This window comes from Balaenoptera musculus, chromosome 8, assembly GCF_009873245.2.
Source record: "Balaenoptera musculus isolate JJ_BM4_2016_0621 chromosome 8, mBalMus1.pri.v3, whole genome shotgun sequence".
Classification (NCBI taxonomy): Eukaryota; Metazoa; Chordata; class Mammalia; order Artiodactyla; family Balaenopteridae; genus Balaenoptera; species Balaenoptera musculus.
Genome location: NC_045792.1, coordinates 20988961 through 21116304, shown reverse-complemented (window position 1 = coordinate 21116304; position 127344 = coordinate 20988961). Strand labels below are relative to the sequence as shown.

Genomic DNA, 127344 nt, shown 5'->3' with positions numbered 1-127344 from the left:
GTCTGGCTACTGGGAGTGGGTGGATCTGAGGGGGGCCGTGTAGGGAGGCCGACCAGGGAAGCGGGGTTCCTAGCGGCTGAGCCAGCGCGGTGGGGAGGCTGGGCAGGAGGTGATGAAGTGCGATCTGGCAAGGGTGGCATGAAGGCCTTGCAGAGCTGCTGTGTGTGCCCCGCAAGCTTTTGGGGGTGGCGGGGGAGGCAGAGGGAGGCTGGGGCCAGGCTCGGGGCTCTGGCTGGAAAGGGAATTCACATCTTTCAGCCACTATTATGTCCCAGGTTCTAGTTCTTATTTAATTATACCGACACCTCTGCAAGGTGGGTAAAAAGATCCCCCTTTTTAATAGAGGAAGTAGCTGAGCCGCCTCGAGATTAAGGACCTTCTCAGGGTTGTAAGTGTGGCAGCGGCGCGCTAGGTCGGCAGCCAGGTCTGTGTGTCTCCAAAGCTGCTGCTCTGCCCACCCCGACCCGCCCCGCAGCTTCCCCCACGGGACTTAGCGCCGCTCTTCCCCAGGCCAGAGCGGCTGGACTCTCGCCATTCCCTCTCACTGGTTCCCTCCACCCAGCTCTCCGTGCTATTAGCGTCTCTGCTTTGCCCCAGGCCTAGGCACAGCATTACTGCAAACTACAAGTTTTTGCTTTACAACCCAAAAGACCCAATGTTTCTCAAAACCATTTCTTTTCCCCGGGAACGTACAGTCAGCCTCCGAAATGCTGGGTCTCTAGGAGGGGAGGGCCGTGTGGACAGAGCTTACCGGTGGTAGCTGGGGAGGTGGTGCACTTTGACCCCAGGCAGAGCAGGGGAAATTGCCTTGTGCCTCCCATTCAGCAAAGGAGGCTCAGCAAGGCAGTCTGGTGACACTGCTACCTGTTTAAATGAACACACAGACCTGCAAGATGGGCCGCAACTTTGGAACCACACCCGCAGGGCTCCCCAGGACCTGAGCAAGCGGGCTGTGGCGACTGCCCTCTAACTTCTGCTCGGGCTGCTAGAGCTGGGTTGCTCGATCCTTGAATGCACATGTATTTTAACGACAGAACTAGAGCCTGTGGCTAGATTCAAAGGTTCCCTGCACCTTCCCTTTAACCACCTGGCATTTCCCACTCCCAAACTGGGAAGTGGCATCAGAAGTCTGTATATTAAATTGTTCGAGGGATGGGGGGGATCTTTCAGAGCCAGTCGCCATCCTCTTCTTCTTTCCCCAGGCCCACGGCCACCTGGTGACCTCAGTCCCCAGGCAAACTCTGGCTGGGGAGGGTGAGGGGGCAGAGCTGGGGAGGGTGAGGGGGCAGAGCTGAGGATGCTCACCTTTCTAGGGGGCTCAGAAGCAGGAAGAGAGGGCAGGGCGTGTGAAGGCAAGAGCTCTGCTCCGGGGCCAGTAAGAACCTGGGACTGGTGGCCCCGTCACCCACGCTGCCCCTTGGGCCAGTGGCCTCGTCCAGCCCCTCTCTCGCCCCTCCCACAGCGCTCCGCCTGCCCGAGCTGCACATAGTCCGTGAAGTTGAGCTTGGACTAGGAAGTGCATTTTTCTCCACCCCCCTCCCTGTGACTTCGGACTCAAGCAGCAGTAAGCGGCAGCTTGCAGCAAGCAACAGCGAGCGGGAGCTGGAAGCAAGATCTTAGTTCCAGGACCGGGAGTCCTAACAACTAGACCACAGGGGCCAGCAGCTAGGGCCTGGATCTCTAGTTCTTGCCTGCCTTGTCAAGAATGAATTCAGGCGAGGAGGCAGAAGGTAAAGAGAAAAGTCAAAAGTTTATTGGAAAAGCAGAGTACATGCGGAAAGACACACGGGTGAACTCAGAGAGAGTGGCTCCTTTGGGAAGTTTAAATCCTTTATAAGGGGGCAGTTTTTCGGGTCTTCGTCTCCCTTCTGGCCAGTCATCTTGCTTTGTCCGCGCCCCCCGCCCCCATTTGTCTCAGGACCCTCCCCTTAGGTGCGCACGCACCTCTCAGCCAAGATGGATCCCGATGTGAAGGCGTCTGGGAGAGGCAAGAGTCACCATAGCCTGGAGTTGTTCCCTGACCCCCAAGGAGCCTTTCTGCGCATGTGTAGTGTCTCCCTTGCACCAAGGAGGGGGGAAGCGGAGATCCTTTGATCCTTTACTCAAACAAGGTTTTGCCCCTCTTTGTTCTCGTCATGACTGTTATCTTAAGGTGTCCACAAGAGACAAAGCTTGGCTATTTACCCTGTCTCTGTCATTGCTTCCATCTCAGAGAGCAAACAGGAGGCTGATTTTCAATGTCTGACCTGGAGCCCACCTACCTCCCGTGTCAGGAAATGCAAACAGGGGGCTAGTTCTAAGTGTCCGGCCCGAAGCCCACGTTTCCTGCCCCATGAAATGTAAATAGAAGGCCAGCTGTAAATGCCTCACCTGGAGCCCATCTATCTCCTGCCTCACCCGCTTTATAATTTGCAGCATTTTAACGTGTGCTGCCTTCACAACTGCGCAAGGCACTTTGTCCTGCTCTCGTTAATTTGATAACAGACAAATCAACCCAATAAATCTCTGGAGTTTATTGAATGGCATTTCATGTAGTTACAAAATTGTATTTGCCATCTCCCTTACTCTTTTCGTATGCGTATTTGAAACAATTATTGAAATGAATGATAATTACATCTTTGGAGAGTGGAGGGGGGAGCGGAGAGCTTTGAAGGCTGAGGTGGTGACAAAGCCTGTGCCGGGGACTCGAGTGTCTTGGTGCCAGTGGCCTGAGGGTGGAGGGCGTCCTGTGCTCTGAGCCTAGCCGCTCCGGCCTCGGGACCAGAGGGCGGGAAGCCAGGGGTCGGGCGGACCGGAAGTGCATGGCAATATTTTATTTCCCCTTCTTTCAGTATTCTGTCCCTCATCTGGCTCTCCTGGGGAGCTGGGGAGGGAATTTTTTCAACCACCTAATTAAACTTTTCTGTTTCTAATCTCACGCTGAATTTGTGCAAATAGAGAGCATGGGAAATGCAAATGGCAGCTGCCTCACATAAAAGGTGCTGTGTGTGCAGAGGGCGTTGTCAGGAGTCCGAAAGCTAAATGGGGCTTCTCAAAAGACACCCGCGAAGGGCTCTGTGCACGATTGGAAGCATTAGAAATGAATGTACTGCCTTTTACTCTCGAGGCCTACAGAGAGCGCCAAGGAGTGAAGACAGGGGTCCAGACTGTAAAACAACCTCCTTCCACCACAGAACCCATTAGCGTTGCTCATCGGAGAGGCTGCAGGTCTGTGCGCTGAGCCTGGCAGCTAGCCTGGGTCCTGGGCCAGGGCTGTCCTCACAGGCCTCCGGACAGGCGGCTCTCTGGGTAAACTTCCTTCCCACACAAGAGCTTTGTCATGACGCTACACGAATGAGCGTGGAAGGTGGGGTGGGGGGGGGGTGGTCTAGTGAAGCAGAGGAACAGAAGTTCTAGTTCAGAGTTTTCCGGGTCTTGCCCTGCCCCCAGGTAAGTCAGCATGTTTAAGAATGTGCGGATATAGTGCCACTGGTGATCATTCCTCAGACCCACATTCTAACAAAATACACACCAAGGATGATCATGGGCCCATTCCTATTACTGTCTTGCAGCAGAGTAAAAAGAAAAAAAGATTTTGGAAGCATGCGGAGAGGCATTTGCCTTTGAGCAAGTGCTTTAAAGTCAGTCTTCTCATTTCTAAAATAGGGATAATGCCTATTTCATGGGATTTTAGTTTAACTTATCCATAGTTAATCTAAAACCTTCACATGTGAGTGGTCTCCCCACCAGCCCTCTCTCTCCAAGTTTAAGAGCAGCAGTTAGTTATAAACCAGGAGGAAATGCTAAGCTGAAAACAATCAATATCACCCAGTTTCATCTGACACCTCCCTGGAAATGTGCTTCATCCACCTGAGACCACAGAGCACCAGCTTCGCTGTCCAGACTGGCTTTGCAGATTCTGATAGTGAGGGACCAACATCCCCTTCCACTCAGGTCAGGGGAGAGGGGTGCACACAGGTCTGCCGAGTGTCCTCTTCAGGAGCGAAACTGGAGCTCAGAGGGGGTCAGTCATGCAGCCCACAGCCTACTGAACTGTGAGCTTCTGGAAGGGTTAACTTCTGCTTTATCATTGTTATTTTTGTTATTCCATTTATTTCCCCATTAAGATATTATACAAAACCCTTAAGCCAAGAAGGGCCTAACAACAGGGGTAGCAAGGACATGGGGTGCCAAGAAGAACTCTTTAAAGTGTCACTCCCGAAAGGCATGTGGGCATGGAATATATATTACACTGATGGCTAAAATCCAACTCCTCTGCAACATAACATATAGATAGGAAGGCTCTCATGAAAACATCTGAAAACGACTATGTATAAGCACCTCGCATTCACCTAACAATGGCTGTCATTTATTAAATGCACACTATGGATCTACCTGTTCGGAGGGTTGACTCATGTAGTCTTAACAAACCTAGGGTTTGGGCCATTATTACCTCCGTAACTTGCCCATCTCTGCCTGTAGGATGTGTGCAGTGGGATCAAGCCTCCAGAGGCTGTATTCTTAATGCCCAGGCTGATGGTTGCATGTAGAGAGAAATACATTTTTTAAAAGGTTACTTTAAAGATCTTGAAAGAAAGAAAACCTTTAAACTAAACTGTTGAAAGACTAAAAAAAATCCTTCTTATAAAAGCCTTAAAACACCAAATGAACATCATTAACTCAAAAACAGCATCAAAGACTGAGGGCATAAATGCTATAAAGCACATACTTTAACTAATGAGAGGCCCAACTAGAGGCATTTTTTTGTTTTGTTTTGAATAAATTCACCATTGCAGTTGCTTTTTACAATCGCCTCTTCCCAAACATTACTTGATTCATCAATGTGTGTGAATCCTTCCTCTTTAGACAAAGGCACTAGGTGGGGGAGAAATAAACTATTAGCTCTAGTCAGCACTGTAGCCTAATCTCATATTCTCCGAGAGTCTGAGCTCAGATTCTCCCACATAATACTTCTTGTGGATCTGCTGAGTTCCCTGCCAACCACAGCTGAACATCAATAATCAAATCTGCTGACAAAGCTGAAATAAGTTACCTAGATGCATAAGACCCCAGTTAAACAGTTTAAGTGGGAAAAAAGAGAATACCTGACCATGGCAAATAGCAACTTTAGGAAAAAAAATAGTAAGAAAAGCAAAAGTCTGAAAAGCAACAAGGGGAAAAAGATCTGCTATCTATCTGAAATAAAATGGTTTCTTATACACTGACACAGGACATGAGTATGTTAAAGCATGCAGATCGTGAGATCATTTCAGAATTGTGACCATATCTGAAATGGAAAATTCCTAGGAGGTCACAAAAGAAATGAAGTGAACCTATTGGGGGCAGCATTAGTAAGATACTAAACTTGATTCAAGCAAGGAGAGATGCAGAAACTAGAAAGATCTGTACAGCAAAGACTCACTGACAGAAATCATTAGAGCCATAAGGTAGGACTAGTTGTCTTTGGCATTTAATTTCGATTTTCATATGAATTAATTACGGTTCTAACATAACCACTGATACTGAACGTGTGCTTGTCCTACGGAGGACGCCTGTGTCACTAGCCACTGAACGCAGGGAGGCCGTGGGACTAGGGAAGGACGCTTTTACTTATGTGGTGTCTGTCTGTGCTGCTGCCTGTCGTTTTTCATGAAACAAAAACAAACCACCAGAAGAAAAACGAAATTTTTAATGTTTTTTCTCAGTGGCAGAATCACACAGCTGTTTTGATTCGGATTTCCAGTAGGTCTAAAATACTGCTTTTTGGAGTTGTAAAAATCCCATTACACAAACACACAGAACAGGCATAAGATAAATACAATCACATCAGTTTATCAGACGGTTGCTCTAAACATATTCTTTGTCTTATTTTCTTATAAGAAAAGTTTGAAGGATCAAATTGGAACTTCTACGCTCAGCAAACAACTCTGGTTTGGGAGGAGAAAACCTAGAAGGAAAAGATAAAATCAGTAACTGGGTTCACTGGCAATGCCGTGTCCACATCTCTGCGGAAGTGTGCATGTGGATGGGTGTATTAGCTGGGACGTTTATAATTTCCAAAAACTGAAGGAAATCTAAAACATATTCTTTATAAAAACAAACCATTGCTCTTCAATGTCTTTTTCCCTTGAGGCACAAGCTGCTTCAAGAAAGGGGTCAAAAGCTTTAATGAATAATTTGTTATTCACCTGAAATATCTGGACAGAAAATTGGCAAATTGGGTACATGGTTTAAAAAATAAAATTTTACACATTCTATAAAATTGAATTGAAACATGCACAGACTTTTTTTTTTTTTAACTGCCAAATTGTCAAGTGGTCAAAACCTTAAATTGTTTTTAAATCCAAAAGACTAAGGACCTTAGGGAAAAAGCCGCTTCCAACACACGAAAGTGTTATTATAACAGAAGCAAAAAGCAGGTGAACAGACGGCATTAAAGAAAAAAAATTAACCATTTAAAACAGTAAACACCTGTTAAAAGCTAGAGTTACATTCCAATCCTAAAAGAAAGTATAATTACTTAAGTGGATGGCAATGTTCAAAACTCTACTGTTCTGGCGGAAATGATATTACGATGTTAACACAATTTGTGAAGCACTGTGAATGAACATGCTCAGTGGTGTGTACTCCAATGAATTTAAAATCACACAGGATCATGTTAAGAATATCATTCACCAAGGACAGTCCTAAAGTGTCTTAAAAAAATCTATACTAAAGGTTTGGACAGAGAAAGCAGGGATACACTTTGTTTCCTATAAAGAGAGTCACAATACAGCAAGTGCACTCACAATTACACTAGTCACAATTTTTAATTTTACAGAATAAAGTTACAGTATGTAAACTTACAATATATTGATCTTCTTTAAAACCATTTTTAAAGAAGGGCGGATCTGTCATTTTTTAGAAATCAAAAACTAGCACAAAAATGTAACTGATAAATGCAGTCTTTATAATATTTTATGGCTAATTATATGCTAATTTTCAAAACACAACAGAATTTTTGGTCCATTAGGCCCTTAAAAAAACAAAAGGCAGGTAAGGATTCCCATTTATCAGTAGAAATAGAAAGTTCAAGAAAAAATTCCAATAATTATTAAAACATCTTTTCACACAATGCTTTTTTTGGGTGGTTAAACGCAAGAAATATCTCTAATAAATAATGGGTGTGACCAGGCAAAAAACATAAGTGGATTAAGATGTTTTAATATGTGACTGTCTCACAAATCTTCTTTCGAAGGCCATCAATAACGGATTTTCTTTGAATGCCAACTGAAATATAATTATTATTTCTTACGATCACATATATCAGGATTTACTGCTTAACATGCCTGTTTTTCTCCCTCTAGGGCAGGAATCAGCAAACTATGGCCCACAGGCCAAATCGGGCCTGCTGCCCCTTTCAGTAAAATAAAGTTTCATTGGCATACAGCCACACCCGTTCACTTACATATTTTCTGTGGCTGCTTTTACACTGTAAGGGCAGAGGTGAGTGGTTTATAGAGACCATATGATTCTCAAAGCCCTGGATTATTTACTATCCCATCCTTTACAGAAAAAGTTTGTCAACCCTTGCCCTAGGGGGTTTCCCAGAGCAATCTAAAATAATGTATGTTTCTCTACTTTTATGAACACTCTGCTTTCTCTTCTTCAAATGAACATGGGTAGTTCATGTATTCTATACTTCATTTCACTTGTTGGTGTATACCAAAGAAGCTCAACATCCTAGCTGAGTTCCCATGTTTAACATATTTGGAACATAACTAATCTCTCTGGCCATAACCTGTCTGATTCCAGGTCACTCAGGAATTTTCCAGGAGTTGGAGGATAATAAAATGGATGAGCCACGTCTAGCAGAATGGCCGGGAAACTGTACATCTTATTTTATCTTGAATAAGGAAGTTGAATAGCAAGAAGAATAATAAAAACTAAATATCCCTTAGGGTATATGCCATTAAGTCGGGGGAGAAACAGCTCAAGAGTTTTCAAAACACACACAAACATATCCAGGGCCATCCTCCCACCTATTACAAACTAACGACTACAACATAGAATATATTTGTTTTATAAATATATTACTGTCTATATACATATAGATACATCCATAAAAGACATGTTAAATAATTATCTGTATAAGCAATACTACTTTAAGTTTTTTTGTGTGTTTTAAAATTACACATTCTATTAAAATTATCAAAATAATTCTTTAAAAATACCAGGAATAAAGCCAGTAAAGAGTTGCTTTCCATTCAAGTGGTTCTAAATCTTATCATGGGTCATCCAGACTCCAGACTTGGTTGTCCATAACTCAAAGAAACAGTTCAATTAAGGAAAACTTAGCCATCAAAAGCGTAACATTCTCCCATTTTTAATACTTAACAAATATGTATGCACGTATGTATATATATATATATATATAAAAACACTCTTTTTAGTTATATTACATATTCTCATAAATGAATTTTCATAAAAACACAAAGTTCAAGTTTCTACCAGTATCAAATATTTTATACTGGTGTGCATTTCTTTCAAATGTTTAGGTCAATGACAAACTCTATGAGGATACAGTGATCACAAAAAGGAGATTGAAAACTTAGGTGTCACATGCAAGAAAGGAGGAAATACTAAGGGCCAGAATTTGGCCAGTTGGGTACTACTCCCTCTGTACTAAGACACAGAGACGACAAACCGGCTAGTTACTGTGTAAAACAGTCAACTGTCCATTATTCAGGGGCAGAATATTCCAATCTGAATCCTCCTCTTCTATCAGTTGACCACTTCTGGCAGTTCTACTACTTACTAACATACCTCTCTCCGGTTATTTGTTAGCAAGTCTGAAGATACGATTAAGGTGAAAGTTTTGGCTAAAATGAAGTTTTGGGATCAGCTCTGAATTTAATTAATGATGGATCCTTTTACTTATTGCTTTAGATAATTAAGAAATTGCTGCATCTAAAGTCAGCCAAATATCTCATTCTTAAGCTCTGAAAGCAACATCGGTGCTTCAAAAAAAAAGCGCGGGTAGGGTGGGACAAATTGCCTGTTGACATAAGAAAACTATTTCTTAACTCACAGTCAATTACACTGCAGGATTTCAGCGTGGCTATTCAGAGCTATTCATGTCAGGCCATGTCAGGCCGCGTGGCGGCAAGCCCCACTGTTTTTCCATAGTCTAAAATCCGGGAAGCAATGAGAGATACTTAGCTACAAACATTAGGAGGTCAAATTAAAGGGTGTGTTACACATTTCACCGAAGATCTCATTTAAAGAAATTTCATAAAATCTGGCAGAATCTTCAAATAATTCAAATGCAAAAATTAAGAAAATGGAAGCAAAACCTACTTGTACAATTTAAAAATGATTTCATACTAAAAAAAAAAAGCAAGCTTAGAATCAGACTGAGATGAAAGGTACTCCACGTTTGTAACTCTACTTTTGGCACTGGGTTAGCATCTACATTAAACTTGTTACAGAGAGTGACCGACAAAATCAGGAGAACGATTTCACAAGTGAGCAGGTCGCTCAGAGTACGCCTCGGCGGGTCCATGCGGTCGTGCCCGTATCCTCTGCGGGCGCAGCGAGGGGCACCTCACCTAGCAGGCGGCAGCAGCGACTGTGAACCCCACTTTCCTGAATTAGGTTTGCTGAACATGGTTCAGATTATTGGATATGTCAATATGCACAATGCCTTTTAGAAGCATTTACTGTAACCCAAATCCTACTTCACGCGACACACAGTGTCACACGAGTAGTGAAAATGTTGTCCTAGTCAAAGGTGCTTGGACGTTATTTTCAGGCAGCATTTTACCTTTAAGTTAAGTTCACGCTAGATAAGTTTTAGGAGAAAGAAAATGCCAATAAATTCATTTAATATATTTTAATATATAAAACTAAGACAGACACTTTTATTTACCTAAATTGTTTTTATTTTCTACCCTATTCTAGACCTCAATTTTACTTTAAAAATTTGTATTTAAATAAGGGATAAAATGTTGCCCAAAAGTCTAATCATAGTTACACATCTGTGTTTTAACTAGATCTACAAATCAAAATAGTTCTTATAGTTAAAAAGATACAATTTGTATCAACAGTAAAAGGTACTTTCTGGTTTTTCAGGGCTTTACTTCAAACTGTAGCAGGTAGAATAATAAGGATAACCAGGGCATCTAGGCACACTCCAGAAACAGATCGGAATGCGTCTGTTACACTAAGTAAAATTCAAAAACTGGAGGCAGCGGTCAAGTCGTGTCAGTCACACAATTGTCTGCCACTGATTGCATCATCTCTCTTCTAACCAGCGACAGAAACGAATCCACGCTCAGCAAAACCCATGACTTTGAAACCAGAAATATCCCTTACTAATACGAGAACAGACTTTAGTCTGTATCTAAAACTACACTATTTGTGGCAAGAATCTGGCCTTAATAATATAACAGGCCCCCCCAAAAAACTACCTTCAGGAAAATGGAAAATATACAGTATCTTACAAAAATTTTAAGTTACCATTTACAACTCCTGCATCACCATTTCTATAGTGCAGTATCAATAAATGTTACATATCCTCAACACAGAAAACCACCTCAGGCCAGCCTTGATAAATAGCAGGAAAGCTAAAGGGTATATTAAATATAAAAGTTGCATTGAGAATAATTAGATTCATTAAAAACAGGCAAGTACTGCAAAAGGGTTATTTTATCCAGTATTGTTGTGCCCCAAAACAAAAAGACAAACACATTAAAAAATACGGGTTAATGGAAGTCTAGGAATTCAATTCCATTTCTACTGTCCAGAAGCACATCACAGCTGGATAACGAAGCTCTAAACTGTAACAGTTGATGGCTTTTGCCTTTTTTATAAAAAAAAAAAATGGAAACAATTTTTTCCATTGATTGCATCTGCTTTCCTTTAAATCGACCATATTAAATTAACAAATTACTTAACACAAAAAATCCAAACGCAAGTAAAACAACGAAAAGTGCCATACTGTAAATCATTCTAATATATACTGTTACCCATTTCAACATAAACTGGTAACTTTCATTTTGTTTAAAATATAAAGTCAGTGCTGTAGTATATCTTTGTTTCTATAAATAATGATTATAGCACAAAGAAGCCCACGTTCCCCAAATAAAAATAACTTAAAAAGCTGTAAAAGATTCCAATTATGCTTGGCTTGAAAAAATAGTTTGCTAGGTCTAGTCAAATGTTCAACATTCTGAAGGTATTGTAATTGCTTGCAATTGATAGACAAACACCAAGTTAATAAAACATGAAACAAGGATAAAAAGTGCTGCATATAAACCCCTGATGCACCAAAGATTAATATCAAAGATCACAGATACATCTAATAAGTCAAACTGGAAAAACTTCCAGCCAAGGATATAGCTTTAAAAAGGAAATATTAAAAAAAAGTTTGAATGTAAAGCAATCCCGTGATACTTCCACTATGTGGGGCTATACATACAGATTCCATGATACAGTATTTCACATAAATGGATACTATATAACCTCCTTGCTGAGAAGGAGATCACATGTGCTATTGTAGCAAACCTCCCTCAGCATTTGAGCTGAACAAAAAACTACTAAACACCACAAAGATGCATCATCTTTCAGTAACCCAGCTGTGATTTCTCCACTAAAATGGCTGCAGCCAGCTGCTGGGCGTCTGTCATGTGAGGGTTCCTTTTCATGACAATTCTCACAAGGTCAGGCGGGAAGATGTTGCACAAGTTGATATAAATCTTTTCTCGGCTGTCCTGGTACCTGGGGGGGTCTTGCGGCACCCCGCAGTACGGGACGCGCCAGGTGGGCTCCGGCTGCTCAGGGAGGCTCTGGAAGGTGAACTGCTCGTAACACGGCTGCGTGGAGGTATCAGGCAAAGAATAAGTCTGCCGGTAGCCGTACACGTCGACCCCGTAGCTCTGCCTATCCCAGCTTCCCAGCCCTTCCTGGCGGGCGTAAGGCTTTCTTTGTCTGGAAGGAGAACTGTCGTACAGCCGAGAGTCAGAAATGCTGTCTATTCTCGTGGCCACTAAGGACCGCCCTAGGTGTGGTGCCTTCGAGTGTGCTGAACTCGGAGGAGATGGGTAATCGCCAGGACAGCTGGACCGGGCCCCCACGGCGGGGTGCTGCAGGTGCACGGCCAGATGTGGGAGAGGAGGCTTGTGATGGTACTTTGGTTCTTCGTGACTGTAACTCTGCACTCTGGTTAAGGGGTCGTGGAAATTCTGCAGGAAGGGCTGAGAATTAAGGCGGCTGTGAGGGTGCATGTGTTGACACTTCAGATTCTCTTCCAGCTGTGGGTCAGGAGAACTGACGTAGGAGCGGTCATTGTACCCCACGTACGAGTCACTGCTTCCGCAGCTCATGCTCCCTTCACTGCTGCAGTCAGAGGCGACAGAGCTTATCCTATAATCTGTGTCTAAGGAGAAACGCCTTTCAGGACTTCGTGGGCCTGAGACACTCAGATTCGAGTATGCGTTCAACATGGAATAATACCCAATGTCGACAGGCGAGTCACATTTTGGATACTGTTCATAAGGCATTGGCGTTCCATGATTTTTGGTTGCCATCATCATTGGAGGATATTGTCCCTGTGGTCTTTGATCCTGAGGTGGGAAATGAACTCCAGATGGAAGGCCATTGCTTAACGATGTAGTGCTTTGGGGTTTTGCGGTAGAAGTAGCCGGTATACTAACTAAGGAAGGTACAGACCTGGTTTCCAGTTTGTTTTTGGTGGGAAGCTTTTCCTCTAGGTCTTGGTAGACTTGAGTCCTTATGCTTGGATCCGATTGCCTCTTTGGAGCACCTCGCTTGACATCGGAAGTGCTGTCGGCTTTAGTGCTGCAGGGGACACTGTTGCTTTTCACCAGTCCTCCTTCATTTGCAGTTTTGGCTGCTGTGTTTCTAGACATGGCACGCAGTTCATCAGCCACTGACCGCTGAGGCTGACTGCCCCTTTCCGGATGATAATATTTGCACTTGTGTCCATAGGTACACTTCTTTCCTGTGAAGAGTAAAATCAGTTAGGCAAAGGACCATTCATTCCACCAGACCCTGGACACCCAGTGTGGCACTGCTCTTTTAATGTGAGGAAGAAACAAGGGCAGAAATGGGAGCTGTGCTCACTGCTACTCCGCTACTTGTTTCTGAGGAATGCCGCCTTTCAGTCTTCCCCCGTTGGCACTACCAAGAGCAATAAGAAAGTTGGCTGAATGAGTAACAGTCACCTCCAGAGTTTTGGTTAATACCCCGTGTCCTTAATTCCTACCTGCCTCTTCTCTTCCACTATGACTCTGCAATCAGGTAGGACATTCTGTTTTGCAGAACACAATGTACTGCCGTGATGTGACAAAACCAAGCTAATCTGATGTGTAGCTAGATGAAAGAACTCCAAATTTTTATCTACCTGAAAACTTACTTCATGTAGAGTTAACCAAAACCATGTTTTAATTCAGGGAAATGCATATGCGTTGAACCCAGCTAGGTAAAAATAATAATTTTTTTCACATAGACTTTTTCTTAAATTTAATTACATTCAAAAGAACCACATACTATATGCCATCCAAAATTTATTTTTAATAGCAAAAGTTTAACAACATATTGTGTTCTAAAGGCGTATATTAAATACTCATAAAGAAAGTTACCATATGGACAAGGCTGCTTTTTGTGTTCAGGAACAATAGGTTTCTTCCTCAGAAAATTATCCAGGCTTGGGCCATGTCTGCCGAGAGGGTCATCTGGGGGCATGAACCTGTCATGGACATAATACAAAATTATACCTAAGTAGGAGGCTGACAATTTAATTCTAAAGACAGAGTGTAAAGATTATTCACCCCAAGGTATTTTTTTGAAATTTTAATCCAGGTATTTTGATTCAACATTTATAGGATAGGGACTTCCCTGGTGGCGCAGTGGATAAGAATCTGCCTGCCAACGCAGGGGACATGGGTTCGAGCCCTGGTCCGGGAAGATCCCACATGCCGCGGAGCAACTAAGCCCATGTGCCACAACTACTGAGCCTGTGCTCTAGAGCCTGTGAGACAAAACTACTGAGCCCACGTGCCACAACTACTGAAGCCCGTGTGCCTAAAGCCCATGCTCCGCAACAAGAGAAGCCACTGCAGTGAGAAGCCCGCACACCGCAACGAAGAGTAGCCCCCGCTCGCTGCAACTAGAGAAAGCCCGTGTGCAGCAACGAAGACCCAACGCAGCCCAAAATAAATGAATAAATTAAAAAAAAAATTTATAGGATAAAAAAAATCAGTACGGGAAGTCTTCTTTTCTTAATGAAAACAAAATTAAAATGTTTCAAGCTGAACCTGTATTTGTTTTAATTCAAGTGAGTTTTGAGCCTACCATGTTCTAATTAATTCTTCCTTTTCTTAGTCTTGGGATTTTGTAAGGACTTTAGAAAATGACTACAATGACATTTTAGGAGAAGTTTTATGAACGTTAATCTTGTGAAGCAATATGAGGCAGGTGGGCGCCAGGAGGAGCAGCTGAGGGACAGAAGGGAGAGGTGGGAGAGAGGAACGGGAAGACCTGAAACGACCCAAACACCTAGTACATGTCGGACACCCTGCACACGTCACTACATCTCATCCTCACAATGTTCCCTTGAAGTATTCGTTCCACGTTACAGATGAATACACTTTTCTAATCTAGGCTTAGATGAACTGAGTATTTTTATCTCCGTTCACATGGCCTAGTCAAGATTCAATTTGTCTAATTCCACATTCATTCTCTTCCCCCTATAATAAGGTACTTCTCAGCTGAGATAGAAAAAAATCTTAAGGAAATAAACTTATTATTTTGGATTGATTGTCCAATGGAAGCAAGAATTCATGGCATGAATACTGTAACAAGGTTATGATTGCAGAGTTCGACTACTAGTTATGTCACTGTTTGAACATGAAATAAACCAAGTGTTTACCCACAAAATGTGAATAACATTTGAACTCTTAAGGGAGTGTCAACATGCCTGAGTAATAACACTTAGCAACTATGATGTTTAATATTATTATAAAAACAATATGGCAACACGAAAAGTTTAAAAATAGAAGACAAAATCACTCAATCCTACAATCTTAACACAATTATTTTCCAGTTACGTGTTGCATTTTAGTCATTTTCCTGTATGTACATATCACTTTACAAACACAGATGTAATTTTATGCTTTGTCTTTTTAACATAAATATTTTTCCATGTTTCTTAACAGCTTTCATAATCATAATTCTGAATAGCTGAATAATATTCCACTAGGAGATGTATTGCAATTTAATTGTTTTCTCTATAGTACCTTTAGTTGCCTTTGAAGTCTAGCAATTATAAATATACAGAAATGAACATATTTGGGCTTCCTTTTTTCCTCATTATATACTCTAAGAAATGAGATTATTGGCTTGAGAGGGTATTTGTAAGACTTCTGCTAAACCATGCCAAACTTTATTCTTAACGGCATAAGGCGTATGCAAAAATGTTTTTTAATTTTGTGAATTAAATGGGTGAAAAAATATACTCTTTGTAGATTTAGTTTGCGTTTTTGATGATCAACAGGTGAGCTTTTCCCACATATTTGTAAATACAGTTGACCCTTGGACAACATGGGTTTGAACTGTGTGGGTGCACTGATCCTTGGGTACTTATTTCTCAGGAGACAATCTTGTTCATGTCACCTGTCCATTCATCAACTTAATCATGACTAGCCTTATATTGCTTTAAATTTTGAAAAATCATATATTTAAAAAATCGTATATTTAAGTAAGCTCTCAATGCTCTAAGTTGATTTCAAAAGGCAGGGTTCTAGCAGTCAGTATGTTCTACATCTGCATCCTCTGAAGATGGCCAGTCTCCCTGTGTCAGTTACTCCCGGTCACTCAGCCGCAGAAGACCTGCTCTGCTAGTCACTTATGGGGAAGGGCAGCCTGTGACTCACGCAGGGCCTCCCGAGGCAGGACTCTGCCGTTTTCTTACTCTCACTGAGGATTAGTGGGGACATCAGTGGTCGGAAGAAACTGTCTTAGGTCTGGTCAGTGGCAAAGAGAGAGGGCTTCTGTAGCAGGTGCCCAGGGATAGTTATATTTTCAGGGAAGCAGTGTTACTGTAAGTAAGTGGTTTTACTTACTTGTCATTGACAAATGAATACATTAACAGTCGCTCATCTATGAACTTTTTCCATTCTGGTTTCTCATTTGCCAAATCCCTGTAGTTATCATTGGATACAATTATACCATCCGACTCAAACGCCAGCTTCACGATGAACCTGTCATCATAGCACACCACTCGCCTCCCCTGCACTCTCCGGGACGGTGTGAACACCAGGATTTTCTCCTTCTCTAATTTACGTAGAACTTCTTGATCTGCAGGAATAATCAGGGTAGAATTTCAGTAATAAGTACATACAAAACACATCTCGCAACCTTCATACAAAGTGAGTGTGTATAGCATGAACTGGATACCTGTAACCACTTAATTAGGGATTATGATTTACAGTTTGTAGATGTAGCAAATTTGTAACTCCCAGTAATAGTTTTTCTTCAGGATTTTCAATTAAAAAGGTTTAAAAAATAGCCAAAAAAGTGAACTTGAAAAACATGAAAAGTTTAAAACTTTAAAAGCATAAAACCTGAACATGACTGAGCAAATTCTGATTTTCATGACATAAAGCTTTTGCTTGATAGCTGGAGCCCCCAGCTCTACACTGTGAACCAACTTCTCACACATCCCTAGCTCTACGCCATCCTAACGAAGCAGTTGTGTTGGGTTCAGGTGTGAGCAACAGATTCTTTCCCCCGAATTTGTTTATTTTGTAGTGCTGTTTTTCTAACTAGTGGATGTGATGGTGGGAGAGTTTGAAAAGTGGAAGAGGTGGAGGTAGCAAAGGGAAGAGTCTTAAGATGCAGAAGTTTCAAAAAGGAAGGAGGCAGTGAAGTCAGAACTGTTGTTCTGGACGTGGCCATTCTGCATTCTGTGTCCTTTCCTGTGAAGCAGGTGCTAACAAAGGCCAGCAGTCTTGTGGGGCTGGACTGAGTGAATAAGAAATTAGAAGTGATTATATGGGGAAAACAGCCATTGATTAAATATGGACATGTAGGGGAATGTCCATTTTCTCTTTGGTGGGCACACTCTTTCAGTACTTTCTAATTCTACTGACTTGTTAGTGGTTTAAAAAAAAAAGGTGCCAGAACTCATATTTTGATTAATGATAAAATTCTCTCCTCACCATGCCTTCCTCCTACTTTTGCTTTTCCACTCCCTGACTTCCCACCCCTGTAAATTCTGGCACAGAGTGCTGGGTATAAGCTGACAGATGTCATGATTTTTTTTAAAAAAAAGGCTCTCTTCTCCTCAATGCTTATTAACTGGAGTTACTAATTTAAAAAAAAAAAAAATCTCTTTTCAGCGGATAATCACTACATGCCTACTCTATGCTATGTGCTGTCTAAGTGTCAATGGCCCTCAAGATGAAGAACGCTTTCTCCTCAAGGAGGCCTCAGTTATTGGGCTGGACGAGCCTGTAAACTGGGAGAGCAGGGGTTGTGATCGCCACAAGAGAAGTATGAGCAGGGTGTGGGGGAAGGAAGAGTGACCTGGGTCAGCTTGGCATACAGATTTCATGATGTTCCAGACAAATGAGTTCATTAAGACCAGAACTTTGTTTTAGAAAAGCAGCAGAGTAGAAGTGGAAGAAATATGAATGTCAGAGTCAGCAACTCGTGGATAAATCTCAGGTTCTGCCACTTTCTCTATCTGGCAATCGTGGTCTTATTGAACCTGCTCCGTCATGTCCTCAAATGCAGTTTGTAGGCCGTGAGGAGTCAATGAGTTATCACACGTAAAAGCACCTAGTAGAGTGCCGGGCAAGCTCTCAATGAACACTGTGTCCTTCAACTTGATTTTGCCTAATAGATGCATGTAATTATTGATCTCTTTTGAAAATCACAGACGACCAATACAAAATCAAAAGCCCAGTCTCAGCCACAGGATTTGCCATATTATAGTTATTCTGTGTGCCCCCTAACAAACATTTTGAGGGCAGGCGGCACATTTATCTGTGTGCCCATCAGCACTCAGCACAAGGACATATTAGCACGTCAGTAGATCCGCAATAAATGTCTGTGAAAGGAATATGTCAGCTACTTAAAGATGTGTATTCTGAGGGCTTCCAGTTTATTCACTGTCCTTGTTCACGCATAATCCGTGGCCCTTTATTTGTGTTTACTTGTGCAGGATATGCCTGGGTCCTGGAAGTGACTGGAGGACTGAGGTGGTGGCCCAATAGTTATCACCATCTTGCTTAATTTGCATTTCTTTACCAGCTAAGGAGGATAAAAGGACACTAATTAGGAAGAAAATTAGTGATAATTAATTATCACCAATTAATAGGATAAATAGTCCTAACCTAAATAAATAGTCCTAACCTAAATAAATAAATAGTCCTAACCTAAATAAATATGAATTCAGTCTAGCTGGTAAGTTAACTGAATCTCTAGTTCCTAGCACAGTACCTGATACATAGCCTCGTGCTTGCTTGTTAAATATATGTTCAATCAATGGAAGCCTGGCTAACGTGCTAGTTTGAATCTATATCTGAGAACTTTAAAATATTTCTTATCAAGTTTCCTTTTTGGTATGGTGAAAAAAGACTGGACTATTCAATTTACCAGGCATTATCTGGTTGAGGGTTTTAGTCAAAAGAATTATTACCTGGGGGAGAAAACACCTAACAACCTCTGATTACAGTGGTACACATTTTACAAAATAAACTGCATACTGATGAGTTCCAGAGACCTGGCGTGCTGGTATTTTAAAAACTAAACTCGGCCACATCTCACACTGAATATTACCATTTTCCCTTCTTCTTGATCTCATATTCCTTTCACACTCAAGAAGCTTTCATTTACATGTTTAAATATTGTTTTTTTCTTTTTCAGTTTATCTTTCCCCTGATTATTAACGTATTGTAGTTTCCTGTAAAAAATTGGGAAAGTAAGAAAAAGTAAGAAGTAGGGAGAAAATAAGAGTTCATAAGGACATGACCCAGAGGCAATTACTGTTAATATTTTGGCATATTTCCTTCTAATCATTTTCTGTGTATTTTTTTCCTTCTATACACATGTGTATATATGTATGTATGTATGTATATGTGCACACACACACACAATAACAAAGGCTGCCTTTTACATAAGAGAGCACCTCCTGAGATCATTAAAAATTCTGCCTTTGACATAAGAGAGCACCTCCTGAGATCATTAAAAATTTTGCCTAAATATTCTAATACTACATATTCTATCATATAGATATATACTTATTTATTGAGCCATTCTTCTAATGAATGTATGGTTTTTTTTCCAGTTTTTTTTCTAACTAATATTGTACTGGATGTATTTGTGGTCAAAAATCTTTGCCTGTACCTCTGTTTATTTTCTGGGGAATTATTCCTAGAAGGGGAACTAGTAGATCCAAGTATTTACATTTTAAGATCAAACTTTTCCCGAAAGGTTGTAATGATCTACGTTTCCACATCAGTATAGGAGTAACTCCCTCCGGGCACTGAGTATTATCAGTTTTTTAATCTCTGCTAATTTGACGGGTAAAAAAATAAGTTTTTAAAATTTTCATTTCTTTTTTTTTTTTTTAATAAATTTATTTATTTATTTTTGGCTGCATTGGGTCTTTGTTGCTGCGCGTTGGCTTTTCTCTAGTTGCAGCGAGAGGGGGCTACTCTTAGTTGTGGTGAGCGGGCTTCTCATTGAGGTGGCTTCTCTTGTTGCGGAGCACGGGCTCTAGGCGTGCGGGCTCAGTAGTTGTGGCTCACGGGCTCTAGAGCGCAGGCTCAGTAGTTGTGGCACATGGGCTTAGTTGCTCCACGGTATGTGGGATCTTCCCGGACCAAGGCTTGAACCCGTGTCCTATGCATTGGCAGGCGGATTCTTAACCACTGCACCACCAGGGAAGCCCTAAAATTTTCATTTCTTTAATTACTAATGAGGTTGAACACTTTTCCCTCTTATTTGGCACTTGCATTCTTCCATGAACTGTCTATTCCTACTATGTTACCAATTATATACTGTTTTATCAGTGTGTAGGAGCTCTTTATATGTTCAGGACATGGATTCTTTGTTTATTTGTTGTACTTTTTCTTCAGCAAATAAAAAATTTTCTCATTGTTAAGAGAACGTCCCAAAATACAGAAGTTTGATCCAATTAAATCTATCTTTCCCTTCATAATTTCTTCTAAAAATTTTAATTTTAGAAAGGTCTTCCCCAGCCATTCAAAGACTATTTATAATCTCTAATGGAGATTTTTGACAATTAATTCTTCAACCATCTGCGTTATATGGTGTAAGATAAGGATCTAAATATGTATATTTTTTCCAAAGAGTTATCCAATGTCTTGGTACTGCCGACTGAATTATGCCCACCCCTCCCACGCTACAGTTTATATAGGGTCTGATCCCATGGCTCTGGGCTCTACCATAACTTGTCTATGGATTCTTATTCTAATTTAATAAAATTTAATAATTATAGATAAAAATAAAATAATCTTCTCTTGGGGTACATGGTGGGTGGTCACTCCATTTGTTTTTATTTTTATTTTTATTGGAGTATAGTTGCTTTACAAGGTTGTGTTAGTTTCTACTGTACAACAAAGTGAATCAGCTATACATATACATATATCCCCTCTTTTTTGGATTTCCTTCCCATTTAGGTCACCACAGAGCACTGAGTGGAGTTCCCTGTGCTATACAGTAGGTTCTCATTAGTTATCTATTTTATACATAGTATCATAGTGTATATATGTCAATCTCAATCTCCAAATTCATCCCACCCCCCCCTTCCCCCTTGGTATCCATACGTTTGTTCTCTATGTCTGTGTCTCTATTTCTGCTTTGTAAATAAGATCGTCTATACCATTGTCTCAGATTCCACATATATGCGTTAATATATGATACTTGCTTTTCTCTTTCTGACTTACTTCACTCTGTATAACAGTCTCTAGGTCCATCCCCGCCTCTACAAATGATCCAATTTCGTTCCTTTTTATGGCTGAGTAATATTCCATTGTATATATGTACTACATCTTTATCCATTCCTCTGTTGATGGACATTTAGGTTGTTTCTATGTCCTGGCTATTGTAAATAGTGCTGCAATGAACATTGTGGTACATGTCTCTCTTTGAATTATGGTTTTCTCAGGGTATATGCCCAGTAGTGGGATTGCTGGGTCATATGGTAGCTCTATTTTTAGTTTTTTAAGGAACCTCCATACTGTTCTCCACAGTGGCTGCATCAATTTACACTTCCACTAACACTGCAAGAGGGTTCCCTTTTCTCCACACCCTCTCCAGCATTTATTGTTTGTAGATTTTGTGATGATGGCCATTCTGACCGGTGTGAGGTGATATCTCATTGTAGTTTTGATTTGCATTTCTCTAATAATTAGTGATGTTGAGCATCTTTTCATGTGTTTGCTGGCCATCTGTATGTCTTCTTTGGAGAAATGTCTATTTAGGTCTTCTGCCCATTTTTTGATTGGGTTGTTTGCTTTTTTGATATTGAGCTGCATGAACTGTTTGTGTATTTTGGAGATTAATGCTTTGTCAGTTGCTTTGTTTGGAAATATTTTCTCCCATTCTAAGGGTTGTCTTTTCGTCTTGTTTATGGTTTCCTTTGCTGTGCAAAAGCATTTAAGTTTAATTAGGTCCCATTTGTTTATTTTTGTTTTTAGTCTCATTACTGTAGGAGGTGGGTCAAAAAAGATCTTGCTGTGATTTATGTCAAAGGGTGTTCTGCCTATGTTTTCCTCTAAGAGTTTTATAGTGTCTGGTCTTACATTTAGGTCTTTAATCCATTTTCAGTTTATTTTTGTGTATGGTGTTAGGGAGTGTTCTAATTTCATTCTTTTACATGTAGCTGTCCAGTTTTCTCAGGACCACTTATTGAAGAGGCTGTTTTTGCTCCATTGTATATTCTCTTCTCCTTTGTCATAGATGAGGTAACCATAGGTGCATGGGTTTATCTCTGGGCTTTCTATCCTATTCCACTGATCTATATTTCTGTTCTTGTGCCAGTACCATATTGTCTTGATTACTGTAGCTTTGTAGTATAGTCTGAAGTCAGGGAGCCTGATTCCTCCAGCTCTGTTTTTTTTTTTTTTTTTTCAAGATTGCTTTTGTTATTCTGGGCCTTCTGTGTTTCCATACAAATTGTAAAATGTTTTCTTCTAGTTCTATGAAAAATGCCATTGGTAATTTGATAGGGATTGCATTGATTTGACAAGTGCTATTGTTTTCTTCACATAGGTTCCTCAGTTTTGTTAATGTTGGGGCAGAGAGGGGAGGGAAGGGTTGGATGCCAGTTGAGAATCACTGACTTGAGCAAAATGTTGGGCAGCAATAATTAACAGTTACAGGGGACACCTCTGCCTGAAACTCATACATTTAAAAATTACAAGATAATGCAAAATACTGATACTTTATTGGGATCGAGTCATTTCCTCTACTTGACACCAGACAGCATGCTGCCAGGATCTCACAGGTCTTATCTGCAGTCACTAGAATTTGATTACCACCTAATTTCATACAGCAGATGAGAAAACTGGGGTCCAAAGAGGGTCAGTGTGCTGCTCAAAGTGCCATGGACAGTACCTAGCAGAGTTGGAATTTGAATCTAGGTCTCTTGACTCCTAGCATGTCTCTAGAAGTCAGAATTTTTACAAAATTTGAAGTAAAAAGTTTCCAAATTAAAAAAAAAGAAGAACTGGCTTATGTAGCAAGAATTACTGTTTAGTTAACATAACCCAATAGTTTTTAAACTCGAAAATAACTTTAATGTCCCACCCAAGTGAATGTGGCAGTCACACAAACTTAGTAAACAGAAGCAGACACACAGATTATTCAGCGAGACACTGGCTCAGGTACACACGGAAGCTTGCGGGCTCACCTGTGATGAGCGCGTCAGGTCGGGACTGCTCTTTCCTCCAAGCAGGAACAAAGACGGTAACATCCTTGTGGCCTCTTTCCAAAAACCAATCCACTGCTAATTTTATTCCTCGGCAGGAAAAGACTTCTTTGTTTCCATGGCTAAAAGATTATTTTAGAACACTTAAAACACAACAAAACCTAAATTTGACTCCATTAATTCAAACTTGTAAACAGATGTGATAACATAATTAAAATATTAATAAGAAATTCAAATTTAAGATAGAGTATTATGGCTCAGAGAAACATTAAGATAACCGAGGAGTGGAAAATCTGTGAGGAACAAAAAGAAAACTGGGATGATTACTGAGTGAAGAATAAAGAAAAGTGAGTTTTCAAATGTGAGGTTGTAAAGGTTAACTAGTTAGAAAGATACAGGCTCGTTTTGATAGAAGAGGGAAAAACGGGCCTCAGCCACAGTGAGAGTAATTTCAGTCAAATGTAAAAAAGAAGTCACATAGAAAAAAAATCTGTAAAAACAGAGGAATGGAATACTTAAGAGTTTCTAAAAACTCTTCCTTTTCAAGAGTTCTTATGTGTATATTTCAATCCAGTGATTCAGCAATGCACAAAATTTATCAGGTGACTAATGTAAAACAACATACACACATGCACTCAAGTGAAAAACTCAATGCTTAATCTCATACAAGAAACACTTTCCGTCCTTCAGTGAAAAGACACCTGGTTTCTGTTTAACAATATTGTGTTGCACAAGGATTAATGATGACAAAAGGGCATTCAAAATTGGATTAGCAGTTTTAGTGCCTAAAAGAAAATGCCCAACTAAAAGTGTAGTCATTCAATAAATATTTATCTAGCACCAGGCTCTGCTTGTGTACTTTAACCTAATAATTCAAAGTAACACTATTCTAATGTTTTAAAAGAAACAGTCTGCTGCTTTGAATGCAATAAGTACACTTTTTTACAGCTTGAGCACTGAAGGCTCCACTCTTATCTATAATGGAGACAGACATTCTTTATTCTTGGGCTAAGGTGCACTGAATGGAATAAGGTAAGTAAATGCTCTGTTAACTTCTAGCACAAATCAAACATTAGGTATATTAATATACTGTTCTAGTGGTCCCCTGGGAAGCACTAAAACTATCTAAATATGACTACTCATGTTTGAAGGACAAAACAGAAATAGACCAACTTGCTTTATAGGTATTGAAGGCTATAAATGCAAACCTCAGAAACTGTTTATGTTCCATAGACCTGTCCTAATGGTCTAGGGCAAGATTAGAGGTGAAATCAGATGCACTGAAAGTTTCAGAGAAAGGGATAAGGGAAGGGGGAGTTTGAGGCACATTTTCTTGGAAAGAAGGGATACCTGATGGCCTCAACAATGCCCCAGCAAATGACACAGAGTGATGCTAGGTTTCATGGAAAATACTGAAATTTAAGCAGTCTTCTGGAAAAATATAAAAAATGATGGCTGGGGTTTCCCTGGTGGTGCAGTGGTTAAGAATCTGCCTGCCAATGCAGGTGACACGGGTTCGAGCCCTGGTTAGGGAAGATCCCACATGCTGCGGAGCAACTAAGCCCATGCGCCACAACTACTGAGCCTATGCTCTAGAGCCCGCGAGCCACATCTACTGAGCCCGCGTGCTACAACCACTGAAGCCCGAGAGCCCTAGAGCTCGTGCTCCACAAGAGAAGCCACTGCAATAAGAAACCTGCACACCACAACGAAGAGTAGCCCCCGCTCGCCGCGACTACAGAAAGCCTGTGCACAGCAACGGAGACCGAACGCAGCCAAAAATAAGTAAATAAAATAAATAAATTTATAAAAAATAAAAGATAAAAAAATGATGGCATTCTCTTGTGAGAATATATATACTAATTATTCCTAAATACAAAACTCAACTTGCTAAGACCCAAGTATATTTTTATTTTGCATTAATGCTTTGAGATCTAAATGTATTATGCTTTGCTAGTCATTATGACATTTGGTTTACTGAGACTTAAGAATTTAACTGCTTCTGGCTCTAAAGAGAGGACTGCATAAGCATATTCTTCCAGGTGACTTCACTTGGTAAAGACAACCATCACATTTTACTGTAGCAAGAGAAGATTCCATCTTCTAACTAAAGAACTTTCATAAGCTGTGTGTAAACAGCAAACCACGTACAAACATGGGACAAAGATTCTACAGATGCTAACCCAGGTATTATACCATGTGCGACACTGAAAACAGGTTGTTCCCATTATCCGCTCTTCCCCTCTGCCCACAGCCCCGCACACCCTTCCCACAAAACCTCCTAGGGAGAACACAAGCAAGAGGATAAGAGGCACCACATTGTGAATGGCAAATAGAACCATATCAACCGTTGATGGATCCACATCAATCTCTGATTTTGTTATTTGAGAAAAAATACCTCCCCGACATTTGTTTAAAAACCTGTAGTGAAGTTTTCTGTTATTTGCAGCTAAACACATCCTTAACTGCTACCTTACTCATACCATAAACCAACAGAAAACTCTATTAATATCATAAAAAAATATATTTTAAGGCAGAAACATTACCAGGGGTAAAAAGTTATTACATAATAGTAAAAAGGGAACAATTCACAAGGAAGCTATAATAATTGTGAACTCAGTGTAAGGCAAAAGATCACGGGATGACAAGAAGAAATGAAGAAATCCACAATCATACTAATTGACAGGCGAAGCAGAAAACATTTAGTAAGAATACAGACAAGTGAATAATCGATTACAGGTGATCTAATGGACATATACAAAACCCTGAACAAAATTAAAGAGAAAACCTTTTCAAGAACACATGGAACAAGAACACATTGGCTATGCACTAGGCCACAGAACAGATTTCAACAGACATCAAGAATCTATCATACAATGTTCTTTGACAATATGTTATTAAAGATTAGTGTTGCTATACCAGTAAACCAATTTAAAATTTTAATTTTAAAAATGACGCCATTTGTAATAGTAACAAAAACGAAACAGATCTAAAGAAGAAAAGATATCAAGAGCTTTATAGAGAAAATGAAAATTGAAAACCTGTTTTAAAGGGAGTAAGAGAAGACCTAAATGAAAGGAACAATATACCATTTTCATGGATGGTAAGACTCAATGTATGAAGATGGCAATTCTCAAATTAATCTGTAAGTGTACTGAAATCCCAATAAAAATCCTGAAAGGGTTTTTTTATGGAACTTGAGAAGCTGATCCTAAAATTAGTATGGAAAAATAAAAGGCCAAGGACAGTTAAGCAATTCTGAAGAACAAAAGAGGAGGAACTTCCCCACTAGCTATCAATACTTGTGCATAAAACTACAGAAATCCAATCGGTGTTTTACTGGCAAAAATTAAAAAACAGAAAAAATATAACAGACAAGTGAGCCTAAGATCTCTCTCTCTCACACATACACACATACACGTGTGTATAAATGATAAAAGTGTCATTACAGATAGATGAAAAGATGGATCATTTAATAAATGGTACTAGGGAAATTGATTATTTATGTGGAAAAAATAAAATTGTATTTTTACCTCATACCATACATAAAAATAAATTGTATATAGATCAAAGATTTAAATATGAAAATACTGTAAAATTTTTTAGAAGAAATTAAAGGAGACATTCATGTCAAGATAGGGAAATTCTTCTTAAAGAAGACACAATCATATACTATCAAGGAAAAGAATGATACATTTGAGCACATAAAACTTCTTTATGAAAAAGACTCCATAAAAAAGTAAAAATGCCATAGCCTAGAAGAAGGTATTTGCAATACATAGGACTGATAAAGACTAGTACTCATAATACATAAAGTACTCCTATACATTGAGAAGGGTAACCAGTTTTTTTTTTTTTAAGGCAATAGATATGAACAGTGAATTCTCAAGAGAGGAAACCCAAATGACCAACAAACATATGAAAAGATGCTCAACAGTGAAGAAATGCAAATTAAGCTAAAGTGAGACACCACTTCACACCCATCGTACTGGAAAAAATAAAAGTCTGCAAACACCAGATGTTGCCAAGGATGTGTGAAAGTAGGAACTCATACATTACAGGTGGGAGTATAAATGGTATGACTATTCAGGAGAGCAATTTGGCAATACTTTATAAAGGTGAAGGCGTGTTTTCTCTCAAACATAGTAATTCCACATCCAGGTAGAGTAAAACCCCACAGTAACTTGAAATCAGATTTAAAGCAATCAGCAGTTGGCCCAGCCTCAGATCTCACGTGGGGGCAGGCTAATGTCTTCTCCTCTATGGGTGGGACGGAAAGAAGCAGGCAAGTGGGGATGTGTAGGGTTGGTCCCTGGGTGTCCAATACTTCCCCAGCCAATCCTCTCCTGATCAGGCCAAACAAATGAATGCCAACTAGGAAATCCCTGGAATGGCTGCTGCTGTCTTGGAAGTCCCTGCTAGCTGCCAAGGCCCAGAATCATCCCTAGTAACAGTAATAGTCTGAGCAGACAACTTAGCAGGTGGCTCCAAAGTGCAGGTGGGACTTACAGATGGGGAGAGGCTGGGGGAGACTGAACTTGACCTAACCTTATGAGGCATGTTGAAAGATGTGACTAATCATATGTGCTGGTTACTATATAAGGGGCAAGGGTAGGAGGCTCTGATAAAGAATTATAAAAAGAGTAAACCTGATAACAAAAATTATGAAAAACAGGATGTCAGAGTGAGCACAATGTAGCTACTGGTGCAAATTAACTGTCTGTTGAGTGTTTACTAAAAGAGTACGATGATGTTTACGAACTGTAGCTCTAATTCCATAAATAGAGAAGAAAACTCATTATAGTTCTGTAGTCACCTTACAGGCTGTATCTGCATGCATTTAGGGTTTTTTTTTCCTCAGTAGTAAAAACAGCTAGTTCTATATTTATGAATTGGCATGTGTCCTGTGGGCCTCCATTTCTTTGGTATTTCAACAATTTGGCAACAAGGCTGGTATACCTCAAGTGAGTCCTTCTGCTGGTGAATGTGTCAGAGGCTTTGTAGCCACCATTGATTAGGTTGGAGACCCTGGATGTTTGCTAAAAGTGTCCCTTTGACTACTTTGGCTCAGTGGGATTGGGTTCCCAGGGAAAATGCCGAGCTCTCACCGCTAATTCTGAGTTCCTGCTGAGCAAAATGGGTAATAGAGGCTTGAAGGTTGCGTGTGATTCAACACTGGCTTTAATGTAGAAAAATATAAGGAGCCTGCCAGCAGGTCTCTTTCTTAAAGGGCTTATTTTACTCTGTCATGTTGTGAATAGGCACGTTTATAAAAATCCTGCTTTGCAATGGCCAGAGGAAGGCTCATTTGAAGTAGACAAATTGGTATACTGACACAGATTTTTAGAAAAACCCTACTTAAAATAAAAGGATTATTGGTATCTCTGGATCTCAGGAAATAAACGAAAGAATGAACTGGACAGCCAGTAAGAATGAATTAAAAAAACTGAAGGAAGAGATTGAGAAACTGAAAGCACCTTTCTGTTTCTCCAGGTTCTCAACACTTCTCGGCTATTGTTCCTTCTACGCCTCTTCACCCTTCTTTGCCTTATCTGGGACCTAGAAAGAGGAGATGATGGCTTCTTGGACAGATGGTTCCCAAGGACTTCAGGATCCGGGGATAACTTCCCTTTGGAAGAGGGAGAATTGCCGGCCTTATTTGAATGTTCTGATATGGAGTCCACCTCCAAGACTCCCCCTACAGCATTCAACATGCAAAACATAGCTAGGGAAGCAGAAATGATTAAGAGGAAGGAGCAAGGAGTCTGAAAATCTGGATAAGAAAACTGTCTTAGAATGAAGGCATCAGGTGGGCAAATGGTTTCCCTGGTAACTTGGAGGGAAGGGGAAACAAAAGGAGTCAGGCTTTTAAATTGCAACATGAACCTGAAGCTATAGTGCCATACAAACCAACTTAGTTTTCATCTCAGTGTAGAGAAAATCAGCCTTCTCCCTTTGAAGCTACGGGGATTCAAATACCCTTTAGAAGTTATCCAGTACTGCTGGGTGGATCAGATGTGGTAAGGGTACCACATCCCTTTCCCCTAGCTGATATCCATCTTAAGAGTTATTTTCCAGTGCCTTGGAAAGATCTGCAAAAATGTGCCGAGGTTTTCTACAGCATATTTTCAGTTTACAGCCCTGTGTGTGAGGCTGGACACCGACTTGTAACATCCAAGGAATGTTGCCTTGGATGAGTCTGCTTGACTAATGGAAGAGGTGTGATGGGGCAAGTGGAGTGTCATGGCTTCAGGCACCTTCTGCAACAACTCTGGCTGCTCCTCAAACCTAGGACACCCATTGCGAGGCACTGCTGATGGCAGACTTTGCAGTCTTTCTGCAAAAGGTGGCCTGAGAGAAGCTGCAGGGCTGCTGCTGCATGAGTCTCCCAGCGATTTCCATCAGTGGTTCACCGAGGCATTTTCAAAATGAATGGGCATGGATACGGGGGTGGATCAGAATAGACTCTTAATCCTCTCCACTTCTGTGGTAGCCTTGTTGCAAGCACAAGTAAGAGAAAAGGTATCTGCCTGTCAAAAAACAGACAGTTTCTCAGGTATTGGCAACAGTAATCCAGTTTGGGGGAAAAAAATGGAGAAAGGTGAAGACAAAAAGAAACTCAAGATTGCAGTGTTACCTGCCTACTTATTCACACAGGGAGCAAATACTTTTCTGGGGCTACCAACAAATAAGATAGGACTTGCCGATGAAAAGTCAGTACGTTACTATTGTAAGAAGATAGGATGTTGGGAAAAGGAACGCAGCCAGAGACTGAGGAAGATACAAGGGATGCTACCTATGAAACTCTACCATCTCCATCAGAAGACACCCCCTCTCTGCTTGAAATCAGACAGGAAACAATTAGCAAATGGTGCAAACTAATGAGCAAAACTGACTTAATAGAGGAGCTTCAGAGCTGGCAATGGAAAAGCCTTATATATATTTCCTTTTCCTGCCTTAATATTTTCCTGTCCTTTCTTGTAGATACTGGAACCATGCATGTATTCTGCAATTTCTACTGACCTCTCTTGTTTCACCTACATCCAGAAAAACATGCAAGTTGTGGGTATCTCTGGACAACCTTCTACCTGTTCTTTCTCATCTGAGATTCCTGAGCAAATAGGTCCTCTTTTGTAGGAACATGCCTCTCTTGTCCCTTAATGCTGTTCATCTGTTGGGAAGAGATCTCCTGTATAAACTAAGGGCTACCATATTCTGGACTCCAGGTAGAGGATTTTTGAAGCTCCTGGGAGACAAGCCACCTGAGTTAGTGAATATGTGCTTATCTATACTGACAGTAAATATGTGCTTATCTATACTGACAGTAAATATGTGCTAGGGGTCTGCCATGCTATGGGCCAAATTTTGAATGAGAGGTTTTCTAATATCCCACAACTAATATGCCACGTGCAAAACTAATTGCTGATTTATTAGTCATTGCAACTTCCCAAACAGATTTCTGTAATTCATTGTAGAGCTTATTCCGGACAATAAGATGAAATTAATTTGCAAGCTGTGAAAAGGGCTACTAAGGTCTGGACTGGGGTAACTGAAGCCCCATTTCTTCTATCCAGGGACTCCCACTCGGAGTTTCAGACATATGCACCTTCTAGTGAACTAGTAATTGGAAACTAAGGGGAGCTAAAATGAACACAAATTATCTTGACAAACATATTCTTCATAAGATTTTCACTATCATAACTTTATTATTCTGTAAATTCACTTTGTCTTGTATCTAATGGGATTATCTTTAATCTCGTCATATATACTACTGCAACAAATTTGAAAACCCCTCAGTTCTACTTTTCTGTCTTCAACAGAAGGGCAATTCCATAAGCACTCAAACTAATATGATATTTGCTGAATCTTATAAAAACATCATATATACTTCCCACTAGAGAACTGAAGTACACTTGCTTATTATGTGCCATTAAATTAGTCACCTGTGATGGTTAACAGATTACAAAGGTGTATTTTGTAATGCAGAGAAAAATTCAGGGAACCACACACTTTAATGTAGCTTGCCTCAATACAGGACCTAGAAGAGAGGGACAATGGGTGAACCATTCCATTTGCTGTGTCTAGGAAACATAATTTCATGTATTACACTTTGTTAAGTTATATACACACACATCATTAACTAGGTTAACCACAGGATAGAAAGGGTTATTTTAGAATTATAACTGTTATATTCCCGTGGTAGACAGGAGCAAATTGAAAAACATGGAGAAATCTAACAAGGGAATGAAGGCATCTATTAAAGGGGACTACTTCTTTTTAATTCTTTTCATGGCATTGAAAAAAAAAAAAAGAGAAATAAGGAGTCTTTTTCCAATTATCTTTTATTTCCTCAAATTTGATTTTGCTCTAGTTTGAGTATTTGCTTTGAATTAACATATTACTTATAATGCTTGCAAAGAACCTTGGAAATCATAGTTGATTTTTATTTTCTTATATTTATGTAATAAGTATATCCCTTATATGATCAAAGGAAAGCCATTCTTAAAAAGTTTTTCCATAACTCATCGAAAATCTAATTGTAACAATCATACCTAGAATGGCATATTTAGTACTACTAATAGTAAATTAGCACTACTAATTATTATGACGGTATTAGTACTATTAATACTACTACTAGCATTACTACTAAATAGAGATGGCTTTTCATGAGTAGGCCAACACAGTGAAAATAACAGTGTCTGGAATTAGACATGAGTTTAAGTATTTTCTTTAGTACATTTCTGTGTGACCTTGGCAAGTTACTTATTTTCAACCTCAATCTTCTCATATTTAAAACGGAGATAATCCCGCCTACATGACAGGGTTGTGAGAACTGAACAAGGTAACATCCACAGAGCACTGAGCAGAGTGCCTGGCACATAGAAGACTTCAACAAATATTAGTGCCTTCACTTTCTCATGTCCCTTTGGTCCTAATTTTTAGAAAATGGAAAAGAGCTTGCTTTGGAATGAAAATGAAACCAGTAAGTCTTTAATAGCTTTAATCTCACTACTGATGGTAAACTGTGATTTTTTAGATCAATGTGTTTGATATGTGGAGATCACTAAACAGTTTTAGTTTTTAAAAAAAAAACAAAAAGAGATCAAGGTATCAGGGGACTCAAAAAAACAATCCATCGCTTTTTTATAACCTTCGATATATCATCTTTTATTTAAATCAAAAACTTGACCTACAAGTTTGCTACACCCTTCACTGGAAGATTCAAGTATGATTATAAAACTTCTGTGACTTTAATGGGTCATTATATCAAACTGCGTATAATGATAAGGATACAAGTTTGTCAGTGAAGTGCCTACAATGAACAGTATGAGTAAAATGTATCCTTTTAAACTAGAAAACCGTATTTGAATCTTTAGTACCAAAGTCCTTTAAGTTTAGATATAGTTAGCTTATATAATTATATTATATTAATATAATAATAATAGATATTTATCGAACACTAAATTATTAATACACCTAGGTGCTCTTCAAATACTTGATGACTTATTTTTTCAATTTTTAGGCCTGATTGTACATAAACCATGTTGTATACATGAAAATAGATTTTAATTTTAAAGAACTCTCTCAAATACTAATGCATTAGCAATGTTTAATGATTGTTAAGAAGAAATTCTCCTACATCTATACCATTTCCCTTAAGCAAGGAGACAGGAGTACAGCTGGATATCATCTTCAATATGGAAATAAGAGAATATTTTCCTTCCTATTATTGTAGTCTAATTAAATTTCATATTGTATTTAAGAATCTATAATTCCATGTGCTGACTCATGGGCATCTAGAACTTTTTCTTTTATATTGAAGGCTCATAACGAGTGATTTATGCCTATTTTGTCACTTTTATAGCTACCGAACTTTTAATCTCTGATCTCTTTCCCACTACACCAAGATCACTTTGAACCTAAACCTAGTGGTCAGGATGCAATATACCCAGAAAACTAAATCCCTTGTTACAGATAAACTCCCTTGTTACAGATAATTTAATCAGGTCTATCAAGTTGTGTTCCAAATAGAAATCCCAGAGGCCCTTCTAGGGAGCAATGAAGGGAATTTTTAAGTGGGAAACACAGCCCCCACTTATACTCTCCAATTCAAACGATACTATGTTTTTGTTTGTTTTAAATACTGGGCTTCCTTTTAAGATTTGCAGGATTGTACCGCTTCAAAGGAAAATAAAAGTCTGAAAATTACTGATTTAGGACAATGAAAATTTCAACACCAAAATTACAGTGGAAGTCTTAACATGAAAGTTCATTATTACCCTCCAGTTGGTACACACACAAGAGCAGTGTGGTCAAGAGAATTTTGAGAATGGGAAAGGATAAGGAAAAAGGAAAGTAGAAAGATGTCCTCACCTTATAAGGTCCATAATTTGAAGCCAAAATCAATAATAGGAAGCACATCTAGCTAATCTAGATCCAAGTGGGTCATTAATCTAAAGATGCTGAACAGAACATACCTGTTAAGTAGATGTAATAATGTCTTCAATATTAAGACAGGTAGAAAATGTAAAACTCGAATCACTTTTTTCCTATTATAATTGGGTGACTTTTCCCATTTCTTACAATCACTAGTTAGGTGATTTATAATTAACTTTATTCATTATGTAATAGGATTATTAATGTTGTTATTTCCTAGGTTAGGGTTTAAATAAGCATATTTGAGATAACAGGAAAGTTTACTGACCATTGGTCTATGAAAATTCATGAATGATGACAGGTTGAAGTATATACTTAGGGTTATAAAGAGAAGCAGTAGAACAGAACTAACATCTGTCTGTGTCAGACTCCACAGTGATATAATCAAACAACAGAAAAAACTAGTTCTGATTCTCTGATTCCTTTCATATTACCTAAGGATTTTCTTTAAAACAGTAAGAGAAATGGGACCCTGCCAACTAACCTGTAAGTAGTACCTATGACGCTGACACTCATCTAGAGGGAAATCAAGCTGTCTTTTAATTGATGTTAAGCCCCCACTAAGTTGGAACTTAAAAAACATTTCACTGAGAGGTTACCCAATAGAAGTATAATGTGAACCACAAATATAATTTAAAATGACATAGAATAGCACATTTTAAAAAGTAAAAAGTAGGTGAAATTAATTTTAGTAATATATTTCATTTAACTCAATGTATCAAAAATGATCATTTTTACACATATTCAGCATAAAAGTTGTTATATTTCACATATTTTTGTACTAAGTTTTCAAAATCTGGTATGTATTTTACATTTACAGAATACCTTAATTTGGATTAGACACATTTGAAAATCTCAACAGCCACATGTGGCCAGTGGTCACCGTACTGGACCATGCAGATCTACTGCACATAATTTTGATACATTTTTGTTGAGATCCAAAACCAAATTTGAATGAACCCTGGCAAGCTGTAGTCTCACACCTGTAATCTAAACCAAAAACTTGGACTAGGTGTCCTGGAGGATTTTATTAACTGTGAGACAGGGCTGTACTAAAATGGTAAACAGGCAACAGGACAGCAAACGCATCAAACAATTGAAGGCAAGTTTTGGAGCCCAGGCAAGATGGTCTTCAATATTCTAATTCACACTGAAAAGAGTTCTCAAGTCCATACAACTTCACAAACCAGATTAGATACATAAAAGCCTTTGTACCTTCAAAAAGATTAATCTAGATAAATAAATCTTATTTATACAGACTGCTAGGGCTTCCCTGGTGGCGCAGTGGTTGAGAATCTGCCTGCCAATGCAGGGGACACGGGTTCGAGCCCTGGTCTGGGAAGATCCCACATGCCGCGGAGCAACTAGGCCTGTGAGCCACAACTACTGAGCCTGCGCGTCTGGAGCCTGTGCTCCGCAACAAGAGAGGCCACGATAGTGAGAGACCCGCGCACCGCGATGAAGAGTGGCCCCCGCTTGCCGCAACTAGAGAAAGCCCTCGCACAGAAACAAAGACCCAAAACAGCCAAAAATAAAATAAATAAATAAATAAATTAAAAAAAAAATTAAATCCTATTTATACAGACTGCTAAATTCTGCTCATATTTTATAAATATATAGGCTTAGCCCACAATTCTTGATATAAAGAAAAGTTGTTACAACTTGCGCATTTTCCTGTTCATGTTCTGACACTATAATCTGACTATATCTGATTTCTGTTCAAACTTTAAGAAAATGACTTCAGTGATTTACCTGGAGTGCTTTTCTACACCCCAGTTAAGATTCAGATTTATACAACACCAGCTGGTTTCTAACACGAGTCTTTTTGAGGGGTAGATGGTTGCTTTATTTATGTACTCTCTGCCATTAGACTGGTATACAAAAGCAATATTCTTCTTTTTCAAGGAGTTGTCCACAATTTAACTTTTGCATATATTTTCAAATATAAGTAGGTCTCCTTGTCTGCAGTCTTAGTGCTCAAATCCTTCTCTAAATTTCTCTACAGAGTGAACTTCCTTAAAGGTAAATGTGATACGCCACTCTTCCCTTGCTTAAATTCTTTTCGTGGTTCCCCATCATTAACACAGAGGCAATACAAGCATGGATCCTATTGGTCAAAAGTGGTCCACCTGAGATTTTTAGCAAACAAAATATCTATCCTAATACTCTGCCCAAACATGCAGCAATAAGGCCTACCCACCAGTTAGGAGATTTTATCTAAAACCAAAAGCGTGGATTCACCGACCAAGAGAGAGGACTTGCAATGACAGGGGAGTCAGGGTGGGGAGGATCTCAATAGTTCGTTCATATCAAAAAGAGAAGGCTGGTGTGCCTAGCTTCCATCCCACGGAACTGGAGAATTTGTGCGACACATAGTGTAGAGGTAGTGATGAGGCTCTGGGTTTTCTCTTGTTCACCACTCTTATTTCACATATTTGGTAGAAGCTGAAGTAGAAATATGGAGATGTAATTTTAATGAAGTCAGGTGACTATGTCATGGAAGCATACTGAAGAAATCAAGGACTTCTAGGAATCCAAGAGCACCAACATCCAACTTACACTCCCATCCCTGACGGCTCACAGGATGGTACTTTGTTAATGGCAGAACAAGTCATCTGAACCTAAAACCATGGGTAAATTAAAACACTGGACTCTCTTAAGGAAAAATGAATTTAAACTATTGGATACATGTGGATAGAGAATCATTCTATACTCCATTGCTAAACTACCTCAGGTTTAAGAGAATCAGATTTTGAAGAATTGTAAAGCTACTTGGAGGAAATAAAAATCACAATATCATGAGAATTTCATTTCAGAAATATGATAAATATTACTTATGCTTTGTTTCTGTTTCTATATCTGGAGTATACATTTCACGGTATACTTATATTATGAAGTATCTGCCCTACTATGGAAAGAAGCCTATTTGCTGAATGACCAATTTGCTAAATTACTGAGAGGTTTTTTTTTGTTTTTGCTTTTTTAAGCATTAAAATTAACTGCAGCTTTTTGTCAGTACTTGTTAGTTAGTCCAGTTCCACTAAATATAAATTTATTCTGTTTCATATTTCAAAAACCAAGTACTTTTGTGCAAAAGTTTAGGGCTTTATCTAAACTTATTAGTTTGCTGTTTTCTATTTTTGAATACTTATGTCCTCTTTGCTCCTATACCTCACATTGAAATAGCTATCACAAATTATGCTAGACTACGGTCTAGGTATTTGTCAATTTTGAATGAAATGCGTATTCAACAAACTTACCCAGAACTTCTATCAATGTGGCACATTTTTAAGAGATATTAATAAGCTGAAAGTAGAAGCATGCTTCCTGCAAAGCGACACAGGATTCCTGCAATTTGGGGACCTATGCTGTATATTATGGTTATATGGCTTGTCCCTGGGCAATTTTGGCGTCACCCAGATCTAAGAGCCCAAGTCTTCTTTATGAAACCGTAGAAATCATTGAAAACAATTGATGATATAAACATAAAGAATTAAAATATACCTATAGATCATAGGCTGGACTGCTAAACTGCTGTTTGTTAAGTGTTGAATAAAAAAACTGAAAAACTGGGACTTCCTTGGTGGCGCAGTGGTTAAGAATCTGCCTGCCAATGCAGGGGACACAGGTTCGATCCCTGGTCTGGAAAGATCCCATGTGCCGTGGAGCAACTAAGCCCATGCGCCACAGCTACTGAGCCTGTGCTCTAGAGCCCGCGAGCCACAACTACGGAAGCCCGCACGCCTAGAGCCCATGCCCTGCAACAAGGAAAGCCACCACAGTGAGAAGCCCGTGTACTGCAACGAAGAGCAGCCCCCGCTCACCGCAACTAGCAGCAACGAAGACCCAACACAGCCAAAAATAAAAACAAATTCATTAAAAAAAATCTGAAAAACTAAGTTTTCATTACATTAGTTATTATGTTCTGGATTAAAATATAGAATCTAGCTCTTTAATGTAATAATAACTGTAATTTACTGAGCACCTACTACATGCCAGGCACTTGGTATTAATTATCTTTAATTCTAATAACAAGCCTGCAAGATGAGTTCCTCTTTTTACAATCCTGAAAACTGAGATTGGAGAGTTTAAGCAAGTTACTCAGAATCACAAAGGTAGTGTGTAGAGAATTAATTGTTTTTTAAAGTTCATTTTGGTAATTTTAATAAAATGCCTTTCTTTCCTACTTTTAATTTACATCTAAAGAATCATTTATATCAGTTCCACTGCTAGCATTTAAATGAAACTAAAATATATTCATCTTATACGTGGAATATATCTGCTTGAGAAATCAGAAAGGATATACAACAGTACTCTATTCTTAACTCATCCTCACATTTACCTATTATAATTTATTATGATGTATATAAATTTATTATATAATAGGTTTGCTAAAGTAACATGAGTAGGACATTAACTTAAAAAGTAAAAGCATGTTTGTTATATTTTATGCAACAGGAAATGGGTAAAATCTCTCTGCATTTTTGTTAAATTAAGATTTTGAATCTGAAGTAGATATGCATTTCTAAATGACTTTTATTACTTTATGTAGATCTCATAAGTGGCAGAATGTAAAAGTTTACTATGCATTTCCATGAGTTCTGGCACTTTCAAAGTTATGGACGTGGTATGACATTTCATTGTGACTGACAGTATAATGCTGCTATAATAAAATTTCCTGTCAACTTGTTCTCTCCTGCAATGCCTGAAGCATCTCAGGTTACATGTCAGATTAAAACATATGAAGTGCATTGTCCTGTCTTTATAGCAAAAGAAACAGAATGGGGCCAAAATAGCGTGGGGGTGGAAGTGTTTTCTAATTACATATAGTAGATTGTTTGAAATGCCTTAATTATGCCATTTATTTTTGTATCTCATCATGTGGGATAAGTAAAGTTTAGAGTCTTATGCAAATTTTCAGTTATCCAAGTACTTTTCAATTGCCACTGGGAACTAGGTTTCAGTCATGTGAGTTGCTCCAACTGTGACATCATTTATCTAAATGATATCCATTAAAAAAATTCACTTCTATGGGCTCTAAGTTTTATAAGTCTGATGCTGTTTTTCCCCTCCAAGGTGTTCTTCTGACTACCCCAAAGTGTATTTACCTCCAATGTCAAATTCTCTATTTGTATTTTGATTGTCTCCTCCTTCAGAGAACTTTGCTTCAAAAATTAAACTCTCATATTATTGCTGTTGTGGAGACTTTTTCCCCATCCCCTCAGCTTATATAGTTCTGTTCTATATAAAACTAAAAATCCTTTCTCAACTCTTACTCCTCTTTCTTCCCTTCCTCTGTCAACTTTCGAGAATAACAGTCTAGCTCTATTCCTTCATTTCTTGACATCTTGTAACTGAGTTTCTATCTTTAACACCATATGGCATTCTTGAAGACAATGATTTCCTGGCTGTCATGTCCCTGGATCTTTTTTCAATTCTACCCACAGGATACTCTCTCCTTAAAGCCTCCGCTTCCTTGAGTTGATGGCATTTGTATGTCTCTTGGTTTTACTAGCACTAAACTTTTTTCTAAGACTGGTATTTTTCACACTACGCTTTCCCTGGATCATCAGTTTCTTCTAACTCCCGACCTATTGATATCCACACTTTCCATGTTGAATGGTTCTTAACACTGGCTATGCATCAGAAATACCTTGGCACTTTAAAAATACTATACAGTTATTTGGGCTCTACTATACCCCATTGAATCAGATTCTCTGAGAGTTGAGCCCTTTAAGAACCTCTCTGGTGCTTTTGGTATATGGCTATGGTTGTAGGTGTTTCTCCAGGACCTATTACCTTCCTTCATTACTCTCTCGCTTGGTGATTCCATGGTGTTTTGGCTTTACTCATTATCACTCTGCTAAGGTAACTGTTCACTAGTTCTGGATTATTACAAGAAAAAAATATCATGTCATGGCTAAATTTGGGAAAGATTAGACAACAGAGAGGTTATTTTACTGAAGGACTTCTCAAGGTTGTATGTACACTTCATACCTCTATGATACTTAAAGCCCTTTTTACTCCCTTAGAAAGGGTCGTTTGCATTCAAATTTATCTCCTATCTCCTGTAGTCCAGTTTAAATATCATGGCCAGATTATCAGTTTAAGGCACAGCTCTACTCTTGACATTACCCTCCTCAAAAATCTTCAGTTACCTTTGGATTGGAGCCAAGTTTAAATTCTCTAGCTTGGCACTGAAGGCCTTGGAAGATCTGGCTTGAACATTTTCAGTTTGTTTTTACCTTTCATTATGATGAAAAGTGTATAGACTTTGAAGTCAGACATATTTGGGTTTGAATTATGTTTTACCTTGGACAAGTAATTTAAATACTGCAAATCTCATTTGCTTATAAACGAAAGAAAGATAACCTTTCCATCAGGTGGAAGCAGTATTATTTCGAGGATTACAAGTTGGTCCTTCTCATACTCTATGCAGAAATGCTGCTATCACCTAAAAAACAGTGGTTCCCAAATTTTAGTAGGCATCATTATTAGTGGGGGTATTTGTTACAAAAGGAGATGGCTGGGCTACACCTTGATCTAGACTTGGTAGGTTTCTAGAACTATACTGTCTAATATGTAGCCACAAGCTACATGTGGCTATTAAGCACTTGTAGTATGGCTAGTCTGAATTGCGATGTGCTATAAGTGTAAGATATCTGATTTTAAGACTTAATATGAAAGAAATAATGCAAAAATATCTCATTAACAATTTTCTTATTGAACACACATCGAAATAATATTTTGGCTATATTAACCTAAATAAAATATATTATTCATATTATCACTTGTTTCTTTTAAGTTTTTAATGTAGGTACCAGAAAATTTTAAATGACGTATGTGCCTCACATTACATTTCCATTGAACAGCACTGCTCTAGAATGTACACTAGTTAGAACAAGTTCCCCAGATGATTCTTTGATAGCTATCCTCAGGTCACCTTGAGAAACAATATATGAAATGTTAAGCTTTCTGAAAGAAGAACTGATGCCTTTCCATATCTTTATATTCCCACAGTATTCTGAACATTGTGGGCAGTTAACGATATACTAATTGAATTTAGATGCACTTTACGTTTTTAGCCATCAAAATCCATAAAAAAATTTCTCTGGAAGCTTTGCTTTTGTTTTTTTCCCCCAGTTCCTAAAAAATTATTTTTGAATTACATTTCTTAAATGGAACAAAAAACCCTCTGAAATTATGGCTTTGATTTATTCCTGAAATCAATAAAAATAATTTTCTCAAAGAACTGGGATTTTATCTTATGGTTATTTGACTTTGTATAGAAATAGGCCATTTATCTCTCTAGGTTCCAAAGTTATTCAATATGATCATACTCAAGCTCTTCAATTAAAACTAATGTTTAACACTATACTGGGAATATATGCTAATTTTTATACCATAATAATTTACCAGATGAGGGGGGAAAAAAAAAGACATAACTAGGGAAAAGGAGGTCTTTTATTTAGGGACAAATGAGGTAAGAGTGGTTGACGGCTCTGGAAGTAGAGAGAGAACTAAGAGAGACACAATTAGAAATATGGGAGCTAATGTTGGGATGCAGAACAACCTTGACGTTAATGACTGTTAGAAAAGAAACAGTCAGAAAATTAGAAATATGTTTTAAAGATTGTTTGGTAATAATGAGTGAAGATTTCCCCACTTACCTCATCGCCACATTGCTGCCATCGATAACTATTGGTCTCAGATTTTCCCCATCGTCTGTTACAATCTCTTGCATCGGAGATTCAGACCGCTGAGATTCCAGGGAAGACGTTTCCCTCATTATACTGTTAATTGTACTAACTGTTTGTTCGGCCTCACTTTTATTTCCAAGTTTGACAAGTTCTCCCAAAATATCATTGATTAAAGCATCGGTACCAAGTTTGTTTAGCACAAGCTGAACCTGTTCTTCAGAATAACCTAACTTCAGTGCAAACTCCAGTTTTGTTTGGTACTCTCGCACCACATCCGGGGGTTTCCTCACTTCCTTGGTTGGCTGAGACTCTTCAGGTTTAAAGTCTTGCAAAATTTCACTGCGTTTGAGTACATGAGGCTCTAAACACGGAGACCTACATAGTTGTCTGTGAGTCTTGGTTAATAAGCATGGCTCTACTGAAATGCTACTCAATTGTTCTGACTCATTATCAGAATTTGTGCTTTCTTCAGAGTCACCAGAGCTCGCATTCTCTTCAGACACCTCCTTTTCTTCCTTCCCGGAATTAACTTTATCCATTGTTGGTTTTTCTACCATTGACCAAGGTACAGATGTACTTAAATGTGGGTCAGTGCTCTCCACATAAAGGTGGCCTAGGTCATGCCCCAGATGATCCTTCAAGCCCATGAAGCTGTTATGTGTACTTGACTCCACTTTGCTGTTTTTTCTGTATTCTCGAATGCAAAGCACCCCGTATTCCTAGAGAAAAATGTAAAATATTTAGAATTTCATATCTACTGAATGATATTTCAGTATCATTTCTATTTCAATAAAGAAGTTGGGAGAGAATTACCAAACTATTGAATATCAACTTTGTTTTGTCTACATCCTCTCATCCCTTATAACACCCTTCCAAGATAGTATCATGTCCTGTTTTTCAGATGACGAAGTTTGGAATTAGAAAAATTAAGTATTCCCTCCAAGGCAACAAAGTAAATAAGTAGTGGAACGGGATTTTTTACCCAGTTTTGTCTGACTCCGAAACCCATGCTTTCCCCACTATATCATGATGCTTCTCAATCCTGATGGAAGAGATTTCCCCACAGTTAGAAAGGCCTATGTTTCTATAGTGACACACAGAATATTATAAAAAAGCCTGTTTTAGATGTGCTATGACAGGTTATGTACATTTTCTCTAAAATAATTCACAAAAATTTGCAAAAATTCTTTTAAAGAGAAAGCCATGTGAAAAGGAAAACATTACCTTATTATAATTTAAAAGTTATTGTTAATTTGGATCAAGCGTAACAACAATCTAAAGACTTTCAAAAACGATTTAGAGTACTACTGTGATGAAAGAGCACGCATTCTACAACAGCCAACAAGGAATGAAATAATTACAAAGTGACTTATATTCCACTTAAGAGATGAATAGTTTTGCCCTAATAATCTTTATTTTGTAAATCCTGAACACAGTAACAGAATACAACACTGCGCTACCCTTATTAAGTACCAGGGACTACAGTCTATTTCATTCCAGGGGAAAAAGCTCTTATTCTATGCACATTTATAGAAAGCATAGGAATGAAATATTCCTATAATTATATTTGCTGCTAAATAAAATTAGCAGCAAATAAGTAAGTACACTGAATAAATGTTATCTTAATTTCTTGAATTTTATGGCAGAAAATACTTCTGTATTATATTAGATAATTAGCTAATTATTATCTGCATTTGGTTAAAAAGTCATCTTTTATTCTACTTTCCCCCTACAGGAATGCTTTTACTGTTTAAAATGCTTTGGCTGTTTTACTGTTTTCCTAAAAGTCTACTGGGAATAATTGTTATTTCTCTACCAGGACCAGGTTAGCAAAATAAAATTATTTTCTCTTGTGCTTCATTGTAAGGACTATATGCACATCAGTAGTTTACTTATTAAGGCAATTCCAGTGTTCTACCCATGGATAACATCAGTAAGCCAGTGGTAGCTGAATATGAGACTGTCATAGAACACCTATTTAAATAACCTAAAAAAGAAAATTGGAAAAACATTTTATTCGACAGCTCCTCAACATCTTATTTACACTAGAAAGGAGCTATTATATAAATGTTAAGAGAAAATGCTAAGTGATTTTCTAAGAAGTTTCACATTTGAATGCATTAGAGTGAACTTATTAGAGAGTGCAGTATTTCTATACAATGAAATAAATTGTATTAACTATGGTAAATAATAGAGAAGAGCCCATGGAATCTTTAGCTTGAAAACCGTACACTTAAAATTCCTTCAGTGTAGAACTCCTACACACTTCTACAGGAGTTTCTTCAGTTTTATCCCTTGAGAAGACAGATAAATTTAACATCATTGTTCTACTAATATAGCATTCATTAGTTTTAAAGAAACATCACACTCTCCTGGCTCCTGACTGCACAACTGATAAAAAGAAATTTTCCTTGGGAGACCTCTATATCCATCTGCTCCATTATGAAGCTGTAACCATTTCAGTTTTTTTCTATTAATATGGATATGCATGAGCCCAATTATTAGAATTAAAGGAAGCAATTTTGAAAGCAAATCTTAATACTCAGTGATTTATTAACTACTGTAATATACAGACACCATAATGCAAGCAACAAATCACAACAGCATCCTAATAAAGGGATACAGTTAAAAAGAAAAATCTGCACTGTGGCCTTGGTAGAGCTCCCACCAAAAGTATCTTAAACAAGGAAAACCTATTGGAAGCTGGGCTGCCTGGCAACCAGAGCTGGTTGCTAAGCGGTACTCTTTTAACGTGCCATCATGAATGCTAGCACAGTAAAAGAATAATTTGGTATGAACAAAAGCCTATAAAAGAGACTGGGACTTAAGTGCGCCTGGTTTACCCTCTGAGAACAATGCAGCTGCCAAACCAATCTGGAAGCTCCGACATCATTGTTCTGTAAACCCCACAATCTGCTCTGACTGCAGGAAGTGTATTTAACGGGCAACATTTTTGATCTCCCCTGAAAAGTTTGGATTTTGCATAAGTGCTGTTGTGAGATAATTTTTCAAGATAATGACTCACTGACCAAATCCCTGAATTGAACTAAGAAATATTATTTTAATATTGAGCTGTAGTGTTTTTCTTCTGGACTGTTTTAAACAAGATTAATACTTTATGAAAAACAGAGCCGGTGGGGAACATTAGAATGAAATGTTATGTTTAAAGAATAGTGAATTCTTAATTTTCACATTTTTCAAAGAAGCAAAACCAGATATTATAAAGTTTTTAAACTGAAAATTATCCACCCTAAAGACGTATTGGTTGGTCAAAAAGTTCGTTCAGTTAGTGAATACGCTGTTCAATAAAGTTCTTCATGAACATGAGAAATTTCTGCTATTTTTACCTAAAACTGAACAAACTTTTTGGCCAACCCAACATTTAAATCTTTCGGTATCACTTTCAGTCTAATATTAAAAAAGTGTTGGTGACACTATGTAAATCTGCTTTGCTATGTAATTTTATTATATGGCTATAATGATTAAATAGGGAGAAAAATGGGATTATCCATTGCTTGCTTTTTATAATATTAAACTAGATAAAAAAGTCATTTGTATTCAAATGTATTTAGTGAATACCACACACCTTGAACTTGTGATAATTCATATAATTTATATATACTATTTAAATATAATGTTTCCAAGTGAGCTAACATGATTTTTAATATTAGGTGTAAGTGTAAGCTTGATTTACACTACTTTAAAAAATGTACACCTAATTTTGTTAGGCAAAATAACTTTTCTTTTAAAATATTTTGGTTGAACTTTTTTTTCACACTGACAGGCCTCTCTTCATCTTCCAGATTTCACTGGATAACTTTCTTTGAGGTAGCCAATGTCATCTTGTACTAAACAAGCAGTTAAATAATTTTTAGTTCCTATAAACCAACAGATTATAAGGACAAATAAGTTCAATTACCAGGCCTATAAGCTGCATATATTTTCCCCATTACATAATATAAATTTGAAATAACTTATTTTTATTGACTCAAATGGTAAAGATTTGGTTTTTAAAACTTTAATCTCTAAAATGCTTCCTTATTCACTTGTAATTAGTAAAAGATCACCCTTCACATATATACAATGGAATATTACTCAGCCATAAAAAGAAACAAAACTGAGTTATTTGTAGTGAGGTGGATGGACCTAGAGTCTGTCATACAGAGTGAAGTAAGTCAGAAAGAGAAAAACAAATACTGTATGCTAACACATATATATGGTATCTAAAAAAAAAAAAAAAAAAAAAAAAAATGATCATGAAGAACCTAGGGGCAGGATGGGAATAAAGATGCAGACCTACTAGAGAATGGACTTGAGGACACCAGGAGGGGTAAGGGTAAGCTGGGACAAAGTGAGAGAGTGGCATGGACATATTTACACTACCAAATGTAAAACCGATAGCTAATGGGAAGCAGCCGCATAGCAGAGGGAGATCAGCTCCATGCTTTGTGACCACCTAGAAGGGTGGGATAGGGAGGGTGGGAGGGAGGGAGACGCAAGAGGGAAGAGATATGGGGATATATGTATATGTATAGCTGATTCACTTTGTTATAAAGCAGAAACTAACACACCATTGTAAAGCAATTATACTCCAATAAAGATGTTAAAAAAAAAAGATTTCCCTGAATTAATATGGCACTAAAAAAAAAAAATTGTCAATATTTTGAAATCATTCAACAAAAAATTAAATTTAAAAGCTGACAAAAGTCTTAAGATATAAAAGCTGACAAAAATATCTTCATAGGCTGCAGTACTCCGTAATGTAACGTGTAAAACTTAACAAGGAATTATTATATCTTAGAACAAAGAATGGTATGTGATCTTTATTTTTGTTCAGTGCCTTAAAAATGATCAACATAAAAAAAATGATCAATATTACTTTGAAAATGATTAGCAAAGACTACAATAACAACACAAAATTTACTATTACATGCAAGGGAGAAAACACTTTTCTCCTTAAATTTTTAAATTAGGCTTTTAAGTTTTGCTTACATTTTTAAATTAGACTTTTAAGTTTTGCCATTTACTGAAATGCAAACGTATATAAATAATCTTTAAATTAATCAACTATTAACAAGAGTAATTTTCCTCATTTCATGAAGCAGCCTAGACAAAGTTTCACACACAAAGTAGGTCAATGTTTATATTCCCATAGTTATCAAAAAACTCCAAGAATACGGCTTAACTTTTAGGTTATCAGAGACCTATTATAATTGGCCTTTGCACTATATTCATGAACACAAAAGGTACTGAGCAAACATATATTGGTCTGAAAACAGATTTCTGCACTTAAAGAGCTTTAGATTTCCTCCAAATATTGTACTAGAAACTAAAACAATTTTTCTTGTTGAAGGCCTAATAAGTTAAAAATCACATAATACTATATGTTGAAAAAGAACTAAAATGTCATGCTATAGATGACATTTATAGATGATAAAGTGTAACCAATTATTTTAATTGCCAAAAGGAAGCTTTATACTAGCTGAAAGCAGATTTTATGATATAAAAGCTATTTACTAGAAATTTGTTGCATACACAAACATTCCCCCATTTAGTGAGCTTTCCTGAAAGTTCTCATTAGATAACTTAGATAATCCTTCATCTCAAATCCAGTAAAAAATTTTTTTATATTCTAAAAAGCATCATATTAATCAAGAATATTAGACCATAAACTTGTTAAATCAATTTGTTTGTTTGTAACATCAAGTTAACAATGCCATAAAGTGGGTTCTGATTGTTATCCAAATGGTAATAGTATGAGAACAATGAAAATAAAATAATGAATATGTAATAAATACCTACTGCTGTAGTCTCTGTGTATTTAATTACCACTGTATTTTAGTGAGTGCTGTTGTCTGCATCCCTCTAGCTAACAAAAGAAGGATGTCCCTTTGAACAGATTGGTTAATGCTCTGGGGCAACAGATGTCTACTGGAACTGCAGGAGACCAGCAACTGGTGGCCTGCCCATCTTCTGAAAACTTTCAATAGACTTATGCATATGTTCACACAATAGGGCATGTGGTAGAAATGAAAACCTCTTTTTAACCCTTTATGCTCTTTCTTTTCCTCCCAACTGATAGATGAAAGTCTTTGTCTCCTCCCTTCCCCATTACAGATCTCTTGAAAGCAACAGTTTTTCAAGTGACATCTTCAATCTAATATCTGAAACTAATGCAAGCAAAAAAAAAAAAAAAAAAGGTGGGAGAGAAGAAATTGGAAACTATACATGAGTACTGAAACTGCTGACAATGCAATTGAATACTTAATCATCATAATTAAAACAAGCTGAAACATCTAATAGCAATCCATCTCCCCAAGCTAGATTTTTAAGACAATGGAAAAATCTATTAAATCTTACTATCATTTCACAGCACCTAGGTCTGACAGTGACACCTTAAGAAACCTAAGAATGTGACAAGAAGATAAAATCTAAATTCATTGTTTATCAAAATATCAGAACACGCTATAACTTATCTTTAAGTACAAACGATTACATGACATGCCTAATGCCTTGTGAATGTTTATGAAACTGTAATTATTTATATAACTCCAGAATATAAAAATGTAAAACATCTGCTTCACAGACATATTTTACAGAAAGAATTTAATTTTCTGGTATTTCGGCACTATGTAATAATTTGTAGGCTTTCATTTGAGGTGCATTCTATCCTTAACAGAGTTCAAATTAATATCCTGAATACTTAGCAAAGTTTAACTTCCAAAGCATTAAGTAGCACATATACTCACGTTCGCGGGAAAATACAAAGACATTGGTTTCTGTAGCAGCTTCAGCAGTAACCCCTTAACACAATTTTAGCTGCAGACTTCCAGGCAAGCAAGAAGAACAATGAATGGGTGAACAGATGGAATGGCAATGTCTTTGCTTAACCTATTACCGAGTGGAATAACAACCAATCATAGGCCAGAAAGCTCACAATTAGTCGGCCAGGCAGATGCAAGCCAACCTCAGCACCCTGCGTCAGGTTCGCAGGTTTCTAAGATAAGCAAGTTGATGTCATTCTCGGGTCTGCCCCGGGCAGCATGTGTATTAACGAGGGGTGTGCGGCAACAATAGGCCCTACAAAGCTGTAGCAGGCAGCTGCTCTTTGAGAGCAGAGCCATTAGGCAGCAGGCTGCCAACAAGGAACACCTGGCTTGGGCAGACCAGCTTTTCCTCCTCGGTTTTAAACAAAACAAAGAAACCAATTATATTTTAAAGTAGTAAAAGTTGCATGTTTCCAAAAAGTCAAGGCTATCCTCTAGTCTATTAGCTTTTTGTTTCTGAGAGATAAAGAAAACGAGGTGTGTCAAAGTAGCAATTAACTACTGCAGCAATCCCTTTTCTTTAACAAATGATCTACTGGCGAAATGAGACAGAGATTATAGCAAAGCTACTTCCCTGGAAATACTGGGAAATATAAAATATTTGTAAGTATTGGTTCATTTGTGGCAAGAGAATAAAACAAACAAAAAAAGAGATGATGAAAATAAGATTGCAAAAGAAAAAGGTTTAAGAGCGTACAAACAGAACTGATTTTTTAAAGTTCATAAGATAAAACAAGTTTGGCCAACTTTGTGCCAAATGAGTCATCTAAACTTAATATTTAGACAAAACTGCTTAACTTCAACCTAAAATCACCAGAACGACCCACTTTATTTATGTCAAATAACTGTAAAATTATTTTATTATGGATACTAGTTAATCATGTAATTAAATAAAAGCAAAATCGTTCATTATGTTTTAACATACAGCATGATGTTATTTGTTATATTTGTATTTCATAAAATTTGTAAGATGTAATACTCAAATTTCAGTTCAGGAACAGGTTAACTTTACAAAGAAGAAACATTGTAATATTTTTAAAGGATATGAGTATACAAAAATCAGCTCTGTCAGTGAGGAAGCTTGTCACCCCTGATTTATTTCAAAGTTCCAGACTACAGTATTTATAATATTATGGACTACTTGCTTTTGAGAGCTGCATAAATTGTATCTTGAGTGACCTCTGATTATGGAAATTCAATCAAAATTTAAACACCATCAGGTGTTGTGAGACTATTTCCTTACTAAAGAAAAAGGCAATCTGAAGTGGTTCTACTACCTACTTATGTGATGTAGAACACACACACACACAGGTCTCCCCTTTTCATTCCAGTGCAAATTAAAAGAGTGAAGGAAAAAGCTCCTCTTAAAATACAATTTTCTGAGATAGGCTGATTTATGCAGAGCCTGGGCTTTCCCATTATATAATCAAGTACCCTAAAGGTATAAAATTTGGTTAAAGCACCCCAAACAATCTCAAACAATATCAATCAGTCTCTTTTCTCACACACAAAAACAGAGGCTACTTGCATGTAGGACCATGTGACAATACTTGGAAAAAAAGTTAATATTGGTTGGGACTCTTGGGCATGTCCTTATTGTGCCCAGTCAAATGTAAATGAGAGGTACTCTATTTACAAAATAAGAGAGAAATCTACTCTAAATGGTTAAAATTTTTCAGTTACCTCACCGAAGACATTCCTTATGCCTACTAAAAGCCTAAAAATTATTGCTGTTTCCAGAAAGAAAACTAAAATACAAAGTATGGTATTTGTAGATCACCATTTGTCTATAGATATTTTTCCTCAAAAAGAGCTTAATATTCCATGAAAGTATGTTATTCCAAAAACGTTAGAAAATTTAAAAATCTGTGAAAGTATTTTTAAACTAAATGTAATTATTAGATTCTGAATGCCAAACTAATTCCTAAAGGAAGAACTATTCTTTTTCTGTCAAGGGTTACAGTAATGTTTTTGCAATAGTTACACCCATAGCCTAATTCCATAAGCCCACAAAAGATCAAGATAAAGCATTTCTAATATTATAGTTTATTGCAAAGTATAATGTGAATTACATAGAGTTCAAATTTTATGTCTTGAGTAAGCATATGAACATCACAGAAATCAAGTTAGAATTTTTCTTTTTTTTTGTTGGTGTGGTAGTAATTTTTTTTTTTTAATTTCATGAGTAAAAAGGTATCATCAACTCTGAAAAAAGTAAGAAAGATAAATCAAGGCCACTAGTATGCTTAGTAAATGTACTTCTAGTAAAACTGAGTTTGATTAAATAAGATTAAGATGAAAAATATGACATATATTCATGCAAAGTAGTTACAACTAAAACCTAATAAAACTTAAGCTATGTACTGACTAGAGATAGCGAGGTCAATATTTATGAATTTACATTAAAATCTTTTCCTTTTTGTATATAAAAAAGACACTCTTTAGTATGAATAGACAGTCCCTCTTTCCCTTGGGCTTTCTTTCTTCTTTTTACCCCTTTGCTACTATAGTTACTACTTTATAGCTTTAATTCAGGAGGAGGAGGAATCTTCTCACTAATTCCTGCCACTGTGAACACAAAGAATGAGAGAAAACTACCCAAGAGCTCAGCAGGAAGCCTGATCCCTAGCACTGGATTAAGCTTTTTTGCAAACAGCAAATAAAGGCAGTGATCTGAAAAAGCTAATCAGATCCTGCTGTGGTATTTAGACTATCTTGGTTGCTAGTATTGGATAACGTTAAGCACATTAAAACATCTGTAGGTGAAAAGAGGCCCTTGCCTGCCTTTCTTAGTCACATGGCCCTGGTCCACTTCCCATTGCAGAGAAAATGCAAACAGCTGTACTGGGCTGTCTGGGTCACTGCAATAAATGACCGAGCACGGGGCGCAGTTATGACAGTGTGGTTTTAGTGATAACACTAAAATCTGTCAATGTCAAGGGCTTTTCTAACGTTTGAAAATTCAACTGTTTGCTGAGGTATGAATGTGAAACACGTGGGTTTTGATGTTAGTGTTGGAATCAATTCTCTTTGTCAGCAGTGATCCAAGCCGCCTTCCTGGTACCTTTCTCCTAATATGGATTCGTTCTCCTTCAATCTACAATTCTTTTCATCCTAAAACACCTCCATAGAAGTAAGATTATTAAATTAAATTTTCCCAATTGTCACCAGAAGATTGAAAGGTTAAAGTTTTAACCAAAAGCTCTCATTATTTTTGATTAAAAAAAAAAAAAACCCAACCAACCAAAAACCTAATTTATACACATGGTGTAAAAGAAAGGAGCAAAATCAATCAGGCACTAACCCTAACCTCTGAAAGTTATTATATCTAGTAAATCAGATGGGCATGAGAGCTTTAATATATTTCATTCCCTTAGGCTTAGATTACTTTCATTTCTTAAGTTATCTCCTTCCTTGAATACCCCCTAAGTACATCCCTGCCAAAGTAATTTTCAATGACACCACGCTTAGGTTTAAAAAAAATCTCAGCAGATCACATCTCTGGTCCTCTGCTCTGTTTTCAAGATTCTTACAACCGGGGCTCCTGTAGCCCTGTATCCTTATTTCCCACTTCAATTAAGGTGAAGGAATAGCAAAAGTGAAGTCACAGATGCTGAAACAACCATCCCTTCACCCAAGTGTTCTCTTGCACAGCCTCACCTACCCAGATCACATCTGTTGTTCTAAGCCCAGCTCAAGGTTTATTTTTCCATAAAAATCTTCTTGGACCAGTCTGGTTTTTATTGAATTTCTATAACATTAATAGTCTGTACTGCACAATATAACACTTATTTATGAACCAGGCTGTAAGCTTCTTGAGGGCAGATCCATTTAATCTTTGATAATACACACAGCAAAAAAAACCCTATATGGTACCCAGCAGTGTGTTGCTATCTAGAAGACATCTGAGTGAAAAACAGGACCAGTAAAAAACAGGCTCCAGCAAATTTGAATGCAGGCATTCATATGAACAAAATGCTCCCTGCTAGTTTTTATTTCTCTTTGTGACAGGGTGAGCTTATCAAAGAGCCCGCAGTGATTTGCAATGTTCCTGTAGCCCTGGCTCTGCCACTGGGGCTGCTTTCAACATTCAAGGCAGCTGTGAAATTGAGTGAGCTCAAGCCTGGCAGGGATGAGAGGTCTTTTCCTGCAGTCTCCTTCTCTGGCTTCAATTTCCTAACTAGAGTGGCATCCCTTGGAGTAACGCTCTGGCCTCTTCCGCCTCACTTGAGGATGACTTATCTGAGGGGTAGGTCTGGGAAGAGGAGTTGTGTAAGCAAAGTGCAGCCCCTACCTCTGCACATTTCTCTTGGGATTTGCCCAGGTGCAGACAGCACACAGTGGCTTTGCTCTCCAGCACTGCCTGAGATTGGATGACTACATCTTTCTAATTTGGGGGTTCAATGTTGCTAAGTCCTTTATGCTGTGCTCTTAAGTCATGTTCTGCAATAGCTCCATCAAAAAAAGAGCTGCTATTTTGATGTCCATCTACTTGGCTCCTTTGTTTATTTCTCAATTGGTTCAGAACTAAGGCAGGAAAAAGACCCCCTCAAAAAATATTCAATAATAATAAGTTTTGTTATAAAGAACTATTAAGGAAAAAAAAGGTGATGAAAAGACTTACATAAATTAACTCAACAGACCATTTTAAAAATACGTATGAAGGGATAAAGTTAAAAAAAAAAAAGAAACAATTCTGTGACAAAGAAAGAAGATAATGCTTCTTCAAGTCAAAATTCTTAGGGTTTGATTATAAAAATATTTCAGTGCCATATCACTAAGAGCAGATATCTTTCAATTCTCTCCAGGGTTCAGAGACAAATAGGAAATCCACAAAAACAGTATTTCTTCTCAGTGGTCTAAAAACAAAGAAACATTTCTGTAGTCACTTTAAGTGACAATATAACCCATATCATTATTTGGGTTATATTTTCAAATATTTCCCAATGATTAGCTTCCCATTTAGTATTTTTTTTTTTTTTTTTTTTTTGGCAGCTTGCGGGATTTAAGTTCCCTGACCAGGGATCAATGGGGTCATACAGCAGTGAAAGCGCCAAGTCCTAACCAGTGGACTGCCAGGAAATTTCCCCCATTTAGTATTTTTAAAAATTCAAATAAACAAGCAAGTCTTTTAAAACGATGATCTTCAATTCCTATAAAACTTGTAAATACTCAAGGAATGAGAAATTTTAGAAAAGCTCGGAGAATACAAATGACATCCGAAATGCTGATGTACTAGGTTGCTAAAGCCGCTAATGTGTGGCGGAGCAGGATAGAGAAAATCCGTGAGGAAAAAAGGACATAGATGATCTTAAAAGAAGTATAAAGCACATGATATCATCCACGTTAACAAAACACAGTTATATTAAGTACAAGTGAAACTGAGGAAAAGCTGACCAAAACTGTGTAATTTTATATAAAATATATGTAAGACACATTCTCTGCATTATAACACAGCTGGATGGTAGTTAAATGGCACTTTGTCTCTGACAATAATAAGATTTACAACATCATTCTCCAAGCCTAGTCAGAACTCAACCCATCTCTCCTTTTGATGCCACAGCACTGTACCTCTCACTCCTGACAGCACCCCTCACTTCCCACCTGCACGTGCTCATGTGTGCACATCATTTCATCTCAGACTGAGTGTACCAGCTGAGGACGGTGCATGTCTTATTCTTCTTCAGGTATTAAATAACCCTATTTAGCAAACTAACTCAAAACTTCTTGACCAAAAGTTTAAGTGAAATTGACAGATTCAGGCTATAAAGAATAATTGTATCAGACAGAATTAAAAGAGGACTCTATTATTAGAGGTCTCTGTTCTTGCTAATGGTCTAGAAGACAGTGTAATGGTACATTAAATGTAAAGGAACTCAGGAAAAGATATATAAAATATGGTATACAGCAAAGTATGACCCAATAAAAGTTCTTTGTTAATTATAAGTTTTATCTAAGTATAAATTCTTGCTAATAATCAAGACAGATAATAGTTCCTTACATACCAACTGCTATAAGATGAGAAAATGAAATGCTTGAGTTAGTCCTTGCAATGGTCCTCATTCTACTGATTTTAGACAATTGTCCCAGTGTGCAAAAACTGAAAAACTTTGAGAGGCTAACAAAATGAATGGTTGTGTTAGAAAATGCTCAGTCAAATTAGCACAGAAGTTCACAACACAATTTGTCTTTACAGAGTTCTATTCATATCAGAGGATGATATAGTAATTTAGACATTAAATTTAGAATTCTGAGCATTTAGGACAAGATTCCTTCTAAATGCAAATCATCATATACTATAAGTTAAATCTAGACTATGAATCATCCTAAACAGCTGCCAAAACAATTCAACTATAAACTCTAACAGGCCAGAGATTCTTGTGTTTTGTTTTCTGCTGTATCTCCAGCAACTAGCAGAGTGCTTGGCAAACAGCAGGTGCTTAATAAATATGTGCTAAATGATAGCATTCCAATAACTGGGCCAAAATCTCTTTTCCAGATTTATTTGTTCTTTATGTCCCTTCACATAACCTACACTCCAGCCAAACACGAGGATTTAAAGCAGTGGTTCTCTTAATTTGGTTGCACACTGGAATCCTCTGGGGAGGTTTAAAATATACTGGTGTAAGAGTTTCATCCCTGGAGATGTTTATTTATTTATTTATTTTTTGGTCTGGGTGATTCTAATGTATAGCCAAGTTTAAGATTCTTTCTTCTAAAATACCTTTCTCCATAGTTTCACAGGTTAAAATCTTATCTATTAGTATTGAAGATTCAACTAAAACCCCAACTCTGCCATGAAACCTTTCCCGGAACAGTGTTAAACTTATCTTTGGATTATTTGAGTTTTGCACAGGGCCTGGCATAAGGTTAGGACTTGATAAATGTCTGAGTGGTAAATAACTCTGGGAGCATGGCACATAGCAGGAACGCAGTAAATATCTATTGAAAAACTGATGTATAGTTGGTCCTCGTTATCTGTGGAGTCTGTACTTGCAAATTTGCCTACTCACTAAAATTTATTTGTAACCCCAATAAATCCTCGCGGTGCTTTACAGTCGCCCCACGGCCACGTGCATGTGCAGAGAGGCGGAACATTTGAGTTGCCAGACAGGCATTCCAGCGGAGGCCGAACAAAGCCCTCATGCTGAAACAAGTGTCCTAAAAAGGGCTTGTTAGTGCTATGATTTTTGCATTTTTGTGCTTTCTGTTGGTGAATTTGCTGTTTAAATGGCCCCCAAGTCTAGTGTTGAAGTGCTATCTAAGTGCAAGAAGTCTGTGATGTGCCTTGTGGAGAAATATGCGTGTTAGGTAAGCTTTGTTCAGGCACAAGTTACAGTGCTGTTGGCTGTGAGTTCAGTGTTAACGGATCAACAGTACATATTTAATAAAGTGTCTCTAAACAGTACTGCATGTACAACAAGGTTAGGTATTGATTGGTCCATGAAAATGTTCTGACCGGAGGCTTGCAGGAACCTAATCCCGTATTTCCTCTAGAAGCAATGGTTCAGTATTTGCAGTGACTTCATAGAACATAACTACAGTTGCCCCTTGAACAACAGTGGGTTTGAACTGCAGAGGTCCAGTTATATGTGGATTTTTTTCAACAGATACATAAGGACTATGTGATTCTTGGTTGGTGATCTGGGGATGCAGAACCCTGGATAAGAAGGGCCGACTGTGAAGTTACACTCGGATTTCTGACTGCACAGAGGGTCGGTGCCCCTAATGCCTGTGATGTTCAAGGGTAAACTGTTCAAGAAAAACAAGATTGACTGTAATTTCATCCTCTCTTCAGAACTCTTAGTGATCTTACCTGTAATTTTTAATGCCAGTTTCATTCAGCAAACGGGCACCTCCTAGGTGCCAGGTGCTGGGGATACAGCAAGAACAAAGCCAGTCTCTTATCTCACCAAACTCACAGAGGGAGAGAATGTACACAGTAAATACACGTCAGGTGATGGTAAATGATATAGAGAAACTTTTAATCAGGGGAGGCCTTTATGATAGGGTGGTATTTGTGCAGATACCTAAATGAAGTGAAAGGAATGTGTAACAGGTGGAGGGAGGGTTGAGTACAAAGCCCTGAGATGAGAGCTTTCACAGGACAGCAAGGCGGCCAGTATGGCCGGCGGCAAGTGAGCAAGGGGAGGAGTCAGCAAATGAGGTCAGAAAGGTCAAGGTCAAGACAAGCCATGTCATGCAGAGCTTTGAAGGGCAACGCACCTCAAAACTTTACACAGCGTGGGAATCATAGAGAATCTTTTTCATGTATATGCTTCCAGCTACTTAAGAATTAGTTTGACAAGTTTTAACGGAAAAGCTGCTGTTGGGAGTTCGATGGAGATTGTGTTGTAGTAATACTTGCTTAAAAAGCACTACTGATTTACTGTATTGTTTAATCAAGAATAATTGATTGAAATTTCCTCTTTCAATACAGTTCCTAGATTTCTTTCTAGGGGGCTTATAAATTTCTTTTTAAACTTGTCTTAAAATATTTTGCTTTTGTTCTTGCTGTGAATGGAGGTTTTTCTCTTCCCTTATATTTTCTAACTAGTTATTGTTGGTGTCTAAAAAATAATTATTTTTATTCTTGTACATAAAACTTTAGTGAACTAGGTATCTCAGTGAACTCAATGTTTCTATTAGTGTTTCACTGAGGCTCTTGGGTTTTCCAGGCATATATAATAATGTAAAATCATCAGATTGCCTCTTCCTTACCAATTTTTACATCTCTTGCTTCATACTTTTGTCTAATTACATTGTAATGTTAACAGTAGTTATTTTGTGTCATTCCTGATATTAATGGGAATGTGTCTAGTGTTTTATTATTAAGCGTTATATTGATGGCTGGTTAGGTTGTACACACATACATATAAAACATACACAGCTATCACATTGGGCAAATTTACCTCCTCACGCCTCATCTGTTAAAAAAAAAAAAAAAATATATATATATATATATATACACACATACACACACACACACACACATATAAATAGTTGTTTTGAAATTTAATGAGCTAATACATGTAAAACACTTGACATCTGGAACAGTGCCAGGCACACAGTATGCACTCAGTAAGTGTTAGCTGTATGTAATTATATGTTTATATACAACTATACATTTACACACCACACAATATGTAGCCTTTAAAAAGTCACTTATAGAAATATGTTTTTCTCCTACATGAAAGATTTAAGAAAAAAATTAAAAATGTATATTGCATTAAAATGATATATTAAGATGATCATAAAATTTCTTCTTTGAGTTACTAATATTGTGAACTATATTAACAGATTTACTAATATAGATACATGATTACATTTTGGAGGATTATACTGTATATGCTGGTATTTCCCTAGGAATTTTTACATCAATAATCATAAGACTGGCTTGTCATTTTCTTTATTTGCTTTGCCACATTTGGGTACCACTATTTTGCTGATGTTAGAAAAGGGATATGGTATTCCATCCAAACTTTTTCTCAATGACAAACCAATTGCCCCACATACCAAAGGGAATTAGACTAGACTGGGCCATGTGTTCCTATACAGGCAGCACTATTTCTAATATCTGATTTACCGGTATTCTGAAACGTGTACCTGACCCCTTACTGTAAGTTCTAGGGTAGAGTTTACTCCAGCATGGGGTCCAAAGAAAAGAGGATGAGCAAGAGAGAGATCTTATAATTTATGGATATAATACACCCTCTCCCAAAAAGTATCCAAATATCCTGGACAAATTACACAACTGCTGTGTCTCAGTTTCTTCAACCATAAACACCAACAGCACACAGTTGTAATATATATAATAACTTAGAACAGTGTTTGGCACATAGTAAATATTAAGTATTATCTTAAAAGTTTATACTAAAGTGAAATTTCAGTACAAAAAAATAGAAAACCTGATTTTCATTATTTTATGTTCTCATTAATATAATTCTAAAGTTCTGTCTTTGTTCGTGATCTCAGAACATGAATTTTGTTAAATTAATAAAATAATTTAGAACAATGTTTCTCAGAGGGAAAGGGGAATGACATTTAGTTTGGAAAAGCCAAACATACCTATCCTTTTTTGTAAGAAAAACTACTCAAGATTTAAGTGTCATGGAATACTTTGGCTAATAAGGATAATTAGAAGACAATAGTATCAATAACTATGAGTATCTTTGTATGCTGACACATCATAACTAGATTTATCCTGGTGATTGTTTTGAGAAGTGTAGAAATATCAAATCACAATGTTGTGTAACAGGAACTAACATTGTGTTGTAGGTCAATTATACTTCAAAAACAAACAAACAAACAAACAAAAAATAGAAAGAGATCAGATTTGTGGTTACTAGAAGCAGGGGGTGGGGGGAGGGGGAATTGGATGAAGGTGGTCAAAAGGCACAGACTCCCAGTTATAAGAGAAATAAGTACTAGGGATGTAATATGTACAACATGATACAGATAATGAACACTGCTGTACATTATGTGTGAAAGTTGTTAAGAGAGTAAATCCTAAGAGTTCTCATCACAAGGAAAGATTTTTTTTTCTATTTTTAAAATTTTGTATCTATATGAGATAATGGATGTTCACTAAACTTACTGTGATAAGCATTTCTTGATGTATGTAAGTCAAATCTCTATGCTGTGCACCTTAAATATATACAATGCTGTATGTCAATTATATCTTGATAAAACTGGAGGAAAAATATATTCAAAAAAGTAGATAATGGTAGAACGCTTAGTAAGGAACATGAGTATAAAAATGGCTGGGAATCAGTAATTTAGCAGAAATACATTGATCTGATGGTGGGCAGAAGTGAAGGGATGTGGGAGAAAATGGAAGTAAAATTAGAAGAAATTATAACAAGCACCTGAAAGGAAACAAAGGTTTTTCTTATGGAAAATGAGAAAATACTTCTTTCAGTTTAGCAATATAGATGGTGGACTGTGCAAATTATTTTAAAATAAATGGCTGTAGACAAAGATCAGCCATCGGCTCCCACCTCTCTCATAATCTCATTAACTTTTAATAAAGTAATAAATTAGTATACTTTTCAGAATTAGCTTTCTCTTAAGATCTGTAAGTTACTATCAAAAAATTAAAGCCATAATAATTTTCAAATCTTTTATGAAAAAAAATCCTATGACTTAGGAATCTATTTTCTTGATAGTAATATCATTAAATACGGAGTAATTTAGTTCTTATGGCATTTTTACAGATGTTACCTAGGTGATCAAATTCTATTTTAAAATGTGTACAACTAATACATTTTAAAAGTAATACTCTGATGAAACGCAGGACAACAGCAGCCTGGTCCATGGTCACCCAATCAAGCTAAATCAGAGGTTAAGCCAGTATTCAATGAATTCATGTATTCACTCAAGAAACATTTATTTGAATGCCTACGAGAAAGTGACATTGAGTGAAGAAGATGAGAGAGGGTACAAACATGAATACAGTTGCTACCCTAAGGAATATAAATTTACTAAAGAAACCAAATAGATGAATACCTGTACAATATAGCGCATGTCAAAATTAATGCTATTAATAGTGATATATCATAGAATACAAGAGACAAAGACATTGGCTCAGATTGGAGAAGGTTCTGAGAGGCAACATATAAGCTGAGAACAGAATGATGACGATGACACATTCCTATATATACTATGGTGTATGTGTCTGTGGTAGGGCAAGATGGGGAGTGGGGTAAGGTAGGGAAAGAAAGGATTTTTGCCCAGAGAAAACAGGATCAAAGGCCCACAGACATGAAAGATGATAAAATATACAGAATACTGTGAGATTAATACTGCTGCAGAAGAGGCTAGAAAGTTAGGATGTGGTTAGTTCATGGAAAGTCTTGAATGCCATACTAGTGTTTCAACTTTGTTACTGGGAAACTACTGAAGGTTTTTGAAAAAGGGAATGGTGTATTTCTACCCACATTTTAGAAAGGTAATTAAATCAACTATAATATAAAATAAAAATTAAAATTATCGATAAAAAAAAGAAAGGTAATGGGGAACCACTGAAAGTTTCTGAGAATGTGAATGATGTGTTTCTAACTACATTTTAGTATGGTAATTCCAGCTCTACTAGGTTTGAGGGGGCAAGAAACTCAAAGAAGACAAGTTAGAAAGGTATTATAATACATAATGGTCTAAGCAAAAGGTGACTGGTATCTGAAGTTATGCAGAAAAAAAGAAACAAATATGAGATTTTTTCTAGGATGAGCCAATGGGTCCAGTAAGGATTTGATGCTAAAGACAAAAGAGGAAGGAGTAACAAAAAATAACTGATGGTATCAAATGATACAGATACACTGCAGAATGACTGAGGACATTGGGTAAAGGTGATTAGTGACCACTGAGGGAGCTTTTTCGGAGACATGAAGACAGGTGGGGTGTGAACAGGCAGCTGCTCCTAAACAAGTTTTTATGCCATAGATCCTTTCTCAGTCTAATGAAGGCTATACACCTCTTTTCAAAGTAATGCTTTTAAATGCATAAAGCAAAAACAGAGACTGCATTACAAAGAAGCCAATTATATTAAAATGGTCATCAAAATATGTAAAAATGTGATAGAGTAAAATATATGCCTTTTATTAATACATTAAAATAAGATGCAGCAGCAGACCTAATAACTACCATGATTTTGAAGTAGTTAAAAGTAAAAATGATATTTCAGAGTATTTACTTCAACCGTAACATGATAAGGAAACATTTATGATTTCTATGGATGACACAGTAATATATGCTGTTATTAAAATTGGACTTGTTGCTTACATTTATAATTGAGGGAAATGGTAAATTTCAATCAGAGGATATGAATATAAATACATAAATTTTTTCCCATCCAGCATCACAGAATGCCCAAATTCTATCCATGGACCCTTTGGGGAACCACAGAACACAGGCTAAAAATTCCCAGTTAAGGAGTAAGTGTGTGCTGAAGAAGAGATGACAGCATATGTATTCTTTTAATAAGTCTGGCAGGAAAGGAATAAGATATAGAAAGATATTTTGGTGGGTAGGGAGGGTAAGGTTTTTTTTTTTCTTTCTTTTAAGAACTTTAAACCAGGAGAATGGATTTAATGGGGCAGGAGAGAAAAAAGGTATGCCCACCTATGTATGAATGAAAGACTGGGAATAAATAAAAGGACAATAACTTAGAGGAAAAAAAAGAAGGAATAGCAGTGAATTGGGAAAACAGAGTTGGTTCAATGAGGCAAACGTTGGCTCTACTTTAGCCTCTAATTCTCGGTCAAAATTAACCAGCCTACCACTCTCAACCCTGCAGTCCTTTCCCAGCCTCCACAAGACCCAGAGGGCCAGGACTGACTGGGGGTGAAGAGTGAAAGGCGAGGACAAGCACCGCCGGCACGGAACTGCCAATGTTCAGGAGCAGGAAGTGGGTTCCTGTTGCTCTTCTGCCTCCTTTTCTAATGCATCGTCAGTCTTTCCCAGCTCTCAAGATACCTAGAGGGGTGATGCTGCCGTCTGGCCGTCTCGATACTCCCATCCTAGTTGCTCCGTCCAGTCTCCCTTCCCGCAAAAATCAAAACTCCAAAAGAAAGATCAAGTGAGGGTACTGTGAGGTTTATATGATTAAAGTAATTATTAAATATTTAAGTGTGAAAGATTCTTGAGGAAGGGGCGTAAGTACAATGGATACTCTAAGGATGGCTTGTTAAACCAAGTGACTATTTATTTAGATAAAACGATTGATGAAAGATTTTTAAATATAAGAATCTTAGCGTAATCCTGGTCTCTGGACCTCCTTCCTTGTCGGCACCTTTCCTCCTCTGCACTTGTGTGTGCATGTGTGTGCATGCGAACACATGTGCATGGAGAGAAGGGGGTGCAGGGAGGACAGAACCAACTTACCGCATTTCTCACTCTTGGAAGAGATTCTTAAGCCTTTGGGTTTAGTAAGCAAAAAGCTACTTTATTGGGAAGCAAAGATTTAGCAATAAAACAAATTAATCAGTCTTTACACCCAGTATTTCTATTTTTTTTTTGGCCATGCCATGCTGGCATGTGGGATCTTAGTTCCCCAACCAGGGATTAAGCCATGCCCCCTGTAGTGGAAGCACAAAGTCTTAACCACTGGACCACCAGGGAAGTCCCTAGACCCAGTATTTCTAAAATAAATGATTGTTTTATTTTATCTTCTAATTCTGATTATTTTTTTAAGAGATAATACAAAAAGTTGCAGAAGAGGTTAGCACACATTGGGAAGAAAATTATTTCAGGATTTTGATCAAATATAAATCCATGTTGAACTGGATTAGCTTATATTAGGTGTTTATCATAAAACAGTAGTCAATCTATTAAAATGCACATGAAACTTAAGTACTCATTTGCTATCAAAGTGGGAAATAAACATTTATGATCTACCTGTTATTTTGAGGAATGCTCAGGCCCAAGACTCAGCACCTGGTAGCACTCTTGCCAAACTGGCATTCTGGCTTCTGGCTATCACTCAGGAATTCCAAAGTGTTTTCTCTACCTGCCACATCTTCACTCAGGTGCTCTCCCAGCATGGGATGGTCTAGAAACTAAGTTGCAGCTGTCAACCTGGCACGTGCTTCCCAGCCACCTAGGCTAGCAGTAAAATTTTCTACATCAACCAAACTCACAGAATTAATTTTGTGAAATTTTTTCTTATAAGCCAACTCCTGATGTTTTTTTTTTTCAAAATCACACTTATAGGGCTTCCCTGGTGGCGCAGTGGTTGAGAATCTGCCTGCCAATGCAGGGGACACGGGTTCGAGCCCTGGTCTGGGAAGATCCCACACAACGCAGAGCGACTGGGCCCGTGAGCCACAAACTACTGAGCCTGCGCGTCTGGAGCCTGTGCTCCGCAACAAGAGAGGCCGCGACAGTGAGAGGCCCGTGCACCGCGATGAAGAGTGGCCCCCGCTCGCCGCAACTAGAGAAAGCCCTTGCACAGAAACGAAGACCCAACGCAGCCAAAAATAAATAAATAAATAAATAAATAAATAAATTAACCAACACCTAGAATCAAGCAACTGGTGACATCCTGAATGAAGTAAGGGACTTAAATTACTATGCTGAATAAAGGTGTTAAAAAAAAAAAATCACTTATACTACCTATACTCTAAACCTAGTCTCTCTCCTAGTACAGAAAATTTTTCTAATTTGTGGATCAGTATTTGACTTCAGACATTAGCTGCCTCTGATTCCCTACTGAGGTTCTTATTTTAAAGGGAGGGATTAAAGACCTTAGGACCAAGCAGAGCCTCTATTTAATGTAATCAAAAGACCTGAAAGAACACTGAAAAATAGAGAACTTAATGGGAAATAAAAGAGCAGCAATTTAAAGCATTTTGTTTTTCTTACTTATAGGGATCACTAGAATTGTCCACCATCCATTTTAAAGAATGTGGAGTATTTTCTATAATTCTGCCATTTCTCTTGGCCAATTTATTCATCCCATCCATAAACAGGTCAGGAAAGAAGAACTAATTTTTATTTCCAAAGCTTTACAATTTTGGGGGTGAGAGTATTTGAAAGATGCACCCTGAAATACTATAAACTGGTAAAGAGCATAGTAGGGCCCATGGAAAAACAGAGCTGCTGGCTCAACTTCCAACCCCAGGAAATCCTAGAACACACACAGAAGGGAGCACACAAGGGCCAAGAGGTGTAGAGATCTGCAGGCAGAGACGCCCCATTTAAGGAACTCAAATACTTTTCAAACAAACTTAGAAATCAGCTTATTTTGAAAGTTACACCATCCTATCCTTACACAAAGATGACAAAAAGCCCTGACAATCTAAAGCTTTAGATTTACTTCTTTTATCCACAGGCCTTAAATGATGATGATGGCATTAAACTCCAGGGTATATGGGTATTTAATCAACAACAGCAACAACAATTAAAATGGCCCTTATCTGAAGTACTCACAGAGTAATTCGCTAGGGACTTCTTGACTTCAAAGATAAGATACAGAGGACATTTACACTCGACTGACCAACTTTTTCAAGGCATTGAGGAAAAACTCAAACATAGAGAATGGAAGTATACTCTGACTATGAGACACAAAAATGAGAAGTCAGCATCTGATAACCAAAAAAAATTATTTTTAAACCCTAAAACCCCCAATATCTGTACATTAAAACTCTCTTCCAAATAACCCTGCAGTTAAAGAAAAATAAAAAATAAAATTATGGACATTAAAAATGGATGACAATAGAATTATAACCTATGGGATGTGGCCAAATTGATACTCAATGAAAAAATTAATGGTGTAAATGTACTTAATAGAAAAAAGAAATAAATGAATTAAACATTTAAATTAGAAAGGTTAAAATAAGCAAACAAGCCAACATAAAGGTAGACAAAGTAATAAAATTAAAAGCATAAATAAGTAAATTAGTAAGCAAAAAAATGTAGAAATGGTTAATATAATGGACAGCTGGTTCTAAATATGAATGAATGAATAAATTAATAAATTAGTAAGTGAATAACTTCCTAAAAATGTGACCAAGAGGTTGAGGAACTCTACAAATATATAACAATACAAATATAATGTTCAATGAAATGGAAGGGATTCTTTGCATAAATCTTTATGCCAATAAATAAGAATCCATAATTGAAGCTGACTTAAGAAAAGGTTGTAAGTGAATAACCATGGAAGAAATAAAAACTTTGTTAAAGATTTATACCCTCTATTCCATTCCAGACAAAGAATGCTATACCTATTTTTTCTATGGGTGTGTTCTGGTAAAATCCTTTGTTACTGAGATTATTCTAGGGCACCTAAGAACATGTAAAGCATCCCAACTGGTTTATGAGGCTGGCCTAATTATGACAAAACCTAACAAAGATGGCACCAAAACTAATCAAATATATGTATAGTCTTACTTACACTTTATACAAAAGTTCTAAATATAAGAAAGGTAAGTTAAATAGTATATTCAAATTATAACAATACACATTTAACCAGTATATTTCATTCTATGATAATAGGTTTTTCTAATATTGAACACTGTTAATTCAGTTCATTTAATCATAAGTATTGATTAAAGACTCTTGCATTGGATGGGTGTGGAAGATGAAAGAGATATAAAGAATCAAGAACTTCTAGATCTTTGGTGTGAGCAGCTGAGAAGATGGTAGTAACATTTATTAAAGTGGGGAAGACTTGGAAGGGGACATATTTGGAAGGACAAAAATTCTGTTTTAGATAATTTTGTTTCAGATACTAATAGCTATCCAAGTAGAGCTGTCCCAAGACAGCTGGGTAAAAGAGAGAAGTCAGTATTGGAGATAAAAATTTGGTAGTCATTAGCATGTAGATGGTATTTAAAAATATAGTTTTGCATGGATGGAAAAACTGTACAAAAAAGAAGAGAGTCCAGGATCCAAATTTTAGTAACCCAACAATAGAAAGACACTACCTAGATCTGTGAATACCATATCTTCATATAGTATATGTTGCTATACTTAATTATTTTTAAAAACATGTTAAATCAGGACTTTGGTACAAAAATTATTTAGTAAAAACCTTATGATATCACAATGTGGGTTTTCTGCTAGCCTCTGAAAACTTCAGTTTCAGTAGCACTGTCATATTTGTGATTTGTACATTATTTGAATCTTTTTTGGGGGGTAGTCATTTTTAAACAGTTTTCTGAAAGATGCCTCAGAAGCTGAGTAAGGAGGGCTCTGGGACTATGACCCTAAGACTTTATTTGAATAAGGGTTTTATTCCAAGGGGCAAATTTGTTTCATTTACTTTAACTAGTATTTTATAAATGTAATGTAATAGCAGACAATGGTGAAAAGTAAAGTGGGTCTCAAAGTCTGTATCACTGAGACAAGGATGGAATCATTAAGTGGGTTGAAAGCAGCAAAATTTCAGCCTTACTGACATTTAAGCCTTATTTAAACTGACTGACTGTATGTTCAATTTAAAAAGAAGAGAACATGAGTCAAATGCTGAAAATATATTTTTGAAGATGTGCCTAAAAGATACTTAGGAATTTAACAATTTAAGGGAATTCTCCCATAATATATAAATCTATTTTTGAGTTTCTCACATTTAGCTTTTACAGATATTTGCAGGAATATGTGTATATAAGCAGGGGACACCTATGTCAGGAAACAATAGCCATTGGCATTTAAAAAATGAAATAACAGGGAGAAAGACCCAGTAAAATCAGAAATAAGCTCAAATGCCTACTATTAATAAACACTGTTCTATGGTTTCAAACAATGCAATAAGACAAGAAAAAAAAGTTGAAATATTTTAAAAAATTTATATTATTTGGGGGTCACTTATAATATATCCTGAAAATCAAGAGAGTCAACTGAAAAAGTATTGGAACTAAGTCCTACAATGTAACTAACGGTACATAAAATAACGGTTATTTAAAATTGACTAACTTTCCTTTATACCACCCACTACGATGTATAAAATATAGGCATACCAAGTATAGAATATAATGAGGTGAAATCTCATTCATAATTAATAATGATAGCTAACATCTCTCAAGGGCTTATACTTCAATGTACATTATTGGTTAATAGCCACAACCATGATATTATATGATATTACCATGATAATAGGTACTGTCATCACAATTTCACAAAGAAACTGAGGCTTAGAAAAATATAGGAAATTTGCCTACGATCACACAAGCGTCAGAACAGGAACTCAAACTCAATCTCTCTGACTCTACCGAAGGAGCTTCTTAGCACTATTATGTCATTCTTGTTTATCAAATTAACAAAGACAGGCTGTGTAGGGAAACTGTGATGGGTGCAGAGAGCGACACACATGCATTTCTAAGAATATAAATATAAATTGGTGCAACTTTTCTAGAGGGCAATTTGCATGATCACATCTAGGAATTTGTTTAAAATATATTCATCAATGTGTACAAAGATCTATATACATGGATTTTATCACATTGTTCACTATAACAATAAAAATATTAGTCATACTCTAAATACTCAACAATATGAGCTTGATTAAATTGCAGTATTTGAATGTGTTGAATGCCATTCAGCCAATAAAAATAATCTTTTAAAAGGATATTTAATGATACAGGAAAACATGGTATATTGAATGAACAGCAAGAAACAAAACTACATATGCATACAAATTTTTTAAAGGATGTGTTTATATTGACTATGAGATTTAAAAAAAATGAAAACATTACTAAAACTTTAAGTTATCTCTAGGGGAGAATTATAGATGATTTTTTACTATCACTTTTACTTTTTCTCTATATTAAAAATGTGATAAAATAAATATGTTAAAATATTTAACTCAAAATTTAATTTTAAAAGATAAAATGAAGTGGTCAAAATAATAGAAATGCACTTTGGAAAACATCGCTCCTATTTAAAACTATTTTTTCCTATGCATGATATTGCTAATTTTAATATACTTTATGACCACAATTTTTATGTTACTTAAGGCATTTTTCTATCTTAGTAAAAATAGAAATAATGCCTACTTTATCAAAATAGATCATTTATTGCACACTTCCAGCATTTTAGATCTGTATTAATCATTTACAATTACAGCAAAATTCCAAGAAGTATCTAATACATAAAATCGCCAACTCAGTGGGGCAATTCAAAGAAACGATGACTTAAAAAACGTCTAAGTCAACAATGAGGAGGCAGCCTCAATTATATGGGAAAACTGCTCCCTATAAGTATACAAAATAATAAAAATAAATTATAAAGTAAAAGCCAAGATTTGAAACAGACTAAGTCACAGAATAAGGATAAAATTAAGCCCACGTAATTTTGAATAGGAAATGAGTAGATGACTAAGAACAAAGAACAGAAACTAATTTTAGCTTCACCCTAAATGACATGAAGTAATAAATTTGACAGCCCTTTGAAAAACCTAAAATATAAACTGACATATTAAAAGCAATAACAGTAAACTTGATTTTTTAGGTATTTTTCAACTGGTAATCCCAATTACCCAGAACACAATTAAGAGCCAGTGAATAAGTAGACAGAAGAATAAAACAAACAAACAAAATCTCTGTCTAATCAATTCAGTGAATACTGCTAAGTCATTTTATAATAACATTCACTATGTGCCAGGCACTTTTATACTCATTAGCTTAAATCAGTAAAAACAACTTGCAAAGTACAAGAAATCAAAGAGAAATTGAGTTTTGTCTAAGGTCACAGCCAGTAAAGGACAGAGCTGGGATTCAAAGCCAGGTCTAGCTGATTGTTAGAGGCCCCAACTACTCTCTCTGAAAGTGCAATTTCTCAGTTCTCCAACCTAGACAATTTGCGAGTCCTAAAGGCCTTTAATTTCTGCCTAAATACTTTTATGTTAGCCATAATATTAGCTGTTGTCATTCAGTTTCACAGTCCATAGCAGTTATCTTCTTCAAATTAGAGGGAAGAAGTGACGTCAGCAAGGAACAGCTAAAAGCAAGGAGAGAAGACCAAAAATCATTAATATAAACCAACAGAAATCATTGAGTTCTGCTGTTCTCACCATCTTTTTAAAAAAAAAAGCAAAACAAGCATTGCTATTTAGATAGGATAAATCAGAAATCTGGATAACCCCTGTTCTATCACCTGGAAGATAGGCTATACAACTGTTGTAAAACTAAATTAGATAATGTAAGTAAAGTGCTTAATATTGTACCTGGCATAAAGTTAGTGCCCCATAAATGTTAGCTATTATTATGTTTCATAATAAGTGAAGTTATAGGCTACATGTTACTTGAAGGTAGAAAAATATAATCCATGTACATAAATTTTTCCATTTAAAAGTTAAAATGTTTTGTTCTTGAAAGACTTTAAGACTAACTTCTAGAAATTCGCCTTTATAATATCCTTCCCCAGCTAAGTGGGGTAGATAAGGGTAAATGCATATGACCACTCAAGAAATCACATCATACATACTAAGTTAATTTTAAAATGTTTGGGTATACCAATTGTGTTATTTGCTCTACTGATTACTGCGATCATCTCGTAACCATCTACTGACTTTTGTTCATCCTACCACATCAGCAGATCCATTTAAAGAACATACTTTATGGCCTTTAACAATAAAAACACATTCATGAAGTATCTACTAGGTATTAAACACTGTAGAAGACTTGGGATAAAACAGTGTAGACCAGAGTCCTTGCCTAAAGACTACAAACAAGATAAAGAAGATCCTAGGCACAGTATAAGGTACTGTTATAAACATTTTGTATTATCAGTTAATCCTTATGACAAATCTATGCCCTAGCTAGTATTTTTTTTTTCTGTTTTATAGATGAAGAGCAGAGACACAGAAAGCAAAAAAGAAATAAAGAAGAAACAGTTAACTATCACCAAATATACAAGTGTTATAGAGGGATTTACAGTATTTTGAAAACACAGGGGAGTAAACAAATAATTTTGCCTAAAGATGGGTGATTAGAAGATGCTTGTATGTTAAATTTAAAACTCAAGTAAAAATTCTGTAACGTACAACTACAGGAATAAAAAATAGGAGAGTGTATCAAAATATTTACAGAAGTTATTTATGAGTAAGAAGATTCCAGGTGGTTTTACTTTTCTCTTTGCTTCTTCTTAATCAACCTGCCTACTTTAATATCTTAAAATATAAGTAGAAAAAAGTCAGCATTAAAATTAGATATTAATGTTCATCTAACAAATTGTCAAAAAATTTTACAGTTAATAGTTCATTCAAACATGGAATGAAATCAGCTCTCTCATGCTTTTCTGACAAGTGTACATACCAATACAGCTTTTCTGGAAAACTTTTTGGCCATCAAAGACCTTAAAGCTTATTCTCTTTGATCATTACTTCTAGGAATCCATCCTAAGAACACAGATGCAGAAAAAAAAAAATTTCCTGGGATGTTCAACTAAAGCACTATGATTTTGAAATACTGGGGGAAAACAAATGTCTAACTGAAATAGGAGAATGATTAAGTAAAATAATATGCTCTTAGGAAGAAAATGTTTGAAATATTTTTAATGTCATGAGAAAATCCTTAGTGAATGTTAAATGGGGATGGAAAGGTGGGGCACCAAGCTCTATAAACTCCCAAGAGAGATGATTCTATTATATAGTTTAAATCTCACAATAATATATTTATTAACATGTATTATGTTAAAGAGACCTTAATATTTGGTACTTAGCCTAAGTTGGGACACCTGCTCTGCTGTTATTAACTGTGAAACCTCTAGCAAGTTATTTAATCACACTGTAGTTTGGTTTCCTCATCAGAAAAAAAAAAAAGTATTGAAATACTTCTTTATAGGAGTGCAGTAAGTATTAGATGCATTAATATATGTAGAGCACTTAGAACAGTGCTTGGCACAGTAAGTGTCACCTACTATTATCAATCTTAACCTACAATGGAGTAAACCCAGTGAGATCTAAGCTGAGGCCTGAATAATGAGATGTGAGCCAGGCAAAATATGAGGGGGTATAGGGGAATAATGTCCAGGCAAGCAGGAAGAACTTGGGATTTTTATTCCCTATCTACCTTTAGAGATCTGATAATTTATCTTAAAGGCAGAGTGCTTTGAGTGTTCAGACATCTGCTTATGGGCTTTACTTTATGCTAGTTCACTGGGCATAAGAATCATCATGCATCTCTTAATTTTGAAACGATGTGTATCAACATACGAACACACACACAATGACACACTTTTTACAGAACTAAAAATAGTATCACAGGAAGGCAGAACAGCCCAGTGGTTAAGGGCATGAGTTTTAAAGTCAGACTCAGGGGTTCAAACTCCCTCTGCAATTTACTAGATGTATGACTTTGGACAAGTTATTTAAACTTTCTGTGTCTCAGTTTCCTCATCTATAGAATAAAGATAATAAAAGCAAGCATAAGCATGACATTAGCACATCAGTGCACAATACACAATAGCTAATATTATGTCAGCTATAAAAACCAAAGATGGAGAATCAATATCTCCACATCACAGATCTGAAAGTTATCTTTATGCCACTGGATCCAAAATACAGTGTGCCACAGCAAAGGAGACCATGAAGTAAATGAAAAGACAACCTACAGAATGGGAGAAAATATTTGCAAATGATGTAACCGACAAGGGATTAATCTCCAAAATATATAAACAGCTCATACAGCTCAATATCAAAAAAACAAACAACCCAATCAAATAATGGGCAGAAGATCCAAAGAAGACAAACAGATGGCCAAAAGGCACATGAAAAGATGCTGAACATCACTAATTATTAGAGAAATGCAAATCAAAGCTACAATGAGGTATCACCTCACACCCGTCAGAACGGCCATCATCACAAAGTCTACAAATAATAAATGCTGGAGAGGGTGTGGAGAAAAAGGAACCCTCCTACACTGATGGTGGGAATATAAATCGGTACAGTCACTATGGAGAACAGTATGGAGGATCCTTAAAAACTTAAAAACAGAGCTACTGTATGATCCTACAATCCCACTCCTGGGCATATATCTGGAGAAAACCATAATTCGAAGCAATACATGCACCCCCAACGTTCCTTACAGCACTATTTACAATAGCCAAGACATGGAAGCAATCTAAATGTCCATCAACAGATGAATGGATAAAGAAGATCTGGTATGTTTATACAATGGAATATTACTCAGCCATAAAACAAGAATGAAATAATGCCATTTGCAGCAACATGGATGGACCTAGAGATGATCATACAGGAGGCATATCAGCACTTAAAATACAAATTTTTTTAAGAACATTTGGTATTTTTGAACCCCAGAATCACGATATTTTAGGTTTAAATTTGAATTCCTGATTTAATATGCTTCTGTTATTCACTGACCTTCTTACTTAATATTTCTCTTTCCAATAAAAACTATACCCTTGAAACCATCTTTGCTGCCTTAATCATCCACTACTCCTGTCATCCGGGGAATGCTCCTGACACACTGGATCACCTACTCCTTGCTTTCCTTGACTCAGGGTATTCATTCGGAAATGACTCCCACCTTTAAGGCCTGGCATGTCACCTTTCCCAGTACCTGAATTTCCTACTTCTTTGCCTATGGCACCTAGAATATTCCATCTAGCTTTATGTGCTCTCTGTTAATAATCTCTCTTCTTTTAGAGGTCAGGGTCCTTATACAGCACCTAGATTGATACTAAATAATTATTTGCTGAGATAATAGAAGTTTACCAGTCTCACATGAGCAATAACTGCCAATTAGTTTACAATCCTACATTCTAATTCTAATACTAAAATGATAAAAAAAACCCCTCCTACTTAAAATCTTACGTTTGCTTCTTTAAAACTGCTATCAAATAAGAATGAGAGTAGAATTCTTTAGAATATATGTAGAAAAGCAATGGAAAGCACTAAAAGGGTATAAAATGATATAAAAATGGTATTAAAAACTATAAAATGATAGCAACACTTTTACATCTGTTACAGTAATTAAAATTAATGTAGAAAACATAGTGGTGTGCTGGAATGAAGACAAGGTAACCCAGTTGTAGAATGAGAAAAATACTTAAAAAACACTATATCCATTGAACACTTAGGGTTCAATTTGGCAGATGTAATCCATGAAAACATAGCTCCAGAGAAACCAGTAATATAAAATAAGATAATTTTATTAGTATAGTAATTAAAACAAAAATGTAGTAAAAGGAAATGACTAATAAAAACTTCCATCAGCATACAAACATTCCAAGTTTCTGTTTCCTATCCTTTAATATTTTCCATTATAATAAACTAGTTTCATTAGACTTTCATTATTAAAAGCAGGTTAAAAAAATAGTGGCCTCTTTTTTGTTGTTGTTTTGTTTAAAAGTTCATTTTACTTTACATATAGAGTTTAAGTACTTGTGTGATGACCAGATGCTAGAGGTAGAAATGTAACCTACTTTGAAAGCAAAATCCATTGTTAAACTAAGTAAAAATACTCAAACGTTTCAAATCATAGATACACAGTTACTAGACCATTCTGATGTTTAAGGTATCTTCAAGTAGACAGATTAAGGTAACTTAAAATCCAAATGCCAAATTAGAAGAAAGCAGGTGAATAGAGAGGCAAGTCTGAAATAAGCATCTTCCTGGCATTATCAACAGTAAGACAATTTTACAAATATTTGGTGAAGCTATCCTTATATTCGAACAACAGATAACACCAAAATTGAGAAATTGCGACTAAAATTAATTGCATATGTGATTAAATAAATGGAAGTCATACCCTCATACCCTAAGTATATTAAGACTTTTAAAAAAATATAACACATTACATTCCTACTTCTTGTGGTTCTCCAAGGTCCAAAAACTTGTATGAGGCATATCCACTGTTTTCTGTTTATAATATACATTAGAAAAACTAAATGAGGACATAAGTGAAGAACTGATGAATTTCCCCAAATTTCTAAATATACTGAGCCCCAAAGTATCTCTGCAACTATTCTAAGATGGTTAAAAAAAAAAAAAAAAAATCTGAATCAATAAGCGCCTCACGGGCCTGGGGATATTCCAACACATTCTTGCAACCAACAGGAAAACTTTCCCTAAATCTGGATTAGTATTTCTTCTCTTTATCACAAAACACAGAGCACAAACCAGGATTGTTAACGGTTACCCAAACGGCAAGAAGTCCAGTTAGGGTGACCAGTACTTGGAAGCTTAGGCTGTTTTTAAGGTCTTGAAGGGGTGAAGGACGAGGCAGTCGAGGGAGGAAATGCGGGATTCATTTCTCCAAGTTATATTTGTAACACCTCTTTGTAGGGAGTTAAACACGGGGACCGGTCCGGCTAAATGAACGCAGGGTGAAAATGAGAATTTGGCTGGAGACTGAGGGGTGAGGGGTGCAGGAGGGACGGGGTGGGGGCAGAGGGGGTTTCGCCACGGCCCGCCTTGGGGAGGCGGTTTGGCTGGAGGGATGGATAATAAAAGCTAATGGCTGGGGCTGGATCCGAGCTGTCGGATGCTGCCTCACCACCCCCCCCCGCCCCCCGCCCAGCGCGCGAGGTCTGAGCCTCAGAAGCGGGACTGTGGGTCCGTTTCCATCCGGGGCGCCCGGGTCCGCCTCCATGTTCGGCGGCCGTGCCCTGGGGCGGCCGGGAGTGGACCGAAGCCCTAGGCCGCGGGGCCGGAGAGACCGGCCTCCCCTCGCCCAAGATCCCCGGTGGGGCCGGCTCTGCCGCCCGGGAGGATGCGCTGGGCTTTCGCTCGACCCCGCCCGAGCCCCGGGAGCAGCCGGGGCTCAGGGACTCGACTTCCAGCGGCCCGACCCGCCTGGGCCTGGAGATCCGCCGGCACGGCCGCCCCAGCCCCGGCCCCTCCGCCCGGCGCTCGGGCGCGGCCTCCCGGCCCGCGGCCCTCCCCTCGCCCGGCTCCCTCAGGGCCACTGTCGCCGCTGTCCGCCCCTCCACCCCCTTCCCGAGAGACAAACCTGGGGGCCGCTACCCGGCATGGCCGGCCCCGCGAGGAAGCGGCGAGCCGGCGGCGGGGCCCGCAGCGACAGCAGCCACTTCGGCCCTCCCCGCTCGGCGCCGCGCCCGCCCGCCCAGCCCGCGCGCCCTCCCCGCCGGCCGCAGCCCCGGCGCCCCCTCCCCCGGCTGGCACCACTCGCACCCCCAACGCGCGCGCACCCGGATCTGTTGCTCAGCCTACTTGCAGTCTCTTCTCATCAGCCATCACCACATGCCCTGGAAGCGGGGCCGCCCCGGGACCCTCCGGCGGGCGGCCGCCTCTCCTTCAGCCTCTGGCCGCCGCTAGGGCGCGGGGCGAGTGGGAGGCTCCCCCATGCCGCCTGCGCGCACACCGGCCACACGCCGGGGCCCCGGCTCGGCCCGCCGCCTGCGCCGCTGCTCCGCGGGGAGAGCGAGCCTGGATCTCCCGCTATCGCCTCGCCCCTCGCCCGCCCGCAGCGGCAGCTGCAGCCGCTGCGCCGGTTCCTCCTCCCCTTTCCTCTTTTCCTTCTCCTCCTTCGCCTCGTCTGGAGCCGAGGTTGGCAAACCAGCACCTGCTGCTGGAGATCACCGAGAACTGAAACAGGAAACCCCGAACCCAGGGGAAAACCCGGGAGGCGTGGGGAGGGGTGAGGGGAGCTGCTGGAACCTGTCGGGCTTGGCCCGGCCACCGCGGCCGCGGGACGTTCCCGCGCCGCCTCTCCTCGCGCCCAGCCCAGGGGTCCCGACCTCCCCGCTCCGCTCTCCCTGCCCGGGCCGGCGGTGCCTCTCGGCTCAGCTACGCCTCCTCCACCCGGCAGTACCACGCATCATTCCCTGGGCAGCAAGGGAATCGGGCGGCTGCCTTCCTTTCCCGTGCTGGTTTGCTTGTTATCAATATTCCGTAATGAGGAAAAACCACACCCGGCATTAGCAAGACCAATAAGGGAATTTAAACAAATGAAGCTGTTGGGATTTTACCCAGGGGAAGGACTTCTTTCAGTAAGGAAACTGGCCTTGTTGGAAGTGGCAACATGTCAAAACTGAGGTGAAAGTCAGGTTGAATCCAGATCTCCTTCGGGAGGTTGGGAGGAGAGCCCTGTGCACGGGGGCGGGCTCCCGAGTTGCAAGTGTGAAAGCACTGAGAGCAGCGGGCCTTTCTACTCCTGCGAATTGTCCAACACCCAGCACAATCTAGGCCAACATTTCAGAAATGTTCAAATCATCTCACTCACCTGCCTGTGGAATTGTCACCAGGCGCCTCACTCCTAGCCTTGGGCAGGATGCATCTGCTTTCGGAGTGAGAGGGAAACGAACATCTCCGTCCCTGGATTGTGCCTCTACCACGTGCCACAGACCTGGCAGCTGCTTTAAGTGCAGCTTATTATCTCGTTTAAGTGTCACCACGGCCACCTGAGCTAGGTGTTATAATCCCCTTTATCCCACAGAATATTGAGATTAGAAAAATTTCCCAAAAGTACACAGCTTGCATAGCAAGGATCCGGGTCTGTCTGCATCCAAAGCACATATTTGTTTCAGTGGACCTGAGTTCACGCCTTTGATCACACTTTTCACCCTTAGCAAAATTATTTCTTGCCTCTCTGAGTTGTTTTTAATGAGGGCATACTTGCTTTAAGCCTGGATCAGTTGAATCTGATTGGGCTGCTTAATGGTAGTGATATCCGTGATGCTTACTGGGGTTCAAACTTTATAGTTTCTCTATTTTAAAAAACCCTGCTTTTATGGCTCAGTTGAGCAGCATAGATGTCCCCGCCTCACTGGCCAGCATCTGTTGCTCTTTAGCTATGGATGATACGGGGTCCCAGCTGAGAGCATCCTGCTGGCTGGTATCCACGGCATGCTGACACTGCGAGATGAAAGGAGAGCATCTCACTGAGCCTGCTTTCCACTACAGCAGGCCAGTCTTGGAGCCTAGTGAATGAAATAGTAGACTGGTAGGCTTTTTTGGGGGCATATGAGAATTCTCTGCTCCACATTTTTAGTACCACCTTAGGAAGTTTGGCAACCTGCTGTCTGAAGCCAGATCAGTTTGAATTGGCAGGAAGGGAGGGATGCTCGGAAAGAATTCCCTGTTCACTGAGCCAAACTCTCAGAAGCCTCTTGAGCAGCAGTATTAAGGAGTGGCAGGGACTTAGAAAGAGGCTGGCTTGCTGACAACAATGCGTGACGGCATCTATGGCATGATTTTAGTGAGGCCAGGAAGTTCCTTTATTCCACAATATACCACCCACACAGTCTACTTATTTCCCTCAGTTGACTCAGCTGAATTCCACTCAACATTGATTAAGCATGGTTATGGGCCAAGGCACTATACTAGGTACTTTGGAAGTGAGAAGTATGAATAACTATTATAATTGCTAACATTTAGTGAATGCTTATCATGTTCCAGGTACTATTCTGAGCGCTTTGCATATATTCTCTCACATAACACCCACAAAACCCCTACAAGGAAATAACTATCACTGTTTCCATTTCACAAATGAGAAAACTGAGACCAAGGTTAAGGTCAGTACATAACAGTACAAGGATTAAAACACAGGCATTCTAACTCTACAATTCAGGACTCATTACGTGAATGATACAGTAACTGCCTTTAATTACCTTACTATGTAGTTGGGAGATAAAAACATATGAAAGTTAAAAGAAAACTAAGAAGACAAGAGAATTCTTAACTGTTAAATATGTGTCATGGGTAACAAATGCAATGAAGTTTCAGAGGACAGAGGAATCACTTTAGGTTAGAATGGTTGGAAAGACTTACATAGAAGATGATTCTGGGTTTCAAAAAGGGGAAATTTAAGCTAGATAATGAAGATGGATAGTATTTTGATAAGCAGAGAGGATAAGGAAGGGCATATGAGTGGTACAGCATAAACAAAAATAGAATGCCAGGGAAATCTGGAAAACAGGGATAAAAGAAGCTGGAAAGGAAAATTAGGAACAAATTACACAGATTTGCAAATAAGAGAGGGAGAGAGAAACAGGGAGAGAGACAGACAGACAGAGACAGGCAGACAGACAGAGACAGAGTTTGAGCTCAATGTATCCTATATACACTGGGAAGTCTGTGAAGGTTTTGAACAGAAGGTAACATGGAGAACATCACAATTTAGTAAACCCAATATTGTATTGGTTATTGGATAGTTTGGAAAGGGCAAGGACTGAAGCAGGGAAACAAGTTTGAAGGCCAACATGGGAGCACTGCCAGGGAATAATGAAGAAATCGTGAGGGAAGTGAGGAAGGGACCAGTTAGTGAGACATTGTGACTTAAAAAAAATCACTGAGGCTTTGTAAATGATTGGATACACTTGATGGAGATGAAGCTAAGAAAAGGGAGAAGTCCAAAATGACTTGGGGGTGTGAATATGAAACCTGTAATGACACCGACTGGAAAAAAAGGGAAGTTAAGGATAGAGGAACTACTGTTTTGAGCAAATGTTTAGAGGAGTTTGGTTTTAGGCATGTATTTGTGGTAATAGTGGGGATATGCTTGTGGAAATGTTTCATAGCATTATCTAGAAAAGGCAAGGAGTTGGGTAAATGAGGCTTTTATCTGCTACTGAGAGAGTGAGTATGAACACTTTAAATGGTCGCTCTTATAACAATAACCAACTATGGTTTTCATCTTAAGTAAACCAGAGTTGAAAGAAAATTTCAATCCTTCTATGACTCAGATAAATGAGCATTAGGGAATTCCTCTTCTCTTTACTCCAAGTTCTATTTACTTAAAAGGAAAAGACAATATATAGGAAAGAAATTTCATGCTTCAGAGAATGTCAGAGTGACGAAAGAAAACTTAGAGATCATTGAATCTGACCCCACTTTTCAGTTTGCAAATGGTGAAAATGAGGATCAAATTTTTGAATGTCTGATGCTAAAACTTCGAAATAGGCATTAGGCAAGTATGGCACATTTGCTATTACCAATTCTGGATAGCCCATTTGTATTTTAGTTGTAAACTCAAGTCTGGACCTAGAATTATGACTTCGAATTGCACATAATTAAAGAATTTGAGTGGCTATGGATCCATAATAGGCAAAGCCCTAGAATAGCCTCACTAGTTAAAAGCAAATGCTTTGGAAAGGACAGGTTGCGAGCAGCAGATGGGAGGGAGAATGGTTGCAATGGCAGCACTTCTTTCTAAAATGTAGCTCCCAAGTAGACTACCTCACACTGAGATTCACATTTGAACCTTAAAAGACAGAGTTTCAGGTGCCCATCACACCCTACTTGGCTGCCTCAGCCTGGATTTTCCAACTGCCCAGCCACCTTATCTAAGACCTCTCAGAGCTTCAAAAGTGATGGCCCATAAGTCACCCTCAGGTTCAAAACTGGCACACAGCCCTGGAAACTACTTCTAGTTCTATCCAGAGCTAGTGGTATCCTTAGGAATTTTCTGATTGAAAAATGTGTGGACCCACTGGTTACACTTGGGGATGCAAGAGAATTATTTCCCTTGTTCTCACATCTCCTACTTTATCATTTATGCCAAAACACTTACCTTAGTTAAAGTGATGTCAGTAGTCCCTTGGACGCACCTTCCTCTCCAGCTCTTTGTCCAGCACTTGATTTCCTCTGATTGAAGAGCATCACACACATAGCCAGCTGACTACTGTGACTTTCCATTCAGTTTCTTTTATGTCTTTCAGAGAAGTTCTGGTTAGTTCCAACAGCCCATGAAATGTAATGTTTCCTTAATATTATTACCCTAAATGACCACTTCCCAAGCACATGATCTATATAAGACGGACATGGAAGGATACAACACACTCTTGCCCATGTGCTTCAGTGGTTGGTTAGAGTTGCTTTTTAACACTGAGTTCTTGGGGAAAGGAACTAGATGGCACGAGATACAGGCTGTTGGCCGATCCCAGGGCTTCTTTCTTTTGATGAGTTACCACAGGATTCCATACTAGCAGCATGACTCTGGTTTTCAGCATGTGGGAAGCCAGGCAGCAAGGTTTTCAATACGCTTGTGTCATACAGTTGTGTGCTTGTTCTTCTACCTGAGCCAGACAGTGTGGCTGCCCTAATTTCACCATATTTGACCAACATAGAAATTTTGAAGATAATAAACACTTAAAATAAGAAATGCTCCTAAGGTGGCATTTTGCCATCTTGACAAGGATCACACCTGTCATTGTAGTTCACCCTGCCCAGAAGTTTAAAAATTTTTGTTGCAACATAGAATTTTAAGTGTACATCCTCGTCACCTCTGAAAGCATCTGTTGTTTTATAAGGAAATTGGTATATAGAATTACAAATGTACAAAACTGAGATGGTAGTTGGAAACATAATTATGGAAATTTCAGGTTAGAGTACATCTTATGTTAAAAGGCTATATCCAAGACTATTAATTGCAGTATTACTTACAAAGTCAAAAAATTAGAATCAATTTAAAAGTCCATTAATAGGAAACTATTTAAATAAGTTGCAGTGTTGCCATATATTAGGATGCCATTCACCTATTAAAGAGAGTAAAGTGGCTCTATGTGTATGGAATAAACTTCAAGACCCACTGTTTATTGAAAAAGTAAGGTACAGTATATATAGTATGCTACCATTTGTGAGAAAGGCAAAGAATGTCTCTGTGTTTGCTTATACATGCATACAACATCTCTGGGAGGGCACACAAGAAACTGCTATGTGTTGTCTTGGGCAGGGAAACTGGATGATTTGGAAGAAAGGGCGGAACAGAGATTCACTTTTTAGTCTATACCCAATAATGGCTTTTGAATTTTAAATTGGATACTTGAATTAGCTATTTGAAAAAAAAGTTTTTTAAGTCTACACTCATTGGTGATGGGTACTATCGTCCACACCTTTCTATTTGATTCTATAAATAAGCAGATATTATTTTTTAAAAGAGTTGAAAAGGAAGAGAAAGAGAAGAGGAAGTTGAGGGAGCCCTGTGAGTTGCACGTGTGGAGTCCGGGGCTTCCCAGGAGAGAGGAAGAGTACTGTGATCATGTGGAAGGGGAGATCCCATAATTGCTAAAGGATTCCCAGCCAGCGTTAGTGGGACTGTTCACTTTTTTTTTTTATAACAGCGTAATTGTCAAAAGCTCCGAACTCAGATCCTGTGAAGATTTCTGATGGGAACTGCTTTAACTAAGGGAAACATTCAGGGACATTCTCATCAGCAGATGCAGGAGAAGTTCCTATAAACTGCAGGCATCACAAGTCAGCAGTAGGCCTGGGCAGATGAAGCAGGTTTTGTTTTTTTTCATGATACTCATCACCTAGGATTGTATTTGCTTATTTATTTTATTGTGTATCCTCACATCAGAACATAAGTTCCACAAAGGCAGGAACTCTGTCTTGTTCCCTGCAATGTCCTCAGTTCTCCTGCGCCTGACGTGTAGAAGGCACTTGGGTTGGTTCTAGACTACTGAAACTGGGGACCATAACACCCAGTGACTTTCCAGCCTGTGGCTACTTATTTAGGCCTTAATCTGTTAGAACATAGTAAAGACATGGCCAGGGGAACCAAGTTTTATGGCTTAGTATCTGAAAGAGCAAGCAAAGCAGAATTCAAACCTCAAAGCAACTGGGGAATTAGAAAAATACTTGAGAATGGAGAAACAAGGCAAGGAACCAACTACTGAAGTAGCAGAACAAGGTAGGGGCTTGGCTTAAAAACAAAAGTAAGGAAAAAAGAAAAATAACCAACCAGAAAACAAATTAAAATGAAGGAATCTTCAGTTTCAAACAACAAATCTTCAAACAACAATAAAATAGAAGAGATAGCTGCATAATTAGGGCTGCAGTTTACAGGAAGAGCAGGAATTTAAACAGAGCAAGTTTGCTGCTGAGTCACCGTAGGCTGGAGAGTTGGGTGGCTGAGGTGGGAGAGTCACCTTGATTTAGAGTCTACGGTGGCTTCAGAGTCTAGGATAGGGGTGAGTGAGCCTAGACGCTAAGGTCTGAGGAATACAGAGGAAATGGGTAACCTAGGTGGTTCCAGGTACTCCCTTCCATCCTTAGAGTAGAAATCAATAGGACATTTACACTGTCAGCTATTTTTGTTTGAACGTGGACATTCCAGGGGATATTCAGCCAAAGAGCATCCAGGAGTCAGAAATGAGGAGTCCAGCCAGGCAGCGACGGGTCCCACAAGCGACTGCCACAGGCCCAGGGAGGAGATGATCTAGGCTGAAGAGATAAATAGACTGGCGCTATCTGATGGCTTTTAACAGTTTTGGATATAGTACAGCCATTTATCTATTTCTTTCTTCCTTTTTTTTCTTTTTGGCTGTGCCATGCAGCATGCAGAATCTTAGTTCCCTCACCAGGGATCGAACCTATGCCCCCTGCATTGGGAGCTTGGAGTCTTAACCACTGGACCACCAGGGAAGTCCCCATTTATCTATTACTATGTCTCACGGCCCTTCGTTTTGGTCCAAACATTTACCTAATTTGAAACGTCAGTATTACCCTGAAATGTTTCTCTAACTGTTCAGTTATTATGTGACTTCCTCTGCTATTTTTAGTTTCATACACAGACCCCTGTTTTACTGAGAAGGGCTAGGCCTTCTGGGTTGTTTTTACAAGCATCTATTTTAAAAAGTGAGCATTATTTGTCTTTGGCAGTTTCCGCTTTTTAATGGCGATCTTGCTAGAGAAATTCAGGAACTTGTCACTTTATTTTGGATAACTACAGGAGGCACTAAATGTTCCGTAAACTTTGGCAAGGACAACTTGTTTACTAGAAGACACTATCCTGATGAATGTATTATTGCTACCTTCTGTGTGTCCTTTGCTAAAATATGTGTTTGCAACAACATTTTAGAGTGTTGGTAGGATTGGGTCTAAACAATTACTTGTATTGTCTTGGTGGTCAATTCTTTAGGTACAAAAGCAGGAGCTGACATTTTCCAAGGCTTTTTATTTTTTATTTATTTTTTTTAACATCTTATTGGAGTATAATTGCTTTACAATGGTGTGCTAGTTTCTGCTGTATAACAAAGTGAATCAGCTATACATATACATATATCCCCATATCTCCTCCCTCTTGCGTCTCCCTCCCATCCTCCATATCCCACCCCGCTAGGTGGTCACAAAGCACGGAGCTGATCTCCCCGTGCTATGCGGCTGCTTCCCACTAGCTATCTGTTTTACATTTGGTAGTGTAAATATGTCCATGCCACTCTCTCACTTCGTCCCAGCTTACCCTTACCCCTCCCTGTGTCCTCATATCCATTCTCTACGTCTGCGTCTTTATTCCTGTCCTGCACCTAGGTTCTTCATGACCATTTTTTTTTTTTTAGATTCCATATATATGTGTTAGCATACGGTATTTGTTTTTCTCTCTCTGACTTACTTCACTCTGTATGACAGACTCTAGGCCCATCCACCTCAATACAAATAACTCAATTTCATTTCTTTTTATGGCTGAGTAATATTCCATTGTATATATGTAAGACACCTTCTTTATCCATTCATCTGTCGATGGACACTTAGGCTGCTTCCATGTCCTGACTATTGTAAATAGAGCTGCAATGAACATTGTGGTACATGACCCTTTTTGAATTATGGTTTTCTCAGGGTATATGCCCAGTGGTGGGATTGCTGGGTCATATGGTAGCTCTATTTTTAGTTTTTTAAGGAACCTCCATACTGTTCTCCATAGTGGCTGTATCAATTTACATTCCCAGCAACAGTGCAAGAGGGTTCCCTTTTCTCCACACCCTCTCCAGCATTTATTGTTTGTAGATTTTTTGATGATGGCCATTCTGACCGGTGTGAGGTGATACCTCATTGTAGTTTTGATTTGCATTTCTCTAATGATTAGTGATGTTGAGCATCCTTTCATGTGTTTGCTGGCAATCTGTATATCTTCTTGGAGATATGTCTATTTAGGTCTTCTGCCCATTTTTGGATTGGGTTGTTTGTTTTTTTTGATATTGAGCTGCATGAGCTGCTTGTAAATTTTGGAGATTAATCCTTTGTCAGTTGCTTCATTTGCAAATATTTTCTCCCATTCTGAGGGTTGTCTTTTCATCTTGTTTATGGTTTCCTTTGCTATGCAAAAGCTTTTAAGTTTCATTAGGTCCCGTTTGTTTATTTATTTATTTTTTTTCATTTCTCTAGGAGGTGGGTCATAAAGGATCTTGCTGCGATTTATGTCACAGAGTGTTCTGCCTATGTTTTCCTCTAAGAGTGTTATAGTGTCTGGCCTTACATTTAGGTTTTTAATCCATTTTGAGTTTATTTTTGTGTATGGTGTTAGGGAGTGTACTGATTTCATTCTTTTACATGTAGCTGTCCAGTTTTCCTAGCACCACTTATTGAAGAGGTTGTCTTTTCTCCATTGTATATTCTTGCCTCCTTTATCAAAGATAAGGTGACCATATGTGCATGGGTTTATCTCTGGGCTTTCTCTCCTGTTCTATTGATCTATACTTCTGTTTTTGTGCCAACACCATACTGTCTTGATTACTGTAGCTTTGTAGTATAGTTTGAGCCTGATTCTTCCAGCTCCATTTTTCTTTCTCAAGATTGCTTTGGCTATTCGGGGTCTTTTGTGTTTCCATACAAATTGTGAAATGTTTTCTTCTAGTTCTGTGAAAAATGCCATTGGTAGTTTGTTAGGGATTGCACTGAATTTGTGGATTGCTTTGGGTAGTATAGTCATTTTCACAATGTTGATTCTTCCAATCCAAGAACATGGTATATCTCTCCATCTGTTTGTATCATTTTTAATTTCTTTCAACAGTGTCTTATAGTTTTCTGCATACAGGTCTTTTGTCTCCTTAGGTAGGTTTATTCCTAGGTATTTTATTCTTTTTGTTGCAATGGTAAATAGGAGTGTTTCCTTAATTTCTCTTTCAGATTTTTCATCATTCATGTATAGGAATGCGAGAGATTTCTGTGCATTAATTTTGTATCCTTCTACTTTACCAAATTCATTGATTAGCTCTAGTAGTTTTCTGGGAGCATCTTTAGGATTCTCTATGTATAATATCATGTCATCTGCAAACAGTGACAGCTTTACTTCTTCCTTTCCGATTTGGATTCCTTTTATTTCTTTTTCTTCTCTGATTGCTATGGCTAAAACTTCCAAATCTATGTTGAATCATAGTGGTGAGAGTGGACAACCTTGTCATCTTCCTGATCGTAGAGAAAATGGTTTCAGTTTTTCACCATTGAGAACGATGTTGGCTGTGGGTTTGTCATATATGGCCTTTATTATATGATGCAAGTTCCCTCTATGTCCACATTCTGGAGGGTTTTTATCATAAATCATTGTTGAATTTTGTTGAAAGCTTTTTCTGCATCTATTGAGATGATCATATGGTTTTTCTCCTTCAATTTGTTCATATGGTATATCACATTGATTGATTTGTGCATATTGAAGAATCCTTGCATTCCTGGGATAAAACCCACTTGATCATAGTGTATGATCCTTTGAATGTGCTGTTGGATTCTGTTTGCTAGTATTTTGTTGAGGATTTTTGCATCTATGTTCATCAGTGATATTGGCCAGTAATTTTCTTTCTTTGTGACATCTTTGTTTGATTTTGGTATCAGGGTGATGGTGACTTCATAGAATGAGTTCGGGAGTGATCCTCCCTCTGCTATATTTTGGAAGAGTTTGAGAAGTATAGGTTTTAGCTCTTCTCTAAATGTTTGATAGAATTTGCCTGTGAAGCCATCTGGTCCTGGGCTTTTGTTTGTTGGAAGATTTTTAATCACAGTCTCAATTTCAGTGCTTGCAATTGATCTTTTTATATTTTCTATTTCTTCCTGGTTCAGTCTAGGAAGGTTATGCTTTTCTAAGAATGTGTCCATTTCTTCCAGGTTGTTCATTTTATTGGCGTATAGTTGCTTGTAGTAATCTCTCATGATCCTTTGTATTTCTGCAGTGTTGGTTGTTACTTCTCCTTTTTCATTTCTAATTCTATTGATTGGGGTCTTCTCCCTTTTTTTCTTGATGAGTCTGGCTAATGGTTTATCAATTTTGTTTATCTTCTCAAAGAACCAGCTTTTAGTATTTTTGATCTTCGCTATTGTTTCCTTCATTTCTTTTTCATTTATTTCTGATCTGATCTTTATGATTTCTTTCCTTCTGCTAACTTTGGGGTTTTTTTTTTTCTTCTTTCTCTAATTGCTTTAGGTGTAAGGTTAGGTTGTTTATATGAGACGTTTCTTGTTTCTTGAGGTAGGATTTTATTGCTATAAACTTCCCTCTTAGAACTGCTTTTGCTGCATCCCACAGGTTTTGAGCCATCGTGTTTTCATTGTCATTTGTTTCTAGGTATTTTCTGATTTCCTCTTTGATTTCTTCAGTGATCTCTTGGTTATTTATTAGTGTATTGTTTAGCCTCCATGTGTTCGTATTTTTTACAGATTTTTCCCTGTAATTGATATCTAGTCTCATAGCATTGTGGTTGGAAAAGATACTTGATATGATTTCAATTTTCTTAAATTTACCAAGGCTTGTTTTGTGACCCAAGATATGATCTGTCCTGGAGAATGTTCCATGAGCACTTGAGAAGAAAGTGTATTCTGTTGTTTTAGGATGGAATGGCCTATAAACATCAATTAAGTTCGTCTTGTTTAATATATCATTTAAAGCTTGTGTCTCCTTATTTATTTTTCATTTTGGATGATCTGTCCATTGGTGAAAGTGGAGTGTTAAAGTTCCCTACTATTTTTGTGTTACTGTTGATTTCCCCGTTTATGGCTGTTAGCATTTGCCTTAGGTATTGAGGTGCTCCTATGTTGGGTGAATAAATATTTACAATTGTTATATCCTCTTCTTGGATTGATCCCTTGATCATTATGTAGTGTCCTTCTTGGTCTCTTGTAATAGTCTTTATTTTAAAGTCTATTTTGTCTGATGTGAGAATTGCTACTCAAGCTTTCTTTTTATTTCCATTTGCATGGAATATCTTTTTCCATCCCCTCACTTTCAATCTGTATGTGTCCCTAGGTCTGAAGTGGGTCTCTTGTAGACAGCACATATACGGGTCTTGTTTTTGTACCCATTCAGCCAGTCCCTGTCTTTTGGTTGGAACATTTAATCCATTTACATTTAAGGTAGTTATCAATTTTTTTGTTCCTATTACCATTTTCTCAGTTGTTTTGGGTTTGTTATTGCAGGTCTTTTCCTTCTTTTGTGTTTCCTCCCTAGAGAATTTCCTTTAGCATTTGTTGTAAAGCTGGTTTGGTGGTGTTGAATTGCTTTTGCCTGTCTGTAAAGGTTTTAATTTCTCCATTGAATCTGAATGAGATCCTTGCTGGGTACAGTAATCTTGGTAGGTATTTTCCTTTCATCATTTTAAATATGTCCTGCCACGGCCTTCTGGCCTGCAGAGTTTCTGCTGAAAGATCAGCTGTTAACCTAATGGGGATTCCCTTGTATGTTATTTGTTGCTTTTGCCTTGTTGCTTTTAATATTTTTCTTTATATTTAATTTTTGATAGTTTGATTAATATGTGTCTTGGCATGTTTCTCCTTGGATTTACCCTGTATGGGACTCTCTGCACTTCTTGGACTTGATTGACTATTTCCTTTCCTATATTAGGGAAGTTTTCAACTATAAACTCTTCCAATGTTTTCTCAGTTCCTTTCATTTTCTCTTCTTCTTCTGGGACCCTATAAGTTGAATGTTGGTGCGTTTAATGTTGTCCCAGAGGTCTCTGAGACTGTCCTCAATTCTTTTCATTCTTTTTTCTTTATTCTGCTCTGCAGTAGTTATTTCCACTATTTTATCTTCCAGGTCACTTATCCGTTCTTCTGCCTCAGTTATTCTACTATTGATTCCTTCTAGAGAATTTTTGATTTCATTTATTTTGTTGTTTATCTTTTTTTGTTTGCTCTTTAGTTCTTCTAGGTCCTTGTTAAATATTTCTTGTATTTTCTACATTCTATTTCCAAGATTTTGGATCATCTTTACTATTATTACTCTTAATTCTTCTTCAGCTAGACTGCCCATTTCCTCTTCATTTGTTTGGTCTGGTGGGTTTTTGCCTTGCTCCTTCATCTGCTGTGTGTTTCTCTGTCTTCTCATTTTGCTTAACTTACTGTTTGGGGTCTCCTTTTCACAGGCTGCAGGTTCGTAGTTCCCATTGTTTTTGCTGTCTGCCCCTAGTGGCTAAGGTTGTTTCAATGGGTTGTGTAAGCTTCCTGGTGTAAGGGACTGGTGCCTGTCTTCTGGTGGATGAGGCTGGATCTTGTCTTTCTGGTGGGCAGTACTGCGTCCAGTCGTGTGTTTTGGGGTGTCTGTGGCCTTATTATGATTTTAGGCAGCCTCTCTGCTAATGGGTGGGGTTGTATTCCTGTCTTGCTAGTTGTTTGGCATAGGGTGTCTGGCACTGTAGCCTGCTGGTCATTGGGTGGGGCTGGGTCTTAGTGTTGAGATGGAGATCTCTGGGAGAACTTTTGCCATTTGATATTACATGGAGCCAGGAGGTCTCAGGTGGACAAATATCCTGAACTCAGCACTCTAACCTCAGAGGCACCAGCCTGACGCCCGGCTAGAGCACAAAGACCCTCTCAGCCACACGGTTGTGAAGAAAAGGGAGAGAAAAAGAAAGAAAGAACGAAAGAAAAATAAAATAACATAAAGTTATTAAAATAAAGAACAAAAAAATTATTAAAAATAAATTAAAAAATTAAAGAGTAATAAAAAAAGAAAAAAAAAGAAAGAAAGAAGAGAGCAACCAAAACAAAGAACAAATCCAGCAATGATCAATGATAACAGGTGCTGAAAACTATACTAAAAAAAAAAAAAGAACAGACAGAACCTTAGGACAAATGGTAAAAGCAAAGATATACAGACAAAATCACCCAAAGAAGCATACACATACTCAGAGAAAGTGAAAAAGGAAATAAAAATCCATATATATATATAAAAAAAAGGAAGAGAGCAACCAAATCAATAAACAGTTGTACCAATGATAATAAACTCTAAATACTAAACTAAGATAAACCTAAAACCAGAAACATATTAGATGCAGAAAGCAAACCCCAAGTCTACAGTTGCTCTCAATGTCCACCTCCTTTCGGATGATTCATTGTCTCTTCAGGTATTCCACAGATGCAGGGTACATTAAGTTGGTTGTGGAGATTTAATCTGCTGCTCCTGAGACTGCTGGGAGTGATTTCTCTTTCTCTTCTTTGTTCGCACAGCTCCTGGTGTTGAGCTTTGGATCCGGCCCCACCTCTGCGTGTAGGTCGCCTGAGGGCATCTGTTCTTCGCTCAGACAGGACGGGGTTAAAGGAGCAGCTGATTCGGGGGCTCTGGCTCACTCAGGCCACGAAGAGGGCGGGTAACGGAATGCAGGGCGAGTCTGTGGCGGCAGAGGCCAGCGTGATATTGCAACAGCCTGAAGCACACCATGTGTTCTCCCAGGGAAGTTGTCCCGGATCACAGGACCCTGGCAGTGGCGGGCTGTACAGGCTCCCGGGAGTGGAGGTGTGGATAGTGACCTGTGCTTGCACACAGGCTTCTTGGTGGCTGCAGCAGCAGCCTTAGCGTTTCATGCCTGTCTCTGGGGTCCACGCTGAGAGCCGCGGCTCACGCGCATCTTTGGAGCTCGTTTAGGCAGTGCTCTGAATCCCTTCTCCTCGTGCACCCTGAAACAATGGTCTCTTGCCTCTTCGACAGCTCCAGACCTTTTCCCAGACTCCCTCCCGGCTAGCTGTGGTGCACTAGCCCTCTTCAGACTGTGTTCACGCCGCCAACCCCAGTCCTCTCCCTGTGATCTGACCTCCGAAGCCAGAGCCTCAGCTCCCAGCTCCCATCTGCCCCGGCGGGTGAGCAGACAAGCCTCTCGGGCTGGTGAGTGCTGGTTGGCACGGATCCTCTGTGCGGGAATCTCTCCGCTTTGCCCTCCACACCCCTGTTGCTGTGCTCTCCTCCGTGGCTCCGAAGCGTCCCCCCTCTGCCACCCTCAGTCTCTGCCCGCGAAGGGGCTTCCTAGTGTGTGGAAACCTTTCCTTCTTCACAGCTCCCTCCTAGAGGTGCAGGTCCTGTCCCTATTCTTTTATCTCTGTTTTTTCTTTTTTCTTTTGCCCTACCCAGGTACGTGGTGGGTTTCTTGCCTTTTGGGAAGTCTGAGGTCTTCTGCCAGCGTTCAATAGGTGTTCTATAGGAGTTGTTCCACATGTAGATGTATTTCTGATGTATTTGTGGGGAGGAAGGTGATCTCCACGTCTTACTCCTCCTCCATCTTGAAGGTCTCTCTCTCCAAGGCTTTCTAAATATATGTAGCTGACTAATAGTGAAATTGAGACTCAAATACTTCAGCTGTATGGATCTTGAACAAGGGTTAGTGGAGATGGATTTCACTGGCTTTAATAGCTAGTACCTTGTAGTATTCTAATGTATCATTTTAAATTATAACAAGAATACATGTATATGGTAGAAAATTTTAAGACACATAAAAACATAAGGTTTCAAAGTTACAAATCATCTCTCATCTCATCACCCAGGTATAACCAACCACCCTTTATAATGTTTTTCTTTTTCTTCCATTATATATCTATATTCCACTGCCTTTCCTGATTTATTTTTTGAGTTCCAGCACTGAAGTTGGAATCATAAAAGACATGGTCCATAACTTAAAAAAAAAACAAATATTTTCTCAGAAAGGTAAGACATACATTTGAAAAATATCTAGAGAAAACATTAATTTAAGTATAATTAAGTGCCAAACTTGCCTGAGTTAGGGGCTCATTCAGTCAGCTGTGTTCTCCACGATGCAGATCTCAAATAATTCTCTGCCACCTGAGGGATTCATTCATTCACCAAATGTTTATTGGGCACCTACTGTGTGCTGGGTGCTGGTTGCACCCTACTTCCTAAGGCAGACTTGGAGAATCCCTAAGCTGAAGGCAGTTGCTGCTTCCTTCATTCTATCCTGTTCACTGCCAACTCCTTGTCTTCTTCTACCCACCCCCACCCCCACTCACTCTCCACCAGCCACACTGGACTTCTTGCTGTTTTTGTTGTTCCCTCTCTCTAGAACACTCTTCCCCAAATATATACTAAGCTCATTCACTAATGTCCCTAAGATTTCTGCTGAAATGCCATCTTATTAGAGAAGCCACTCCATAACGCCTCATCTAGAATATCACATATATCCTCCATTCAAATACATTCTGGTCACTATCCATCCCCTAACCTTGCCTATATTTTTAGTACTTATAATATATATATATTACATATATATATATATGTATTTATGTATCTCCAGATAGGATGAATATATAAATGGAAATTTATTTATTTGAAGATGAGAATGCAGGGAAGTTTTTTTGAATAGGTAAAAGGAGAACAGACATGGCATCACTATTGAGATATATTACAGGAAACCTAGACAGACAGTAGATATGTAGGTGAGGCTTCGGAAGTCCCCAGATGGGCACAATAATGAGACAACGTAATGAGAGGAGTCTTAGCTATCTAGGTATCTACTGTACATCATAATCAGCCAGCAGCAAATCGTCTAATCCAGTTGTGATTTCCACTGTGAACTCTGTTTTCCTTTAGCTTCTGTGATACCATTTCTCTCCTGCTTCCCCCTTATCTCCCCTGATCAGTATCTTCAGGATATTTCTTCTTCTGTCTACTCCTACAAAGAATTCCTGTCTGACCCATGTCCTGGGTTTTCTCACCCATTCCTCTGGCATTAACTACTACCTACATTCTGATGTTTGTTCCGTCTCTGCAGCCTATAGTACCTGGCATTGAGTAGGTGCACAATAAAAGCACTTTTTATTTATTCAAAATGAATGAATGGACTTTTTTTTGGCTCTTACTGTTGTGTTAGCTATTGTTTTAGGAGCTGGAAAGGTTTCCTGCTCCAGGAGAACTTATATTACTTACCCAGTATATATAATTAAACAAATACACAAAATCCACAAATAAGCAAAGGAGTATAATAATTTCACATAGTAACAAGTGCTCTGAAAAAATAAATTAGAGTGAATCACTAGAAGGTCTGGGACTGACTTGTGGGTGGTCATCAGGGAAGACCTCTTTTAAATCACATTTGAACTGAAATGATGCAAAAAGAGCAAGCCATGCAAAGAACGGACTTTCAGGTAGAGGAAGCAGAAAGTGAAGGAGCCTGGAGGCAGTATTAGCTCGGTGGTTCCCACGGCAGAGAGTGAAGGGCAGCGTAGTGGAGCTTGGTGAGCGGGAAGGAGTTTGGCAGGAGCAGAGGCTGGGCCCCTATAGGTGAGTCCTGTGCTCTCCTGTTTGCCCAGATCTCACACCTTACTGTTATCTTACCCCTGGCCAGTCTCTTTACTTACCTTACTTGCCTGGTTCTTGTAAGTATTTGAGTTTGTGACCCTTCCTTGCTCTTGGGAAACTGCACTGACAGTTTAAAACAGTAAGGTTCCATGCTTTTGTTTACTTCTGGGCCTCCACATAGGCTGCTCTCTCTGCCTGCAACACTCTCACCCTTGTGAACAAAGATTCAGCTCAGCGATTCATTTCATGCTAGAAAGTTGTCTTTGATCTCATCTATCTGAGTTACATGTCCCTCCTCTGTTCTCCCAGAGTCCAATGTGACAACCAATGCACAGAAAAGTTGAGTAGCTTCCCCCAAATCACGTGACAGGGTCAGGATTTGAACCCAGGCAGTCGAGCCCCCGTTCTTAACCACTGTGCTCTATTCCCTGCCTCATAAGGCCGTTGGGGGAACTACATGGGATGGTGCATGCCAAATGCTTAACACAGCTCTGACCTTTGGAAAATACTCAGTAAAGTTTAGTTCTAATTACAGACATAATCTCTGCCCTTGAGAAGCTTATGGTCAAATGAGGGAGCTAAAAGTCTAGTAAATATATTAGTAAGTTGGAGAAAACAGTTTGAACACTAGAAGGATCTTCACTATAGTAGGATCTAAAACTGTAGTTTTAACTGCTTCTCTCATTGGCATCTCTTTCTATAAAGTACTTGCCATTTAATAACAGTGATGGTGACACTCTTTGAAAAAGAAAATATTAAAAAGAAGAGCAGGTCTTATGGAAAGCATTATTAATAAAATTCAGTTTTAGACATGTTGACCTCGTCTTCTGGAAGGGCTTCTGGAACATCCAATTAGAGATGACAAAGAGGCTGAACAAATGGCTGCATAATTCACCCTGTTGCTTCAGTATCATCCTTGATTCTCCCCTTCCCTCACTCCCACATCTAAGCCAGTGGCCAGGCCTTGTTGGTTCCACTTTCAAAATACATCTGTTAATCTGCCCTCTTTTCTCCTCTGCTGCCACCCTGACCCAAACCACCACCTCTGTGTCTCGCTTTCTTCATCTGTAAAATGTAAATGCTGATAGTGCTTACCTTATGGGGTTGTTATGAACCTTAAATAAGAAAATTTGTGTAAAGCACTAGGAATGCTGCCTAGCACATAGAAGAAGGACAGACCAAAAAGTAGAGAGAGGACCAAGACTGTGTGGGGTCAAGGAATCCACAGAAAAAAAGTTCCTAGAAGAAAAGCAATTATCAGAGGATAAAAGACTGGGAACTTCCAACATGTGATGTCCTGTTCCATTAGGACATGTTTACATGAGAGTGGTGAAAAAGAAAATTGAACAAGATTGTTCCACACAATGCATTAATTAGAATAATGTATACAACAATTATCTACAGTAAGGTTGAGTCAATTAGGTCTTTTGGTTAGAAAGAGTAAGACTCATCTAGGATCTGGTTGACTCAGGTCACCTCTGTTGAGTCAAAACTTTTTGTGTCAGGCAACCTCATAGACTGCCGATCAGTCTGTTGAACTGGCTTCCTTTGGGTCACCTGCCCACCCCTGTTCAATTAGTGGAGGCCAGAGAGGGGTGTGATCAAACCACCATGGCTGGGGGCTGCCCTGTCAGTAGGGACTCAAGATGGGCAATTTCCCCTAGAAGTGGTTCTGGGTTCTGGGTGTGGCAGGCACCACAAATGACACTAATAGTTGAGAGGTACAGTTATGTAGAGGAAAAGTAGGGGGTTTGAAGCTTGGGTTTTGAGTCCCAGCAATTCAGTCCCACTTTGAACCAGCTCTGTGCTTTGAGCAAGTTAGTAACTTTCTTTAACACCTAACTTCTCCTTCCTCAAGTGTATATGCTCATAACTTCACAGATGCTAGCTTTGGAAAGCTCTATGTGAACTGTCACCACCTTCAATCAGCCAGGTCCCAAATAACCTTTTTTGCTTAGAAGGAGAGATGGTTTCAATTGAATAGTTAAGTTATTTACTGAAAATTTTGTTAAGATACTACTTAAAGTGGCACCACTCTCTGGGAATAGAACAAAGGTAAAATTCCCACAAAAGATTCTCTCATCTTTCAGAGGTATGGAGAGAAGACATTCCTTAGTGCTAATGAGAGATAATAGGGTAACGCCAACAAGGACAGTCTCCACATGCACAGCTGACTGCTATGAATTTACCTCCTAAGAAGTAGGATGAAATGGGGTAGAAGAGCTAGTTAAAGCTCTTCTTCAAAGAAGCAGAATATTGTACTAAGGAACTCTGGCAAGAAAGGGGAAAGAGAATGAACTAAATGAGGGAAAGTCCAGCGGAACAAAAGGTTGACCTAGGATTTCAATGCTGTTCTCAGTGAATGGGAATGGGAATTACTCCCAGTCGAGCACCCTGAGTGGGCCATTTGGGGGTAGAGAAAGAGCAGTCTGGGAGCCATAGTGTGGTGTGAGGGCTCTAGAACAGGTAAGAGAGAACAGGTAAATGCTGATTCACATCCCATGTCCATGCACAGTCATTGCCACCTGGAAGGTACATTCTGGAATTCAAAGTGAGAATGCCCCCGACTAACGGCAAATGTTTTTGCAATGGCTACCAACTGCCCACCCCCTTCTCAAGCTACCACATATAGCTGGAGTAATGAGTTCAAAATTTTAAAATATTTAAAAATTAATATAACAAAATAGTCAGGATTCTGGTCTTACACAAAAAAATTTATTTTAAAATGTTTGGTATTTGATATAACCTCCAGAAGGGCTTGAAAGCCGGGCTTGTAAGTGATAGAACCAGGTACCATGTCCAACATTACATCTCCGAAGCATCCCAGTAAGATATCACTGTCTCTATGATAGGCTCAGACGCCACAGCTTGCCCTACCTTCAACCTGATGCTGGCATTGGAGGTGGCCTGGAATCACTGAGCTTTGGAAAATGAATGCAGCTTCTGTCCCTGCTATTATTAACCTATTCAGAATGGAATCTGAGTTTCCTCCTTCTTTGGTCCTGATTCAAAATCTGAGGTGGGTGCATCCAATCAGAGGAATCTAGACCATGTGCCAGCAGCAGTCTAGCTGGCCAAGCCAATACCTGGAGTGCTCAGCTTCTGTAGTAGAAGGTGGGTTCTGTCTCATAAGGTTTCTCATGCATAGCAAAGAGGTTTAGATGCTGGGGAGCCAAAAACATTAAAAGTGTACACCAGGTTTGTCTTCTAAGAATGCTTGGTTTTGGTCAAAAAACTCTTGATTTAGTTAATTCAAGATATTTTAACATACCACACGCAGTCTTCTAGACATTTCCTTTTAGTTCCCAGTACTTGTTGGCAATTCCTGAGAAATCCCAAAGAGAGTGAAGGCAATACTGATTCATTAGACCCTTTTACCAAAGTAATTCTTCCCCTGTGGGATATCATGTAAACATTTGCTTAGTTCAAAATTTTGAATATTTACTAGTATTGAAAATTATGACGTGTTTTTTGTTGCACAAAGATAATTGTTAATATATTGAATAATCACCCATAAAAATAATGAATAGGTTAAAAGAAAAGCTTATGTATTAAAAAGATACTTTCCTACTTAAAATATGCCATGATTAGGTAGCATTATGTGGTGATAATCATCATCATCATCATCATTAAGGAAAGAGTATCACACTAAATATTTTATGTATTCTTAGATTTTTTTTAGATTTCTGCCCAGACCTCTGAGAGTGTATACATACAGAAATTAGCTTCAATCTCTTTTTGTCACCAGTGGAATATTTTGTGGTCCAACATCCAGACTGTAAATAACAAATTCTCTTATCAAAGCTATCTAATAGTCATTTCATAATTGATTAGCAATGCCAGTCATGACGCAGATGCATGCCACATGTAAATATTTCTAATATCCATGGTCCCTGTACATCTTCCCCCAACTCCTAGTGGAGCTAATTTAGAAGTTATGAAATTTATAAGCCAGGTAGGAATTAGACTATCCTCAGAAGCCTGGGAGATCTTGTCCATATATTTTTGGTTGTTCCATAGTGAGACCATATTTTCCCAGAGTGATGTTGAAGGGATGAGTGGCCTGTCGTTGGTGCTTACTCAGTCTTTGTCTTTCCTGTGAGTCATTATTGTTCTCTAGCTAGATGCTGTGGCCAGCCTCTCTTTCAATGTGCCATTTTTTCATTCATTTGGAAACTAAAGAGCTGTGCTTTGCATCATGTCCCTAATGTCAGCAAAGCCAGCTCTGCTGGATTACAATGCAGAGATGCATTAGCAGCTAGTGCAAAGGGCTGCAGGCTGCCAATCTGAGCCAAGCAGACACACTGAGCTCATTGAAGGCCCTGTTTAGAAGGGGTCAGGGCTGGATGCCTAGGGTTAGTAGCATGTCAAGCCTGGCCACGGCAAGAAAAACTGCCTTTATTTTGTGACTGGCAGGTACAGAATATGGCATGTAGGAGAGATGTGGGCTGGTAGAACTCACAGTAAAGTGGTCACATGATATTTATCCCTAAGCCCCCTATGGGATGGACATCTGGTAAAGGGTAAATTAGTTAATACATATAAAGCACTTAGAACAATGTGTAGTTAAACTTTTTATAAATGTTATTTCACTTAATCTTTACAATAGTTCTATTCAGATAAGAAAACGAGATTCAGAGATGTTAAATAACTTATCCAAAGTCACACCACTAGTTAATGATTTGGAGGCAGAATTCAAATCCAGTTCTGCCTGACATCTAGAACTCAACCTTTCAGTTAACTCAAATTCAACATCTAGAATTATATTCTGTTGGAAATGGAGCGGGGGAGAGTGGTATACTTCACATGGAAAGGAAAAAGCGTTCATTAAAGAGAACTGCCCCAGTGGGCTGCTCAGACAAAGGAAGGGACCATTGCTAAACAGATTGGAAGTTCCAGAACGGAGTCCCTTAAGCTACAGCCAAAAGCCATTTTAATCTTTGATGAGGGATTCTGTTGACTTTTATGTTCTTCCGTGTATTTACACTTCCCCCAAATTACTTCACTATATAAATAAACCCACAGGTGTGGGAAAACTGAGTGTGTGATAATTGAGTCAGGAAACAAAGAATTAAAAACTCAAGCTATGCTAACCCTTGGGGTAATGATAATAATCATAGTACCCCAATAAATGTTTTATTTAATGAAAGAACTTAGAGATTGTCACAGAATGTTTTGTATGTAGAGCACAGATTACAGGCAAAAAGAATTAAGATCTTTCTGACCATAGTAAAATAATTTATGCATGTATAATTTTAACAGGTGTTTTGAAAAAACCTGGATCTTTCCAAGAAGAGACATGTGGTTGTTTAAAACAGGAAGACTTACTGCAGTGAATTCTATGAGGCCTGGGAGGCTCCAGATGATACTGGCCCAGGCATCTCGTGTTTTTCACAACGTATTTGCATTTAACTATGTCACCATCTAAAGGCTGAATATCCTTTAGGCAGTAATGTTGCAAGGAAGTTAGGGTTGCCCAAGACCCTAAGGTACTGCTCTCCAGAGTACCCTAGAACCTGTCATTAATATTAAGAGAAGGGTGCCTCTGGACCAGGGGTGCCCCTGGGCAGCTGGTTGGTCAACTATTAACTTAGTGGGTAAAGAGTATACCTCCCAAAGACCCTGCACTCTGAATTTCAGCCAGGTTTCATTTCTCTGACTCCAAAATTTGCATAGTTGCTTCTTCTTAAGTTTTCCCATGGCATTTTGTATGTTATCTCACTGTGACTCCCATGGGACTTTATTGTGTAAGCTGGTTTACTTGTCTGTCTTTTCTCTAGAGGCTTGGAACTGCTTCATGTTCACTAAGAAAGTTCCACTGCCTAGCACATTCCTTGGCACATGGTTGGCACTAGATAAATAACAGTTGAGTGACTGATGTTAAGCCAAAAAGGAGCTGGAAATTTTAAAGAGGGCGTGGGAGAAGGATGCTCTCTAATTGCAGTTAGTACAGTAGGAGTTATTTAAAAGTCCTTCATTTGAATTGCATTAAATTGCAAAGAATTATGCATATTTTATGCCACTTCTAGGTTCAGTTAAAAACCCACTTATTGTGCATTTACTGTATGTCAGGTCCTGTGATGAATAAGACATGATTCTTGCTCTTAAGAAGCTTCCAGTCTAGTTGGGTAGAGTGAAACTGAAATAAATAACTACAACCCAATGTGATATGATCAATGGTAAAAGTGCTTACTATGTGTCAGAACCTAAGTACTTTTAATTTCTTATATTATTTAATTCTAACAACCTTATGAGATAGATACTATTATTGTCCCCTTTTGCAGATCAGGAAACTGAGACCTAGTAAGGTTAAATAAATTGTCCAAGATCATGTAGTTGTTAAGTGGTGGAGCCAGGAGATGAACTCAGGTTAATTTGAATTCAGAGACTAAACTAGAAACCATTGCACTGTAACTCTCCAGCACAGAAGAGGGAGGAATTACTTTGGGAAAGGAGAAGAGAAAGGGAGGAGGGAGGACAGCAGGCATCATGGAGGAGGCATTCCTTAAGCAGTGATCTGAATGACAGATGGCACTATGTCAGATAGACAAGTTGGCAAAGGAAGGGTGAGAGGGAACATTTGCAAAGATGTGGAGAATTGAAAGACATGGTGTGTTCAGGGAACTGGGGTAGTTTGGTGTTGATTAAGCTTAGTGTGCAAGGAATGGAAGTCGGGAAGGGTTAGACAAGGATCATATCATGGGCATGAGAAAATCCTCAAAAGTCAGTAGCCTCTGGCAGAATCTGCACCTATGTTAAATTGCTTCTTCCTCGAAGGCCATTATGAACTTGGGGTCAGGGGCTGCACACGGGTAGAATGGAAATTTGCATTACTCTGCCACGCAGGTCCTTGATGGCCATGTGTCTGGTAGGGTCTACAGAGCCCTCTGGTTCAGAGAGACCAACATGGGGGATGAGAGAGTTGCAAAGAGCCTGGAATTTTTGACAGAGAGATCCTAAGTTTGTAAAAGAGCCAAAAATAACTTAGCGTGAGTTGATTCCTAGCTTAGATTGTAAACTCCATGACTGCTTCTGTCTTAATCACGAGCTCCAAGACTTGGCACATAGTGGGCTCTCAATACACGGCAATACATTTTGCTGAATGAGTGAATAAAAGAGTAAGACTAAGAAATTACCACTAAAAAAGGCTTAAGCCGAAAGCAAATAGAGGAAAAGCAAGAATAAATGGAGAAGGTGGCTTGTAAACTCAAGAGATAACAAGTTAGGGCTGGAGTGGCCATATTACCTGATAATGACTAGCAGAGCTTTTACTGCAAACTGGGCTCAGAGGACCTGGAGAAGTAAGCTACTGGGCTGAAATTTTGACTTCACTTAGTAGAAAGGAGGACTCATACACAATATCTCTCAGAGTAACTGAGATTTTCCTAGTCCTATTTTTTTTTCTTTTTATCTTAAGAAATGTTACACATGAAAGTTTCTGTTAAGGATGGTCATTAATGATTCCAGTGATTTTTTTTTTATGGGAAATCAAATAGGGGATTTAATATCACTATTTCTTGCAGGTTTTGTTGATAAACATCTCATCTGACAGTCTGATTTGATTCGATGCAGTAACATAGTAACATATCTTCTACCATAGAAGAACAGAGGGACTGCATATCATGAAAGATAATTTCTAAATCATACCACTCTCAGAGAGGCTCTTGATAGGAGCTGAGTAGGAGGTAGATAATGCTGAGGTTGCCTTCTCTGTCCAGTGTCTGATATGCCAGTGGTCTCTGTGGCTGGTTGAAGTCGATATGTGTTTTGAAAATAAAAACAATAGAGGTCATATTGTTATCCTATTATTAATATATAAGCTCTTCCAGTATGCTCTTGGGTAATCATTTCTACCTCTACATGGAAATAGATCAGAGAATCAAAAGCATCTGAGACATGTAGGGTAGGGGAGGAAACTTCTTCCTCCCATCCAACTTTTCAGAATTAAAAAAAAAAAAATCAATAGACCCATCAAAAGCATATATAACCAGCTATGTACATTGTAAAACAGATCTCAGGGTTCTATTTATTTTCTGATACCACACAAAAATATCTTCTTTTTCCTTCATTACTATAGAAAACAACAACAATAACAGCAGCAAAATTATGAACCCCTTGTAAAACTCAACTAATAATAACAATACTATAGTGTCATCTTTTCCTGGCTGATGTCCTGCCTGCCAGCGTGGTGTTTCCTCATAGCATCAGCTACAGACTTACATCACTGGATGCAAATTCCCTTCCCTCCTAACTTGTACAATATTGGTTGGTTAATATGTTTTTCTCAGTAACTCATATATTTGAAAATGTTATCAAAGAAAAAGTTTTAATGTTTTTACCTGGCAAAACCATCAGCTGCTATCATTTTGAGTTTCTTTCAATTTCCTTCTCTTCTTTTCCATTACAACCTCTTCTGTTTCAGAATTCCTGGAGAATGTGCAGGAATCACCAGGGTCCAAAGAGAAACTCTCACAAAATATTGTTCAAACTAGAGAATGTCTGCTTCTTTTTCTTCTCTTTCACCATAAAAAAAATCAGTGATATTACCCAACTCTGGTAGAGTTATACATCTAAAAGTAACGTTACATTTTTTCTAAGAATGTGTTTTGGATCTACACTAACATTCATTAATTCATTTATTAGCTCCTTCATTCAATGATAATTATGGGTCAGGTACTATCCAAGGAACTAGGGATTCAAAGATAATTAGTGAGAAGGCAAATATTAAAAACAAATGATTAGGGTTTCCCTGGTGGTGCAGTGGTGAAGAATCCGTCTGCCAACACAGGGAACATGGGTTCGAGCCCTGGTCCGGGAAGATCCCACCTGCCACGGAGCAACTAAGCCTGTGCACCACAACTACGTGGTTGGGGCAACACCACGAAGGACTTTGTCCACCATGTTTGCCACGGGGAATTTCTGCTTTCTCTTGAAGTCAGGCCACAGGGAGCCGCTGAAGAATTTTAAGCAGGGAGGAAACATCATGTTTAATTTTAGAGAGATGAATCTGGCTTCAGTTTAGAGGATAGATAATGAAGAAATTAAGACTAGAAACTTTCTAATTTCCCTTGGCATAGGTGCTAAAAGACTGGTGTGGGGAGGGTTAGAGGTATCTCTTACCCAAGTGCTAGGTGGAGAATGATATGAGGTGAATATCAGGGTTCTGTCTGAGAGAGATACTGGAGTTGAGCTGGAGTAGAATTGTCCAAAGGAAACCATTAAGGCTGGGGTCAGAAATCCAGAAGAGACAAGAGCAAAGGGTACCAGATTGGAATACATGGAGCAGGAGGCAGCCTGAGTAAATTCTGAGGATGGAAGCAGGTACCTACACTGGGACTGTTAAGTGGTGGGACTTTTATATTTTCACACATCTGTATGGGCAGAATGAGTTCATTGAAAGTAGCCAGGATGAGGCAGACCAGAAGCAAGGACACTTGTTAGAACTCATTTATGGTTGTCCAGTCAAGAAACATTGAAGAATGAGTGGCAGAGCTGATAAAGAGGAAGAGATGGATTTTAGAGCTTTTCAGTTGCTTTCTTGTGATATTTTCTAAGATAAATTAACAACAAAATGTATCTCTAGGTAACGAATCAAATTAATTCATGGTAAGTGTTTATTTTACGTTAAACTTTGGAGTTAATTTTGGAGACTATCAAAGACAATGTGTTTTAGCTCTCACATAATTAATACCAAGCCTCTCTTTCTGGCAATAGACTCAGGGACCAATTGATTATGAATCCATTCCCTGTTCTAATAAAACCTTGTTAATAGCATGTAGGAAGATACCCGTCTTCTTATCATATATGGAAGGGGACATCCTCTAGGCCATCTAAAGTATAATTTCAAGCTATGAATGTATAAATTAAAAAAAAGTGGGGCCAGAACACACACCACTGGAGGTTATCACCTGACTTCTCAGGAGACCACTTGTGCCTACCCTCATTTTGTGTGAACATAAATAACCAGAGCCTATATTGAGCTCATGCAGCTTGGTCCAGAGGCAAGCTGCCCAAAGGAAAGGGCAATGACAGGGCACTGAGAGTTGTAAGCAGTAGTAATGGAGGTGCCTGCTCTTCTCTATGACACGACTCTTTCATCCTGTCCTTCTCCTTGTCCCCAGTGACCTCACCTCTTTGCTCTCTAACCTTCTTTTCCAGGCAGTGGGGCTCTCTCTGCTCTCCTTTCTAAAGGTGGCCACCCTAACTACCCATGTATCCCTTGGAAAGGTAGTTGCCCTAAATCCTAACATCCTCCTTTCCAGGCTGCCTAACTTTATATTTTTGATTTTGATTTTATTTATTTATTTATTTATTATTTATTTATTTTTTAACATCTTTGTTGGAGTATAAAGATGCTTTACAATACTGTGTTAGTTTCTGCTTTATAACAAAGTGAATCAGTTATACATATACATATATGCCCATATCTCTTCCCTCTTGCGTCTCCCTCCCTCCCACTCTCCCTATCCCACCCCTCTAGGTGGTCACAAAGCACCGAGCTGATCTCCCTGTGCTATGCGGCTGCTTCCCACTAGCTATCTGTTTTACATTTGGTAGTGTATATATGTCCATACCACTCTCTCACTTCGTCCCAGCTTACCCTTCCCCATCCCCGTGTCCTCAAGTCCATTCTCTAGTAGGTCTGTGTCTTTATTTCCATCCTGCCCCCTAGGTTCTTCATGACCATTGTTGTTTTTTTTTTTTTTTTTTCCATATATATGTGTTAGCATACGGTATTTGTTTTTCTCTTTCCGACTTACTTCACTCTGTATGACAGACTCTAGGTCCATCCACCTCACTACAAATAACTCAATGTCGTTTCTTTTTATGGCTGAGTAATATTCCATTGTATATATGTGTAGGCTGCCTAACTTTAATCCCTACAGTCCTGCCCTGACCTAAGTGTGGCTGCACTAAATCTCTACCCACCCCTTCTTAAGAGGTGTCTTCAGGGAGAACAGAAGGAAAACAGTGTAAACTTATTCTCAAGCAGACATTCACTCCACAGTCTTAAATTTTTCTTTTCTGATTTCTCCCTGAGATGCGAATGTTACATAGTCAGTAGTGGAGTAAGTACTAAATGGCTCTGTGACAAGGCAGGGTCACCCTAAACTTCAATTTAAGAGGTATATTCAGGTGAATTGCAAAACCAGTGACCAGGTTTAGTTTGAGAACAGCTTAGAGTCTATGAAACTTGAGGAACCTGAGACATACAAGGTCTTTAGAATTATAAAGCTGGCAGAAATAGGCCTTTCAGACATTAGTTTTTATTTGTGCTTCCAGTATCTTTTTCTTGAAAGAGGTACGGTGGAAAACTGTCAATAAACACATCTTTGTCACTGGTTAATCAAACTAAACATAGGGCCTCCTATCTTGATATTTTACATTTTTTAATGAAATACTTTCAAAAATTTTAAGTATCATCTATTTCTTGAGTGGTTACGTGCTAGCTTCGCTCTTTTCAGTTGCAAAGAAAAGACGTGTCCCAGCGACCCTAGGATTATTTAAGGAGCTATCCGCAGCTCTGCTGTAGTGTTTGGCTTACTTGTATTGTTAACTCCCTTGCCCCAACTACCCTCATCTGGGGTGTTTTTCACCTTTAACTTCCTCAATGAGAGGACCTGGAGCAAGTGACTAGGATGGTTGATCACGGTGCTTCCAGGCCAGTTCAGCACATTGCTTGCCCTTTTACCTAGCTAACCAAGCCAGGTTCATTCCTGCTGCCTAATAGTCCTCAGCAAACACCTGTAGCAGGGTGATGGGGTTATCAGTCTATCAGCAGGATGTGCATAGTGAAATTGGAAACGGAATTTAGAAGTCCTTCTAGTTAAAAGAGATTCCTATAGAAGTAGGAATGTCCTTCCCACTTCAGTTTAATAAACTCCTATATTTGATAGTGTGATGATGTGTATAAATAGGTTTTGGAACCACTACTACATTAAGGTAAGGGCTAAGAAGAGGAGGCATGTTTTCCTTTATACCGTTCATTTGTCTACTTTATTTAAAGATCATTTTGTTACCTTTTTCACAGTTAAATAGCTTTATTTTTATATAAAATTTAAATTGGTCATTTTATATAAAATTTAAATTTATTATATAAAATATGTTTGTCAATAAGTATAAATATATTTATCTATACATATAGTAAAGTATGAGAGACTGAATATACAAAAAGCCAATGGCCAGACCCTAAATACAAATAGAACTCTGACTCACAACCTGCAGCAACCTGCCCATGAAACCAACCCCGTTATCTACAATAATGAGCCCAGGAAGCCAGCCCACTGAAAATCAGTCTTGCAGGAAGCCAGCTTGCTATCTCTAGTGGTAACCCAGGAAGCTAAACAATAACTTCCCTAACAATCACTCCAAAATGATCAGAACTCGATTAATAACTAATGGCTTCCCTGATTTCTGTCCCTGCTTCCAGCTGAGGACCAACCTGAGAAAGCCAAATGTGCACCCCTAACCAATCTCAAAGGATGCCCCAGTCTTAGTTAGCCCAGCCACAGCTTCCCTGTGCCCACAGCCTCCAGTCAGCGCACACCTGAAGCCTTCTCTTTTCGCCGCTATAACATTTCCCACTCCTCTGCCTGCCTTTGAGTCTCTCTGAGCCTAACACAAGTGGTAGTTCACGCCTTTGCTATAGCAAGCTCTGAATAAATAGGCTTTGCTTTACTCATTTGGTTGGTCTTTATTTCCACAGATATAATATATAAATAAATTTATATAAAATAAGAGTAGCACATGCTCTTCTTAAAGAATTCAAGCAACATATAAAGACAAAAAAAGAAAGTCAGGTTCATCTAAAATTCCACTACCCTGAGATAACCATCATTAACTTTTGGTGATCATTGTTTTTGCGTATTATAGAAGTATATATAAAAATATAAATTTTCATATATATAAAAATTCATACATGAACAGCATCATATCACATATTGTTTTTATCATGGACACTTATCATCCCACCCTGTCTAGATTAACTGTATTACTTATAGCAAGTTGAGGGAGTTTATATTTTGAAGGTTCTGTTGGTCCATAATGTGACTTCTTAGCAGAGTTGTTTTAAGTTTTGAGACTCCCCCTTGTTAAAATAAGCTTGAGGACAGCATGTTGTGGTACCTCTCTGGAAGAAAGCTGGCACCTTCCTCTCCCTTCTGCTGTGTAGTGATCCTCCACAGGTCTGGCTCCCATCCATTGATTTGTACAGCGGAGACCATGGATGCTAGAAGGACATCACAGAAGGACATCACAGAGCGCAGTGTGAGAAGCAAACATCATTCCAAATGTGCTAGTATGTGCAGCTAGAATAGGAAATTTATTGTCTGAGGAAGGAATCGTGGCTGCTGGGGTCTTCTGAATTGTCTGTGTTAAAGGTTTCAGCTGGGAGTTTGGGCGTGTGTAGGGTGGGTGGAAAGTGGCTGTTCAAACTGGAAGAAATAGGGGAACCCCCAGGCAATGCTAAGAAATCAGAAGCAATCCTGCAACTAGTTAAAAAAAAGAGACAAACAGAAATATAGCTATTATAAAAAGTAGTAAGAGAATTAAAAGTGACTAGAAAACTAGATAAAATATAGGCTTTTGAATATTGTTAAAAATATTAAAAGGTAAAAATTGAATAGTAAGGAAGGTAAAATAGACTAAATATAATTAAAGCAAAAGAAAACCATCATATGCCAAGAAGATATTTCAAGAATAAATATAATAATGTAAAATGTTAAAATAATGCAATTAAGCCAAGAGATTGAGAAATTAAAAAAATTAAAACCCAATGAGTTAAAAATGAAAGTGAAAATGCAAAACAGATAACAATTCTAGGGCTAAGATCTCCACGAGGGGACAAACCTTCAAAGCTTCCAGGATGAGGCCACTTACTTCCAAGGTAAGTCCCCAGATTGCTGATGACCCAGAGCAAGGACCTGTGGCCTCTGCCCTCCCCTTTCACTGCTGGTTCTCACCATGCCCACGTGTCTTCTTGGTTAAATGCTCTCTGTGCTGTGGGACAGCTGGGTCCCTACCCTAGGCAACAGCAGTATGACGGGCCAGTTTGGTGCACCAACAAGCAGTCTTGGACGCTGGACAATGTTGTCAAAGGTTCAGCTGGAAGACAGTCTCCCAAGATACCAAGAGAGTGTCTCATGCTTTAAAATGTTCCGGGTTTAAAAATGTTTAATAGACAGATGTGTTTGGCTTTGTACTTCACCTTAATTTTTTGCATGGTACACCACAAGTTTGTCTTACCCAGTTGGTAAAATGCAGCAGTGGCACTGAGTGTACTCTAAGCATGTTTTCCTGTAGTGGGACTGGAGGGGTGAAACAACCCTGGGAATTGCAGGTTCCTCACCTCTGGGGGAGGTACAACACAGAAATCAGTTCAAAAGGCAGTTGGTGGCTGAAATTCAGTGTGGGGTGTGAGACAGACCCTACAATCCTGCTCCTCAACCAGTGCTTCTCACTTGCTCAACTCTGGACACGTGTTTTACACTCCAGTATTTCACTCCTATGCAATGACCTAAATTTAAAAGACTTCAGTAATAAAGAGATGTTTACCTGATTCAAATCTCAATAGAATTAGGGAATTGACTTACCGTTTTCATTGTTTCATGGAAATGTGCCAAATCATGTCACTTGGTTTGTACATGTTGTTGCACTCAGATGGCTTTACATATGGTGTGTGTGTAAAAACATTTTCTGATCTTTTTTTTCTGGAACCACATCTATAGCCAAAATTTTAGTATTACGTGTTATTATCTTATGAGTTTTTAAAGGGATTATTTTAAAATGCATTTGTGTAGCGATGATTCTTTTCTCTTCAAATTTGTAACACCGCCTACTCCATCTTCATTCTCAGTTGATGGTCTTGCTTCCTACTTCACTGAAAAATTGAGGAAAATGTGAGACAAATAACACAAGCTCCCACCATCACATTTACCCACTTACATTCATCTATGCCCATAAACTCTGCCTTCCCTCCACGACTATTGGTGAAACCTCTGTGTTGGGAGCTCCTCCACTTGGATACCAGAGCCATCCCCCTCTTGCCCCCTCAAGGACATTTCCCAGCAATTATCCCTTCTTCTCCTTGGAGCATCATTTCTTACATTTTCACTATCAGCTTACAAAACCCCACAGATATCACAGCGTTTCCCTGCCACACTAGAGCCTGTTCTTAGCTGAACAGCCAGAGTGATCCTGCTAAAACCTGAGTCACATGATGTTATTCCCCTGTTAGAAATCATCTGATGGCTTCCTATCTCAGAGGAAAGGGAAGAATCTTTAAAATGGCCAACAAGACCCAACATAATTCCCTTTGCCCCCACCTCATCTTATTTCTCCTCCTTATTTACTCTGCTTCAGTCATATTAGGCTCCTTGCTGTTTCTTGAACAAGCCAAGAGTGTTCCCAACTTGGCGCCTTTACATTTGCTTTCATCTGCCTGGAATGCTGTTCCCTTGACATCCTGCTCCCTTACCTCCTACAGGACTTTGCTCCAGTATCACTTTCTCAGTGAGTTCAACCTTGAGCACCTTATTTAAAACTGCATGCTCTATCCACACTCCCATCCCCTTTCCTGTTTCAGTACCTGCCCCCAAAGCCCCAGGATTTATTACTTTCCAATATATCAGTGTTTGTTAATTTCTGGGCATACATATATATATATGTATGTAAAGCTCTTGGAGGCAGGAGTGTATATCCACTGCCCTGTAGAGGGCTTGGCACAATCATTATTTGTCACTTGAATGAATGAAATGGTAACTTCATGAAAGAAGAACCTTGTTGGCTTGTCCATTGCTCTGCCCCCAGTGACTATAAAACTGTCCGGCTCACAATAATTTTTCAATAACTATTTGTTGAATGACTGGGTAAATAAAACTAAAAACTGAGAAAAACTGTGCAGTATTGTCTCATGGCACTTAGCGCCCCATCACCCACACCTCTGAGCTGGCTACGCAAGTTCTTTGCTTTTACCTGCATCTAGCTTAGAAATGATCCTAAATGAAATATGATCAATTGGTCTTCAGCCTCTGCTGATTCCTCAAATATTTCCAAGTAATGGGGTGAGCTTGGGGATGGGGGAGGGCAGTGGGGAAAGGTTGGGATTACAATTGCAAGGCCAGCAATTCTGCCTTGACTTTTATCTATTGGGTTGAGTTTACTTACTCATTCAAGAAATACTCCTAAAACTTCATCTATGTGCTGGATACTAGAGATACAATTCATTCATTCATCCTTTCATTTAACAATGCTGAATGTTGCCCCCTGTTCCTGTGGCTCCAAGTTGTCTTTGCATAGCGATAAGCGTCCAGATTCAGGGAATGGAGACTTACCCTCAGGGAATGGTGAGAAAACTAACTACAACCCCCTCCTGGAGGGAGAAGGCGACTTGGAGGGGCTCATTCAACTCAAGATTGGGGTCTACTGGATACTTTGAACCCAAAGGAACAAGCAAAGCCCCAAACTATCCTGGATTTTAAGCCTTCTTTTTTTTAAAATTGATTTTTATTGGAGTATAGTTGCTTTACAATGTTGTGTTAGTTTCTACTGCACAGCAAAATGAATCAGCTATACATATACATATATACCCTCTTTTTCGGATTTCCCTTCCCATTTAGGTCACCACAGAGCATTAAGTAGAGTTCCTTGTGCTATACAGTAAGTTCTCATTAGCTATCTATTTTATACATAGTATCAATAGTGTATATGTGTCAATCCCAATCTCCCAATTCATCCCCCCACTCCTTTCCCCCTTGGTGTCCATACATTTGTTCTCTACGTCTGTGTCTCTATTTCTGCATTGTAAATAAGATCATCTATACCATTTTTCTAGATTCCACATATATGCGTTAATATACGATATTTGTTTTTCTCTTTCTGACTTACTTCACTCTGTATGACACTCTCTAGGTCCATCCACGTCTCTACAAATGACCCAATTTCGTTCCTTTTTATGGCTGAGTAATATTCCATTGTATATATGTACCACATCTTCTTTATCCATTCTTCTGTTGATGGACATTTAGGTTGATTCCATGTCCTGGCTATTGTAAATAGTGCTGCTATGAACATTGGGGTACATGTGCCTTTTTGAATTATGGTTTTCTCTGGGTATGGTTAGGACTAAGTGAGAACATTACTTGACTATCCTTTGGTGATGAAAGAATCAGAGCTCAGATTCACCTGGCAGCAGTTTTTGTTCCTTGTCCTTGGTTGCCAGTAGCTTATTTGACCTAGAAAAATTGAGATTATTTAATAGTATCCCATCTTTAAGAATCTTTGTATTTAGCATTTATTTTGTTTCTGGTGGTGAGATTTATATTTATAGCCAGAAATAGATTATGAACAAGACTCTTCTCTTAAACATCCAGTAGCTAATCCCTCACAGAGCGCTTTGTACATAGATACCCAGGAGATATTTGTTCAATTCATTGTGTGTTTTGCATACCTAGGAGAAAGTCTGTCTTTTCCTTCCTGAAGGCACCATCACTATCTTTTTCTTAATTAAAATTTTCCCTGTTTATTAGAAGCCTATACCAAAAAAACTGGTAAAAATCAATCACAGCGTAGGATATAGATTCTTTCTTTCCACTGTTGTGAATGAAGTAAGGGTTGGAGATAAGGGTTATTCTTTTCAAAAGCCTGATTGTGAAAGGAAGACAAGAGGGTGGAAGCCAGAGAAGCACACTGAGTTAGGGATGGACTTTTTAAATAGGATGGGAGTAACTTCACTGTGCGTGTATGGCTTGAGGGGGGTCAGCTGAGAGGAAGAGATTCAGAATACACAGAAGAGAAATGAAATAATTGCATAATGAACAAAGAAATGAATTAATGTGTTGAGGGGGTGGAGGGTGTTAGGGGAGTGAGGGAGGAAGGAGGCTTGAAGAGAGTGGTGCAGGCTTAGAACAGCCTCTAAAGTCATAGATCGGGGGCTGACCACAGGCCCAGGACAGCATTGCTGAACTCCTGACCAAGGCCCTCACAAGCTCAGGAGTGTGAAGATAATAGTGTCACTTCCCAGGGACTGGAATTGTAAGGCCCTGCCCCAACGCCTGGCACACAGAGGCACTGAGGGGAAGTAGAAATTGTTATCATTATTGAATCCATGGATCACTTTGGGAGAAAATATAGATTAAAAAACTCTTTATTCTAAAATCATTTCAGACTTTAAAAAGTTGCAAAATAGTACAAAAATTCCTATTTACCTTTTATCCATATTTACCCAGATGTTCACATCATACCACACGTGTTTTATTATTTATTTTATAGTTCTCTCCATAAGTGAGTGTATAATTTTTTTCTGATATGTTTTAGAATAAGTTGAGATATATTGACTCCTTTACCTCTAAATACTTCAGTGTGTATTTCTTAAAAACAAGAACATGCTCTTATATAACCACAGAGCAATTTTTAAAATCAGGAAATTAACATCAATCTAATACTATTATCTAACCTACAGACCTTTTTCAAATTTACTTTGGTAAAAATTTAAAAGGTGATTATACCTGTCATCTTTCAATAGACTAGGAGAGATTCTTTTCTTAACTAAGATGATATATTCTCTGTAAATCAGTGCAAAGATCATAAAAAAGCATGGTTTAAAAAAATAAATGAAGCTTTTAACAACTCTATATTCAATTAAGAAAAAAGGTGGATTGATTTAAAATTGTTTGTAGTGGTTACAGGAAAAGGCTCAGTCTATTCAAATAAGATTGCTAATGGGGTTTTCGGTAATGGCTTAAAAAAAAAAAAAGATGCCTGGGTCACTGTTTTTACAGTAATACGCCACTGAATTCAGGATTATTTTAGAAAATTACAAATGGAGGTGTAGAAATAGTGACTATCACATTTCTCAATGCTTCTTGTAAAATATGGTATTTTTATTTCCCGCACACAAAAATGTCAAGATGTGTTCAAAGAGGAACACATTGTTCTGGAACCACTGTCACACTCAATAGGCAGCGTCCCAGGGTCTGGGAGGAGGCAAGAGGGCGTGTCTCTCCAAAGCTGAAAAGGTTATAAAACTCCTGGACGAACAGCCGGAAGGACAACATGATGAATGAGCAGCCATTTTAAATGAGAAGTGACCGAGGGTGGCCCTTCTCTCGGGCAGCTTCTCATAAATCCTTAGAGTCCTGGCTAATGCTGCTCATTTAACTCAGTCCTGAGGGAGTGTATACATATTCTAGTTTTCTCTTTTCTTTTCTTATCCATTTATTTTAGTTACAAAGGCAATACACAAAAAATTCTTACTCTATTAAACTGAATCTTATGAAGTTTCTATTTCTGTAGGTCAAAATGGTCAAAAAGCAATTTCAAATAGTCTAATCTAATAAAAGAGGTATAACAATAAAAGAGTCAAACAATAGAAAATACACAGAACCAAATGTGAGAAGCTGTCTATCCTTACTTATCACACTTCCTTTCCCAGAAGTAACCTCTATAACTTTTGGAAGTATATCCTTCCAGTCTTTTTCTGAATATTTACACGATATAGATATATATATATATTTGAAATGTGTAAGTGGGCTCATTCTATATGCATTGCTTTACAAATTGCACTATGCATGTGAGATTTTTGCATGTCAGAAAATCGGGTCTGCCTCATTAGAGTAATAGTAATACATTCCACATGACTATTTCATGGTTTATTTAACTACAGTATTTGCTTATTAATTTCCTTTATAATATGTAGCTATATTTTTAAATGTTTTGGACAGTACTAAATGAAGATCCTAATGTGTATTTATTGTACACATGTACAAAATTTTTGTAAATTAAATTCCTAGAAATGTAATAGCTGGACCAGAGGTATATGCATTTAAAATTTCATTAAGTACTGCCAAATCCCTTCCAAAAAGAGTTTACCAATTTATCTACTAGCAGTAACTATTTTCCCACATCCTCCTTGCTTATACTAGGTATTGTAAATCTTTAAAATTCTTATTAGTCTGATGAGAGGAATATATTATCTTTTAAAAAAATATTATCTTAAAATGTTATTTCCTTGATTGCTAGAGCGGTCAGACAACTTTTTTTTTTTTAAGTATATGCTAATTTTTTAAAATAAATTTATTTATTTATTTATTTTTGGCTGTGTTGGGTCTTCGCTTCTGTGCGAGGGCTTTCTCTAGTTGTGGCTAGCGGGGGCCACTCTTCATCGCGGTGCGCGGGCCTCTCACTATCGCGGCCTCTCTTGTTGCGGAGCACACGCTCCAGACGCGCAGGCTCAGTAATTCTGGCTCACGGGCCTAGTTGCTCCGCGGCATGTGGGATCTTCCCAGACCAGGGCTTGAACCCGTGTCCCCTGCATTGGCAGGCAGACTCTCAACCACTGTGCCACCAGGGAAGCCACAGACAACTTTTGATGCGTTTTTATGGGCCATTTAGATTTCTTCTGCCAATTACCTTTTTACAACCTTTGATTTGTATGTGGATTGAATATTAATTCTCTATTTGTTTTATGTTCTATTATTTTCTACTGGTATTGTGTTTTAACTTTATGGCAAATCTCATCATTAAGAAGTTTTTAGTTTTATTTAATTAAATCCATCAGTCTTTCCCATTTCAAATTATGGAGTTTTATAATTTAAGAAAGCCTTTTCAATTTTAAGATTTCAAAATTGATTTTTTTGTTTTTTTAATTCTAATTTTTAAATTTGTTTTTCACCTTTAGCTCTCTATTACACTTGCCATTTTGTATTTATGTAAGTTAAAGTGAAGGTCTGGTTTTGTTTTATTTTTTCCAAATAGATGTTTATTTTAATACTATTTGTTCAATGAGTACATCGTTTCCTAACTGATTATGATGGCACTTTTATGGAATATACTGAAGTCCTATTTACATATGAGTCTGTTTCTAGACTTCGTATTCTGTTTTATTTATCTATATATTTCTACATCCATATCACATTAATCTAATTACTGTAGCTTCAAAATATTTTAAAGACTATCTGGAAGAGTGCTTTCTTCTTATAATTTTTGTATTTTAATCTTGGCTATTAACTCATATTTTCTTTATCATATGAAACTTAGCATCAGCTAAGGATTCATAATATTCTTGTTGAAGCTTTATCTAGTATTAAATTGAATTTATGGATTAATTGGGAAAGATGGATATTTTTACAATTTTGAGTTTTTCCATCCAGAAACTTTACAAATTTTGTATTTAGTTTGGTCTTTAAAAAAAAATCCTTACTTTTTTTTTTTTTTTTTTTTTTTTTAAATAAGCATTTATTTTATTTTATAGCTACTTTATTTATTTATTTATTTATTTTTGGCTGTGTTGGGTCTTCGGTTCGTGCGAGGGCTTTCTCCAGTTACAGCAAGTGGGGGCCACTCTTCATCGCGGTGCGGGGACCGCTCTTCATCGCAGTGCGCGGGCCTTTCACTATCGCGGCCCCTCCCTTTGCGGGGCACAGGCTCCAGACGCGCAGGCTCAGTAGTTGTGGCTCACGGGCCCAGCTGCTCCGTGGCATGTGGGATCTTCCCAGACCAGGGCTCGAACCCGTGTCCCCTGCATTAGCAGGCAGATTCTCAACCACTGCGCCACCAGGGAAGCCCAAAAATCCTTACTTCTTATTATTGCTTTCTTTGTTGTTTTCTTTTACTCTTCTTGACAGGTTTACTCATAGCTGTTTTGTAGTTTTGATTCTGTTGTGAATGGAATAGTTTTTCATTGTGCTTTGAAAAGATTAAGTAAACAGAAATGAAATTGATTTTTGTATATTGATCTTATGTCTGATCATCTCTAAAATTCCTATTAGTTCTAATACGTTTTCAGTTGACTCTTTTAAATTTTTTAGATAGACAATCATTGGCAAATGGGAAATTTGTCTTTTCTTTTCCATTTTATTTACCTCTTATTTCTTTTTTTGTAGTATTATTTGACAAGCATTTCCAGGATAATGTTGAATAGCAGGGGTGTTAAGAATCCTTGTTTCATCTCTGACTTTAATGGGACTGTTTCTAATGTTTCCCTATTATTTATGATGTTTGTTTCAGGAAGATACTCTATCAAGTAAAAGAAGTTTCCTTCCAGTTTTTTTTTTTTGTTTTCTAATACATTTTTTTTTTTTTAGAAAGTCACATTAAAGAAATTGCTGTATGATGTACCCACACTAATCTTGAGATGCACAAATCTTAAGTGTTCATTTCATTTGACAATTGCATTTACCCATTTAACCACCACCCAAAATAAGATATAAGACCGTGACCTCAGAAGATTCCCTCATACCCCTTTCTAGTCAATTCCTCTCCTGCTCAGGGGCAACTGCTTTCTGACTTTGTCACTGTTGATTAGCTTTGCCTGTTCTTGGACTTCATTTAAATGGAAACACTCTGCATGTATTCTGTTGTGTCTAGGTTATTTCACTCAATATAATATCTGTGAGATTCATACATGGTGCTGCTTGTGAAGGTGGTTGTTCCTTTTTATTTCTGAGTAATGGTCCATTGTATAAATATACCACAATTTATTTATCCAGTCATCTGTAGATGGACATTTGAGATGGTTTCCACTATTTGGCTACTATAAACAGGGTTTCTGTAAGTATTCTTATAAAAGGTTGTTTTTGGTTTTTTTTCTTTCTTGGGGAAAATATGTTTTACTTCTCTTTGGTAAATACCTAGGAGTGGAAATACTGGTTCATAGGTAAATATCTGTTTACCTTTATAAACAACTGCCAAAGTATTCTCCAAAGTGGTTGTACCATTTTATACACCCACCAGCAATGTATGAAGGTTCTAGTTTCTCCTGATCCTCTCCAATATTTGGTGTGGTCAGTCTTTAATAAAGCCATTCTAGTGGGGATGAAATGCTGTCTCATTGGGGTTTAATTAGCATATCCCTGATGACACTGGGCACTTCTTCATGGGCTTACACCTCATTCATGTATCTTCTTTCAGTAAGTTACTGCTTAAATTTTAACCCATTTAAAATTTTTTAAATTGCTTTTTTAGGAAATATTTTTATATTTTGGATACAAATATATTCTGTCATATATTGATACTGCAAATATATTTCCCCTCAACTGTGGCTTACCTATTTTTTGTATTGATGACTTCATTGTTATTTTTTTTTTTAATCTTTATTGGAGTATAATTGCTTTATAATGGTATGTTAGTTTCTGCTTTATAACAAAGTGAATCAGCAATACATACACATATATCCCCATATCTCTTCACTCTTCTGTCTCCCTTCCTCCCACCCTCCCTATCCCACCCCTCTAGGTGGTCACAAAGCACCGAGCTGATCTCCCTGTGCTATGCGGCTGCTTCCCACTAGCTATCGGTTTTACATTTGGTAGTGTATATATGTACATGCCACTCTCTCACTTTGTCCCAGCTTACCCTTCCCCCTCCCTGTGTCCTCAAGTCCATTCTCTAGTAGGTCTGAGTCTTTATCCCCGTCCTGCCCCTAGGTTCTTCATGACCCTTTTTTTTTTTTTTCCTTTTTAAGATACCATATACATGTGTTAGCATATGGCATTTGTTTTTCTCTTTCTGACTTACTTCACTCTGTATGATAGAATCCAGGTCCATCACCTCGCTACAAATAACTCAATTTCGTTTCTTTTTATGGCTGAGTAATATTCCATTGTATATATGTGTCATATTTTCTTTATCCATTAATGTGTTGATGGACACTTAGGTTGCTTCCATGTTCTGGCTATTGTAAATAGAGCTGCAATGAACATTGTGGTACATGATCCTTTTTGAATTATGGTTTTCTCAGGTTATGTGCCCAGTAGTGGGGTTGCTGGGTCATATGGTAGTTCTATTTTTAGTTTTTTAAGGAACCTCCATACTGTTCTCCATAGTGGCTGTATCAATTTACATTCCCAGAAATAGTGCAAGAGGGTTCCCTTTTCTCCACACCCTCTCTAGCATTTATTGTTTGTAGATTTTTGATGATGGCCATTCTGACTGGTGCGAGCTGATATCTCATTGTAGTTTTGATTTGCATTTCTCTAATGATTAATGATGTTGAGCATTCTTTATGTGTTTGCTGGCAATCTGTATATCTTCATTGGAGAAATGTCTATTTAGGTCTTCTGCCCATTTTTGGGTGGTTTTTTTTTTTTGATATTGAGCTGCATGAGCTGCTTGTAAATTTTGGAGATTAATCCTTTGTCAATTGCTTCATTTGCAAATATTTTCTCCATTTTGAGAGTTGTCTTTTCGTCTTGTTTATGGTTTCCTTTCCTGTGCAAAAGCTTTTAAGTTTCATTAGGTCCCATTTGTTTATTTTTGTTTTTATTTCCATTTCCCTAGGAGGTGGGTCAAAAAGGATCTTGCTGTGATTTATGTCATAGAGTGTTCTGCCTATGTTTTCCTCCAAGAGTGTTATAGTGTCTGGCCTTACATTTAGGTCTTTAATCCATTTTGAGTTTACTTTTGTGTATGGTGTTAGGGAGTGTTCTAATTTCATTCTTTGACATGTAGCTGTCCAGTTTTCCCAGCAGCACTCATTGAAGAGGCTGTTTTTTCTCCATTGTATATTCTTGCCTCCTTTATCAAAAATAAGGTGACCATATGTGCATGGGCTTATCTCTGGGCTTTCTCTCCTCTTCTATTGATCCATATTTCTGTTTTTGTGCCAGTACCATACTGTCTTGATTACTGTCACTTTGTAGTATAGTCTGAAGTCTGGGAACCTGATTCCTCCAGCTCCGTATTTCTTTCTCAAGATTGCTTTGGCTATTCGGGGTCTTTTGTGTTTCCATAGAAATTGTGAAGTTTTTGGTCCAGTTCTGTGAAAAATGCTATTAGTAGTTTGATAGGGATTGCATTGAATGTGTAGATTGCTTTGGGTAGTATAGTCATTTTCACAGTGCTGATTCTTTCAATCCAAAAACATGGTATTTCTCTCCATCTGTTTGTATCATCTTTAATTTCTTTCAAGAGTGTCTTATAGTTTTCTGCATACAGGTCTTTTGTCTCCTTAGGTAGGTTTATTCCTAAGTATTTTATTCTTTTTGTTGCAATGGTAAATGGGAGTGTTTCCTTAATTTCTATTTCAGATTTTTCATCATTCGTATATAGGAATGCCAGAGATTTCTGTGCATTAATTTTGTATCCTGCTACTTTACCAAATTCATTGATTAGCTCTAGTAGTTTTCTGGGAGCATCTTTAGGATTCTCGGTGTATAGTATCATGTCATCTGCAAACAGTGACAGCTTTACTTCTTTTCCGATTTGGATTCCTTTTTTTTCTTTTTCTTCTCTGATTGCTGTGGCTAAAACTTCCAAAACAATGTTGAATAATAGTGGTGAGAGTGGGCAACCTTGTGTTGTTCCTTATCTTAGTGGAAATGGTTTCAGTTTTTCACCATTGAGGATGATGTTGGCTGTGGGTTTGTCATATATGGCCTTTATTATGTTGAGGAAAGTTCCCTCTATGCCTACGTTCTGGAGGGTTTTTATCATAAATCGGTGTTGAATTTTGTCAAAAGCTTTCTCTGCATCTATTGAGATGATCATATGGTTTTTATTCTTCCATTTGTTAATATGGTGTATCACAGTGATTGATTTACATATATTGAAGAATCCTTGCTTCCTGGGATAAACTCCACTTGATCATGGTGTATGATCCTTTTAATGTGCTGTTGGATTCTGTTTGCTAATACTTTGTTGAGGATTTTTGCATCTATGTTCATCAGTGATATTGGCCTGTGGTTTTCTTTCTGTGTGACATCTTTTTCTGGTTTTGGTATCAGGGTGATGGTGGCCTCGTAGAATGAATTTGGGAGTGTTCCTCCTTCTGCTATATTTTGGAAGAGTTTGAGAAGGATAGGTGTTAACTCTTCTCTAAACGTTTGACAGAATTCGCCTGTGAAGCCTTCTGCTCCTGGGATTTTGTTTGTTGGAAGGTATTTAATCACAGTTTCAGTTTCAGTGCTTGTGATTGGTCTGTTTATATTTTCTATTTCTTCCTGGTTCAGTCTAGGAAGGATGTGCTTTTCCAAGAATGTGTCCATTTCTTCCAGGTGTCCACTTTATTGGCATATAGTTGCTTGTAGTAATCTCTCATGATCCTTTGTATTTCTTCAGTGTTCATTGTTAATTCTCCTTTTTCATTTCTAATTCTATTGATTGGAGTCTTCTCCTTTTTTTTCTTGATGAATCTGGCTAATGGTTTATCAATTTTGTTTATCTTCTCAAAGAACCATCTTTTAGTTTTATTGCTCTTTGCTATCATTTCCTTCATTTCTTTTTCATTTATTTCTGATCAGATCTTCATGATTTCTTTCCTTCTGCTAATTTTGAGGTTTTTTTTCTTCTTTCTCTAATTGCTTTAGGTGTAAGTTTAGGTTGTTTATTTGAGATGTTTCTTGTTTCTTAAGGTAGGATTGTATTGGTATAAACTTCCCTCTTAGAACTGCTTTTTCTGCATCCCATAGGTTTTGAGTCGTGTTTTCATTGTCATTTGTTTCTAAGTATTTTTTGATTTCTTCAGTGATCTCTTGGTTATTAAGCAGTGTATTGTTTAGCCTCCACGTGTTTGTATTTTTTACAGATCTTTTCCTGTAATTGATATCTAGTCTCATAGTGTTGTTGTCAGAGAAAATACTTGATACAATTTCAATTTTCTTAAATTTACCAAGGCTTGAATTGTGACCTAAGATATCGTCTATCCTGGAGAATGTTCCATGAGCACTTGAGAAGAAAATGTATTGTGTTGTTTTTGGATGGAATGTCCTATAAATATCAATTAAGTCCATCTTGTTTAATGTATCATTTAAAGCATGTGTTTCCTTATTTATTTTCATTTTGGATGATCTGTCCATTGGTGAAAGTGGGGTGTTAAAGTCCTCTACTATGATTGTGTTACTGTTGATTTCCTCTTTTATGGCTGTTAGTGTTTGCCTTAGTTATTGAGGTGCTCCTATGTTGGGTGCATAAATATTTACAATTGTTATATCTTCTTCTTGGATTGATCCCTTCATCATTATGTAGTGTCCTTCTTGGTCTCTTGTAATAGTTTTTGTTTAAAGTCTATTTTGTCTGATGTGAGAATTGCTACTCCAGCTTTCTTTTGATTTCCATTTGCATGGAATATCTTTTTCCATCCTCTCACTTTCAGTCTGTATGTGTCCCTAGGTCTGAAGTGGGTCTCTTGTAGACAGCATATATACAGGTCTTATTTTTGTATCCATTCAGCCAGTCTGTGTCTTTTGGTTGGAGCATTAAATCCATTTATATTTAAGGTAGTTATTGATATGTATGTTCCTATTACCATTTTCTTAATTTTTTGGGGTTTGTTATTGCAGGTCTTTTCCTTCTCTTGTGTTTCCTGCCTAGAAAAGTTCCTTTAGCATTTGTTGTAAAGCTGGTTTGGTGGTGCTGAATTCTCTTAGCTTTTGCTTGTCTGTAAAGGTTTTAATTTCTCCATTGAATCTGAATGAGATCCTTGCTGGGTAGAGTAATCTTCGTTGTAGGTTTTTCCTTTTCATCACTTAAATATGTCCTGTCATTCCCTCTGGATTGCAGAGTTTCTGCTGAAAGATCAGCTGTTAACCTTATGGGGATTCCCTTGTATGTTATTTGTTGTCTTTCCCTTGTTGCTTTTATAATGTTTTCTTTGTATTTAATTTTTGATAGTTTGATTAGTAGGTGTCTTGGCGTGTTTCTCCTTGGATTTATCCTCTATGGGACTGTCTGTGCTTCCTGGACTTGATTACTATTTCTTTTCCCATATTAAGGGAATTTTCAACTGTAATCTCTTCAAATATTTTCTCATTCCCTTTCTTTTTCTCTTCTTCTTCTGGGACCCCTATAATTCTAATGTTGGTGTGTTTAATGTGGTCCCAGAGGTCTCTGAGGCTGTCCTCAATTCGTTTCATTCTTGCTTCTTTATTCTGCTCTGCAGTAGTTATTTCCATTATTTTACTTTCCAGGTCACTTATCCGTTGTTCTGCCTCAGTTTTTCTGCTATTAATTCCTTCTAGAGAATTTTTAATTTCATTTACTTTGTTGTTCATCTTTGTTTGTTTGCTCTTTAGTTCTTCTAGTTCCTTGTTAAATGTTTCTTGTATTTTCTCCATTCTATTTCCAAGATTTTGGATCATCTTTACTATTATTCTGAATTCTTTTTCAGGTAGACTGCCTATTTCCTCTTCATTTGTTTTGTCTGGTGGGTTTTTACCTTGCTCCTTCATCTGCTGTGTGTTTCTCTGTCTTCTCTTTTTGCTTAACTTACTGTGTTTGGGGTCTCCTTTTCACAGGTTGCAGGTTCGTAGTTCCCATTGTTTTTGGTGTCTTCCCCCAGTGGCGAAGGTTGGTTCAGTGGGTTATGTAGGTTTTCTGGTGGAGAGGACTAGTGTCTGTGTTCTCGTGGATGAGGTTGGATCTTGTCTTTTTGATGGGCAGGTCTGTGTCTGGCGGTGTGTTTTGGGGTGTCTGTGACCTTAGTATGATTTTTGGCAGACTCTCTGCTAGGTGGGGTTGTGTTTCTGTCTTGCCAGTTGTTTGGCATAGGGTGTCCAGCCCTGTAGCTTGCTGGTCATTGAGTGGAGCTTGGTCTTAGTGTTGAGATGGAGATCTCTGGAAGAGCTTTCGCTATTTGATATTACGCAGAGACGTGTGGTCTCTGGTGGACCAATGTGCTGAGCTTGGCTCTCCCACCTCAGAGGCACAGACCTGACACCTGGCCAGAGCACCAATACCCTGTCATCCACATGGCTCAGAATAAAAGGGAGAAAAAAAGAAAGAAAGAAAGAAAAAATAAAATAAAATAAAGTTTATTAAAATAAAAAATAATTATTAAAAATAAAAAAATTAAAAGTAATAAAAAAGAAGAAAGAAGGAAAGAAACAAGAGAGCAACGAAAGCAATAATCAAATCCACCAATGATAACAAGCACTAAAAACTATACTAAAAAAAAAAAAACAACAAAAAGACTGATAGTCAGAACCTTAGGACAAATGGTAAAAGCAAAGCTATACAGACAAAATCACACACAGAAGCATACACATACACACTCTCAAAAAGGAAAAAAATATACATATCATTACTCCCGAAGTCCACCACCTGTATTTTGGATGATTCGTTTTCTATTCAGGTATTCCAGAGATGCAGGGTACATCAGCTTGATTGTGGAGATTTAATCTGCTGCTCCTGAGGCTGCTGGGAGAGATTTCCCTTTCTCTTCTTTCTTCGCACAGCTCCTGGAGTTCAGCTTTGGATTTGGCTGCACCTTTGTGTGTAGGTTGCCTGAGGGCGTCTGTTCTTCGCTCAGACAGGATGGGGTTAAAGTTGCAGCTGATTTGGGGGCTCTGGTTCACTGAGGCCAGGGGGGAGGGGGGGCACGGAGTGCGGGGTGAGCCTGCGGCGGCAGAGGCCAGCATGACATTGCAGCAGCCTGAGGTGCGCCGTGTGTTCTCCTGGTGAAGTTGTCCCTGGATCACAGGACCCTGGCAGTGGCAGGCTGCTCAGGGTCCCGGGAGGGGATAGTGACCTGTGCTTGCACACAGGCTTCTTGGTGGCTGCAGCAGCAGCCTTGGCATCTCATGCCCCTCTCTGGGGTCCGCGCTGATAGCTGCAGCTTGTGCCCATCTCTGGAGCTCCTTTAAGCGGCGATCTTAATCCCCTCTACTCGCACATCAGGAAACAAAGAAGCAAGAAGAAGTCTCTTGCCTCTTTGGCAGTCCCAGACCTTTTCCCGGACACACTCCCAGCTAGCTGTGGCCCACTAGCCCCTTCAGGCTGTGTTCACACAGCCAACCCCAGTCCTCTCCCTGGGATCAGACCTCCGAAGCCCAAGCCTCAGCTCCCAGCCCCCACCCGCCCCGGCGGGTGAGCAGACAAGCCTCTCGGGCTGGTGAGTGCTGGTCAGCACTGATCCTCCGTGTGGGAATCTCTTCTCTTTGCCCTCCACACCCCTGTTGCTGCGCTCTCCTCTGTGCCTCCAAAGCTTCCCCCCTCTGCCACCCGCAGTCTCCGCCCACAACGGGGCTTCCTAGTGTGTGGAAACCTTTCCTCCTTCACAGCTCCCTCCCACTGGTGCAGGTCCCGTCCCTATTCTTTTGTCTCTGTGTTTTCTTTTTTCTTTTGCCTACTCAGGTACGTGGGGAGTTTCTTGCCTCTTGGGAGGTCTGAGTTCTTCTGCCAGTGTTTAGTAGGTGTCCTGTAGGAGTTGTTCCACATGTAGAAATATTTCTGATGTATTTGTGGTGAGGAAGGTGATCTCCACTTCTTACTCTTCAGTCATCTTGAATTTCCCCCCCTGTATTGATGGCTTTGGAAGAGTAGAAGTTTAAAATTTTGATGAAACCTAATTTATTTATATTTTATTAATGCTTTTTCTCTCCTTTTCAAGAAATGGTGGTTTACTCCTAAGGTCACAGAGATATTTTCCTATGTTTTCTTCAAGAAACTTTGTATTAATTTTTGCATACAGTGTGAGATGAGATCAAGATTCATTTTTTCCCATAAAAATATCCTATTGTTCCAGAAGCATTCGTTAAAAAGTCTTTTTTAACCCATTGAATTGGCTTTGTGCCTTGGTCAAATATCAATTGAGCACATATATAAGGATCTATTTCTGAACTTTGTATTGTTTTCTACTGATTTATTTGTCTATTCTTATACTCATACCACACTGTCTTGATTATTGTAGCTTTACAGTAAATTTTAAGATCAGGAAGTATTTTTCAGTTCAGCTATTGAAGTTCCTATACATTTCCATATAAATTTTAAAATGACCTTGTCAGTTTCTATTAAATTCTGGTGGACATTTTAATAGAGATGGTATTGGATCTATGAAGTAATTTTAAAACAGTGAACATCTTAATAATATTGTCTTTGAATCCATAAACCTTTATTTAGAACTCCATTAATTTTCTTTAGCAATGTTTTGTAGTTTTCAGTTAGAAATCTTATTCACTGTTAGATGTATTTCTAGGGTCTTTACATTTTTTGATGCTGTTTAAATGTTATGTTTAAAAAAGTTTTATTTTCCAATTGTTTGATGTGGCAGCTATGGCAACAATTTGACTTTTTATGTGGTCTAATCCTGATAATTTCACTTATTAATTCTAGTGGGTTTTGTTTTTGTAGATTCAATGGGGTTTTCTATGTACACAATCACACTCTTTGTAAATAACAGCTTCTGTCTTTCCAATACTGTTGACTTTTATCCTTTTACTTGCTTTATTACATTGTCTAACACTTCCTCTCCTTGTATTTTTAATAACTTTGTTTTATATATTTTAATTTATGTTGTGAGATTAATAAAAATGCATGACCAGTGTGTTTTTCATTGTGTCTTCAAGTTGGAGTATACCTTTTAAAAGTTGTGATTAAATACACACAACAAAATTTACCATGTTACACATTTTGAAATGTATAGTTCTATGGCATTAAGTATGTTCACATTGTTGTGCAACCATCACCACCATCCATCTCCAGAACTCTTCCATCATCCCAAACATAATCTCTGCACCCATTAAACACGAATTCTTCATTCTACCCCTTACCCAGCCCTTGGCAACCACCATGCTACTTTTCATCTCTATGAATTTGACTACTCTAGGTACTTTAGGTACCTCATATAAGTATTTGTCTTTTTTGTGATCAGCTTATTGTGCTTAGCATAATATCTTTAAGGTTCATCCATGTTTTAGCATGTGTCAGAATTTCATCCTTTTCAAGGCTAAGTAAAATTCCATTGAATGTATATGCCATATTTTGTTTATTCATTCATTTGTCTCTGGACACTTGGGGTGTTTCCACCTTTTAGCTATTGTAAATAATGCTGCTATGCACATAGTGTACAAATATTTCTTAAAATTCCTGTTTTCAATTTTTTTGGTTATATACTCAGAAGTGGAATTACTGGATCATATGATAATTCTGAGGATTTTCTGACGAGCTACCATACTGTTTTTCCACAGCAGCTATGCCATTTTACATTCCTATCAGAAATGCACAGTGTTCCAATTTCTCCACATCCTTGCCAATACTTGTTATTTTCTGTTTTTTGTTTTTGTTTTTAATAATAGCCATCCTAGTGTGTATGAAGTGGTATTTCATTGTGGCTTTGATTTACAGTTCCCTGAAGACTAGAACTGCCAACAACTTTTCATGTGGTTATTGTCATTTATATAACTTTTGGAGAAACATCTATTCAAGTCCTTTGCCCATTTAAAAATCAGGTTTGCTTCTGTTGTTGTTGAGTTGTAAAAGTTCTTTATATATTTTGGATATTAATCCTTTATCAGATATGATTTGCAAATATTTTTCTCCCATTCCAGAGTGAGAATTGCCTTCTCACTCTGTTGATAGTGTCCTTTGGTGCACAAAAATTTTTAATTTTGATAAAGTAATTTTTTTCTTTTGTTGCCAATGCTTTTGGTGTCATATTCATAAAATAATCGCCAAATCGAATGTCATGAAGCTTTTTGCCTATGTTTTATTATAAGAGTTTTAAAGTTTGGATGATTCCTTGTATCAGTATGAAATGTCTCATTATGCTGGGTCAGTGCATTTTACCTTGGATTCTACTTTGTCTGCTTCCATACAAATGCCAAAAGAATGAGTGGGCAAATTATGGTATGGAAATTGTGGCAGTGACACAGGAGCAGGAGGCAGGCAGGGAGGTTCTGGGCCAGCTGGCCAGAGTGGAGAGACTGAGGAAGTAGAGGGACAGAGGACAGGTTGAAGTCAGGAAAAATTATCAAGCTTTCTTTTCTTCTTTTTAAAAAAAATTTTATTTTACATTGGAGTATAGTTGATTAACAATGTTGTGCTAGTTTCAGGTGGACAGCAAAGTGATTCAGTTATACATATGCATGTATCTATTCTTTTACAAATTCTTTTCCCATTTACGTTGTTACACAATATTGAGCAGAGTTCCCTGTGCTACACAGTAGGTCCTTGTTGGTTATCTATTTTAAATATAGTAGTGTGTAAATGTTAAACCCAAACTCCCAATTTATCCCTCTCCCTCACCTTTCTGCTTTGGTAACCATAAGTTTGTTTCCTAAGTCTGTAAGCCTGTTTCTGTTTTGTAAATAAGTTCATTTGCATCATTTTCTTAGATTCCTCATATAAGCAATATTATATAATATTTGTCTTTTTCTGTCTGACTTGGTATGATAATCTCCAGGTCCATCCATGTTGCTGCAAATGGCATTATTTCATTCTTTTTAATGGCTGAGTATATTCCATGGTATATATTCACCACATCTTTTTTTATCCATTCATCTGTTGATGGACATTTAGGTTGCTTCCATGTCTTGGCCATTGTAAACAGCGTTACAGTGAACATTCGGGTGCGTGTATCCTTTTGAACCGTGGTTTTCTCTGGATATATGCCCAGGAGTGGGATTGCTGGATCATATGGTAGCTCTATTTTTAGTTTTTTAAGGAATCTCCATGTTGTTCTCCATACTGGCTGTACCAATTTACCTCCCTTTTCTTCACATCCTTTCCAGCATTTATTGTTTGTAGACGTTTTGATGATGGCCATTCTGACTGGTGTGAGATGATATATCTTTGTGGTTTTGCATTGCTTTTCTCTAACAATTAGCAATGTTGAACATCTTTTCATGTGCTTCATGGTTATCTGTATGTCTTCTTTGGAGAAATGTCTATTTAGGTTTTCTGCCCATTTTTTTGATTGGGTTGTTTGTTTTTTTGATATTGAGTGCATGAGTTGTTTGTAAATTTTGGAGATTAATCCCTTGTCAGTTGCATCATTTGCAAATATTTCTCCCACTCTGTGGGTTGTCTTTTTGTTTTGTTTATGGTTTCCTTTGCTGTGCAAAAGCTTTTGAGTTTAATTAAGTCCCATTTGTTTATTTTTGTTTTTAATTCTATTACTCTAGGAGATGGATTGAAAGAGATGTTGCTGCGATTTATGTCAAAGAGTGTTCTGCCTATGTTTTCGTTTAAGTGTTTTATAGTATTTGGTTTTATGTTTAGGTCTTTAATCCATTTTGAGTGTATTTTTGTGTATGGTGTTAAAGATGTTCTAATTTCATTCTTTTACATGTAGCTGTCCAGTTTTCACAGAACCATTTATTGAAGACACTATCTTTTCTCCATTGTATAGTTATGCCTCCTTTGTCATAGATTAATTGACCATAGGTGCATGGGTTTATTTCTGGGCTTTCTATCTTGTTCCATTGATCTATATTTCTGTTTTTGTTCCAGTACCATACTGTTTTGATGACTGTAGCTTTGTAGTATAGTCTGAAGTCAGGAAGCCTGATTCCTCCAGCTCCGTTTTTCTTTCTCAAGATTGCTTTAGGCTATTTGGGGTCTTTTGTGTCTCCATACAAATTAAAAATTTTTTGTTCTAGTTCTGTGAAAAATGCCATTGGTAATTTGATAGGGATTGCATTGAATCTGTAGATTGTCTTAGGTAGTATAGTCATTTTGATAATATTGTTTCTTCCAATCCAAGAATATGGTATATCTTTCCATCTGTTTGTGTCATTTTCGGTTTCTTTCATCAGTGTCTTATAGTTTTCGGAGTACAGGTCTTTTGTCTTCTTAGGTAGGTTTAGTCCTAGATATTTTATTCTTTTTGATGTGATGGTAAATAGGATTGTTTCCTTAATTTCTCTTTCTGAACTTTTGTTGATAGTGTATAGAAATGCAACAGATTTCTGTGTATTAACTTTGTTCCTGCAACTTTACTGAATTCACTTATGAGCTCTAGTAGTTTTCTGGTAGCATTTTTAGAATTTTCTATGTATAGTATCAATATCATGTTGTCTGCAAACAGTGACAGTTTTACTTCTTCTTTTCCAGTTTGGATTCCTTGTATTTCTTTTTCTTCTCTGATTGCTGTGGCTAGGACTTCCAAAACTATGTTGAATGAAAGTGGGGAGAATGGACATCCTTGTTGTGTTCCTGATCTTAGAGAAAATGCTTTTAGCTATTCACAGTTGAGTATGATGTTGGCTGTAGGTTTGTCATATATGGCCTTTATTATGTTGAGGTATGTTACTTCTACGCCCACTTTCTGGAGAATTTTTATCATAAATGGGTGTTGAATTTTGTCAGAAGCTTTTTCTGCATCTATTGAGGTGATCATATGTTTTTTTCCCTTCAGTTTATTAATATGGTGTACCACACTGATTGATTTGTAGATATTGAAAAATCCTTGCATCCCTGGAATGAATCCTACTTGATCATGGTCATGATCCTTTTAATGTATTGTTGGATTCAGTTTGCTAGTATTTTGTTGAGGACTTTTGTGTCTATGTTCATCAGTGATATTGGCCTGTAATTTTCTTTTTTGTGGTATCTTTTTCTGGTTTTAGTATCAGGGTGATGGTGGCTTCATAGTATAAGTTTGGGAGTATTCCTTCCTCTGCAATTTTTTGGAATTGTTTCAGAAGGATAGATATTAACTTTTCTCTAAATGTTTGATAGAATTCATCTATGAAGACATCTGGTCTTGGACTTTTGTTTGTTGGGAGTTTTTTAATCACAGTTTCAATTTCAGTACTTGTGATTGGTCTATTCATATTTTTTATTTCTTCCTGGTTCAGTCTTGGGAGATTGTGTCTTTCTAAGAATTTGTCCATTTCTTTTAGGTTGTCCATTTTACTGGCATATAGTTGCTTGTAGTAGTCTCTTATGATCCTTTGTATTTCTGTGGTGTCTGATGTAACTTCCCCTTTTTCATTTTTAATTTTATTGATTTGAGCCCTCTCCCTGTTTTTCTTCATGAGTCTGGCTAAAGGTACATCAATTTTGTTTATCTTTTCAAAGAAACAGCTTTTAGTTTCATTGATCTTTTCTGTCATTTTCTTCATCTCTATTTCCTTTATTTCTGCTCT

At 38.2% G+C, this 127344-nt stretch overlaps 1 protein-coding gene across 1 annotated transcript; it reads right to left on the bottom strand.

The window, feature by feature from the left end:
• Positions 1 to 5651: 5651 nt before the first annotated feature.
• On the bottom strand, positions 5652 to 74907 carry ZC3H12C (zinc finger CCCH-type containing 12C). Its single transcript, XM_036861602.1, has 6 exons — positions 74536 to 74907; positions 41050 to 41798; positions 22925 to 23064; positions 16104 to 16338; positions 13623 to 13729; positions 5652 to 12982 (listed from the first exon to the last, which is right to left on the bottom strand). The coding sequence occupies exons 1-6, from the start codon at positions 74557 to 74559 to the stop codon at positions 11586 to 11588; spliced, it is 2652 nt and encodes an 883-aa protein (XP_036717497.1). The 5' UTR covers positions 74560 to 74907; the 3' UTR covers positions 5652 to 11585.
• Between the last annotated feature and the right edge of the window lie 52437 nt (positions 74908 to 127344).

What these genes read in the sequence shown, in the direction of transcription:
- ZC3H12C (XM_036861602.1), bottom strand. Translation starts at nt 74,559, where the DNA reads ATGGCTGATGAGAAGAGACTGCAA. An exon ending in CTGATGAGAAGAGACTGCAA is followed by an intron (nt 41,799 to 74,535) that starts GTAGGCTGAGCA and finishes ATTTTTCTCTAG; the next exon opens with GAATACGGGGTGCTTTGCAT. An exon ending in AAAGCAGCCTTGTCCATATG is followed by an intron (nt 12,983 to 13,622) that starts GTAACTTTCTTT and finishes TACTCTTCACAG; the next exon opens with GAAAGAAGTGTACCTATGGA.